The sequence below is a fragment of the Stegostoma tigrinum genome, unplaced genomic scaffold (genome assembly GCF_030684315.1).
Source record: "Stegostoma tigrinum isolate sSteTig4 unplaced genomic scaffold, sSteTig4.hap1 scaffold_341, whole genome shotgun sequence".
Taxonomy (NCBI): Eukaryota; Metazoa; Chordata; class Chondrichthyes; order Orectolobiformes; family Stegostomatidae; genus Stegostoma; species Stegostoma tigrinum.
In genome coordinates, this window is record NW_026728269.1 from 285 (window position 1) to 140,683 (window position 140,399).

At 54.0% G+C, this 140,399-nt stretch overlaps 7 protein-coding genes across 7 annotated transcripts in view; 3 read left to right on the plus strand and 4 right to left on the minus strand.

Moving 5' to 3' along the window:
• Positions 1 to 2,572: 2,572 nt before the first annotated feature.
• On the minus strand, positions 2,573 to 6,187 carry thtpa (thiamine triphosphatase). Its single transcript, XM_059643934.1, has 2 exons — positions 5,623 to 6,187; positions 2,573 to 3,560 (listed from the first exon to the last, which is right to left on the minus strand). Exons 1-2 carry the CDS (start codon positions 6,170 to 6,172, stop codon positions 3,460 to 3,462), a joined length of 651 nt encoding a protein of 216 aa, XP_059499917.1. The 5' UTR covers positions 6,173 to 6,187; the 3' UTR covers positions 2,573 to 3,459.
• A 9,224-nt stretch (positions 6,188 to 15,411) lies between these two features.
• LOC125448970 (zinc finger homeobox protein 3-like) lies at positions 15,412 to 45,481 on the plus strand. Its single transcript, XM_059643936.1, has 8 exons — positions 15,412 to 15,690; positions 29,012 to 29,727; positions 31,367 to 31,848; positions 33,554 to 33,779; positions 35,143 to 35,204; positions 36,400 to 36,528; positions 38,217 to 38,316; positions 44,826 to 45,481. Exons 2-8 carry the CDS (start codon positions 29,070 to 29,072, stop codon positions 45,479 to 45,481), a joined length of 2,313 nt encoding a protein of 770 aa, XP_059499919.1. The 5' UTR covers positions 15,412 to 15,690; positions 29,012 to 29,069.
• Positions 45,482 to 57,103: 11,622 nt separating this feature from the next.
• Positions 57,104 to 114,102, minus strand: ipo4 (importin 4). The gene is made up of 31 exons (XM_059643935.1): positions 113,893 to 114,102; positions 109,108 to 109,194; positions 107,587 to 107,666; positions 106,786 to 106,827; positions 105,691 to 105,820; positions 104,398 to 104,577; positions 103,291 to 103,356; positions 102,128 to 102,229; positions 100,514 to 100,597; positions 99,683 to 99,844; positions 97,113 to 97,166; positions 95,909 to 96,018; positions 94,688 to 94,796; positions 94,140 to 94,269; positions 91,970 to 92,083; positions 90,751 to 90,864; positions 89,397 to 89,520; positions 88,604 to 88,715; positions 87,879 to 87,988; positions 85,968 to 86,045; positions 84,793 to 84,850; positions 83,997 to 84,102; positions 78,801 to 78,994; positions 78,575 to 78,628; positions 67,397 to 67,522; positions 64,604 to 64,812; positions 63,491 to 63,623; positions 62,814 to 62,918; positions 59,248 to 59,317; positions 58,019 to 58,147; positions 57,104 to 57,508 (listed from the first exon to the last, which is right to left on the minus strand). Exons 1-30 carry the CDS (start codon positions 113,956 to 113,958, stop codon positions 58,020 to 58,022), a joined length of 3,237 nt encoding a protein of 1,078 aa, XP_059499918.1. The 5' UTR covers positions 113,959 to 114,102; the 3' UTR covers positions 57,104 to 57,508; position 58,019.
• LOC125449153 (uncharacterized) lies at positions 70,446 to 76,929 on the plus strand. Its single transcript, XM_048524821.2, has 2 exons — positions 70,446 to 70,766; positions 75,405 to 76,929. Exons 1-2 carry the CDS (start codon positions 70,625 to 70,627, stop codon positions 76,274 to 76,276), a joined length of 1,014 nt encoding a protein of 337 aa, XP_048380778.1. The 5' UTR covers positions 70,446 to 70,624; the 3' UTR covers positions 76,277 to 76,929.
• Positions 114,103 to 117,410: 3,308 nt separating the features above from the next.
• On the minus strand, positions 117,411 to 122,503 carry LOC132208268 (uncharacterized). The gene is made up of 4 exons (XM_059643937.1): positions 122,433 to 122,503; positions 118,955 to 119,134; positions 117,904 to 118,253; positions 117,411 to 117,571 (listed from the first exon to the last, which is right to left on the minus strand). Exons 1-4 carry the CDS (start codon positions 122,501 to 122,503, stop codon positions 117,411 to 117,413), a joined length of 762 nt encoding a protein of 253 aa, XP_059499920.1.
• A 6,989-nt stretch (positions 122,504 to 129,492) lies between these two features.
• LOC125448972 (E3 ubiquitin-protein ligase CCNB1IP1) lies at positions 129,493 to 137,322 on the plus strand. The gene is made up of 3 exons (XM_048524498.2): positions 129,493 to 129,796; positions 134,724 to 135,054; positions 137,075 to 137,322. Exons 1-3 carry the CDS (start codon positions 129,500 to 129,502, stop codon positions 137,320 to 137,322), a joined length of 876 nt encoding a protein of 291 aa, XP_048380455.2. The 5' UTR covers positions 129,493 to 129,499.
• A 2,259-nt stretch (positions 137,323 to 139,581) lies between these two features.
• ttc5 (tetratricopeptide repeat domain 5) overlaps positions 139,582 to 140,399 on the minus strand; it is a gene marked incomplete at its 5' end in the record, with an annotated part of 4,762 nt that continues 3,944 nt past the window's right edge. Inside the window, one exon of the mRNA XM_059643938.1 lies at positions 139,582 to 140,399. This exon is cut by the window's right edge and continues 357 nt beyond it.

Here is a 140,399-nt window from a genome sequence, read left to right on the forward strand (position 1 = left end):
GTCGCAGGTAGACAGGGCGGTGAGGGGGGGGCGGTTCGGCTCGCTGGCCTTTATGGGTCAGTGCGTTGAGTACAGGGAGCTGGGAGGGTCATGTTGGGGATGTACAGGGACATTGGTTAGGACGGGTTTGGGAATACTGCGCTCAATCCCGGTCTCCCTGCTACAGGAAGGATGTTGTGAAACTTAAAAGGGGTTCGGAAAAGATTTCCGAAGATGTCAGAGGGTTTGAGCTACAGGGAGAGGCTGGGGGGGTGACCTTACAGAGGTTTATAACATCATGAGGGGCAGGGATAGGGGTGAATGGCCTCCATCCCCAGGGTACGGGGGTCCCAGACTACAGGGGCATAGGTTTAAGGTGAGATGGGGGGGTAACTATCTCACACAGAGGGTGGTGCGTGTGTGGAAGGAGCTGCCGGAGGAAGGGGGTACAGTTACAGCATCGGGATGGGGACAGGGATAGGGAGGGTTCAGAGGGACAGGGGACTCATGCCGGCTACTGGGACTGGATTAATTCTGGGTCTGTGGCCCTGCTGCACAGCTCCGTTGCCCCATCCCCCTCCCAACTCCCTGTCCGTTCTGCCCATCCCTCCCTCACCCTGCGTCGCATTCTACCCTTCGCTCGCCTCACCTCTCTGCGGACACAGCCCTGTCTCTCTCACACCTCCAGAAGCCAGTGCGCACACAGTATGACAGGTTGTGCTACAATAATCGGGAAACCAGGCACACGGCTCAGAGATGGTGAGAGCGGCTGACGCTGCAGTCAGAGAGAACACACCGCGTGGAAGCTGGAGGAACACGGCAGCTCGGGGAGCAGGAGAGCTGATGTTTCGGGTCGGGACGCACTCCAAATGCCCTGTGTCGCTGCCAGGCGCTCGAGAAGGGAGACGGCCATCACTGGAGAAACTCAGCAGGTCTGGCAGCGTTGCTTGGAAGAGAGCAGAGTCAATGTTTCAGGGCCAGAGGCGCTCGTTCGGAACACAGGGTGATAACGCCTCAGTGATACACGGCCCTGGCTTGCACGCTGTCTACTGTGGGGGGGGGGAGTATATACAGAATAACAGATACGCCCCGGGGAGGGAGTTACAGACTGGGATCTGATCGAGGGGGTTCGGGGGGGGGGGTTTATATACAGAATAACAGATACCCCCCGGGGAGGGAGTTACAGACTGGAATCTGTTCGGGGGGGTTTGGGAGGGCTTATATGCAGAATAACAGATACCCCCCGGGGAGGGAGTTACAGACTTGATACAGAATAAAGCAGACCCCCATCCTCTCACTCAATGGGCACCAATCTACAAACATCCCCTCAGCTGTCCCGTCCCCCGCCACCGACGCTCAGGCACAGCCGCAGCAGTGTGTACCATCTACAAGATGCCCTGCAGAGACTCACCGAGGCTCCTCAGGCAGCACCTTCCAAACTCCCCCCACCCACGACCACTTCCATCCGGACGGACAAGGGGCAACAGGTCCAGGGGAACAACAGCCCCCTCCCACCTGAGCCACTCCCCATCCCGACTTGGAAATCTATTGGCCAGTCATTCAGTGTTGCTGGGTCCGACTCCCTGGAATTCCCTCCCTGAGGGACACTGTGGGTCTAACCCTACAGCGTGTGGACTGCAGCAGCTCCAGGAGGCAGCTCACTCCAACCTTCTCAAGGGGAGGGGGCCAACTAGGGACGGGAGAGTAAACGCTGGGCCTGGACAGCAATGCCCACATCCCCTGTGAAGGAGTGTTTGATTCACCTAGCCACAGAACGAGATTACAGAATCCCTACAGTGCGGAAACAGGCCATTCGACCCACCAAAAATCAACCCACCCAGACCTCCCTCCCTCCCTCCGCGTCTGTCTGAGCGCCTGTCTCTCCCCCTCTCCCCGCGTCTGTCTGTGCATGTGTCTCTCTTCCCCTCTCCCTGCGTCTGTCTGTGCGCCTCTCTCTCCCCCTCTCCCCGTGACTGTCTGTGCGCCTCTCTCTCAACCTCTCCCCGCGTCTGTCTGTGCGCCTCTCTCTCAACCTCTCCCCGCGTCTGTCTGTGCGCCTCTCTCTCAACCTCTCCCCGCATCTGTCTGTGCGCCTCTCTCTCTCAACCTCTCCCCGCGTCTGTCTGTGCATGCGTCTCTCTTCCCCCTCTCCCCGCGTCTGTCTGTGCGCCTCTCTCTCCCCCTCTCCCCGCGTCTGTCTGTGCGCCTCTCTCTCAACCTCTCCCCGCGTCTGTCTGTGCATGCGTCTCTCTTCCCCCTCTCCCCGCGTCTGTCTGTGCGCCTCTCTCTCCCCCTCTCCCCGCGTCTGTCTGTGCGTCTCTCTCTCCCCCTCTCCCAGCGTCTGTCTGTGCGCCTCTCTCTCCCCCTCTCCCCGCGTCCGTCTGTGCGTCTCTCTCTCCCCCTCTCCCAGCGTCTGTCTGTGCGCCTCTCTCTACCCCTCTCCCCGCGTCTGTCTGTGCGCCTCTCTCTCCCCCTCTCCCCGGGTCTGTCTGTGCATGCGTCTCTCTCCCCCTCTCCCCGCGTCTGTCTGTGCGCCTCTCTCTCCCCCTCTCCCCGCGTCTGTCTGTGCGCCTCTCTCTCCCCCTCTCCCCGCGTCTGTCTGTGCATGCGTCTCTCTCCCCCTCTCCCTGCGTCTGTCTGTGCATGCGTCTCTCTGCCTGTCTCTCTCTGTCTCTCCACGTTGCTCTCTCTGCTTCCTGGCCAGGCGGATGGACATGGACGTTATGATTCGGAGGGGAAGTGTTCGTGGAGACGGTTCCCACTGATTCTGCAATGTCAATGCCCAGGCTTTTCACTGCTGTGTGCCAGTGCACATGGAGCGTCTCTATCTGAGACGGTGGGGTGGCGGAAAGACAGGCAGGGAGAGAGTGGGGGGACATTCCAGTGCCCAGTATCCCCCAGTGGAGGGTTCTAGTGACAGATTTTTGCCTGCGCTGCACGGCTGGACTACTCCAGTGCCCGCTGCCAGTGATGGGACCCCGTAGCACTTCTGGCTGAAGTGGTTTCAGCGCCATGAGGGGGCTGGGAGGGGCGAGTGGGTAAGCGCACCGGTACAGGGTTTCCTCTGGCAGCTGCACACCAGCGCAGCGGTCAGCCAGGGAAGCCCAGAGGGCGAGACAGCGTGGCTGATCGACCGTGAATGACTGTCACAAACACACCTACACTTTCTCCAAGCATGTTGGCGATTATTACATTCGAACCTTCGACATCAGAAAACTGCCCCAGTCATCACCTTCAGCGACCTCCACACCGCACTCAATGCCGAGGGAACGCCGCACCGTCTGGGGCGGAGGTGGGAGGTTCGGCGCCAAGGGAATGTCGATGTGCAATGGGAGCTTTATGTGCCTGAATTAACCGTTGCATCTCCAGCCTGACATTAAATGCTTGGCCCGCAGCAGGGATACGTTTCAGGCAAGTTTAAGTAACAAAGAGTAATGTCCATTTCCCACTAAAGTCTCCACCTCTCCGCTCGTCCGTCTGTTACAACACGCCCGCTTCGCAAAGCCTCTGGAAGTGCCGAGGGCGGAATTTCTGCAGATAGACGTTTAGTTTTCCTATCTGGCTGTCTGTCTCTTCGATACCTGGGAGACCGAGCGGGGTTGGGCGGGGGGATGCAAAAAAACATCAGATCAGTGAAGGATCCAAACGCAGAATGCTCATTCCGGCGGGGAGGTTCCCTGTACCCGGGGAAGGTCCCGGGTGCACAGCGAGGGACCGGATCGCGTTGGGGTGGTATTCACTGGGAGGTCAGCAGGATTCAGGAGGAGGAGCGAAGGTGGAGGGAACGAGGGATGGTCCCTCAGGCCGTGACGCTGTTGGTACCGAGCCTGGAGGGCTGTAGGGTCCCTGAGCGGGACACGCGGTGTCGTCCCTCCAGCTTGCGTTGGGCTCCGCTGGAACACTGCAGCAAGCCAGGCGCAGAGACGTCGGCCAGGGAGCAGGGTGGCCTGCTGTATGAATGGGTCAGTGCACCGAGTGTAGGAGCTGGGGGAGGGTCATGTTGGGGCTGTATAGGGACATTGGTTAGGGCCGCTTTGGGAAGAACCGCGTTCAATCCCGGTCTCCCTGCTACAGAAAGGATGTTGTGAAACTTGAAAGGGGTTCGGAAAAGGATGTCGGAGAGTTTGAGCTACAGGGAGAGGCTGGGGGCTGTTCTCCCCGGAGCATCGGGGGCTGTTGGGAGGGAACCTTATAGAGGTCTATAACATCATGAGGGGCATGGATAGGCGTGATGGGCCTTCCCCACCCCAGGGTAGGGGAGTCCCTAAACTAGAGGGGGAAAGGGACCTGAGGGGTAACTATCCCACACAGAGGGTGGTGCGTGTGTGGAAGGAGCGGCCAGAGGAAGTGGGTGGGGGCCGGTACAGTGACAGCATCGAGATGGAGACAGGGATAGGGAGGGTTTATGGGCCAAATGCCGGGATTGGATCAGTTTAGGATATCTGGGTCAGCACAGACTGGTGGGGCCGAAGGGCCTGCTTCCATGCTGTACGGCTCTATGACTCTGTTCGAAGGGAGCGTGGGGTCAAATGGAGTTAAGTGGCTGAAGGGATCGGGGGATGATGGGAGGGAGGAAGCAGGGGGCTGAGGTGCAGACCCGAAGATATAGCAACAGAACGAGTCCGCTCGGAGCTGCTCCATCAGGTGATCGCGGTTGGCGCGGTTCGGAATTGCATTGTCCACCCTTCTCCCTGTAACGCTCAATCAGCCCTTTCTCATCATGAAGCTCACTATCTCTGTCTCAGCTCCAGGTGGATACGGGGGGGGGAGGGTGAGGCTTGGAGGGCATGTAGAGGTGGAAGGAGGGAGGGGGGGTGGGCAGTGTCAGAGACTGACAGTGAAGACGGGGGAGGGGGGCGGTGACTGTAGAAACCGAGAGAGAGGGAGACAGAGTGAGACAGAAAGGGTCGGGGGGGGGGGGGGCGGTGGGGGAAGGTGCGGGGGTGGGGAGAGAGAGAGAGATTGAGAGGGTCAGAGACAGAGTTAGGAAGGGTGATGGAGGTAGAAAGAGACACAGAGAGTGCGAAAGAGAGAGAGCGAGACAGAGGAGGAGACAGGCACAGACAGAAGCAGAGACAGAGAGAGGTGGACAGATGCAGAGAGAGTGGGAGAGAAACAGACGCAGAGAAAGACAGACAGAGAGAGAGAGAGTGTGAGACGTACAGACGCAGAGAGGGAGGGAGAGTGGGAGAGAAACAGATACAGAGAAAGACAGACAGAGAAAGAGAGAGAGAGAGAGATGGACAGACGCAGAGAGGGACAGACAGAGAGAGAGAGCGAAAGAGAGAGAGAGACACACACACACACACACACACACACACACACACACACACACACACACACACATATACAGAGAGTGAGAAACAGACACAGGCACAGAGAGAGACAGACACAGAAACAGAGAGAGGGGGAGGGAGAGAGAGAGACAGACAGACAGACACACAGAGAGGGGGAGAGAGACAGACAGAGAGAGAGACACACACAGAGACAACGCCAGGGACAGAGGGAGGGTGATGGAGGTGGAGGGAGGCACACAGAGAGACAGAGACTGAGATAGGGGCTCAGGCTTGTTTAGAGGGACCAAACAGCCTTCCGCTGCCGCACCGGCTGTGCATGCAGACCACCGCCCCCACCGCCCCTCACCGAGCTTGGCGGCGATCTCCTGGATCTGGGCCTGCGCACGGGGTACCTCCGCCTCGGTGCCCACCATCACCTCGATCTCGGCGACGCGGTGCCCGAAGTCGGTGCGGTCGATGGTGACGCGGGCACCCCCCGCCGGCCCGGGGAGGTGGTAGGAGTCACGGTGGGTCATGATGGAAGCGAACGGCGCCAGGCACGGACCGCCCCCCTCGCCCTGCAGCAGATGCTCCAGCTGGGAGGGGCCGGGGTCGGCCGTGGCCCCGCGCCCCAGCGCCTGCAGTATCAGGCTCACGATCTCCGGCTCGGACACGCTCTCCCGGTACTGGGTGGTGGAGGCGCCGGCGCCGTGGGGCGAACCCACCGGGCTCTTCAGCTCCCATGCCCCATCCCGCCTCCGCAGCCACAGATCCGAGGCCGTCAGCCTGGAGTCCTCTGTATCGTAGTACTGGTCCTGCAGCCTGGCGCTGCCCAGGGGGACGGCCCCCAGCTCCGCCAGCTTCCGCTCCGTCTCCCCCTCCCGCGGCACAAACTTCCTCTCCACCTCGATGGGCATCTTCACCAGGGCGCAGCCTGCAAGGGGGGGGGGGGGGGGGGGAGAGGGTGAGGAGGGTGGGTAGAGAAAGGGGGAGTGAGGGGGGGTGTGGGTAGAGAAAGGGGGCGAGGTGGGGGTTGGGGTGAAGGTGAGGGGGGTGTGTGGGTGGGTAGAGAAAGGGGGGGTGTAGGGGGGGAGAGGGTAAGGAGGGTGGGCAGAGAAAGGGGGGGTGAAGGGGGGATGTGGGTAGAGAAAGGGGGCGAGGTGGGGGTTGGAGTGAAGATGAGGGGGGTGTGTGGGTGGGTAGAGAAAGGGGGGGTGAAGGGGGGGAGAGGGTAAGGAGGGTGGGTAGAGAAAGGGGGGGTTGGGGGTGAGGAGGGTGGGTAGAGAAGGGGGGGGTTGGGGGTGAGGAGGGTGGGTAGAGAAGGGGGGGGTTGGGGGTGAGGAGGGTGGGTAGAGAAGGGGGGGGTTGGGGGGATGTGGGTAGAGAAAGGGGGGCGAGGTGGGGGTTGGGGTGAAGGTGAGGGGGGTGTGTGGGTGGGTAGAGAAAGGGGGGGTGAGGGAGGGTGGGGTGGTGAGGGGGTTGGGGGGAGTGGGTGGGGGATGCGGGTGAGGGGGGAGAGAAAGGGGGGGGTGAGGGGTGAAGGAGAGGCGGTAGAGAAAGGGGGGGGCGAGGGAGTGGGGGTGGGTGTGCAGGGGTGAGGGTGAGGGGGGGGATGTGGGGGGGGATGTGGGGGTGATGTGGGGGAGGTTATTGGGGGGGATGTGGGGGAGGTTATTGGAGGGGGATGTGGGGGAGGTTATTGGGGGGGGATGTGGGGGAGGTTATTGGGGGGGATGTGGGGGGGGAATGTGAGGGAGGTTATTGGGGGGGATGTGGGGGAGGATGTGGGGGGAGGTTATTGGGGGGGGATGTGGGGGAGGTTATTGGGGGGGGATGTGGGGGAGGTTATTGGGGGGGGATGTGGGGGAGGATGTGGGGGAGGTTATTGGGGGGGGATGTGGGGGGGGAATGTGAGGGAGGTTATTGGGGGGGATGTGGGGGAGGTTATTGGGGGGGTGTGGGGGGGGTGTGGGGGGGGATGTGGGGGGGGGATGTGGGGGGGGGATGTGGGGGGGATGTGGGGGGATGTGGGGGGGGGATTGGTGGGGGGGATGTGGGGGGATGTGGGGGGGATGTGGGGGGGATGTGGGGGGGGGATGTGGGGGGGATGTGGGGGGGATGTGGGGGGATGTGGGGGGGGGGATGTGGGGGGGATGTGGGGGGGGGGATGTGGGGGGGGGTGTGGGGGGGGGATGTGGGGGGGGGTGTGGGGGATGTGGGGGGGGGATGTGGGGGGGGGTGTGGGGGATGTGGGGGGGGGATGTGGGGGGGATGTGGGGGGGATGTGGGGGGGGGTGTGGGGGATGTGGGGGGGGGATGTGGGGGGATGTGGGGGGATGTGGGGGGCTGGGGGTGGGTGGGGGGGGGGGTTGGTGCTGATTTTGATGAAAATGCTGACGGGGGGGGGGGAGGAGGTGAGGCCTTTCTGACCGTCACTGCCCCCCCCCGCCCGGTGAGAGGAGGCGCTGGGAAGCAGGTGACCAGCCCCGGGGGTTGGGGTGGGCGGGGGGCACCGTGATGACCGACCCTCCGGCGGTAAACGGCGGGGAATATTTACCCGGAAAAGGCTCCTCCGCTGCCGGCTAGGCCCGGGTCACCACTGCGCTTGCGCCGTCGCCGGCCCCGCCCCGCGGCATTCTGGGACCTGTAGTTTCAGCCGCAAGGCGCCGCATGCGCAGTGTTGGTTCACCCATGCCCTGACCATGCCCACCAATCACTGACCTCTTCCTGACCCCTCCATGACCCCATCTCGCCATGAGGACCTGACCACTAACTCAATATTTACACCAACGCACAAAACCCAACACAAAGCCCAAAGCCCAGGGATGTGCGGGTTAGGGTGGGACTGGCCGTGGGAAATTGTCCCGTAGTGCCCAGGGATGTGGGGGTTAGGGTGGGATTGGCCGTGGGAAATTGTCCCGTAGTGTCCAGGGATGTGGGGGTTAGGGTGGGACTGGCCGTGGGAAATTGTCCCGTAGTGTCCAGGGATGTAGGGGTTAGGGTGGGATTGGCCGTGGGAAATTGTCCCGTAGTGCCCAGGGATGTGCAGGTTAGGGTGGGTTGGCCGTGGGAAATTGTCCCGTAGTGCCCAGGGATGTGGGGGTTAGGGTGGGACTGGCCGTGGGAAATTGTCCCGTAGTGCCCAGGGATGTGCAGGTTAGGGTGGGTTGGCAGTGGGAAATTGTCCCGTAGTGTCCAGGGATGTGCGGGTTAGAGTGGGACTGGCCGTGGGAAATTGTCCCGTAGTGCCCAGGGATGTGCGGGTTAGGGTGGGATTGGCCGTGGGAAATTGTCCCGTAGTGTCCAGGGATGTGCGGGTTAGGGTGGGGTTGGCTGTGGGAAATTGTCCTGTAGTGGCCAGGGATGTGCGGGTTAGGGTGGGATTGGCCGTGGGAAATTGTCCTGTAGTGCCCAGGGATGTGCGGGTTAGGGTGGGATTGGCCGTGGGAAATTGTCCTGTAGTGCCCAGGGATGTGCGGGTTAGGGTGGCTTTGGCCGTGGGAAATTGTCCTGTAGTGCCCAGGGATGTGCGGGTTAGGGTGGGTTGGCCAATGGGAAATTGTCCTGTAGTGCCCAGGGATGTGCGGGTTAGGGTGGGATCGGCCAATGGGAAATTGTCGCATAGTGCCCAGGGATGTGTGGGTTAGGGTGGGACTGGCCGTGGGAAATTGTCCCGTAGTGTCCAGGGATGTGCGGGTTAGGGTGGGACTGGCCGTGGGAAATTGTCCCGTAGTGCCCAGGGATGTGCGGGTTAGGGTGGGACTGGCCGTGGGAAATTGTCCTGTAGTGCCCAGGGATGTGCGGGTTAGGGTGGCTTTGGCCATGCTAAATTGTCCCATAGTGCCCAGGGATGTTTGGGTTAGGGTGGGATCGGCCAATGGGAAATTGTCGCATAGTGCCCAGGGATGTGTGGGTTAGGGTGGGATTGGCCAATGGGAAATTGTCCCATAGTGCCCAGGGATGTGTGGGTTAGGGTGGGATCGGCCAATGGGAAATTGTCCCGTAGTGCCCAGGGATGTGTGGGTTAGGGTGGGATTGGCCGTGGGAAATTGTCCTGTAGTGCCCAGGGATGTGCGGGTTAGGGTGGGTTTGGCCAATGGGAAATTGTCGCATAGTGCCCAGGGATGTGTGGGTTAGGGTGGGATCGGCCGTGGGAAATTGTCCCATAGTGCCCAGGGATGTTTGGGTTAGGGTGGGATCGGCCAATGGGAAATTGTCGCATAGTGCCCAGGGATGTGTGGGTTAGGGTGGGATCGGCCAATGGGAAATTGTCCCATAGTGCCCAGGGATGTGTGGGTTAGGGTGGGATCGGCCAATGGGAAATTGTCCCGTAGTGCCCAGGGATGTGCGGATTAGGGTGGGATTGGCCGTGGGAAATTGTCCCGTAGTGCCCAGGGATGTGCGGGTTAGGGTGGGATTGGCCGTGGGAAATTGTCCCGTAGTGCCCAGGGATGTGCGGGTTAGGGTGGGATTGGCCATGGGAAATTGTCCCGTAGTGCCCAGGGATGTGCGGGTTAGGGTGGGATTGGCCGTGGGAAATTGTCCCGTAGTGCCCAGGGATGTGTGGGTTAGGGTGGGATTGGCCAATCGGAAATTGTCCCGTAGTGCCCAGGGATGTGCTGTTTAGAGTGGGTTGGCCAATGGGAAATTGTCCTGTAGTGCCTAGGGATGTGCGGGTTAGAGTGGGATTGGCCAATGGGAAATTGTCCCGTAGTGCCCATTGATGAGCGGGTTAGGGTGGGTTGGCCAATGGGAAATTGTCCCATAGTGCCCAGGGATGTGCGGGTTAGGGTGGGATTGGCCGTGGGAAATTGTCCCGTAGTGCCCAGGGATGTGCGGGTTAGGGTGGGTTTGGCCATGCTAAATTGTCCCATAGTGCCCAGGGATGTGCGGGTTAGGGTGGGATCGGCCGTGGGAAATTGTCCCGTAGTGCCCAGGGATGTGCGGGTTAGGGTGGGGTTGGCTGTGGGAAATTGTCCCATAGTGCCCAGGGATGTGCGGGTTAGGGTGGGATTGGCCGTGGGAAATTGTCCTGTAGTGCCCAGGGATGTGCGGGTTAGGGTGGGTTGGCCGTGGGAAATTGTCCCGTAGTGCCCAGGGATGTGCGGGTTAGAGTGGATTGGCCGTGGGAAATTGTCCCGTAGTGCCCGGGGATGTGCAGGTTAGGGTGGGTTGGCCAATGGGAAATTTTCCCATAGTGCCCAGGGATGTGCGGGTTAGAGTGGGTTGGCCGTGGGAAATTGTCCCGTAGTGCCCAGGGATGTGCGGGTTAGGGTGGGTTTGGCCATGCTAAATTGTCCCATAGTGCCCAGGGATGTGCGGGTTAGGGTGGGATCGGCCAATGGGAAAATGTCGCATAGTGCCCAGGGATGTGTGCGTTAGGGTGGGATTGGCTGTGGGAAATTGTCCCGTAGTGGCCAGAGATGTGCGGGTTAGGGTGGGATCGGCCGTGGGAAATTGTCCTGTAGTGCCCAGGGATGTGCAGGTTAGGGTGGGGTTGGCCATGGGAAATTGTCCTGTAGTGAACAGGGATGTGTGGGTTAGGGTGCGTTGGCCGTGGGAAATTGTCCTGTAGTGCACAGGGATGTGCGGGTTAGGGTGGGATAGGCTGTGGGAAATTGTCCCGTAGTGCCCAGGGATGTGTGGGTTAGGGTGCGTTGGATGTGGGAAATTGTCCTGTAGTGCCCAGGGATGTGCGGGTTAGGGTGGGATTGGCTGTGGGAAATTGTCCCGTAGTGTCCAGGGATGTGCGGGTTAGGGTGCGTTGGCTGTGGGAAATTGTCCTGTAGTGCCCAGGGATGTGCGGGTTAGGGTGCGTTGGCTGTGGGAAATTGTCCTGTAGTGCCCAGGGATGTGCGGGTTAGGGTGCGTTGGCTGTGGGAAATTGTCCCATAGTGCCCAGGGATGTGCGGGTTAGGGTGGGACTGGCCGTGCTAAATTGTCCTGTAGTGCCCAGGGATGTGCGGGTTAGGGTGGGATTGGCCGTGGAAATTTTCCCGTAGTGTCCAGGGATGTGCGGGTTAGGGTGGGACTGGCCGTGGGAAATTGTCCTGTAGTGCCCAGGGATGTGCGGGTTAGGGTGGGTTGGCCAATGGGAAATTGTCCTGTAGTGCCCAGGGATGTGCGGGTTAGGGTGGGTTTGGCCATGCTAAATTGTCGCATAGTGCCCAGGGATGTTTGGGTTAGGGTGGGATCGGCCAATGGGAAATTGTCGCATAGTGCCCAGGGATGTGTGGGTTAGGGTGGGATTGGCCAATGGGAAATTGTCCCATAGTGCCCAGGGATGTGTGGGTTAGGGTGGGATCGGCCAATGGGAAATTGTCCCGTAGTGCCCAGGGATGTGTGGGTTAGGGTGGGATTGGCCGTGGGAAATTGTCCTGTAGTGCCCAGGGATGTGCGGGTTAGGGTGGGTTTGGCCATGCTAAATTGTCCCATAGTGCCCAGGGATGTTTGGGTTAGGGTGGGATCGGCCAATGGGAAATTGTTGCATAGTGCCCAGGGATGTGTGGGTTAGGGTGGGATCGGCCAATGGGAAATTGTCCCATAGTGCCCAGGGATGTGTGGGTTAGGGTGGGATCGGCCAATGGGAAATTGTCCCGTAGTGCCCAGGGATGTGCGGATTAGGGTGGGATTGGCCGTGGGAAATTGTCCCATAGTGCCCAGGGATGTGCGGGTTAGGGTGGGATTGGCCGTGGGAAATTGTCCCGTAGTGCCCAGGGATGTGCGGGTTAGGGTGGGATTGGCCGTGGGAAATTGTCCCGTAGTGCCCAGGGATGTGCGGGTTAGGGTGGGATTGGCCGTGGGAAATTGTCCCGTAGTGCCCAGGGATGTGCGGGTTAGGGTGGGATTGGCCGTGGGAAATTGTCCCGTAGTGCCCAGGGATGTGCGGGTTAGGGTGGATTGGCCATGGGAAATTGTCCCGTAGTGCCCAGGGATGTGCGGGTTAGGGTGGGATTGGCCGTGGGATATTGTCCCGTAGTGCCCAGGGATGTGTGGGTTAGGGTGGGATTGGCCAATCGGAAATTGTCCCGTAGTGCCCAGGGATGTGCTGTTTAGAGTGGGTTGGCCAATGGGAAATTGTCCTGTAGTGCCTAGGGATGTGCGGGTTAGAGTGGGATTGGCCAATGGGAAATTGTCCCGTAGTGCCCATTGATGAGCGGGTTAGGGTGGGTTGGCCAATGGGAAATTGTCCCATAGTGCCCAGGGATGTGCGGGTTAGGGTGGGATTGGCCGTGGGAAATTGTCCCGTAGTGCCCAGGGATGTGCGGGTTAGGGTGGGTTTGGCCATGCTAAATTGTCCCATAGTGCCCAGGGATGTGCGGGTTAGGGTGGGATCGGCCGTGGGAAATTGTTGCATAGTGCCCAGGGATGTGCAGGTTAGGGTGGGGTTGGCTGTGGGAAATTGTCCCATAGTGCCCAGGGATGTGCGGGTTAGGGTGGGATTGGCCGTGGGAAATTGTCCTGTAGTGCCCAGGGATGTGCGGGTTAGGGTGGGTTGGCCGTGGGAAATTGTCCCGTAGTGCCCAGGGATGTGCGGGTTAGAGTGGATTGGCCGTGGGAAATTGTCCCGTAGTGCCCGGGGATGTGCAGGTTAGGGTGGGTTTGGCCATGCTAAATTGTCCCATAGTGCCCAGGGATGTGCGGGTTAGGGTGGGATCGGCCAATGGGGAAATGTCGCATAGTGCCCAGGGATGTGTGCGTTAGGGTGGGATTGGCTGTGGGAAATTGTCCCGTAGTGGCCAGAGATGTGCGGGTTAGGGTGGGATCGGCCGTGGGAAATTGTCCTGTAGTGCCCAGGGATGTGCAGGTTAGGGTGGGGTTGGCCATGGGAAATTGTCCTGTAGTGAACAGGGATGTGTGGGTTAGGGTGCGTTGGCCGTGGGAAATTGTCCTGTAGTGCACAGGGATGTGCGGGTTAGGGTGGGATAGGCTGTGGGAAATTGTCCCGTAGTGCCCAGGGATGTGTGGGTTAGGGTGCGTTGGATGTGGGAAATTGTCCTGTAGTGCCCAGGGATGTGCGGGTTAGGGTGGGATTGGCTGTGGGAAATTGTCCCGTAGTGTCCAGGGATGTGCGGGTTAGGGTGCGATGGCTGTGGGAAATTGTCCTGTAGTGCCCAGGGATGTGCGGGTTAGGGTGCGTTGGCTGTGGGAAATTGTCCTGTAGTGCCCAGGGATGTGCGGGTTAGGGTGCGTTGGCTGTGGGAAATTGTCCCATAGTGCCCAGGGATGTGCGGGTTAGGGTGGGACTGGCCGTGCTAAATTGTCCTGTAGTGCCCAGGGATGTGCGGGTTAGGGTGGGATTGGCCGTGGGAAATTGTCCTGTAGTGCCCAGGGATGTGCGGGTTAGGGTGGGTTGGCCAATGGGAAATTGTCCTGTAGTGCCCAGGGATGTGCGGGTTAGGGTGGGTTTGGCCAATGGGAAATTGTCCTGTAGTGCCCAGGGATGTGCGGGTTAGGGTGGGTTTGGCCATGCTAAATTGTCCCATAGTGCCCAGGGATGTTTGGGTTAGGGTGGGATCGGCCAATGGGAAATTGTCGCATAGTGCCCAGGGATGTGTGGGTTAGGGTGGGTTGGCCAATGGGTAATTGTCCCGTAGTGCCCAGGGATGTTCGGGTTAGGGTGGGTTGGCCAATGGGAAATTGTCCCATAGTGCCCAGGGATGTGCGGGTTAGGGTGGATTGGCCGTGGGAAATTGTCCTGTAGTGCCCAGGGATGTGCGGGTTCGGGTGGGGTTGGCCGTGGAAATTTTCCCGTAGTGCCCAGGGATGTGTGGGTTAGGGTGGGTTGGCCGTGGGAAATTGTCCCGTAGTGCCCAGGGATGTGCAGGTTAGGGTGGATTGGCCGTGGGAAATTGTCCCGTAGTGCCCAGGGATGTGCGGGTTCGGGTGGGGTTGGCCGTGGAAATTTTCCCGTAGTGCCCAGGGATGTGTGGGTTAGGGTGGGTTGGCCGTGGGAAATTGTCCCGTAGTGCCCAGGGATGTGCGGGTTAGGGTGAGTTGGCCAATGGGAAATTGTCCCATAGTGCCTAGGGATGTGCGGTTTCGGGTGGGCTTGGCCGTGGGAAATTGTCCCGTAGTGGCCAGAGATGTGCGGGTTAGGGTGGGATCGGCCGATGGGAAATTGTCCCGTAGTGCCCAGGGATGTGCGGGTTAGGGTGGGACTGGCCGTGGGAAATTGTCCTGTAGTGCCCAGGGATGTGCAGGTTAGGGTGGGATTGGCCAATGGGAAATTGTCCCGTAGTGCCCAGGGATGTGCAGGTTAGGGTGGGTTGGCCGTGGGAAATTGTCCCGTAGTGCCCAGGGATGTGCGGGTTAGGGTGGGATTGGCCGTGGGAAATTGTCCCGTAGTGGCCAGGGATGTGCAGGTTAGGGTGGATTGGCCGTGGGAAATTGTCCCGTAGTGGCCAGAGATGTGTGGGTTAGGGTGGGATTGGCCGTAGGAAATTGTCCCGTAGTGCCCAGGGATGTGGGGGTTAGGGTGGGATTGGCCATGGGAAATTGTCCCGTAGTGTCCAGGGATGTGGGGGTTAGGGTGGGATTGGCCGTGGGAAATTGTCCCGTAGTGTCCAGGGATGTGCGGGTTAGGGTGGAATTGGCCGTGGGAAATTGTCCTGTAGTGCCCAGGGATGTGGGGGTTAGGGTGGGATTGGCCGTGGGAAATGCTGCGTTACCGGGAAGGTGCCGAGAGGGTGGATCTGGGCGCTGGATGCTCTTCAGAGGGGGCGGTGCCCCCCGCTGGGCCTGCATTGCCTGCTCCCTTGGGTGCCCTGTGCTCCTGTGAACTTTTTTTAAACTGTTCTCATGTCACCCTGAAGCTGACTCTATCTCTAACTCAGTTACTAATTACCGAGTTCATTTAACACGTCAACGTTCCCACTTGCACACCTTCCCATTGGCACAAATGGGATTCCGAAATGAATGAAGGACTACAACTCCCGGCGGACTCTGCGGGGGACGCTGCGCCAAGCCGCGGCGGCCGCCGGGATATGTAGTCCGCAACCCGCGCCCACCGCGTTACACCGACGGAGGAGTCTGGAGCAGCGGGACTACAGCTCCCGGCGGGCAGCGCGGCGGGCTCGCCGGCTCCCCCTGGCCGCCAACGCGTGTAGTGCGGCATTTGCCTGGGCTCCCATTGTTAATGAATGAATGAATGAACGAATGGGAGAGTGGGTACAGGTTGAGATAAAATTGGGCAGGCAACAAGAACGAAAAATACAAGAGAAAAACGACACTGAAGGGCTGGGGCGAGGGGGATGGTAGAATAAAATATTAAACCCCCTTTGGAGAGAGAAGAGAGAAATACCCATCAGTGTTGGTGCCATTCCGGGAGCAGAATAGAGACAAGATATCATAAATCTTCAACAGGGACGGTTTAGGGAAGGTGCTGTGCGAGAAAAACACACCTCTCATCGATTTTAAGTTGCTGTGGATTTCAGTAAGTAAGACCATCAGCTGGATTGATTTTCTTGTTTCTTTTTGTTGCTGGGTGGTTTGTTGGTTGGTGCCGGTGAGGGGGAGGGTTGGGTTCGAGGCCAGGAGCTGGGGGAAAATACACCATACAAAAGGGAGGTGGGGGCTGGGGGATGGTTTCAAATTGTCCCCTGCGGAAAGGCATCTCGTTTTGGCTTGTCTGTGTGTGAACGGTTTTCAGAGGCAAGGCTGTGACCGTTTTGTGTGTGTGTGTGTGCACGTGTGGGTGTGTGTGTGGGTGTGTGTGAGAGAGAGTGTGCATGTGTGTGTTGGTGTGTCTGGGTGTGTGTGTCTGTGTGGGTGTGTGTGTCTGTGTGGGTGTGTGTGTCTGTGTATGTGTGTGTGTGAGTGTTGGTGTATGTCTGTGTGTGTGTGTCTGTGTGTGTGTCTAAGTGAGTGTGAGTGTTGGTGTATGTCTGTGTGTGTGTGTCTAAGTGTGTGTGAGTGTTGGTGTATGTCTATGTGTGTGTGTCTGTGGGTGTAAGTGTGTGTCTGTGTGGGTGTGTGTGTGTGTTGGTGTATGTCTGTGTGGGTGTGTGTGTGTGTCTGTGTGTGTGTGTCTGTGTGTGTCTGTGTGTGTGTCTGTGTGTGTGTGTCTAAGTTTGTGTGAGTGTTGGTGTATGTCTTATGTGTGTGTGTCTGTGGGTGTGTGTGTGTGTCTGTGTGTGTCTCTGTGTGTTTGTGTCCCTGTACAACCTCAAGGTGACGTCCCCAGCTCCCACACTCACAGGGTCTGAGCGATGGAGGGAAAGTGTGTTAAACACCTCCTCACCCGCCCTGTCTCCCTGTGACACAGACTTCAAACAGTTACCTATCTGCACCCCCGGGTCCCTCTGTCCCCTACAGCACCGCCCGGGTCCCCCTGTCCCCTAAGGCGCCGCCCGGGTCCCCCCGTCCCCTACAGCATGACCCAGGGCCCTATGAACTGTGTAAGTCCTGCTGCTGTCTGTTTTAACAAAATGCAACGCCTCGCGTTCATCCAAATTAACCCCCGCCCCCTCGATCAAGACGCTGAGCTGCCCTGGAGCTTGGATAGAGTGCGCCATGGGATCGTGCTGTGCGCACCTCCGATCCTCTTTTCTCTCGGGGCTGATGGCTTCGCTGCGGACAGAGAGCCACATGGTTATCTGGAAGCGCTTTCGAAGCCCCCTCCTGTATCTGCCGCCCACCCCCCCACCCCATGCTCACTGTGTCACAAAAAAAAACCCGTCCCTCGTAGCTCTGTTGAGTTTCTCCCGTCACACGTGCCCCTCAGCCTTAGCCGTTCGACTCCGGGTGAAAATGTCTCTGTACGTCAACCCTACCTATGAATCTCCTAATTTTATCGACCTATATCAGCCGCTCCAGAGAAAACAGCCTCTCCTACCGGCTCATGGTAATCCCAAAACCTCTACACCCTTCCCTCTACAAGGCGACCTCAGCTGAGCACAATAACTGCAAAAACGGGGCCTCAGCAATGCCTTAGAAAGGTGCCACCGTGACTCCCGCAGCTCGACTGGGAAAGGCGGACCCCCCCACCCCCGCCCCAGCCCGCTTGCCCGGCAGCGGTGGGCTTGGTCCCCCAGATCCTTCTGCCCGCCGGGGTTGCCCCGCCCGTAACTGGGGCTGCCCCGGAGAAGGCGAGATGGGGGCGGACTGGGCGTAGGACGTCGATGAACCTCATCGGGTCGGTGGGGGGGGGGGGGGGGGGGGGATGGAAACGGACCTCATCTCAAAGCATTTCCAGGTGGAGGGTTCCAAGATAATAAAATGTGAGGCTGGATGAACACAGCAGGCCAAGCAGCATCTCAGGAGCACAAAAGCTGACGTTTCGGGCCTAGACCCTTCATCAGAGAGGGGGATGGGGAGAGGGAACTGGAATAAATAGGGAGAGAGGGGGAGGCGGACCGAAGATGGAGAGTAAAGAAGATAGGTGGAGAGAGTATAGGTGGGGAGGTAGGGAGGGGATAGGTCAGTCCAGGGAAGACGGACAGGTCAAGGAGGTGGGATGAGGTTAGTAGGTAGATGGGGGTGCGGCTTGGGGTGGGAGGAAGGGATGGGTGAGAGGAAGAACCGGTTAGGGAGGCAGAGACAGGTTGGACTGGTTTTGGGATGCAGTGGGTGGGGGGGAAGAGCTGGGCTGGTTGTGTGTTGCAGTGGGGGGAGGGGACGAACTGGGCTGGTTTTGGGATGCGGTGGGGGAAGGGGAGATTTTGAAACTGGTGAAGTCCACATTGATACCATATGGCTGCAGGGTTCCCAGGCGGAATATGAGTTGCTGTTCCTGCAACCTTCGGGTGGCATCATTGTGGCAGTGCAGGAGGCCCATGATGGACATGTCATCTAAAGAATGGGAGGGTGAGTGGAAATGGTTTGCGACTGGGAGGTGCAGTTGTTTGTTGCGAACTGAGCGGAGGTGTTCTGCAAAGCGGTCCCCAAGCCTCCGCTTGGTTTCCCCAATGTAGAGGAAGCCGCACCGGGTACAGTGGATGCAGTATACCACATTGGCAGATGTGCAGGTGAACCTCTGCTTAATGTGGAATGTCATCTTGGGGTCTGCGATAGGGGTGAGGGAGGAGGTGTGGGGGCAAGTGTAGCATTTCCTGCAGTTGTAGGGGAAGGTGCCGGATGTGGTGGGGTTGGAGGGCAGTGTGGAGCGAACAAGGGAGTCATGGAGAGAGTGGTCCCTCCGGAAATACCAGTCACGATTGGACATAGAGCAGTTTTTCCGCCGTCTTCGCCTCCACGCCTACTTCTTCAACCGGGAACCTAACCCTCCTTCCACTGACCCCTTCACCCGCTTCCAACACAAGTCCTCCTCCTGGACACCACCCCCAGGCCTCCTACCCTCCCTCGACCTCTTCATCTCCAACTGCCGTCGAGACATTAAACGCCTCAACCTCTCCACCCCTCTCACCCACTCCAACCTCTCCCCCGCAGAACGGGCAGCCCTCCGCTCCAACCCCAACCTCACCATCAAACCCGCAGACAAGGGTGGCGCAGTGGTAGTATGGTGCACTGACCTCTACATCGCCGAGGCCAGACGCCAACTCTCCGCTACCACCTCCTACCGCCCCCTCAATCATGACCCCACACCCGAGCACCAAACCATCATCTCCAACACCATTCACGACCTCATCACCTCAGGGACTCCCACCCACAGCCTCCAACCTCATTGTTCCCCAACCCCACACGGCCCGTTTCTATCTCCTTCCCAAAATCCACAAACCTGCCTGCCCTGGTCGACCCATCGTCTCAGCCTGCTCCTGCCCCACCGAACTCATCTCCACCTATCTGGACTCCATTTTCTCCCCTTTGGTCCAGGAACGCCCCACCTACGTCCGTGACACCACCCACGCCCTCCACCTCCTCCAGGACTTCCAATTCCCTGGCACCCAACACCTCATATTCACCATGGACGTCCAGTCCCTATACACCTGCATTCCGCATGCAGATGGCCTCAAGGCCCTCCGCTTCTTCCTGGCCCACAGGCCCGACCAGTCCCCCTCCACTGACACACTCATCCGCCTAGCTGAACTCGTCCTCACCCTCAGCAACTTCTCTTTTGACTCCTCCCACTTCCTACAGACTAAGGGGGTGGCCATGGGCACCCGCATGGGCCCCAGCTATGCCTGCCTCTTTGTAGGTTACGTGGAACAGTCCCTCTTCCGCACCTACACAGGCCCCAAACCCCACCTCTTCCTCCGGAACATTGATGACTGTATCGGCGCCGCCTCTTGCTCCCCAGAGGAGCTCGAACAGTTCATCCACTTCACCAACACCTTCCACCCCAACCTTCAGTTCACCTGGTCCATCTCCAGCACATCCCTCACCTTCCTGGACCTCTCAGTCTCCATCTCAGGCAACCAGCTTGTAACTGATGTCCATTTCAAGCCCACCGACTCCCACAGCTACCTGGAATACACCTCCTCCCACCCACCCTCCTGCAAAAATTCCATCCCCTATTCCCAATTCCTCCGCCTCCGCCGCATCTGCTCCCACGATAAGACATTCCACTCCCGCACATCCCAGATGTCCAAGTTCTTTAAGGACCGCAACTTTCCCCCCACAGTGATCGAGAACGCCCTTGACCGCGTCTCCCGTATTTCCCGCAACACATCCCTCACACCCCGCCCCCGCCACAACCGCCCTAAGAGGATCCCCCTCATTCTCACACACCACCCTACCAACCTCCAGATACAACGCATCATCTTCCGACACTTTCGCCATTTACAATCCGACCCCACCACCCAAGTCATTTTTCCATCCCCACCCCTGTCTGCTTTCCGGAGAGACCACTCTCTCCGTGACTCCCTTGTTCGCTCCACACTGCCCTCCAACCCCACCACATCCGGCACCTTCCCCTGCAACCGCAGGAAATGCTACAATTGTCCCCACACCTCCTCCCTCACCCCTATCCCAGGCCCCAAGATGACATTCCACATTAAGCAGAGGTTCACCTGCACATCTGCCAATGTGGTATACTGCATCCACTGTACCCGGTGCGGCTTCCTCTACATTGGGGAAACCAAGCGGAGGCTTGGAGACCGCTTTGCAGAACACCTCCGCTCAGTTCGCAACAAACAACTGCACCTCCCAGTCGCGTACCATTTCCACTCCCCCTCCCATTCTCTAGATGACATGTCCATCATGGGCCTCCTGCACTGCCACAATGATGCCACCCGAAGGTTGCAGGAACAGCAACTCATATTCCGCCTGGGAACCCTGCAGCCCAATGGTATCAATGTGGACTTCACCAGTTTCAAAATCTCCCCTTCCCCCACTGCATCCCTAAACCAGCCCAGTTCGTCCCCTCCCCCCACTGCACCACACAACCAGCCCAGCTCTTCCCCTCCACCCACTGCATCCCAAAACCAGTCCAACCTGTCTCTGCCTCCCTAACCGGTTCTTCCTCTCACCCATCCCTTCCTCCCACCCCAAGCCGCACCCCCAGCTACCTACTAACCTCATCCCGCCTCCTTGACCTGTCCGTCTTCCCTGGACTGACCTATCCCCTCCCTACCCCCCCACCTATACTCTCTCCACCTATCTTCTTTACTCTCCATCTTCGGTCCGCCTCCCCCTCTCTCCCTATTTATTCCAGAACACTCACCCCATTCCCCTCTCTGATGAAGGGTCGAGGCCCGAAACGTCAGCTTTTGTGCTCCTGAGATGCTGCTTGGCCTGCTGTGTTCATCCAGCCTCACATTTTATTATCTGTCTGTGAGGGACCCTGTACGTGTGTAAATAAACGGTGGCCCGGTAACGGCGAACCGATCTCTGTGGAGAGGCTTCACCTTTCAGTGTCAGAGCCTCCCTCTTTCTATCTCGCTGTCTCTGGCATTCACAGCTTCTCCCTCCCTCCCTCTCTGTCTGTTCTGTCCGTCTCTCTGTCTGTCCCTGTCTCCATCTCAGTCTCTCTCTCCCCCCTCTCTCTCACACTCCCTCTCCCCCTTTCTCCCTCCTTCTCTCTCTGCCTCCAACTCTCTGTGACTCTCTCCATCTCTGTGTCTCTCTCCCCCCTCTCTCACTCTCCCTCTCCCCCTTTCTCCCTCCCTCTCTCTCTGTCTGTCTCTGTCCATCACTCTGTCTATCTCAGTCTCTGTCTCTCCCCACTCTCTCTCACTCTCCATCTCCCACTTTCTCCCTCCCTCTCTCTCTGTCTGTCTCTGTCTGTCTGTCACTCTCTCCATCTCGGTCTCTCCGTCTATCCCTCCCTCTCTCTCTGCCTCTGTCACTCTCTCCCTCTCTCTCTGTCTCCGTTTCTCCCTCTTTTTCTGCTCTGAACCCCCCCTCCCCGCGCCCACCCGTTCCCTCTCCACCTCGGCCCCCGACCCGAATCCTCCCTTCCTGCTGCCACACTCCTGTCTGCCTCGTTTGCAACCCTCATCCATCGCCCCACGACCTTCCCACAGTCTTCACTGGGGAGGGGGGGTGGTACCAGGGAAAATGGGTGATTCGGCCCATCCACCCTATCCCTGCCGTTACGGCCAGACGCATACTTCAAGCGGTAGTCTCAATGTCCTACAACCTCAAATAGAGCGAGTTTCCTGAGGCCAGAACTTTCTGAAAACACACCCTCAGGCGATTGAAATAACTCCTCTACGGCTGTCCAACTTCACTGGGCCGAGGAATTCCACGGATTCCCCACGGAATTCCCACGAGGAGTTCCTCCTCAACTCCATCCCAAATCTGCACCCCCATCCCAAGCCCCTAAATCCTTCAGTTTCAGGCCATGCCCGCTGAGTGCAGCTTCACCCGCGAGTACGAACACCCTCCACCCGGAGATAATGGGAACTGCAGATGCTGGAGAATCCAAGATAATAAAATGTGAGGCTGGATGAACACAGCAGGCCAAGCAGCATCCCAGGAGCACAAAAGCTGACGTTTCGGGCCTAGACCCTTCGTCAGAGAGAGGAATGGGGTGAGGGTTCTGGAATAAATAGGGAGAGAGGGGGAGGCGGACCGAAGATGGAGAGTAAAGAAGATAGGTGGAGAGAGTGTAGGTGGGGAGGTAGGGAGGGGATAGGTCAGTCCAGGGAAGACGGACAGGCCAAGGAGGTGGGATGAGGTTAGTAGGTAGCTGGGGGTGCGGCTTGGGGTGGGAGGAAGGGATGGGTGAGAGGAAGAACCGGTTAGGGAGGCAGAGACAGGTTGGACTGGTTTTGGGATGCAGTGGGTGGGGGGGAGAGCTGGGCTGGTTGTGTGGTGCAGTGGGGGGAGGGGATGAACTGGGCTGGTTTAGGGGTGCAGTAGGGGAAGGGGAGATTTTGAAACTGGTGAAGTCCACATTGATACCATGTGGCTGCAGGGTTCCCAAGCGGAATATGAGTTGCTGTTCCTGCAACCTTCGGGTGGCATCATTGTGGCACTGCAGGAGGCCCATGATGGACATATCATCTAGAGAATGGGAGGGGGAGTGGAAATGGCTTGCGACTGGGAGGTGCAGTTGTTTGTTGCGAACTGAGCGGAGGTGTTCTGCAAAGCGGTCTCCAAGCCTCCGCTTGGTTTCCCCAATGTAGAGGAAGCCGCACCGGGTACAGTGGATGCAGTATACCACATTGGCAGATGTGCAGGTGAACCTCTGCTTAATGTGGAATGTCATCTTGGGGCCTGGGATAGGGGTGAGGGAGGAGGTGTGGGGGTAAGTGTAGCATTTCCTGCGGTTGCAGGGGAAGGTGCTGGGTGTGGTGGGGTTGGAGGGCAGTGTGGAGCGAACAAGGGAGTCACGGAGAGAGTGGTCTCTCCGGAAAGCAGACAGGGGTGGGGATGGAAAAATGTCTTGGGTGGTGGGGTCGGATTGTAAATGGCGGAATTGTCGGAGGATGATGCGTTGTATCCGGAGGTTGGTGGGGTGGTGTGTGAGAACGAGGGGGATCCTCTTAGGGCGGTTGTGGCGGGGGCGGGGTGTGAGGGATGTGTTGCGGGAAATACAGGAGACGCGGTCAAGGGCGTTCTCGATCACTGTTGGGGGAAAGTTGCGGTCCTTAAAGAACTTGGACATCTGGGATGTGCGGGAGTAGAATGTCTTATCGTGGGAGCAGATGGGGCGGAGGCGGCGGAATTGGGAATAGGGGATGGAATTTTTGCAGGAGGGTGGGTGGGAGGAGGTGTATTCCAGGTAGCTGTGGGAGTCGGTGTGCTTGAAATGGACATCAGTTACAAGCTGGTTGCCTGAGATGGAGACTGAGAGGTCCAGGAAGGTGAGGGATGTGCTGGAGATGGCCCAGGTGAACTGAAGGTTGGGGTGGAAGGTGTTGGTGAAGTGGATGAACTGTTCGAACTCCTCTGGGGAGCAAGAGGCGGCGCCGATACAGTCATCAATGTAACAGAGGAAGAGGTGGGGTTTGGGGCCTGTGTAGGTGCGGAAGAGGGACTGCTCCACGTAACCTACAAAGAGGCAGGCATAGCTGGGGCCCATGCGGGTGCCCATGGCCACCCCCTTAGTCTGTAGGAAGTGGGAGGAGTCAAAAGAGAAGTTGTTGAGAGTGAGGACGAGTTCGGCTAGGCGGATGAGTGTATTGGTGGAGGGGGACTGGTCGGGCCTGCGTGACAGGGAGAAGCGGAGGGCCTTGAGGCCATCTGCATGCGGAATGCAGGTGTACAGGGACTGGACGTCCATGGTGAATATGAGGTGTTGGGGGCCAGGGAATTGGAAGTCCTGGAGGAGGTGGAGGGCGTGGGTGGTGTCACGGACGTAGGTGGGGAGTTCCTGGACCAAAGGGGAGAAAATGGAGTCCAGATAGGTGGAGATGAGTTCGGTGGGGCAGGAGCAGGCTGAGACGATGGGTCGACCAGGGCAGGCAGGTTTGTGGATTTTGGGAAGGAGATAGAAACGGGCCGTGCGGGGTTGGGGAACAATGAGGTTGGAGGCTGTGGGTGGGAGGTCCCCTGTGGTGATGAGGCCGTGAATGGTGTTGGAGATGATGGTTTGGTTCTCGGGTGTGGGGTCATGATCGAGGGGGCGGTAGGAGGTGGTGTCGGACAGTTGGCGTCTGCCCTCGGCGATGTAGAGGTCAGTGCGCCATACTACCTCTGCGCCACCCTTGTCTGCGGGTTTGATGGTGAGGTTGGGGTTGGAGCGGAGGGAGCGGAGGGCTGCCCGTTCTGCAGGGGAGAGGTTGGAGTGGGTGAGAGGGGTGGAGAGGTTGAGGCGGTTAATGTCTCGACGGCAGTTGGAGATGAAGGCCCGAAACGTCAGCTTTTGTGCTCCTGAGATGCTGCTTGGCCTGCTGTGTTCATCCAGCCTCACATTTTATTATCTTGGAATTGTCCAGCATCTGCAGTTCCCATTATCTCTCACAGACAGAGGCAGGTCTCAAAGTGACCCTCCTGTTTGTATCCATCAGCCAGGGCTCCCTGATTGGACCTGTGTAACTGCACCCCCCCCCCCGCCCCCAGTGAGGGAGCTCAGACTCTGTGGGATACACCCAGCTGCTCTCATTACAATCTCCACAAAGTGGGCGCTGTCAGAGGGTCAGTGCTGAGGGAGCGGGCACTGTCAGGGGGTCAGTGCTGAGGGAGCGAGCGCTGTCGGAGGGTCAGTGCTGAGGGAGCGGGGCACTGTCGGAGGGTCAATGCTGAGGGAGCGGGCGCTGTCGGAGAATCAGTGCTGAGGGAGCGGGCACTGTCGGAGGGTCAGTGCTGAGAGAGCGCGCACTGTCGGAGGGTCAGTGCTGAGGGAGCGGGGCACTGTCGGAGGGTCAATGCTGAGGGAGCGCCACACTGTCGTAGGGTCAGTGCTGAGGCAGCGGGCACTGTCGGAGGGTCAGTGCTGAGGGAGCGAGCGCTGTCGGAGGGTCAGTGCTGAGGGAGCGGGGCACTGTCGGAGGGTCAATGCTGAGGGAGCGGGCGCTGTCGGAGAATCAGTGCTGAGGGAGCGGGCACTGTCGGAGGGTCAGTGCTGAGAGAGCGCGCACTGTCGGAGGGTCAGTGCTGAGGGAGCGGGGCACTGTCGGAGGGTCAATGCTGAGGGAGCGCCACACTGTCGTAGGGTCAGTGCTGAGGCAGCGGGCACTGTCGGAGGGTCAGTGCTGAGGGCGGGGGGCACTGTCGAAGGGTCAGTGCTGAGGGAGGGGGCACTGTCGGAGGGTCAACTCTGAGGGAGTGGGCACTGTCAGGGGGTCAGCGCTGAGGGAACGGGGCACTGTCGGAGGGTCAGTGCTGAGGGAGTGGGCACTGTCGGAGGATCAGCGCTGAGGGAGCGGGCACTGTCGGAGGGTCAGTGCTGAGAGAGCGCGCGCTGTCGGAGGGTCAGCGCTGAGGGGGCGGGCACTGTCGGAGGGTCAGTGCTGAGGGAGCGGGCACTGTCGGAGGGTCAGCGCCGAGGGGGCGGGCGCTGTCGGAGGGTCAGTGCTGAGAGAGCGCACGCTGTCGGAGGGTCAGCGCTGAGGGGGCACTGTCGGAGGGTCAGTGACATAGCTGTATTACTGACCTGTCCTGTGTTGTGCCCAGCCAGCCCAGTTATGGGTGAGAGAGGGCAGCCCATTATGACCCACCTGTGCCAACACACAGCTCAGCGAGGGAGGGCGTCCGTGACACTGAGGCCAGAATCTCTCCAGGAACCGCACATCCATCTTTGTGAACCTCACCGCCTCATTGTGTAAACCCCCGAACCACCATTCACTGCAAAATCTACGCCCCTCCTACCTCTCTCCCTGCCCTTCAGCCCCTGCTCTCCCCATTCCTGGCAGTGTGTGAGGGGGCTTTGCTCTGGATCTCATCCCACGCCGTCACTGTCCCAGGGTGTGCATCTGATGTGGGAGGGGGGACAGAGTAGAGGGAGCTTTACTGTGTATCTTATCGGGAAATGTCAACGGCTTGTTGTAACTGCTGGATGTAAATTAAACTCCATTTATTTGGGCATCAGCTCACTTTTACTGCGGAGAACAGGGAGAGCGCTCCAGAGCTGCTCCCTCCCCTGTTTGTCGCCCCCATGTTTTACACAACCAATCGCCCAGTTGTTAGTCTGTGTCGTCGGGATGGCGTGGACCAATCGAATGCTTTCGCTGCATTTTGTACAAACGCACACACACACACACACACACACACACACACACACACACACACACACACACACACACATATGCACACGTGCACACACACCCTCCTGATGCCAGTTCATCTGCAAACACCAAGTCAGCTGTAAGCTGTGTAAACAGTTGCGGGCCGGGCTTTTGCTTTCGAATTGTGAAGCGCGGCTCGACGTTCGAACCCAGTTGCTCCTCCTCACCATGACCAGGATTAGCCACAGGACGCGGACATCCCGGAGCGACTCCGGTCATGCTGTAGATTCGCTTTCTCGTTGCAGTTTCTCGGGCTCCCCCCCCCCCCCCCCGCCATGGACGGCACAGGATTCCCTCCCTGCTGACCGAGGTAAGGGGCTTACCCTCTCTCACCTCCCCCTCCCCCCCCGCTTCCCGCTAACCTGCCTTCAGGAAGGGTGTGGTGGGCGGTGGGGGGGGGGTGTGGTAGTGCGAGAGGGAGGGCCTCGCGTGACATTAGCTAAAGTTGCTCTGTTTCCCAGCATGCACTCCTCCACCTCTCAGCCGGGTTCCCGTTCGCCCCTCCTCCCCTTGCCAAATCCCTCCTCGTCCACAAATGGCCCAGCTCAGCTCAACGACTGCTGAAGCCCTCGCCCTGTGACCTCTGATAGCCTCTTCCACACCCTATCTCTGTCACACCCTCCAGCCCCCTACACCGCCTCCCTATCTCCGTCATCCCCTACACCCCCTCCCTATCTATGTAACCCCCTCCATCCCCTACACCCCCTCCTTATCTATGTAACCCCCTCCATCCCCTCCCTACCTACATAATCCCCACCAGCCCCCTACGTCCCCTCCCTATCTCTGTCACCCCTTCCCCTATCTCCACTGTGTCTGAGCTCTAGCCACTTCTACACAGCACCTGGGACCATCCTGTTGTGTTTCCAACGGCTGTCAATGCCCCTCCACCCTCCCCGACCTTAAACCACCCAACTACGCGCCCCCCTCCCGAACCTCTCGCCTCCCCTCATTGATAGGGAAAAAAACTCCCCTTCCCCACTATATAAACAACTTACACTGACACTCCGAGAGGCCTCGAGGTAGCAGACCGTACAAAAGCAGGAACCGGAGGAGGGGGAGGTCCGTTCCATCGAGCCTCCTGCCCCATCCGATAGGATCGGGGCTGATCCGACGTTCCCCACTCCCACTCTCCCCGTAACCCCTCGATTCCCTGACTGATCGGGAATCTCTCTGTCTCAGCCTTCAATACCCCTGCCCACCCCACACATAGCTCTCAGAGGCAAGGAGTTTCCAAGACCCCCAGCCCTCCCAGAGAGGAAATTACTCCTCATTTCAGTCTTAAACTGGTGCACCTTCGTTCTCAGGCTGTGCCCCTCTGCCGTAAGACGCCCCCCCCACCACTAACCCTAACCCTCCCAGCGTTGACCCTGGTGGGTTTCTGTATGTTTCGCCTCCTGTTCCTCTAAACCGCAGCGAGGAGGCTCCCAGCCCATCTAACCCCTGCTCGCGGGACTCTCCCTCGGTTCCCGGGGACCGTCCCTGATGGAATGTCATCTCCATTTGACAAACAGTCTGTGATTCCTGGTGACGCGGAAGGCGATATGCAAATGTATCTCTCTTTCTGTCTCTCGGTCTCAATTATTCTCTTCCCTCCTTCCCTTTCTCTCTCTCCCACTGTCCCTCTATCTCTCTCTCCCACCCACTCCCTCTGACCCTCTCTCTCCCAACCCTCCCTCTGACCCTCTCTTTCTCTCCCACCCCCTCCCTCTGACCCCCTCTCTCCCCCAAACCCCTTCTCTGACTCTATCTCTCTCCCACCCCCTCCCTTTATCTCTCTCCCACCCCCTCCCTCTGACCCTCTCTCTCTCTCCCACCCCCTCCCTCTGACCCCCTCTCTCCCCCAAACCCCTTCTCTGACTCTATCTCTCTCCCACCCCCTCCCTCTATCTCTCTCCCACCCCCTCCCTCTGACCCTCTCTCTCTCTCCCACCCCCTCCCTCTGACCCCCTCTCTCCCCCAAACCCCTTCTCTGACTCTATCTCTCTCCCACCCCCTCCCTCTATCTCTCTCCCAACCCTCCCTCTGTCCCTCTATCTCTCTCCCACCCCCTCCCTCTATCTCTCTCCCAACCCTCCCTCTGTCCCTCTATCTCTCTCCCACCCCCTCCCTCTCTCTCTCTCCCACCCCCTCTCTCTGACCCTCTCTATCTCTGCTCCCTATATTTTCTCTGACCCTCACTCTATCTCACCCCCACTTTCTGGCCCTGTCTCTCTATCTTTTCCCACCCTAACCCCATCTCTCTATCTCTCTTCCCCCATGACCCCATCTCTATCTCTCCCCACCCCTGACCTCTCTCTCTCTATCTCTCCCGACCCCTGACCCCTCTCTCTCTCCATGTCTCCCCACTCCTGACCCCTCTCTCTTCTATCTCTTTCCCTCCCCCGGCCCCTTATCTCTTCCCCCCGACCCCCTCTCTCTATATCTCTTCTGCCCGACCCTCTCTCTCTATCTCTCACCTCCTCTTTCTGACCCTTTCTCCCTACCTCTCTTCCACACTCCATCTCTCTAATCCTGTCTCTCTCTCTCTCTCCGACACTCTCTCCCTCATTCTGGCCCCCTCTTGCTCTCTTTCTGTCCCTTTCTCTCTCTCTCTCTCTCTGTCTCTATCTCGATTTCTCTCTTGGTCACTCTCTGTCTCTCTCTCTCTGTGTCACTCTCTCTCTACCTCTGTCACTCTTTCACTCTCTGTCTCTCTCCCTGTCTCCCTCTCTGACCCTGTCTCTATCTCTGTCTCTGTTGCAGGTCCCCTCTCCCCCGGACTCCCTCCCTCCTGCCGCTGAGCGATGCCTCCCCGTGTCGAATGGACAGCCGGAACCCACTTGCTCCCCAGCCCGAGGGGTCGGGGGGGCAGACCTCCCACTGCGAGCCCCCGTTGAGAGACCCTGCGCCTCCGGGGGGAGGGGGTGCCGCCCCCACTGTCGACCAGCTCCTGGGGAACGAGGCCAAAGGGGGGGCAAAGGGAGGGGGCTGCGTGCCTCTGATGCCCTCCCCCTCCCCCAACGGGGGCAAAATCCTCAAGTGCCCACAGTGTAACTGGCATTATAAATACAGCCGCACCCGGGATGCCCACATGCGCCAGAAGCACCCGGGGGTGGGGACCGCGGCCTGCACCCACTGCCAGGAGGGTGGCCCCCACCCCCGCCTGGCCAGGGGCCAGAACTACAGCTGCGGCTACCGGCCCTTCACCTGCCGGGTCTGCGAATATGCCACCATGACGAAGGGGAACCTGGGCATCCACATGCAGTCGGAGAGACACCTGGCGAACGTGCAGGGGCGAGGGGTGGCCGAGGGCCAGGCCCCGGGGATCGCCCTCGGGCTCAGGACTGTCCCCTCAGCTGGCCTGGAGCTCCACCGACAGTGCCGCGATGCACAGGGAGCCGGGCGCCGCGTCGACGCCGGGACCCTCCACGACGGACTTTCGCCCCGCACTGGTACCGGGGGGCATGGAGGGTCAGGAGGTCAGTGCTCGGCCCCCCACCGCCCCCACACACGTTGTCTTCAAGCAACAGTGTTCAGGTGGGAGGGAGTTACATAGAGGAATCTGATCGAGGCGGGTTTTATATACAGAATAACAGATACCCCTGGGGAGGGAGTTACATAGAGGAATCTGATCAAGGGGGTTCGGGGGGGTGGTTTATACACAGAATAACAGATACCCCCCGGGGAGGGAGTTACAGACTGGGATCTGATTGAGGGGGTTCGGGGGGGGGGTTTATATACAGAATAACAGATACCCCCCGGGGAGGGAGTTACAGACTGGAATCTGATCGAGGGGGTTCGGGGGGGGGTTTATATACAGAATAACAGATACCCCCCGGGGAGGGAGTTACAGACTGGAATCTGATCGAGGGGGTTCGGGGGGGTTTATATACAGAATAACAGATACCCCTCGGGAGGGAGTTACAGACTGGAATCTGATCGGGGGGTTCGGGGGGGTTTATATACAGAATAACAGATACCCCCCTGGGGAGGGAGTTACAGACTGGAATCTGATCGAGGGGGTTCGGGGGGGGGTTTATATACAGAATAACAGATACCCCCCGGGGAGGGAGTTACAGACTGGAATCTGATCGGGGGGATTCGGGGGGTTTATATACAGAATAACAGATACCCCCCCGGGGGAGGGAGTTACAGATTGGAATCTGATCGAGGGGGTTCGGGGGGGGTTTATATACAGAATAACAAATACCCCCCGGGGAGGGAGTTACAGACTGGAATCTGATCGAGGGGGTTCGGGGGGGGGGTTTATATACAGAATAACAGAGACCCCCCCCCGGGGGAGGGAGTTACAGATTGGAATCTGATCGAGGGGGTTCGGGGGGGTTTATATACAGAATAACAGATACCCCCCCCGGGGAGGGAGTTACAGACTGGAATCTGATCGAGGGGGTTCGGGGGGGGGTTTATATACAGAATAACAGAGACCCCCCCGGGGAGGGAGTTACAGACTGGAATCTGATCGAGGGGGTTCGGGGGGGTTTATATACAGAATAACAGATACCCCCCCGGGGAGGGAGTTACAGACTGGAATCTGATCGAGGGGGTTCGGGGGGGTTTATATACAGAATAACAGATACCCCCCGGGGAGGGAGTTACAGACTGGAATCTGATCGAGGGGGTTCGGGGGGGTTTATATACAGAATAACAGATACCCCCCGGGGAGGGAGTTACAGACTGGAATCTGATCGAGGGGGTTCGGGGGGGTTTATATACAGAATAACAGATACCCCCCGGGGAGGGAGTTACAGACTGGAATCTGATCGAGGGGGTTCGGGGGGGTTATTTACAGAATAACAGATACCCCCCGGGGAGGGAGTTACAGACTGGAATCTGATCGAGGGGGTTCGGGGGGGTTTATATACAGAATAACAGATACCCCCCGGGGAGGGAGTTACAGACTGGAATCTGATCGAGGGGGTTCGGGGGGGTTATTTACAGAATAACAGATACCCCCCGGGGAGGGAGTTACAGACTGGAATCTGATCGAGGGGGTTCGGGGGGGTTATTTACAGAATAACAGATACCCCCCCCCCCCGGGAGGGAATCTGATCGAGGGACGGGCTTGAAGTGTCCGCTCTGATTGTTTTGTTTGTCCAGGGACCGATAGCTCTGAGGACCTGGTGACGGACGAGAGGTGCCTGGGCAGAGGGACAGAGCTGGACGAGGGCACCGTTGCCTCCCACGAGCCCAGCGCCCAGCTGTTTCAGTGCTTGGCGTGCCAGGCCTTCAGGATGGAGAGCCTGGCGCCACCGCGGAGGCACCTGAGTGCGCAGTGCAGGCCGCCCGAAGAGGAGTGGAAGGGGCTGGACGCGGAGCGACCCCACTGCACACTCTGCCCCTACCGCACCCAGCTCAAGGCCAACTTCCAGCTGCACCTCGGCGCCGAAACGCACAGCCAGGACTGCCAGCCAGACGCCCACCCCGCCAGCACCGGGTACCCGCTGCGGCCGGACTCCCTCAATGCCCTCAACCCTCTGCACGTTCGCTGCAACCTCTGCTGCTTCTCCACCACGTCTCGGGAGCAACTTTACCTCCACATCTCCGGGCCGTCCCACCGGGAGAACCTCCGCCTTTACACAGTACGATCCCACAAAACCTTCCCCAGCCTCCACCGTCACCATCCTTCCCCCATCTATCACCAGGAGATCCTCCGCCTTTACACAGTACAATCCCACGGTCCCCTCCCCAGCCCCCACCGTCACCATCCTCCCCCCGTCTATCACCAGGAGATACTGCGCCTTTACACAGTACGATCCCACAGACCCATCCCCAGCCCCCACTGTCACCACCCTTCCCCACGTGTCCCATCAAGAGAACCTCCGCCTTTACACAGTACGATCCCAGAGGCCTGAGACCAGCTCCATCGCCAGGCACACTCTCTTTCTCGCTGGCCCTCCTCCCTCTCTGATTTATTTTCTCTCTTCAACACTCCTTCTCTCCCTTTGTTCTCTGCATCTCTCTCTCTTTCACCCTCTCTGTCCCTCCCATTCCCTCTCTCTGTCCTCCCTCTGATTTTCCTTCTCTCTCTCTCCCTTCTGTCTTTCCCTCCCTTTCGCTCTCTCTCTGAGTCTCTCTCTGCTACCCTCCCCCTCTATCCCTCGTGTTTTTCTCTGTCTCTCATAGAGTCATAAAGCGCGGAAACAGGCCCTTCGGCCTAACCAGGCCGTGCTGACCCATAATCCCAAAGCAACCTGCCCTCTCCCGGCCCATGTCCCTCCAAACCTTTCCCCATCCATGCACTTCTCCAGATATCTTACACACGTTGTAGCTGTCTACACCACTTCCTCTGGAAGCTCATTCTACAGTCTCTGTGCAAAAAAAAAGTGCCTCATCTTTTTCAAGAATTTCTCCACTCACTATAACATATACCTTGAAATCCCCCGCCCTGGCCAGGGGTGGGGGGGAAGACCTTGGCTATTCACCCTCTCTATCCCCCTCATTATTCTATAAACCTCTATAAAGATCAGCCCCCGACGCTGCGGGGAAAACAGTCCCAGCCTCTCCCTGTAGCTCAAACCCTCCCATTCCCAGCAACGTCCTGGTAAAGCTCTCCCGATCCCTCTCCAGTTTAATCATATCCTTCCTGTAACAGGGGGACGGCCAGAGCTGGACACAGTTCTCCAGGAGAGGCCTCACCAACGTCCCTGTACAACCTCAACGTGACGTCCCCAGCTCCCACACTCACAGGGTCTGAGCGATGGAGGGAAAGTGTGTTAAACACCTCCTCACCCGCCCTGTCTCCCTGTGACACAGACTTCAAACAGTCACCTACATGCACCCCCAGGTCCCTCTGTTCCCTACAGCACCGCCCGGGTCCCTACCATTAACTGTATAAGTCCTGTCCTTGAGAGTATCGTCCCTGGAGCTGGAGGCTGAGGGGGTGACCTTAGAGAGGTTTATAAAATCACACGGGCTACAGATAAAATTAATGGGAGGTGTCATTTCCCTTGGGAGGGGGGTTTCGTGGCTAAGAGGCATGTATTTAAGGTGGGAGGAGAGACACTTAGAAAAGGAGACGAGGGGCAACCTTTTGACGTTCGAGTGTGTGGAAAGAACTTCCTGAGGAAGTGGGACAGCTACAACGTTTAAAAGACATTTGGATAAGTACGTGGGTACGGAAGGATTGGCGGGATCCGGGCTAGGAGCAGGCAGGTGGGGCACTGCTGTAGTTTGGGACGATGGGTCGGCACGGACCGGTCGGGCTGAAGGGCCTGTGTCCGCGCGGCGTGGCTGCATTTTGGAAGGGTTTCAGGATGAAACACGTCTCCTGCTGTGTGTCCCCAGCATTTACAACAGCTGGACCATGACGCTACGACCGAGCGGCCACGATACACGTGCATGCTGTGCGGCTTTGAGACCACAACGAAGCTGTCCCTGATGGATCACGCCCGCACGGAGAGCCACCAGGACACGAGGGCCCAGCTGCAGCTCCGAAACGCACAGCAACAGGACGGCAACTCATTCCTCAGCTTCATCGGCCTGACAGAGGCACCGCAGCGACCCGGCGACGGTCAGTAGCACAGCCTGGGGTGTGGGAGATAGGGAGGGGGTATAAGGGATGGAGGGGGTGACGGAGATAGGGAGGGGGTGGAGGGGGCTGGAGGGGGTAACGGAGATAGGGAGGGGGTGTAGGGGGATGGAGGGGGTAACGGAGATAGGGAGGGGGTGACGGAGATAGGGGGGTTTAAGGGATGGAGGGGTGACAGAGATAGGGAGGGGATGGAGGGGGTGACAGAGATAGGGAGGATGTGTAGGGGTGACAGAGATAGGGAGGGGGTGTAGGGGGTTGATAGAGATAGGGAGTGGGTGTAGGGGGTGACAGAGATAGATGGGGGTGTAGGGGGATGGAGGGGGGTGACAGAGAAAGGGAGGGCATGTAGGGGGCTAGAAGGGGTGTAGGGGGTTGGAGGAAGTTACAGAGATAGGGAGGGTGTGTAGGGGGATGGAGGGGGTGGGGACAGAGATAGGCACAAGTCAATAGGGGCCTGGTCTGAGAGAACGAGGGGCCTGTTGGTTTGCTATACTAACCTGAGTTCAATAGAATTGCAAGATAATGAAATGTGAGGATGGATGAACACAGCAGGCCAAGCAGCATCTCAGGGGCACAAAAGCTGACGTTTCGGGCCTAGACCCTATCACAGCTCCTCTCCACCTATCTTCACCTATCTCTCAATAGAATTGCATAGGGTTTTAGTGAGGCCAAATTAAGCAGACTCCAACTACCGCGACGCACCCACGAATGTTGGGGATGTAAGTCGGGTAACTGAAACTCTGAGCCACTGAGAAACCCACCCCACACCTTCCCCACCTGCAGACCTAACAGTGAAATCTAAATCACACATGCATATCCACCAACAGACCTTTTGCTTTGAAGGAAAAAAAAACATTGGTGTGATGGAAGGAGGGGAAACTGTCTTGCATTTGCCTTTTGGCTTGCCAGGAATTGTCGTCTCCTCAATCTCCTGTCTCCAGGTACCTTCTGGTGGTTCACAGGAGGCACAGAGCAACTGACCCAGAAGTTACAAAGTCTCTGACTTCCTGCTAGGAGCAAGGCCAAGTGTTGAGGGGACAGAATGAATTGACCTTGTGCTTATGACTACCGAGGAACTGACCCAACCACTCATGTCTGTGCCATCCATTACCATCGAACACTTCAATACCTTTCAACTGCTCCACCCCGAAACCCCTTTGTGCAAGAGAGCTCAAAAGAATCCCATCTGCTGTCACCCCGATAGAAGACCCAAAGCATTCACTGTCATCCTCAGCCTGGCTTAAATGTGCCAACGTGGCATTGGAGGGAGCAGTGGTAAGGGGAGTAAGCGGGGCACAAAGTTGTGTGCTAACGCTGTACATTTTCTGCCCCCACCTCGCAGCGAAAGCCGAGGAGAGAGGGAAGGCACCAGACACTGGCACCAACGGCCAGAAACCCGCAGAGGTAAGGCCAGGCCGTTTCCGGGGTGCTCTGAAGGAAACAACTGGGACGGGAGTTACTCGCTGCAGGATTCCCAGCCTCTGATCCGCTCCTGTGTTTATATGGGGCAGGATTGGCTCAGTTTCTGGTCAATGGTGACCCCCCGCCCCAGGACGTTGGCAGCGGGGGGGGGGGGGGGGGGATTCAGGAATGCCAAGGGGACGGTGGTTAGGTTGTCCCTTATCGGTGATGGGCCCAACCTGGCACTTGTGTGGCACGAACATCCCTTGTACCAGTCAGCCCCAAGCCGGGTACTGTCCCGATCTCGCTGCACGTGAACACGGGCTGTTTCAGCCTCTGAGGGGGTCACGAATGGGGCTGTGATAGGGTTAGGCCCCCCCCCGCCCCGAGTCCTGACCTTACGCTGGGGGGGGAAGGTCATCGATGAGTCAGCGGAAGATGGTTTGGGGGCCGAGGACACCACCCTGAGGGACCCCCTCAGAGACAGCCCGGAGCTGGGATGGCTCACTTCCCACGACTACCTTGCTACGAGGCAGGTCTGACCCCAACCACCGGAGCGCGTGCCACCCCGCCCCGGGACACATTGATGCTAGTTTTGCCCGGGCTCCTCGATGCCACACTCGGTCGAACGCAGGCCCAGATGCCAAGGGCTGTGACTCTCACCTCCCCGTGTGGGATACAACTCCTTCCATGTTTGAGCCGAGGCTGTAATGAGGTTGGGAGCTGGGGGGGCCCTGGCCCGAACCCAAACTGGGCGTCACTGAGGGGGTACTAATTGATAACTGTGTTCACGATGCCTTCCATCACTGTCCTGATGGTCGGGGCGGAGACTGATGGGGTGGGAATCGGTGGATTTCTCCTGGTTTTTGTGTACGGTACATACCTCGGCAGTTTCCCACATCGTCGGGTAGATCCCAGTGTTGTAACTGCTCTGGAACAGCTTGGCTAAAAAGGTCTGGGGGCCCAAGTCTCCGGTACCACAGCGCGAATGTCGTCAGGGCCCATAGCCCTTGCAGCATCCAGCCATTCCTCAAAGGGCTAGCACGGGGCCTCTTCAGGGAAGCAGGGCCCCCCACCTCGGCCGGGGAGCTTTTCCAGCGTTTAATCTTGGAACGTGCCGTGCCTGCAGGAATTGTTCTGAAACTCCATTCATTTCTCCCTCTCTCTGTGCGTTTCCCACTTCCGCCACCGGGCGCAGGTTGTGGAGCGAGCCCATCTGCACTGCCCTCTCTGCCAGGAGGTCCTGAGCGGGCACCTGTTGCTGCGCCTGCACCTGATACACACACACAGTGTGGCGTCTGACTGCATGGCACGACTGCTCGCTGTGGTGAGTAAAACCACACCCCTCTCCCCGGGGAGGGGCTCGATCATCCCGTGTTCGGTCGCTGCTGGAGGTGGAGGGAGGGGGTTTCTGGAGAGTAGAGCAGACCCACTTGTTGGTGGGGGGGGCGGGGCATTGTCGGTCACTCTCTCAATGTGCCCTTTCCCCGATGCCCACCAGTGATGCATTGATCAGCCAGTGAGCCTCGGGGCATGATAATTCCTGGGAACTTGTGGTAGCACAGCATGGCCACGAGGAAATGATGTTTCCAGGTTCGGTCCCCCTCGCTGGTGTCCGTTCTCCACCCTGCCCAAGCTGCGCTCCACCAACGCGCGTACGGCCTATCGGAAGGACAGGGCAACGCCGAAGGCAGGGGAGGGGGGATATGCAGAGTAAGATCCCACCGCGAGGTGATGGGGAGAAAGGGGTCCTTTGTTCAGGATGGTGGCCGGTGTCCCGCAGGGATGAGGGTTGGGGAACTGGGATTCCTCTGAAGGTGAGAAACGCGCAGGTTCGGTCGGCCGTGCGAAAGGCAAACACAGCGTTCGCGCTCGATCGGAGAGGGGGCTAGAATACAGGGGCAGGGATGGGCTGCTGGGTCTGTGTAAGGCTCGGGGCAGGGCGCGTTCAGGAAAACTGAGAGCGGTTCCGGGCCCTGTATCTAAGGAAGGATGTGCCGGCCTCGTTGCGGATTGTGGGGGGGAGGGGGGGGGGGGCGGTGCGAGGGGAGGTTTACAGGGAAGGCCCCGGGGACGAATGGCTGGTCGTATGGGGAGGGTGGTTGAGATAAGCCTCTGGGTCTGTACTCCATGGAGTTTAGGACGAAGGGGGGAACCTGATTGAAGTTCACAGGATACCGAGGGAGCTGAGGTAGAGCGGGGTGTGGAGGGTGGGGGGGAGATGTTCCCATGAGGAGGGGAGACCAGGATCCGAGGGCACCGCCTCAGGGTGAAGTGGTGGGGGGAAAACGTTTTGAACTGAGAAGGGGAGGGATTTCTTCAGGCAGAGGGTGGGAGGGGGAATCTGTGGGACCCATTGCTGTGGGTGGGTGGGGGGTGGGTGGAATCTGTGGCACCCATTGCTGTGGGTGGGTGGGGGGGGTGGGAAATCTGTGGGACCCATTGCTGTGGGTAGGTGGGGAATCCGTGGGACCCATTGCTGTGGATGGGTGGGGGGGTGGGGAATCCGTGGGATCCATTGCTGTGGGTGGGTGGGGGGGGGTGGGGAATCCGTGGGATCCATTGCTGTGGGTGGGTGGGGGGGGGGTGGGGAATCCGTGGGATCCATTGTTGTGGGTGGGTGGGGGGGGTGGGGAATCCGTGGGACCCATTGTTGTGGGTGGGTGGGGGGGGGTGGGGAATCTGTGGGACCCATTGCTGGAGGGGGGGTGGGGAACAGGTCACTGAGTGTGTGTGTGAGACACAGATAGAGAGGGTGGAGCTCAGTGAGGGTCACTGTTGAACAGCAGGGCAGACCCTGGATGGGCTGAACAGCCTCACTCTGCTCAAGTTCGTTGGCCATGTTTGGCTGTGTCAGTAGAGACTGAGTTGGGGGACAGGAGGAGGCAGATGGGAGTCACAGGGGAGTGAAATTGTCGGACATTTCCAGGGGGTTTTGAGGGGTCGGGGTGGGGGCGGTGGCGGAAGGTTGGGGTTCGCGTATGTTCTACTGACTCACTCTACTCCCCTTGCCAGGCCCACCCGGAGAACCACAGTCTGGGCGCCTCTCCTCACACATGCGCCGTTTCTGCGGACCCTCCACCGGGCACAGGGAGCGAAAGCAAGGCAGACACAGGTAAAGGAGTGGGCAACAGAGGGGTCATTGCACGAGGGTTCCCAGCACAGGGACAGCACGGGGTTAGATACAGAGGAAAGCTCCCTCTACACTGTCCCCCCATCAACACTCCCAGGGACAGGGACAGCGCGGGGTTAGATACAGGGTAAAGCTCTCTCTACATTATCCCAAGCCCACAACATCAAACATACACAAGGCAACGACAGCATGGGGTTAGATAGAGAGTAAAGCTTTCTCTACGCTGTCCCCTCCCATCAAACTCTCCCAGGGACGGGGTCATCACGGGGTTAGATACAGAGTAAAGCCTCCTCTACATTGTCCCGCTGCCCCCCACCATCAAACACTCCCAGGGACAGCACCGGGTTAGATACAGAGATGTCGGGGGTGAGTGAGTTTTTTCTGAACCGTGTGCGCGTGCGTTTGTCTGTATGTGTGTATGTGCGCGTGCGTGTGTCTGTATGTGTGTATGTGCGCGTGCGTGTGTCTGTATGTGTGTATGTGCGCGTGCGTGTGTCTGTATGTGTGTATGTGCGCGTGCGTGTGTCTGTATGTGTGTATGTGCGCGTGCGTGTGTCTGTATGTGTGTATGTGCGCGTGCGTGTGTCTGTATGTGTGTATGTGCGCGTGCGTGTGTCTGTATGTGTGTATGTGCGCGTGCGTGTGTCTGTATGTGTGTATGTGCGCGTGCGTGTGTCTGTATGTGTGTATGTGCGTGTGTCTGTCTGTGTGTATGTGCGCGTGCGTGTGTCTGTCTGTGTGTCTGTGCGCGTGCGTGTGTCTGTCTGTGTGTCTGTGCGCGTGCGTGTGTCTGTCTGTGTGTCTGTGCGCGTGCGTGTGTCTGTATGTGTGTCTGTGCGCGTGCGTGTGTCTGTATGTGTGTCTGTGCGCGTGCCTGTATGTGTGTCTGTGCGCGTGCCTGTATGTGTGTCTGTGCGCGTGCGTGTGTCTGTGCGCGTGCGTGTGTCTGTGCGCGTGCGTGTGTCTGTGCGCGTGCGTGTGTCTGTGCGCGTGCGTGTGTCTGTGCGCGCGCGTATGTGTGCGTGCGCGTATGTGTGCGTGCGCGTATGTGCGCGCACATGTGTGCGCGCATGTGTCTGTGTGTGTGTATATGCGCGTGTGTCTGTGTGTGTGTATATGCGCGTGTGTCTGTGTGTGTGTATATGCGCGTGTGTCTGTGTGTGTGTATATGCGCGTGTGTCTGTGTGTGTGTATATGCGCGTGTGTCTGTGTGTGTGTATATGCGCGTGTGTCTGTGTGTGTGTATATGCGCGTGTGTCTGTGTGTGTGTATATGCGCGTGTGTCTGTGTGTGTGTATATGCGCGTGTGTCTGTGTGTGTGTATATGCGCGTGTGTCTGTGTGTGTGTATATGCGCGTGTGTCTGTGTGTGTGTATATGCGCGTGTGTCTGTGTGTGTGTATATGCGCGTGTGTCTGTGTGTGTGTATATGCGCGTGTGTCTGTGTGTGTGTATATGCGCGTGTGTCTGTGTGTGTGTATATGCGCGTGTGTCTGTGTGTGTGTATATGCGCGTGTGTCTGTGTGTGTGTATATGCGCGTGTGTCTGTGTGTGTGTATATGCGCGTGTGTCTGTGTGTGTGTATATGCGCGTGTGTCTGTGTGTGTATGTGCGCGTGCATGTGTCTGTGTGTATATGCGCGTGTGTCTGTGTATGTGCGCGTGCATGTGTCTGTGTGTGTGTCTGTGTGCATGTGTCTGTGTGTGTATGTGCACATGCATGTGTCTGTGTGCATGTGTGCGTGCATGTGTCTGTGTGTGTCTGTGCGTGTCTGTGTGCATGTGTCTGTGTGTGTATGTGCACATGCATGTGTCTGTGTGCATGTGTCTGTGTATGTGCGCGTGCATGTGTCTGTGCGTGTGTCTGTGTGTGTATGTGCACATGCATGTGTCTGTGTGTCTGTGTGCATGTGTCTGTGTGTGTATGTGCACATGCATGTGTCTGTCTGTGTGCATGTGTCTGTGTATGTGCGCGTGTGAATGTGTCTGTGTGCATGTGTGCGTGCATGTGTCTGTGTGTGTCTGTGAGTGTCTGTGTGCATGTGTCTGTGTGTGTATGTGCACATGCATGTGTCTGTGTGCATGTGTCTGTGTATGTGCGCGTGCATGTGTCTGTGTGTGTCTGTGCGTGTGTCTGTGTGTGTATGTGCGCGTGTGTCTGTGTGTGTATGTGCGCGTGTGTCTGTGTGTGTATGTGCGCGTGTGTCTGTGTGTGTATGTGCGCGTGTGTCTGTGTGTGTATGTGCGCGTGTGTCTGTGTGTGTGCGCGTGTGTCTGTGTGTGCGCGCGTGTGTCTGTGTGTGTATGTGCGCGTGTGTCTGTGTGTGTATGTGCGCGTGTGTCTGTGTGTGTGTATATGCGCGTGTGTCTGTGTGTATGTGCGCGTGCATGTGTCTGTGTGTGTGTCTGTGTGCATGTGTGTGTGTGTATGTGCACATGCATGTGTCTGTGTGTCTGTGTGCATGTGTGCGTGCATGTGTCTGTGTGTGTCTGTGCGTGTCTGTGTGCATGTGTCTGTGTGCATGTGTCTGTGTGCATGTGTCTGTGTGCATGTGTCTGTGTGCATGTGTCTGTGTGTATGTGCACATGCATGTGTCTGTGTGCATGTGTCTGTGTATGTGCGCGTGCATGTGTCTGTGCGTGTGTCTGTGTGTGTATGTGCACATGCATGTGTCTGTGTGTCTGTGTGCATGTGTCTGTGTGTGTATGTGCACATGCATGTCTGTCTGTGTGCATGTGTCTGTGTATGTGCGCGTGCATGTGTCTGTGTGTCTGTGTGCATGTGTGCGTGCATGTCTGTGTGCATGTGTCTGTGTGTGTATGTGCACATGCATGTGTCTGTGTGTGTATGTGCACATGCATGTGTCTGTGTGTGTGTGCGCATGTGTCTGTGTGTGTGCGCGCGCGTCTGTGTGTGTGTGTATGTGCGCGTGTGTCTGTGCGCGTGTCTGTGTGTGTGTGTGCGCGTGTGTCTGTGTGTGTGCGCGTGTGTCTGTGTGTGTATGTGCGCGTGTCTGTGTGTGTATGTGCGCGTGTGTCTGTGTGTGTGTATATGCGCGTGTGTCTGTGTGTGTGTATATGCGCGTGTGTCTGTGTGTGTGTATATGCGCGTGTGTCTGTGTGTGTATGTGCGCGTGTGTCTGTGTGTGTATGTGCGCGTGCATGTGTCTGTGTGTCTGTGTGCATGTGTGCGTGCATGTGTCTGTGTGTGTCTGTGCGTGTCTGTGTGCATGTGTCTGTGTGCATGTGTCTGTGTGCATGTGTCTGTGTGTATGTGCACATGCATGTGTCTGTGTGCATGTGTCTGTGTATGTGCGCGTGCATGTGTCTGTGTGTCTGTGCGTGTGTCTGTGTGTGTATGTGCACATGCATGTGTCTGTGTGTCTGTGTGCATGTGTCTGTGTGTGTATGTGCACATGCATGTCTGTCTGTGTGCATGTGTCTGTGTATGTGCGCGTGCATGTGTCTGTGTGTCTGTGTGCATGTGTGCGTGCATGTCTGTGTGCATGTGTCTGTGTGTGTATGTGCACATGCATGTGTCTGTGTGCATGTGTCTGTGTATGTGCGCGTGCATGTGTCTGTGTGTGTCTGTGCGTGTGTCTGTGTGCATGTGTCTGTGTGTGTATGTGCACATGCATGTGTCTGTGTGCATGTGTCTGTGTGTATGTGCAGATGCATGTGTCTGTGTGCATGTGTCTGTGTATGTGCGTGCGCATGTGTCTGTGCGCATGTGCGCGTGCATGTGTCTGTGCGCGTGCATGTGTGTGTGTCTGTGCGCATGTGTCTGTGTGTGTGTCTGTGCGCATGTGTCTGTGTGCGTGCATGTGTCTGTGTGTGTCTGTGCGCATGTGTCTGTGTGCGTGCATGTGTCTGTGTGTGTGCGCGTGTGTGTGTATGTGCGCATGTGTCTGTGTGTGTGTGCGCGTGTGTCTGTGTATGTGCGCGTGTGTCTGTGTGTGTGTGTATATGCGCGTGTGTCTGTGTGTGTGTGCGCGTGTCTGTGTGTATGTGCGCGTGTGTCTGTGTGTGTGTATATGCGCGTGTCTGTGTGTGTATGTGCGCGTGCATGTGTCTGTGTGTGTGTGTCTGTGTGTGTGTGCGCGCGCGTGTATGTGTCTGTGTGTCTGTGTGTGTCTTTTTTTGTTTTGACAGGATCAGGGAGCGACACCGCGACCCTCACGCTACCCGACGTAGGGCCGGCCCGTCCCGAATCTGGCTCTCCTGGGCCCTGCCCTCTGTGGCCCCCCAAGCTGACCAACCAGCGTTGCCAGTCTTCCTCTCCCACTGTTGGCCCCGGGAGGCCTGAGGAGGAGGAGGAGGCCCCAGGCCTCTTGGTCTGGACGTCTTGCAGAGGGCCTGACTTTGCCTTGGACAAGTTTTTGGATCCTACTCGGCCCTACAAGTGCTCCATTTGCAAAGAGTCATTTACTCAGAGGAACATTCTGGTGGTTCACCTCAATTCTGTCTTGCACATCCACAAGGCCAGGAAATCCTCCCGGGTTTCGGGCCTGGTGGGCAGCTCCGGGCAGGCTTCGGGCCTACTCACCAGGCCTCCCCAGCCCCCTCCTGACAAACCCTTCAAGTGTGAGGCCTGGAGCGTCTCCTACAACCAGAGCTCCGCCCTGGACATCCACATGCGCTCCGTCCTCCACCAGACCCGGACCAGGGCGGCCGTAGCCGAGGCTGGGCCTGGAACCGGAGAGGAGGGCCCAGCCCTGGATCCCCCCTCCTTGCCACCTCACCCGGCTGCTGCCGCCTTTGGCCTCCGGCTGGCGCCCGCCCCCTTCCCACTCCTCACCTCGGCCCTCCTGCATCCGATGCCGCTGCTTCCCGAACACCTGGCCCGCCTCAGGAGCGGCTTGCTCCACTTCGGCCCGCCCCTCACCACTGCTCCTCCACCCCCTCCCGCCCCCTCGGCTCCAGCAGAGGCCCCCCCGTGCCCTCACCCGCTCCTTTTTGGCCAGCGTTGGCTTGGAGCTGATTGTGTGGTACAACAAGAGCCGACGGCGGGAAGGGGGGGGGCGCGGCGTTTTGGCGGGGACGGGCCTCACTGCCGCATTTGCTCCCAGCCCTTCTCCGACGGCCTGAGCCTCAGGATCCACGAGGAGCAGGCCCACGGGTGCCTCTCCTCCCTGGAGGAAGTGGCCTCCCACAGCGCCCCGCACCTACTGCCACGGGGAATGGGGAAGGAGGAGGGCCCTGCCTCTCCTGATCCTCCTTCCGAGGGGCCTGGGGTCATCAGGGACCGGGAGGCCCGGCTGACAGATCAAACAGCAAGGTTCCTGCAGGCATGGGGCCTAGTGCGGCCTAGCGAGGGACAGTGGCCTCAGGCTTCTGCTCCTCCAGCCGCTGCCATGCCAGAAGGGAGCAGCCTCAAGAGGAGGAGGATGATGATGAGGAGGATATGGTGGGGGGGGGGGCGCGAAGACGCCGACCATGGGGAAGGCAAGCCGGAGGCACGGAGGCCGAGGAGCAGGAGGCTGCAAACCACCGTCGGGCTGTGCCGCCGCTATGCTGGGGAGCCAAGCCCATGGCGTCAGGCCCTCGGCCTCATCTCTCGCCAGATGGGCCTGGCGAGGAGGGCGGTACGGGTCAGGTTCCAGAATGCCAGGGCCCGCAAGCGCCAGGGGAGGCTCGGGCAGCCCGGGGGGCCAGCGGGCACGAGGGGTCTGCCTGACAGGCGGGGACTCCAGTCTGAGGCGTGGAACAGGCCGAAGCAGAGGGGCGGGCCGAGGAGTTGGGGAAGGACGCCCCGACTCTTCTCCCCCTGCCCCGCCACCAAGCCAGGATGTCCGTCCCCCAGCTGTGGGCGCTCAGCGCCCACTACCGCCGCTGCCGGGCCCCGACACGGCCTGAGTACCAGCGCCTGGCCAAGGAGCTGGGCCTGGACGGTAGTGTGGTGAGGGCCTGGTTCCAGAAAGCCCACGAAGACGACCATGGAGCAGCCTGCTGGAGGAGGAGGAGGCGGCCAAGGGCGAGGTGGTGGAGGCTGAGGAAGGCCAACGTGGAGGAAGTAGGCTGGGAGAGCGAGGGAGCCCTCAGTTTGCCATTGGCCACGGGGCCTACGTCCCAGGCTCTGCCTGGTTTCACTCCACTGGCCAAAGGTGAGTGGGAGGGTTTTGTGGATGGGGGGGGGGGGGGAGGGGGGAGGCCTCAGGCCAATTCGGGAGGAGGGCAGATGGCGGAGGGGTTCAGGATCAGGGGTGCCTCACTGCAATTGGACAGGGTGAGGGGTCTCTTCCTGTCTGCACTATTAAAACCCAGAGAGGGACAGATCCCAGGAAAGAGCCCCAAACTTCTCCTACACTGCGGGGCTCCCTCAGCGCTGAGCCCCCGACTGCGCGGGGCTCCCTTGGCGCTGACCCCCCAACAGCGCCTGCTCCCTCGGTGCTGACCCCCCCCCCACCCCCCGAAAGCGCCCGCTCCCTCGGCGCTGACCCTCCGACAGTGCCCACAGCACTGACCCGTCTCCTTCTCTCTGCCTCTCCCCCAGGTTTAACTTCACCGAACATCCTTGGGATCGCTGCGCCTGATGTGCCACCCATGCAGTTGCCCTTGCCAGGAATGATGCCCCCCTGGCAGGATTGCCAGGTGCCCGGGGACACGGAAAACCGCCAATCAGGACCCCTGCGTGATGTCGATTCAGAAACAAGGGCTGAAGCCAAGACTTCAGTCCTCCAGCCACCTTGTGCGCCAGGGACCCAGCTTGTGCCCTGCCTCCTCCCCGGCACCAACCCCCTGCTTGTGCACCCACTCCCGGCTGCCTACCTGCTGCCACTGCGTGGGCAGAAGGCGGCCCTTCTGCCCTTGGGCCCGCTGCTGTCCCCGACCCTCCTCTGCCTGCTGCCCAATGTCATTCTTCAACGCGGCCTGCAGGGGGTGGCACAGCGGCAACCCCGACCCAGGTGCCCGGGCCCCCAGGGGGACCCAGGCCACTCGGGGGAGGGGCCCTCTCCGGTCCTCGCCGCCCCCTGCAGCCCCCTCCGGGCCTGTGGCGCTCCTCTGCCCGGATACCAGGCCCCGGCAGTTCGCATGCTGCCACTGCCTCTGAGCGCCACCAAAGATGTGCCCCATGGCATACCTCAACCGCGGGGGCCCCCCTCCACCCCCACCCCGGATGCGGGCAAACCATGGGGACCAGCTCCATGATGCCCTGAGCGGGGGTCGGTGGGGGGGGGGGGATGTGGCGGTGGAGGGGAGGGCGTATGTGACTCCTGACTCCTCATCCTGCCCACCTCACGCCTCAGAAATGGTAACCAACATGGGCTCTCAGTTCTAACACTGCTCCCTGTCTACAACAATCCCCACCCCAAAACACAACCCTCACCCCCAACAAACTCCCTCCCCGAGCAACTGGCCAACTCCTACCTCACTGCACCACCGCCGCTCCCCGCCATTTTACTCCCATCAACCTATCACCTTTCTCCTTTTGGTTGAAGGGTTGGGGGAGCTGGGTGGTGTCAGAATTCCTCTGGTATACCCCCCCCAACCACTGATCCCCCACCCCACAATAATCCCTATCTTGGGTGGTGGTGGGTGGTGGGTGACCAATGTTGAAGAGGGCAACCCAGATCCAAAGATGGCCACCAATTTGTCCAGTCCTCACTCTGGGTACCTCGTGGTGAAAAACCCCCTCCTTCCCTCCCCTCGGGGCCGCTCTCCGATTTCCCGCCCCCACCCCCTTGCGCAAACCCCTAGGAGAGTGTGGGGGTGGGGGCGGTGCTGGTGGGGAACAGCTCCCTCTCTCCGTCCAGGCAGGGAGAGGAATGTTGCTCGACTGCGCCAGTTGGGTCCTGACGCGGCAAGAAAACCCCCCCCCCCCTCAACGGGCTTGGTTCTATGTAACCCCTGCCCCCACCCTGGCATCTCCCCTCAACTCGACCCCCCGACACACTCACCTCTTTGGAAGTGGGAGCCGTCTCTCTGTTACTGCGCAATCTCTGCTCGAGATGCCCATTTCCTTGGGGGTGGGACGGCCATCTTGGTTGGCATCCCTGACGGTTTCCCACCAAGGGGAAGACTTCTGAGAGGGTGAGCACCCCCCTCACCTTCCACCATTTGGTCTCGGGATTGATGGAACTGACAACCGGGAAGCTCTGGAGCCTAAAAAGTGATAAAATGGGGGTGGGGGGGGGTTGGTGGGGGAGACCCCTTTTCCTTGGGACATTGCCGAGGAGAGACATCAGCAAAGGAAAGCATTGTGGGTGTGGGGAATGCGATTCAGACCTCGAGGAAGGAGAAAGGAAACAAACATAGGGTGGGAGTGGGATTCAGAGACCACCAGCCACCCCCCCCCCACCCCAACTCAAAGCCAAGCCCCATCCAGCCTGGGTCACTGAAGACCTTTCAAGAGATAACTCAAGAGTTGACCCCGGAGAACCACCCTTTGCTCTCCTCCCTTCCCCCAAAAACACATCTCTCCAGGATTACGGTCCTCGAACACCCGCACTCCCACCACCCCCCCCCCTCACCAACACGAGAGACCCCCCTACCCCGACACACATGAACCAAATGTTATTGCTATTCCAAATGATGACCTCCATCCCTCCCTCTGTTTTCTAATGACGGACCGTGCCAAATGAAGCAGAACAGAACGTCTCTTTCTGTTCTCCCCTCACACCCTCCAACACTGCTGTGGAGATGAGGGTGCATTTCTACTTGTGAATGTTGTGCTTGTGGATTTAAGGGTGCGATACAACCCTTTCTCCTCATTGCCTACTTTTGGAAAGAAATCAGTAAACTCAAGTGATTTGAAAAGGCAAAGCAAGTGTAAGGACTCTCTCTCTCTCTCTCTCTCCCTCTCTCCCTCCCCACCTCGGAGTGTGCACTCTACTTTCGTGAGCTCCCCCCCATCTCCTCTGTCATTGGAAAAGATGTTTGGCTCTTGCTGTGTAATCAGCAGGGTACAGCTTTGGGTCAGTACAACTGTGACTATGCATCCAACAGGGTCACTCGCCGTGTAACCGTACAGGGTACGGTGTTTATCCAGCAGGGTAAGGCTCACTCGCTGTGTAACCGTACAGGGTACGGTGTTTATCCAGCAGGGTAAGGCTCACTCGCTGTGTAACCGTACAGGGTACGGTGTTTATCCAGCAGGGTAAGGCTCACTCGCTGTGTAACCGTACAGGGTACGGTGTTTATCCAGCAGGGTAAGGCTCACTCGCTGTGTAACCGTACAGGGTACGGTGTTTATCCAACAGGGCAAGGCTCACTCGCTGTGTAACCGTACAGGGTGCGGTGTTTATCCAACAGGGTAAGGCTCACTCGCTGTGTAACCGTACAGGGTACAGTGTTTATCCAGCAGGGCAAGGCTCACTCGCTGTGTAACCGTACAGGGTACGGTGTTTATCCAACAGGGTCACTCGCTGTGTAACCGTACAGGGTACGGTGTTTATCCAACAGGCTCACTCGCTGTGTAACCGTACAGGGTACGGTGTTTATCCAACAGGCTCACTCGCTGTGTAACCGTACAGGGTACGGTGTTTATCCAACAGGGCAAGGCTCACTCGCTGTGTAACCGTACAGGGTACAGTGTTTATCCAGCAGGGCAAGGCTCACTCGCTGTGTAACCGTACAGGGTACAGTGTTTATCCAGCAGGGCAAGGCTCACTCGCTGTGTAACCGTACAGGGTACAGTGTTTATCCAGCAGGGTAAGGCTCACTCGCTGTGTAACCGTACAGGGTACAGTGTTTATCCAGCAGGGTAAGGGTCACTCGCTGTGTAACCGTACAGGGTACAGTGTTTATCCAGCAGGGTAAGGCTCACTCGCTGTGTAACCGTACAGGGTGCGGTGTTTATCCAACAGGGTAAGGCTCACTCGCTGTGTAACCGTACAGGGTACAGTGTTTATCCAGCAGGGCAAGGCTCACTCGCTGTGTAACCGTACAGGGTACGGTGTTTATCCAGCAGGGCAAGGCTCACTCGCTGTGTAACCGTACAGGGTACGGTGTTTATCCAACAGGGTCACTCGCTGTGTAACCGTACAGGGTACGGTGTTTATCCAACAGGCTCACTCGCTGTGTAACCGTACAGGGTACGGTGTTTATCCAACAGGGCAAGGCTCACTCGCTGTGTAACCGTACAGGGTACGGTGTTTATCCAGCAGGGCAAGGCTCACTCGCTGTGTAACCGTACAGGGTACGGTGTTTATCCAGCAGGGCAAGGCTCACTCGCTGTGTAACCGTACAGGGTACGGTGTTTATCCAACAGGCTCACTCGCTGTGTAACCGTACAGGGTACGGTGTTTATCCAACAGGCTCACTCGCTGTGTAACCGTACAGGGTACAGTGTTTATCCAGCAGGGCAAGGCTCACTCGCCGTGTAACCGTACAGGGTACAGTGTTTATCCAGCAGGGCAAGGCTCACTCGCTGTGTAACCGTACAGGGTACAGTGTTTATCCAGCAGGGTAAGGCTCACTCGCTGTGTAACCGTACAGGGTACAGTGTTTATCCAGCAGGGTAAGGCTCACTCGCTGTGTAACCGTACAGGGTACAGTGTTTATCCAGCAGGGTAAGGCTCACTCGCTGTGTAACCGTACAGGGTACGGTGTTTATCCAGCAGGGCAAGGCTCACTCGCTGTGTAACCGTACAGGGTACAGTGTTTATCCAGCAGGGCAAGGCTCACTCGCTGTGTAACCGTACAGGGTACGGTGTTTATCCAGCAGGGCAAGGCTCACTCGCTGTGTAACCGTACAGGGTACGGTGTTTATCCAGCAGGGTAAGGCTCACTCGCTGTGTAACCGTACAGGGTACAGTGTTTATCCAGCAGGGTAAGGCTCACTCGCTGTGTAACCGTACAGGGTACAGTGTTTATCCAGCAGGGTAAGGCTCACTCGCTGTGTAACCGTACAGGGTACAGTGTTTATCCAGCAGGGCAAGGCTCACTCGCTGTGTAACCGTACAGGGTACGGTGTTTATCCAGCAGGGCAAGGCTCACTCGCTGTGTAACCGTACAGGGTACGGTGTTTATCCAGCAGGGCAAGGCTCACTCGCCGTGTAACCGTACAGGGTACAGTGTTTATCCAGCAGGGTAAGGCTCACTCGCCGTGTAACCGTACAGGGTACAGTGTTTATCCAGCAGGGCAAGGCTCACTCGCCGTGTAACCGTACAGGGTACGGTGTTTATCCAGCAGGGTAAGGCTCACTCGCCGTGTAACCGTACAGGGTACGGTGTTTATCCAGCAGGGTAAGGCTCACTCGCTGTGTAACCGTACAGGGTACAGTGTTTATCCAGCAGGGCAAGGCTCACTCGCTGTGTAACCGTACAGGGTACAGTGTTTATCCAGCAGGGCAAGGCTCACTCGCCGTGTAACCGTACAGGGTACAGTGTTTATCCAGCAGGGCAAGGCTCACTCGCCGTGTAACCGTACAGGGTACGGTGTTTATCCAGCAGGGTAAGGCTCACTCGCTGTGTAACCGTACAGGGTACAGTGTTTATCCAGCAGGGTAAGGCTCACTCGCTGTGTAACCGTACAGGGTACAGTGTTTATCCAGCAGGGCAAGGCTCACTCGCTGTGTAACCGTACAGGGTACAGTGTTTATCCAGCAGGGCAAGGCTCACTCGCTGTGTAACCGTACAGGGTACGGTGTTTATCCAGCAGGGCAAGGCTCACTCGCTGTGTAACCGTACAGGGTACGGTGTTTATCCAGCAGGGTAAGGCTCACTCGCTGTGTAACCGTACAGGGTACAGTGTTTATCCAGCAGGGCAAGGCTCACTCGCTGTGTAACCGTACAGGGTACGGTGTTTATCCAGCAGGGTAAGGCTCACTCGCTGTGTAACCGTACAGGGTACAGTGTTTATCCAGCAGGGCAAGGCTCACTCGCTGTGTAACCGTACAGGGTACAGTGTTTATCCAGCAGGGCAAGGCTCACTCGCTGTGTAACCGTACAGGGTACAGTGTTTATCCAGCAGGGCAAGGCTCACTCGCTGTGTAACCGTACAGGGTACGGTGTTTATCCAGCAGGGCAAGGCTCACTCGCTGTGTAACCGTACAGGGTACGGTGTTTATCCAGCAGGGTAAGGCTCACTCGCTGTGTAACCGTACAGGGTACGGTGTTTATCCAGCAGGGCAAGGCTCACTCGCTGTGTAACCGTACAGGGTACAGTGTTTATCCAGCAGGGCAAGGCTCACTCGCTGTGTAACCGTACAGGGTACAGTGTTTATCCAGCAGGGCAAGGCTCACTCGCTGTGTAACCGTACAGGGTACGGTGTTTATCCAGCAGGGCAAGGCTCACTCGCTGTGTAACCGTACAGGGTACGGTGTTTATCCAGCAGGGCAAGGCTCACTCGCTGTGTAACCGTACAGGGTGCGGTGTTTATCCAGCAGGGTAAGGCTCACTCGCTGTGTAACCGTACAGGGTACAGTGTTTATCCAGCAGGGCAAGGCTCACTCGCTGTGTAACCGTACAGGGTACAGTGTTTATCCAGCAGGGCAAGGCTCACTCGCTGTGTAACCGTACAGGGTGCGGTGTTTATCCAGCAGGGTAAGGCTCACTCGCTGTGTAACCGTACAGGGTACGGTGTTTATCCAGCAGGGTAAGGCTCACTCGCTGTGTAACCGTACAGGGTACGGTGTTTATCCAGCAGGGCAAGGCTCACTCGCTGTGTAACCGTACAGGGTACGGTGTTTATCCAGCAGGGCAAGGCTCACTCGCTGTGTAACCGTACAGGGTACGGTGTTTATCCAGCAGGGTAAGGCTCACTCGCTGTGTAACCGTACAGGGTACGGTGTTTATCCAGCAGGGTAAGGCTCACTCGCCGTGTAACCGTACAGGGTGCGGTGTTTATCCAGCAGGGTAAGTCTCACTCGCCGTGTCATTGTGTGTATGTGTGCTTGTATGGGTACCTGAACATGTATGTCAGTGTGTGTCTTTCTATCTGTGTGTGTATTTGAGACAGTGTCAGAGAGTGCGTGTGAGACAGTATGTCTGTGTGTGTGAGAAAGATGTGTCTGTCTATGATAGTCATAAAGATATACAGCATGGAAGCAGACCCTGCAGTTCATCTGTCTGTGCTGACCAGATATCCTGATTGAATCCGGTTCCCATTTCCCAGCATTTGGCCCCCTGTCCCTCTAAACCCTCCCTATCCATGTCCCCATCCCGGTGCTGTAACTGTACCAGCCCCCACCCACTTCCTCGGGCAGCTCGCTCCTTACACGCACCACCCTCTGCGGGAGAATGTTGTCCCTTTCCCCCTCCCACCTTAAACCTCGGCCCCTCGAGTTTTGGACTTCCCCTACCCTGGGGGGGAAAGGCTACTCACCCTATCCATGCCCCTCCTCACTTTATAAGCCTGTACACTCCAATGCTCCAGGGAGAATAGCCCCAGCCTCTCCCTGTAGCTCAATCCCTCCAACATCCTTGTAAATCTTTTCTGAACCCTTTCAAGTTTCAGATCATCCTTCCAATGGAGTGAGAGAGTGTGTGTGTCTGTGAGAGGGACAGAGACAGCGCGTGCATCTGTGAGAGTGTGTGCTTGTGACTGGGTGTCTGTCTGCGAATGAGTTTGAGAGAGATGTGGAGTTTGTGTGACAGATTGTGTGAGTGAGTGAGTGCAAGTGTGTGTTTGTGACTGAGTGTCTGCGAATGAGTGTGAGAGAGATACGGAGTTTGCGTGTGAGTGTGTGTGTGAGTGAGTGAGTGCAAGTGTGTGTTTGTGACTGAGTGTCTGCGAACGAGTGTGAGAGAGATACGGCGTTTGTGTGTGAGAGTGTGTGTGAGTGAGTGCAAGTGTGTGTTTGTGACTGAGTGAGAAAGACTGGGTGTCTGTCTGCGAATGAGAGAGATACGGAGTTTGTGTGTGAGAGTGTGTGTGAGTGAGTGAGTGCAAACGTGTGTTTGTGACTGAGTGTCTGCGAATGAGTGAGAGAGATACGGAGTTTGTGTGTGAGTGTGTGTGTGAGTGAGTGAGTGCAAGCGTGTGTTTGTGACTGGGTGAGAAAGACTGGGTGTCTGTCTGCGAATGAGAGAGATACGGAGTTTGTGTGTGAGTGTGTGTGTGAGTGAGTGAGTGCAAGCGTGTGTTTGTGACTGGGTGAGAAAGACTGGGTGTCTGTCTGCGAATGAGAGAGATACGGAGTTTGTGTGTGAGAGTGTGTGTGAGTGAGTGAGTGCAAACGTGTGTTTGTGACTGAGTGTCTGCGAATGAGTGAGAGAGATACGGAGTTTGTGTGTGAGTGTGTGTGTGAGTGAGTGAGTGCAAGCGTGTGTTTGTGACTGGGTGAGAAAGACTGGGTGTCTGTCTGCGAATGAGAGAGATACGGAGTTTGTGTGTGAGAGTGTGTGTGAGTGAGTGAGTGCAAACGTGTGTTTGTGACTGAGTGTCTGCGAATGAGTGAGAGAGATACGGAGTTTGTGTGTGAGAGTGTGTGTGAGTGAGTGAGTGCAAACGTGTGTTTGTGACTGAGTGTCTGCGAATGAGTGAGAGAGATACGGAGTTTGTGTGTGAGTGTGTGTGTGAGTGAGTGAGTGCAAGCGTGTGTTTGTGACTGGGTGAGAAAGACTGGGTGTCTGTCTGCGAATGAGTTTGAGAGAGACGTGGAGTTGGTGTGAGAGAGTGTGTGTGTAGGTGTGAGAGAATGACTGTGCCTGGGAGTGTGTGAGAGAGACTGTCACTGTACACGTGTGTATGTGTGTGTGTGAGCGTGAGAGAGTGAGTACCGACAACGCCCACCCGCCGTGAAAAGCTCCCTCCGCACCATCCTGCCCTGCTGGAGCTCAGTGACCGCTCTGTCTGGACCAGTTGCAGACCGGGAGATACGTGACAGCGCGAAGTGCTGGGCTGTCGGATCAAGACCAACAATGCAGCCAGGCTGAGAGAACACAGCCTGATGAGGGGGGCCATGGATTCAGAGTAAGGATTCACAGGCCAGAGTGAATGACCCGAGTGATGTGTGGGGGAGAGAGCCCTCGACACTGCGTGCCACGTGGCTTTGAACGATGCTCTCAGCTGCAATATCGAACAATCCCAGACAGGACTCAAAACCTGTGGACTGTCTCTCAGGATTGGGGCTAGGGACTCAAACAGGACAGGGCCTGAGCTTTGTACAGGTCCCACAAGCCCACTCACACAACTGTCGCTTCCCAAAAAAACGGGGGAACAGGGATAACAGCGTGGAGCTGGATGAATACAGCAGGCCAGGCAGCATGAGAGGAGCAGGAACGCTGATGTTTCAGGTCTGGACCCTTCTTCAGAAAAAAGCAGGGGGAACAGGGATTAGATACAGAGTAGAGTAAAGCTCCCTCTACACTCCCAAGGACAGGGACAGCACAGCATTAGATGCAGTATATCCCCATTAAACACTCCCATGTCCTCCACCACCAACGCTCAGTCGCAGCAGTGTGTACTATCCACAAGATGCCCTGCAGAGACTCACCAAGGCTCCTCAGACAGCAACTTCTAAACCCCACAACCTAAACCACCTTCAAGAGAGGCACACTGAATTTGCAGATGATACCAAAGTTGTCGGTATAGTAGACAGTGAAGACTATGTCGGAGCACAATGGGATGTTGTTAAGGTGTGGCAGAGGGAGTTTAATTCAGAATGTGAGGTGTTGCATTTTGGAAAGGCAGGATTTATACGCTTAACAGTAAGGTCCTGTGGAGTGTCAGTGAACAAACAGACCTTGGAGTGTTCCTTGAAAGTGGAGTTGCAGGTAGACAGGGCGGTGCCGAAGGTGTTTGGTACGCTCGCCTTTATTGGTCAGCACACATCTTGTTGCGGCCGCACAGGACGTTAACTAAGAACAGGTCTAAACAATCTTTCAAAAACTCAGGATGGAATTCGAAGTTTAGTCAGTTTCTATGCAGCAATGAGCTTTTTGCTACAGTACAAAGGTCTCAGACAGGAAGCAAATTTTCTGAATGATTGCCGACAGCTCTGTGTGACTGTCAGATCCCAGCTGCTCTGGGAACTCATTCATAGCATCAAGTGAGAGCTCAGTACAGTGAAGCAATACTGCTCTCTACAGATGCACACGCGTGCGTGCACACACACACAGGCTCACACAGAAACAGATGCACACGCGTGCACTCACACAGAAACAGATGCACACGCGTGCACGCACACAGGCTCACACAGAAACAGATGCACACGCGTGCACACACACACACACAGGCTCACACAGAAACAGATGCACACGCGTGCACACACACACACAGGCTCACACAGAAACAGATGCACACGCGTGCACTCACACAGAAACAGATGCACACGCGTGCACGCACAGAAACAGATGCACACGCATGCACGCACAGAAACAGATGCACACGCATGCACGCACAGAAACAGATGCACACGCATGCACGCACACAGGCTCACACAGAAACAGATGCACACGCGTGCACACAAACAGATGCACACGCGTGCACACACAGAAACAGATGCACACGCGTGCACACACAGAAACAGATGCACACGCGTGCACACACAGAAACAGATGCACATGCGTGCACGCACAGAAACAGATGCACACGCGTGCACGCACAGAAACAGATGCACACGCGTGCACGCACACAGGCTCACAGAAACAGATGCACACACGTGCACTCACACAGAAACAGATGCACACGCGTGCACGCACAGAAACAGATGCACACGCGTGCACGCACACAGGCTCACACAGAAACAGATGCACACGCGTGCACACACACACACAGGCTCACACAGAAACAGATGCACACGCGTGCACTCACACAGAAACAGATGCACACGCGTGCACACACAGAAACAGATGCACACACAGAAACAGATGCACACACAGAAACAGATGCACATGCGTGTGCGCACACAGGCTCACACAGAAACAGATGCACACGCGTGCACACACACACACTCACACAGAAACAGATGCACACGCGTGCACACACACACTCACAGGCTCACACAAACAGATGCACACGCGTGCACACACAGGCTCACACAGAAACAGATGCACACGCGTGTACACACAGAAACAGAGGCACACGTGCACGCACACAGGCTCACACAGAAACAGATGCACACGCATGCACACACACAGGCTCACACAAACAGATGCACACGCGTGCACACACACAGGCTCACACAGAAACAGATGCACACGCGTGTACACACAGAAACAGAGGCACACACGTGCACGCACACAGACTCACACAGAAACAGATGCACACGCATGCACACACAGGCTCACACAAACAGATGCACACGCATGCACACACACACTCACAGGCTCACACAGAAACAGATGCACACGCGTGCGCACACACACGCACACACAGAAACAAACGCTTATGCACGCACACACAGGCTGACACGGAAACAGACGCACACACGTGTGCACACACAGGATTCAGACCCAGCCGCACTGAAAGAATGGCCGATATATTTCCGAGTCGGGATGGTGTGTGGCTCGGGGCGGTGGGGGGGAGGGGTGGGTGGGGGTAGATGAGCTGCTGTTCCCATGTACCTGCTGCCCCTTGTCCTTCTGGATGGAAATGGCTGTGGGCTTTGGGAGATGCTGTCTAAGGACCTTTGGTGCAGCGATCGCAATCTTCCTGAATCCCACATTCTCAATTCCCAATTTACAGCTATTTCTCGGATGCTGCTTCCTCCTCCACACTGGAGGCCAGCGAAAACACCTGTTTGATCCTCATTTTTCACCATCAACTCCTTGGAGTCACACTGTCAAGGACACTCACTTCTCTTCCTCTCTGGTTGTATTTTGAGCTCAGTTTGTATCGTAATTCAACTTTCCCCTTCTCACCATTCTCTGGACAAGCTGAAAGAGTGGACAAACCAATGGCATCCCAAACAACATTTTCCGAGCTATCAGCTGTTCTGAGGATCCAAGACATTAACTCTGATTTCTCTCCACGAACGCTGCCAGACCTGTGCATCTTTTCCAGCAATTTCTGTTTCTGTTTGCACTGTACGTCCAGGCAGCTGCCACTTCAGACTGACATTCACTGTGTTTGTGCCCATAAAGTACTGATCACAAAGCTTTTTCTTTTAAGAAAACTAACCTCAGACAGTGGTTTTTCACTTCACTTTCGGCCCCTCTATTGAGTCTAGGAGCTGAGGGCACAGCCTCAGGCTGAAGCGACAACCCTTCAGAACTGAGAAGAGGATGAACTTCTTCAGTCGGAAGGTGGTGACTGTGGAACTCACTGCTGCACAGGGCTGTGCAAGTTAAGTCACTGAGAGTCTTTAGGGCAGAGAAAGCTAGGTTTGTGATTAGTAATGGGATCGAGGGATGAGTGGAGAAGGCAGGAGAGTGGAGGTTGACAAACACATCAGCAATGACCAAACGGCAGGGCTCAGATTGGTTGATTGGCTTAATTCTGCTCCTACATGGACCAATCTCTCAACATTTTCCACCAGTTTGTTGGAGATGGCTCTGCATTCACACCCTCGTAACTTTCCTTTGTTCAGTTTTAAAAGGCAACTCTTCTCTTCCTCAAACCGCAGGTAAAATGCAATTGTGTTATGATCACTGCTATTTCAAGACCCTTTGCCACAAGGCTATGAATTAGTAATCAGTCCAGTTAGAGGGTGAAAGGCCCAATGATATTACGTTAAGACTCAGGACAGACAGAAACACGCGCACAAGGCTCTGTTAATGCTGTCACTCCCTCTGTACTTCCCTCCTGTTTGTGGATGAACACAGAGAGAGTGTGACACACAGCGAGACAGACAGAAAGACACAGAATAGCAGCCTAAAAGAACAAACACATTAATGTGCCAGAGCCTGAGCGGTCATGGCGACAGAATTTCCCGAAACGCACCTTCTTTTGTGGGCTTTTATTAATTCAACCAAAGAATATTTTCACAACCACAAAAAAAATTCATTCCACAAAATCAGTCTTGAAACACTTCTCCCCCCACTCCCTTCCTTGGCAGGAAAACACAAGAATTTGCCCCTCGTTAGCACCAGGGGTGAAATAAACAATAACCAAGAAACAGTGGAAACATGCTCCTCAGAACTGCCAAACGTCTGTTCAAAAACTCCTCGGAAGGAGCACTAACCATTTTGCGTCATACGTTCCATGTGGAGAGGTGATCAGGGAACTCCAAACTCTCTATCACTGACCAAGACATTGGGGTTTTCTGCTGGCATAGTAATGTGTCTGACTGATTGCAGAGAAATAAAGTGGGCTAGCTCGTTCCTGAAGCCAATCACAACAGAGGGAACTGGTGAGAGACAGAAGGAGAACAAAGAAAATCAGAAGAATCATAAGGCAGAGCAGACAACAGGGCAAAAAAGATTTTCTAACGACGTGATATCAGACTCAGCACCGAGCGAGACCCGCCGTCAGAGGGTCCGCACCGCACTGTCTAGCAGGTATTCCGCTGGATGAGATACTAAATTGAGTTAGAGATGTTACACAGGTACAGTACCAAAAAGGATGTTGGGGTGAGTTCTCTGTTTGGGGGAGGGGGTGTTGCTCAGATTACATACCTGAAGACAAGGTACAGGCGTGAAGTCCTCAGTATTGGCTTTAACTGCAGGTCCCACCCAGTGAAAGGAATTAACTCAGAGGGGCAGGGAGAAGAGATTTACCAACACAATGGACCCACCCATTCCCAAACATTGGAGACCGAAACCTGAATCTGGACATGATTCATTTGAGGTCACCGCTTTCGGTAACCTCTTCACAAGATTGTGAAGCTACGGTTGCAAATATTTGAACAGCCTCTTACCTCAGGAGGACGCGACTGCTGAGATCTTCTTGGCAGCTTCCTGAGGGATGGCCATCAGGGCTGTCTGAAATTCCTGGGGGAATCGCTGTGGGATATCCTTTAATAACATCACCAAGGCATTCTGGCTTTCTGAATCAAACAGAAGGAAACTTGACACAGTTACTTTTCGAAACATATGTTTACACGACAGTGAAAATCTCATTGCTGAGGTATGCAGTGAGTATAAAATAAAGCATTTCATAGCCATTAGGGAGACACAGTCACATGAAGATCAAAGCTGGGAACTAAGCCACGTTCAGTCGGTTGGGGCCTGCACCCACTGGGGTTCAGGAGAATTGAAATGTACAAGATCCTTGTTTGGGGGGGGGGGGGGTGCGCGGAGGTACATGACAGGGGGAGATGTGGAGATGGTATCTCTCCCCTCCTCTCCCTTGTGTGAGAGAGTCAAGGACCCAGAGGGGCATCATCTCAGAATAAGGAGTTGCCCACTGAAGGCAGAGATGGGGAGGCATTCCCTTTCTCTGAGCAGGGAGTGAGTCTGTTGGGTTCTTTACGCGGAGGTGGGGGCTGGGGCATTGAGGATATTCGAGGCTGAGATAGAGAGTGGGCAAGGTTTTAAAATCAGGAAGAGGAAAGGCAGGAAAGTGGAGTTCAACAGGATCAAAGATAATAAAGTGTGAAGCTGGATGAACACAGCAGGCCAAGCAGCATCTCAGGAGCACAAAAGCTGACGTTTCTGGCCTAGACCCTTCATCAGAGAGGGGGATGGGGGTGAGGGTTCTGGAATAAATAGGGAGAGGGGGGAGGCAGACGGAAGATGGAGAGAAAAGAAGATAGGTGGAGAGGAGAGTATAGGTGGGGAGGTAGGGAGGGTATAGGTCAGTCCAGGGAAGACGGACAGGTCAAGGAGGTGGGAGGAGGTTAGTAGGTAGGAAATGGAGGTGTGGCTTGGGGTGGGAGGAAGGGATGGGAGAGAGGAAGAACAGGTTAGGGAGGCAGAGACAGGCTGGGCTGGTTTTGGGATGCAGTGGGGGGAGGGGATCAAACAGGATCAAATCAGCTTTGATCTCACTGAGATATGTGATAGATACGAGAGCATTCCTGAGGTAGATGGCAGACACATAATTTGACACGGAAGTGTTAATGAGCATGGCAGCCCTTCACACGTGCCAAACATGAGTGAAACATTACTAGCCTTCGAACAGTATTTGGGAAGGAAATCACCGTACCTTCTTTAAGCTGATCTGTTCCAATCACTTCACCAAAAACAGCCAACAAGTGTTGCAAATGTTGAATGACCTGTGTTCAAAAAGATTAATGATGAATGGGATAGATAAATGTTGGATTGGCTAAAAGACATTTTCTGCTTCAGAGTGTTACCCCTTCATTGGGGTAGCGTGCTGGCAAGCAAACCTCGCTATTCCCGGAAAGTGAAAACATTCTTAAAAATACAAGGGATTCCCAAAGTGATCTGTCATTTACACTCAGGTTGACAGAAAGCACAGTCCTGGATAATGAAATGTGAGGCTGGATGAACACAGCAGGCCCAGCAGCATCTCAGGAGCACAAAAGCTGACGTTTCGGGCCTAGACCCTTCATGGGGTCTAGGCCCGAAACGTCAGCTTTTGTGCTCCTGAGATGCTGCTGGGCCTGCTGTGTTCATCCAGCCTCACATTTCATTATCTTGGATTCTCCAGCATCTGCAGTTCCCATTATCACCAGCACAGTCCTGGACTGTGTTTAACAAGCATGACTAGTTGCTACAAATAAACAGACTCTGCCTGCAGATAGGAAAGGAAGGCAGACAATGCTGCAGAGCCCATGGTCTATATACAGGGGTGTTAAAGGTCCCAGCAGCAACAGCAGAGATAGTGGATCTATTGGTTCTAACATTCCAATGGCCTGGAATATATGCTAATAGCTCTACTCTAAGGAAGAAAGGCAGGTACACAGCAGGATACTACAGACCAGTCGGTTTAGTGTCTGGTGTTGGGGAAATTGTTAAGAGTCCATTATTAAAGGCAGTGATAACAGGATGTTTGGAAATTCAAAATGCAATCCATCAGTCAGCACAGTTTAACAAAGGATACATTGCGTTTGGCTGATGATTTGGTAGAGTTTGTTGAAGATGTCACAAACAAGAATGGACATGGGGATTCTGTAGATCTGGTACATCTGGACTTCCAGAAGGCATTTGACAAGGTGCCACATAGAAGTCTAATACACAACAGAGGATCACACAGGGTTAGGGGTAATTGATTAGCTTGCATAGAGGATTTTCTGACCAACAGAAAGCAGAGAGTCGGGATAATTGGAATTGTTTCTGATTGGCAGGATATAACAAATGGAGTGCCACAGTGTTCAGTCCTTGGGCCCTAACAATTTACACCCTTTATTATTAATGACTTGAATGCAGGGTAGAAAGTACCATAGGCATAGGGGGAACGGAACCTGACATGGGGGAGATGTGAAGAGGGTGTATGGGAGAGTCTAGGACCCAAAGGGGCACCATCTCTTAATAAGGGGGTCACCTATTGAAGACAGAGATGGGGAGGAATTCCTTCTCTCTGAGGCAGTGGGGGGGTCAGTTTGTGGGATTTTTTACCGCAGTGGGGAGCTGTCGGGGCTGGGGCATTGAGGATATTCATGGCCGAGACAGATTTTTAATCAGACAGAGAATCAACGGTTATGGGGAGAAGGCAGGAAAACAGAGTGGAGGATTATTCGATCAAACACAATCCCATTGAACGGCAACGCACAGGCATGAGCAGAATGGTCTACTACTGCTTTGAAGTTTTCTCACAAACATTTAAGAGCTCATAACACAGAAGTCTACAAGTTAAAGCCCCTTATAAACACCCCCTTACACAGGCATACAGATAGCCACAGACAGAAACAAAAAAAAGTGTGATGAGCAGAGGGAAAGACTGACAGAACAGTCCTGCGGTCACTGCTCACAGATTTGCTGCAATTATACTTGTGATCTGAATGCTGCTTTGCAATCTTCATTGTCTGATGCTTCCACTGGTTAATAAGATTGCAAACCATTCACAACTGCTCAAACCAACACCTGTCTACACAATGCGAACAATAGGGGTCTGCTTACTTCCTTTGAAGGAATGGAGCAATCCCTCAATAAAACTTCACTTTTAAAACTGACTTTCTCCCATTTCAGACCATGATTTAAAAAAATACACAAAGAAAGAAAGATGTGGTCTCCACTTGAGGCCATCATACTATTGCAAAATCCGATGTGAGCATCTTACAGGGTGTATTGCAGTCACCCTCCATTACAGAGCATACTGATGGGCGTCCCTCTCCCTCCATTACAGAGCGTACTGATGGGCGTCCCTCTCCCTCCATTACAGAGCGTACTGATGGGCGTCCCTCTCCCTCCATTACAGAGCGTACTGATGGGCGTCCCTCTCCCTCCATTACAGAGCGTACTGATGGGCGTCCCTCTCCCTCCGTTACAGAGCGTACTGATGGGCGTCCCTCTCCCTCCGTTACAGAGCATACTGATGGGCGTCCCTCTCCCTCCATTACAGAGCGTACTGATGGGTGTCCCTCTCCCTCCGTTACAGAGCATACTGATGGGCGTCCCTCTCCCTCCGTTACAGAGCATACTGATGGGCGTCCCTCTCCCTCCATTACAGAGCGTACTGATGGGCGTCCCTCTCCCTCCGTTACAGAACGTACTGATGGGCGTCCCTCTCCCTATTACAGAGTGTACTGATGGGCGTCCCTCTCCCCGTTACAGAGCGTACTGATGGGTGTCCCTCTCCCTATTACAGAGCATACTGATGGGTATCCCTCTCCCTCCGTTGCAGAGCGTACTGATGGGCGTCCCTCTCCCTCCGTTACAGAGCGTACTGATGGGCGTCCCTCTCCCTCCGTTACAGAGCGTACTGATGGGCGTCCCTCTCCCTCCGTTACAGAGCGTACTGATGGGCGTCCCTCTCCCTCCGTTACAGAGCGTACTGATGGGCGTCCCTCTCCCTCCATTACAGAGCGCACTGACGGGCGTCCCTCTCCCTGTTACAGAGTGCACTGACGGGCATCCCTCTCCCCGTTACAGAGCGTACTGATGGGCGACCCTCTCCCCGTTATGGAGTGTACTGATGGGTGTCCTTCTCCCTGTTATAGAGCATACTGATGGGCGTCCCTCTCCCCGTTATGGAGTGTACTGATGGGTGTCCTTCTCCCTGTTATAGAGCGTACTGATGGGCGTCCCTCTCCCTCCGTTACAGAGCGTACTGATGGGCGTCCCTCTCACTCCGTTACAGAGCGCACGGACGGGCGTCCCTCTCCCTGTTAAAGAGCGTACTGATGGGTATCCCTCTCCCTGTTACAGAGCGTACTGATGGGCGACCCTCTCCCCATTACAGAGCGTACTGACGGGCGTCCCTCTCCCCGTTACAGATCCTACTGATGGGCGTCCCTCTCCCTCCGTTACAGAGCGCACTGATGGGTGTCCCTCTCCCCGTTACAGAGTGTACTGATGAGTGTCCCTCTCCCCGTTACAGAGCGTACTGATGGGTGACCCTCTCCCCGTTACAGAGCGTACTGATGGGCGTCCCTCTCCCCGTTACAGAGCGTACTGATGGGCGTCCCTCTCCCTGTTACAGAGCGTACCGATGGGTGTCCCTCTCCCTGTTACAGAGCGCACTGATGGGTGTCCTTCTCCCTGTCATGGAGCGTACGAATGGGTGTACCTCTCCGTCTGTTACAGAGCGTTCTGCTGTGTATATATACCATGATGGGCTGCAAGGATGCCAGTAACTGGTTGCCTTACCTGATTGGGATTGTTCTTGTACAAGAAAGTGATGCAGTTCATCACTGTTACATTTTCTTCTAGATCCTCTTTCAAAGGGAGTGACCGCACGAGGACAGGAAATACCTTTTGGGGAAGGGCACAAATAAGTTGCATTAATCCTTCCAGCCTCTCGAGCCGTGGAGCAGTTCTCCTGAGAGGTTTTCCAAGGGTCAGATCACTGTGATCCCAGCCCAAGCCTGGCCCCTGAACCACGAGCCCCATCAAGATAATTCAGTGTCAAAACCTGACATCTTTCCCCCTGTAAGAAAGGGAGAGGGGGAAAGAAGGATACAGCAGCTGCTGATGTGTTGGGAGATTTTCACAGCACAGTTTTCACAAGTGCCAAAGGGAGATAACGTTGCTCAGCTCAGTCTCTCCCGAAGGCACTGCTTTGTGTCAGCAGGCATTGACTCCAGCTCCTCACCTGCAGTCTCACCCACCGTCTGTCAGGTAAGACAGTCAACGTTCCACAGGCAAAGGACAGTACCTCGCCATCCCCCGGACTCCACTGAGTGGGTTGCCTGTCCAATTCAGGAAGTAAAGCTCACGTACGTCAAACAGAAACTTCCCCAGAAGGGACTGAGCAACTTGAGTCAGGTCACAGACCCCACCCGTGCCCACACTGCGACTGAGTGTACAAAGGAAATGCGCAATACCTGTTCCACGGGGACTCCAGCGAGATTTGTCATCATCATCCGGGAAACAGCCCCACACACATTGTCCACCACACGCCGATTTTGCTCTCGGGCTATGATAGATGACAGAATGTTCAGAAGGGATGGGTACTGGCTGGAGACAATGTTAAGGACGGATTGGAGATTGTTTCTCAAACTGCAAGCGTGTTTCCTTCACCTATCAGCACAGCCTTTCAGAGGGAATGCCAGGAGACTGGAACACAGTTAACAAATAGCAGCTAGCACTAACATTACTGCAGATCAGAGGGACCTCGGTACACATAGCCAGAGATCCACAAAGGTAGCAGAAGGTGGTGAAGAAGTCATGTTGGGCTGTCTGCTTTTATGAGACAAGGCACTGTATATAACAGCAAGGAAATTACACTGTTTAAAACATTGGTCAGGCCACAGCTCGAGCAGTGTGCAGGTCTGCTTAGCACATTACAGGAAGGACATGATTACATTTCAGAGGATGGTGCCTGGGCTGCAGAGTCTGGACTGATAGAAGATCAGATGGGCTGGGATCGTTTCTGCTTGGAGCAGGGAAAGTTTGAGAAGGGATGCAATAGGAGTGTGGGAAGATTGTGCGGGCCATGCATTGGTTAGGTAGGAAGGAGGAGCCAATAACCAGGAGGCATAGATTGAAGGGGAGAGGTAAAAGGCTAGGGGAAGAGTTAAGGAGAGATTTTCTCTTCCATTCAGAGGATGGTTGGAGTCTGGAACCCACGCCTGAAAGGGCAGCTGACTCAAACATTTGGAATGTCTAAGCAGTTAACATTTAGATATTCACTTGCATTTCCGCAGGCTACAGGGTGCTGGAGCAACAGCTGGCATTAGCGGTCAGGTCCTTGTTGACCAGAGCAGGGACAATGTTGTGTGCTGTCCATGAGTCTATAGTCTACAGCTCCTGCAACCAATCTGCTGACCTCTCTCTCTCACACACACACAGACACACACACACAGACACACACACACACAGACACACACACACACAGACACACACACACACAGACACACACACACACAGACACACACACACACAGACACACACACACAGACACACACATTTCCATTCAGCAGCAGAATCCAGGATACTCGAAGATGGCTTCTTTCCCTTGCTCGGCGAGAACGCCAATGCCAAAGACTGAATTGCTGCGCACCTCATCATCTGTGTCCCGTGCACCAGCCTGCAACATTGGCAGCAGCCGGGGTACAAACTGTACTGTCGCTGGCCCCATCGCCTGTACCGTTTCAGCAATCGACCCGATGGCAAACGATTTCTCAGCCACTGTGCAGCTAGGTTTCTGCAACACACATACGACAGATCAAAACCATTCCCGTACAGCCCAAAGGACAGAGGGCAGACATCTCAGAGGAATGCACATCTACCAGAGATTACAGAACCAGGGAGGGCAAAGGTCATGGAAGGAATCTCGGAAACAAAAAAAGGAAGATTTCAGAACATTGAAGCCACTGAATTCTCCCAATTCCTGCCTTCACTGTGCCACCTTGGTCTGCCAGTATCTCTCTCTTCGCCCAGACTGTACTTCTCAGCATGACCCAAGTTTGCCTGTGTCTGTCCCTTCAGCACTCTCTTCAATTCTTCCCCCTGTTTAAAAACAAACCAGCCTGCTCTGTTCCTCCTAACCCTTCTTCTCCTGCTTCTTGCATGCTGGTTACTTCAAATACAAGCCATTCAGCCCCTCTAAGCCTGCCTTACCCATTTATGACTGTTGGCTGTGGGGTATTTTGTGACATTTCAACAAGTTACTGACACTGGCCATGGGTTTTCTTGGATAGCAGGAACTGCAGATGCTGGAGAATCTGAGATAACAAGGTTTGGAGCTGGATGAACTCTGCAGGCCAAGCAGCATCAGAGGAGCAGGAAGGCGGACATTTCAGGCCTAGGCCCTTCTTCAGGTTTTCTTTAGCCTTTCTGAGCAGCTACCAGCACTAATGTTTGGGGAAGTAGCAGAAACCAGTGCCCTGGTCTGATGTTCATTCCATTGCGTTGTCACTGCAAACATTGTGAAATTTAATTACCACACCCAAATATTTCACAGCAGAGTACTTGTTTTCAATGTTGGCTTTGAACTGGGTATATGCTGGAGGGATTGGGGTGGGGAAGTGGGTGAGATAGTAGGGTTTGTTAGTGATGAGCGTGTAGCTGCCTCATTTGTGAATGAACTGTATTGTCAGCAAATAACCACTGCCAAATACTAACTCTCGGCCAAGAAGGGAAAAGTGTGGGGAAAGAGAAGAGCAAAAAAAGAGAAAGTGAAAAAGTGCGACTCAAGAAAGATCAGTCAAGTGAGCGAAGAAGAGTGTGAAAGATCGAGAGCGGGGCAGAGAGCGGGGCAGAGAGCGGGGCAGAGAGCGGGGCAGAGAGCGGGGCAGAGAGCGGGGCAGAGAGCGGGGCAGAGAGCGGGGCAGAGAGCGGGGCAGAGAGCGGGGCAGAGAGCGGGGCAGAGAGCGGGGCAGACAGCGGGGCAGACAGCGGGGCAGACAGCGGGGCAGACAGCGGGGCAGACAGCGGGGCAGACAGCGGGGCAGAGAGCGGGGCAGACAGCGGGGCAGACAGCGGGGCAGACAGCGGGGCAGAGAGCGGGGCAGACAGCGGGGCAGACAGCGGGGCAGACAGCGGGGCAGACAGCGGGGCAGACAGCGGGGCAGAGAGCGGGGCAGACAGCGGGGCAGAGAGCGGGGCAGACAGCGGGGCAGACAGCGGGGCAGACAGCGGGGCAGACAGCGGGGCAGACAGCGGGGCAGACAGCGGGGCAGACAGCGGGGCAGACAGCGGGGCAGACAGCGGGGCAGACAGCGGGGCAGACAGACATGGAAGCATGAAGACTAGCACAGGGCATTGAAAGGATTGCCTGTTACTGCATGGTAAGCCCATTGTAAATGTATGCTATCACCTCGTGTTTGGAGCTAGGGCCATTCACGTTCATGATGATCAGGAGACGAAAACTCTGTGCAACTCACAACTGATGGGCCAGAGTAGTCAGCAACAGAGAGTTTAGTGGTGAACAGGGATGATCAGGTACTGAAATTAATGCTGTCCTTGTACTGTACATGCTAACATCACACCTGGGAGCTCACGAAAAGGAAACCTCTCTGAGCAATTGGCCAGCTGCCAGAGCCGGACTCTGGGCTTTACTCTTTATGGAACTTCCAAGGTTGTGTCAGGGCGGGCAAGCAGATTGCCCCAGGGCTCTTTGTGCCACTAAAAGGCGTAACTCGGACACTTTCAGTGCCAATTGGAGAAGCTGGGGAGCGATTAGGATCACTGAGAGTGTCTCATGATGAGAACCGACTCTGATCAAGCCTTAGCAATGCTAATCATGGAGTGGTCTTCAGCAACAAACAAGTGGTAGGACTCAACACCATCCTCCAAACAGACACTGTACCATCCACAGAAATTCACTGAGGCTTCTTAGACAGCAGCTTCCAAACCCACAACAACCATCGCCCAGTAGGAGACAGCCACATTGGAACACCGCCCCTTGGCACAGTCTCCTCTGATCCAATCACTATCCTGACTTGGAAATATATCGCCATTCCTTCAGGGTCAGAATCATGGAATTCCCTCTACAAGGGACATTGTGACTCGAGCTACAGCACATGGACTGCAGCGCTTCAAGAAGGCAGCTCAGTACCCCCACCTTCTCATGGGGCAACTAAGGACGGGGTGATAAATGCAGGGCCCAGTCCGCAATGCCAATGTTCTGGAACACCTGGAAAAAAGGTAACTAGGGGTTTTACCCCTGCTATTCTGCTCCATGTGTCACTGTCAGCAGTGAGGAGTACATTTCGCATTGTCCCTCGGTTTCAAGGCAGGAGACAACCAAATTGACTATAAGTTTCAAACCACGCAGCTGTACATACCGTTTTGCACAGCAACAGGGGGAGGAAGCCGGCAAAGTACGGGGCAAAGATCTGTCCTCCCACAGCGGCAGCGAGAAGGGGAATGCCCTCCCCTGCATACTCCAGGAGCATGGAGTCGTACTCGGCCTGCAAGTGAAGAAAAGACAGGTCAGCCACATGCCTACCAACAGTCAGGAGTCAAGTTATGGGCATTCACACTTCAACTGTGCTCAGGGAAGGCAATTAACAGTTATAACGGCTGTTGCTTGTGGTGATGGTTAAATAGGTGTTAAAGTGCTAACAAGAGTTAGATTGTTATAAAATACACAAGCCCCAATACCAACATCGAGGCTGACGATGTTGTCAAGAGACCCTTTTATACAGGGCCTGAGTGGAGAATTTTAAATCCACACCTCCTTATCGAACAGCACAACTGAAGACACATCATCTTGGCAATACCCACAGCAACATCCAAGGAATTCACTTGATTTTGCATCAGTGCCCAAGGGATGCTGATCTGAGCCGCACTTCACAGAAGGGGTATCAATGAGGGTTTGTAATCAGTGGATGACTGGACAATGATACTGTGGTGGAAGCTGGCAGTATCGGGGGTCAGGGCACCGAGGTTGTGAGCAGTCTCTGGTTGTAGCCAAGGCCTGGGGTGGAGTCAACGGTGAGAAAACCAGGTCTGTAACTCTGCTCGGAGCCAATGGCGTTGGGTTTGCTGAACGTTCAAGCAGAGGAATTCCAGTCGTGAAGGTCTGGGAAACGTGGTGACAATTCCATAGCCATGGAAAGGGCAGGGTAGATTTAAGCAGATTGTAGTTGGGGGCAGCAGAGAGTGTCACGAACGATCATGTGAAAGCTGGTGAGCTCAAACTGTGGGGAGGGTACAGCAGATGGGGGGGGAGGTGGTGGTGGAGGGTGGTGTGCGTAATAGTTTACAAAGGCAAGCAGAGAAGTCAATATCAGACTTCACTGAGGAAAAGAAACAATGCTGGCAGAAGTGGGTAGGGTGGTGAGTGGTGTCAGAGAACCATCTTTTTTTCTTTATTCATTGTCGGGATGAGGGTGTCGCTGGCCAGGCAGCATTTATTGCCCAGACGACAGTTCAGAGACAACCACATTGCTGTGGATCTGGAGTCACGTGTAGGCCAGACCGGGTAAGGATTGCAGTTTTCTTCCTCAAAAGGACATTAGTGAACCAGATGGGTTTCTCCCCCCTCCCCGACAATCGACAATGGATTCAAAGTCATCATTCGATTCTTAATTCCAGATATTTTATTGAATTCAAATTCCAACATTTGCCGTGGTGGGATTTGAACCCGGGTCCCCAGGATGTTACCTGGGTCTCACGATTAACAGTCTAGCAATAATACCACTTGGCTATCGCCTTCCCTTCCAATCTCAGGTATCCTGGGGTTAGGAATGTTCATTAGGTGGCAAGCAGCAGTTTTGTGGGATCAGAGGGGAGCGTGCAAGAAATGGCAATGTGGACAGGGATGACTAAAAAGAGGGAACACAGCTCTGAATGTAAGCAGGCAGAAATAGATGGCACGCAAGGATGAGGAAGGGGTAGGCCAGAGATAGGTGGGCAGATTAAAGCATGACTCTGACCCACAAAAGGAGTGACTGGGACAAGTGACCAAAGGCATAGGTAATAACAAGGAGACACAGACACAACGAGATAGAGGAGAGAAATTCCAGAACTTGGGAGCTACAGAGGATTCAGAAGGAGATTAACCAGGATGTTGCTGGGTATGGAAGGCTTAAGTCATCAAGCCCTTCCTTACAGGCTAGGACTTTTCTCACTGGAGAGTGACACGATAGAAGTTTATAAAGTAATGAAAGGTGCGGATAGAGTTGATATGAATTGTCTTTTCCCTGAGATGGGGGTTTCAAGACTAGGGGACATATTTTTAAGGTGAGAGAAGAGAGATTTTAAGAAAGACATAACAGGCAAATGTTTCACGCAGAGGGTGATTTGTGTGTGGAATGAACTTCCTGAGGAAGCCGTGGTAGAATTACAATGGTTAAAAACCATTTGGATGGCCATATGAACAGGAAAGGTTTGGAGGGATATGAGCCACGAGCAGGCAGGTGGGACTAGTTTACTTTGGGATTATGCTTCGCATGCACTGGTTGGACCAAAGGGTCTGTTTCCATGCTGTATGACTCTGTGACTCTAGGCTGCAACATGGCAAAGCCCTGTGATGGAACAGTCAGGCAGAGGTCATGAAGATGCGAACAAGGGTTTTTGCTCCATCTCAGCTTACATGCAGCTACGTTCAGTGATGTTAAGGAGGAGGAAATGGGTGGCTTGACTGCATGGTCAGAATATGACACGACACCAAGTTAACAAACAAACTGGCTTATTCTCCATCTGTCTCCATGCAGAGGAGTGAAATGGATGGTTAGGGGCAGACTTCTGAGCATGGCCCGAAAGCAATGGCTACAGTCTTCCCATTTTTAACTGGAAGCAATTTCTGTCTCCCCAGTATTGGATGCAGATAGGCAGGACAATAACTTCGAGATTATGGAAGAGTCGAGGGAGGTGGTGGGCAAGGTAGAGCCGGCCACCGTCAGCGTAGATATGAAAATTAAGGGGGGGCTTTCAGGTATTGCAATGAGAAATGCGAATGGGTTAGATCCTTGGGGACATCAGTGGTAACAGTACGACCGCAGGAAAGGATGGCTCATCGCAAGTGACAGAGTTACACAAAAATCTCGCACTGCTCATGGTGAGGGTGCAAGGAAATGTTTAGAAGGATCTAAAGAAACACCCGGGAGGGGAGAAAACGTCACATTAACAGGTCAGAGCTGAAGTGCCACCACCACTGGCATCTTAATCATCCTTTCAGTTCCAAAAGCGCATTGTTTGGACTGGGATTTGCAATTCCCTGGCCTCCCTTTCCCCGAACCCCAACCCCCTTAAAGGCAGATCCTTTTGTGTTGGTGCTAGACTCGTGTTGTAACAGGTTAAACCTGCTCTTAGGCAAATACCAAGATCTTGCCTGCCTGTTGAAACACAACAGTAGCTATGTAAAACATCCAAGAGCCCTCTGCCGTTCCAATTCACTGCAAACAAACAGTCAGGTGTGGGGAAAATACAACGCTCCAGGCTGGATCGACAGCAGCCTGCCCTTTAATCCTGCGTCTAGCTGCATTTTTACATGGAGCCGCACTTGGTTCCTGCTTCAGACAAGTGAAGTAGCGCTGCTTTGTGTAAAAGTTATTTGCTTGGGGAACATGGGCCTGACAGAGAGGACACTGTGCCTCGGAGCACTAAGGATCGCCAGCAATCTTGCCTGCTCAACAGGATCTGTGCTCCTACAGTCGGTTAGTGGACAGACCATTCTACTACTCCTGTTCACCGACATCTGTATCACAGGTATAGCATCAAAACGAACCACGTTCCCTCATCCTTGTGGTGGCTTTTGTGCATCAGGCAAATCCACTGCACTGCTGTTATATGGAGAACTTTGAGAACCATTGAAGATCGAGGGCAGATTCAAAAAGAGGGGCTCAAAATCATGAAGAGCTTTGATAAGAGTAAAGTAACGAGAATCTGCTTCCATTACACGTAAGCAGAGAATACAATTTTAAAAGAACCAGCTGAAAGATGAGAACGATTTTTGCTTGTGCAGAGTTTTGATCTGGAATACATTGTTCAAGGGAGTGGTAGAAGTAAACTTAAAGCCGAATTTCAGAAGAAAACTGGATAAATACAAAAGGGAAATATGTAAGTCAGGGAAGGAGAAAGAACAGTGATGGTGGGGGCAGAAACTAGTGATTGGGATCCTCTATCAAAGGCACAGGCAATTGTTTCTGTATCTCACCTCTTCAGGATCTCCCACAGCAAGCTACTGCCAATGAGAGATTTTCTGAAGTTATGTTTCTAGAGTAGTGCAAGAAATGCAGCCCACAGACGGCAGAGTAAGATCGTGAAAATGCAATCAGACAGAGACCACATCATTTGCTTTAGTCATGGTAACTGAGCAGAAAATCTTTTCCGGGTCATTGGGTCAAAGTCCCTTTATTTGGACACAGGATTATTTACATCCCACCGAGAAACCGACAGTGCATCTGGATGTGAGTTTGCTCGCTGATCTGGAAGGTTAGTTTTCAGACGTTTCGTCACCATTCTAGGTAACATCATTAGTGAGCCTCCGGTGAAGCACTGGTGTTATGTCCCGCTTTCTATTTATCTGGTTAGGTTTCCTTGGGTTGGTGATGTCATTTCCTGTTCTCTTCTTTTTCTCAGAGGATGGTAGATTGGCTCCAAATCAATGTGTTTGTTGATGGAATTCCAGTTGGAAGCCATTCTTCTAGGAATTCTCGTGCGTGTCTCTGTTTGGCTTGTCCTAGGATGGATGTGTTGTCCCAATCAAAGTGGTGTCCTTCCTCATCTGTATGGAAGGATATGAGTGATAGTGGGTCATGTTGTTTTGTGGCTAGTTGATGTTCATGTATCCTGGTGACTAGCTTTCTGCTTGTTTTGGTAGGGGGGAGGGTAGGGGGGAGGGTAGGGGGGAGTTGGGGGTTTGCGGGTTATGGGGGGAGGGGGGAGGGGGGAGGGGGGGGAGTGGGGGGTGGGGGTTGTGGGTGGACGGGGGAGTGGGGGGGGTGGGGGGGTGGGGGGGAGGAGTGGGGGTGTGGGGGGAGGAGGGGGAAGGGGGGGGTGGAGTGGGTGGCAGAGGGGGGAGTGAGGGGAGGGAGTGGGCAGGAGTTGGGGTGTTGAGGGTGGAGGTGGGTAACGGAGGAGGGGGTTAGGAGGGGTGTAGGAGGGGAAGAAGTGGTAGGAGAGGGGTAGGGAGTAGAAGGGGGGTAGGGGTTAGAAGGGGGGTAGGCGGTGGGGTTAGAAGGGGGTAGGTGGGTAGGATGGTAGGATGGGGGTAGGGGGTAGGATGGGGGTAGCGGGGGCGTAGGATGGGGGTAGCGGGGGCATAGCGGGTAGGAAGGGGGGGTGGGGGTAGGAGGGGGGAGTGGGGGGAGTAGGGGGGAGTAGGGGGGAGTAGGGGGGAGTAGGGGGGAGTAGGGGGGAGTAGGGGGGTAGGGTGGGAGGAGGGGGAGGAGGGGGAGGAGGGGGAGGAGGGGGAGGAGGGGGAGGAGGGGGAGGAGGGGGAGGAGGGGGGGTGGGGGGGGAGGAGGGGGATGGGGGAGAAGGGGGGTAGGGGGTAGGAGGGGGGGTACGGGGTGGAGGAGGGGTACGGGGTGGATGAGGGTGGGTTTAGGGGGTTGGGGAGATTGGTGGGTCGGGGTGGTAGACGGGGTGGAGGGGAGGTTAGGGGTTGGAGGGGGTGGAGGGTGAGGGGGGTGGGGGTGTTGAGGGGGTTCGGGGGAGGGAGGCAGGGGGAGAGAGAGAGAGAAGGAGAAAGGGAGAGGGGATGAGTGGAAAGGAGGGGAGAGAGAGTGAGAGTGAGTGAGGAGTTGGGAGGAGGGAGAGGGGTGGGGTCTGGGGGGGAAGGTGAGTGGGGGGTGGAGTGGAGGGAGGAGGAGGGTTGAGGGGGAGGGGGAGGGTTGAGGGTTTCTGCTTGTTTGTCTAGAAAGCTTGCCACCAGGATACATGAACATCAACTAGCCACAAAACGACATGACCCACTATCACTCGTATCCTTACATACAGATGAGGAAGGACACCACTTTGATTGGGACAACACATCCATCCTAGGACAAGCCAAACAGAGACACGCACGAGAATTCCTAGAAGCATGGCATTCCAACCGGAACTCCATCAACAAACACATTGATTTGGAGCCAATCTACCATCCCCTGGGAAAAAGAACAGGAAATGACATCACCCACCCAAGGAAACCTAAACAGATAAATAGAAAGCGGGACATAACACCAGTGCTTCGTCGGAGGCTCACTGACGATGTTACCTAGAATGGTGACGAAACATCTGAAAACTAACCTTCCAGATCAGCGAGCAAACTCACATCCAGAACCTCAACCTGAACTACAAATCTTCTCAAAACTCGCTACCGACAGAGCATGTTTATGCTCTCGGCTGAGAGCACAGCAATGCTTTGGGATTGTTCTGGAATAGATTCTGCGGGTAGTCTGTGCCCAGATCCCTGGATTGGGATTGTCTGAGGCGCGCACATGCCTGTTTTAGATTGATGTGAAAGACAGTACAGTTGCAGCGATCACTGATACACGGCGGTGAATGGAAGAGCCTGGCACCGAGCCAGGAAGCCTGGGCTAGCTCCGAATCCAGAGTAATCCATGGCAGGCACCTGCCTAGCAGTATTATCACCAGATTATTAACCCAGAGACTCGGGTAACATTCCGGGAATCTGGGTTCAAATCCACCACGCCAGATTCAATAACGAAACAAAACAATTTTGAAATTAAACATCTTGCCGATTGTTGGGGGAGAAAGCCACGTGGTTCACCTCCATCCTTACCTGGTCTGGCCTACACGTGACTCCTATCGACCACAATGTGGCTGGCTCCTCTCCCAACCCCAGGACAAAAATTAAAAACAATTTGAAAATCCTCTCAGGTCCAGCGGCCAGGCAGGCGTCCAGGTTCCTTCACAGCAGTAAAGTATCAGGATGGCAATTCACAGAAGCCATTTTCATTCTGTTGTGTTGTAACAGAGCTGAACAGTTGCTCCTTTCAGTCTAGCTGTATCCATAAAAGTATGTCTGTACTGTCAGGTAAGTTTATGATGTATTATTTACTGGAACTTGGGTTCAAAATGATAGACCAATGAGATTTTGGTTTTCAGTGCCTCTTTAAGAAGGGTCAGAAGGTTATTTGGAAGGGCGAGTTAAAGACAGCCTTTCCAAGAAATAATGTGACCAAAGCAAAATCAGTCAACAAGCCACTCAGTGAGATGAGTGCTGTTTATCGTTGACAAGAAAAGGGGAGGCCAGGCACACAAGCAGGTCAGAATCAGGAAAGATCAACTGCAGCAAAGGGCAGTTTTAACGCTTGTGGAAATCTTTAGAACTGGGAAGAGATCCTAATGTGCTTTTAGCAGTGTCAAGGTAGTCAGCCGGAGAAAAGTAAGTGGTTTACCCTGCGGGTCTTGGGAAAAGAGAGTACCAGTGACAGTCACAGCAGCTGAAAGTGCAGGAAATCTCTGAAAGAAAATACTGAGTTCGAAATACACAATGAAAAGATCTTAAAGTGAATAGCAGAGGGATATTTCACTGGGATAGAATGTCTGCAAAAGGACATTACTTTTTTCTATACCAAGGAAAGATCTTACCAAACTGTCTAGATTTATAATTTTTCCCCCTTTTCCTTTCAGATAATAAATATTTGTTCTTCTAAGAAAAGAACACTGACAACCTCATTTGAATATAGTCAGTCAAGCAACTGCCACAGTAACCAGATTTCAAAAATAAAACCTGTGGTATCAAGCGAGAATATTTAACACCACACAGTTGATGCAAGGGAATGAGAAATGCTAATAGTATCCAGGGTTATGAGAGAGTTCAAAGTGTGTGAAATTCAGAGCCGTAAGGTAAGCAACTATAACTCTATAGCAGCACTAAAAAGAGAGGTAGACAGTGTACGGTGAGCAAGAGAAAAATATCACAAGAGTGACAGTAACACAAAAATGCAGGAGAAGGAGGGGAGAAAAGCAAAAAGAATTAGAGAAAGACAGGGATCATATGCAAGGAATAAAGCAAAGCTGTAATTCCAGTGGATGTCAAATTGTATCACTACATTTATAACCTGAAAACTTCTGACTGCCTTATCTGGATGTGTTTAACTTTCAGTACTGGAAAGGTTGAATATTAACGATTGAATATCAATCTCTGAAACCCCATCCATCTTATTGTGTAAGCTTTGATGTGCTAGGTGAGGGGGTTATGGAACCGAAATGTGGAGACAGAATTAACATACAAATGGTCTCACTGGAAAAGTGGGACAAGCTCAAGGAGCCAAATTGAACAGGGAGCACAGTCTTTAATGTTTAAGTGGCAGTTGACTGCAAGAGGTGAATTTGCACATAAAGGCCTACAGTTACCAAACACCTAAAAGACCATGTTTTCTGTGTCCTCTTTAGGATACCTCTTCTTCTGCTGGTTCACAGAGCTGCAACTGGCAAACAGCCAGGAGGTGATTTCACTCCGATTTACTGCTTTTCTCAATGAGACATACAACGCTGTCACTTTCCTGATCCTGGCTCTGATTGTTGCAGAGACTCACTTCACCACCAGATTCCAGCGGACGGTGCCCCTGGGAAAGCACCAGGTCTCTGCCCAGCCATCTCCTGCCAGCCACCAGCTAGCCTTGATGAATGGTGTCTACACACTGCTCTGCTGGATCATTGCTGCTTCTTATGGGGCTCGCCATTACCCGGATGCCGCCCGCTCTGCCCGTCGGTGCCCTGGGGAACACTCCTTCGGCTACCTCCGCTGTCTGCAGGGCTTCTACCTGCCAGATCCTTTCCTCGTGCTTGTTGGGTTAATGGTCACGACCAGCTACATCCTGTGTCGGGGGACGTACACAGACAGCTTGGAGGTGCAGCACCAGGTTCCCACATCAGCTCCACCTTCAGGACCTCAAATCTCAGCAGAGTCATCATGTCCTTATCTAAAGGTTGGCCAAACACAGACAGCATGCCACCCTCAGAGCCCAGCGGCTCAGCCTGGCTACCTTCTTCCTGGGCTGGTTGCTGCACTAATGCTATTCCCGGATCTCCCGTACTTGGGACTGACGTCGTCCTTCATCAGCTGCTTTGAACACCTTAGCCTGTGCTTCTTTGCACACATTTTGAAACACTCCCAACATGGTGCAGAAACGGTGCAGCAGCAGTCTGGTCTGTACAGATTGATCCACACGCTCCTGTGCCACTGGAGAGCACGGACAGACACAGCAAGGAGCTCTCCTTCCCCAGAAGGAATTTCAGAATTTACTGGAGAGATCAAACACTGACTGAGGGGAGCCACTTTGCAGAACACATCTGTTCTGTCTGTAGGAACCTTCCAGCTGCTCACCATTTTAATCGACCATCTTGCCCCCATGCTAACAGTTGCATCCCGGGTCTGCTACAGTTTTCTAATGACGCTCATTGTGAGCTGAAGGAACAGCCCCTCAATTTCCTCAGAGACACGATACAGCCTCCTGGACTTGATATTCAGAGCTTTCCACCTTCTCAGCATGACCTACGTTCTCCCCATCACCACCCACCTCGGCCGTGTCTTGCTCTTTTTCACTCCTCCATTTACACCTATGTGGTATCTCGATCTCTCGTCTACCACCACAGGCACTCCCTTTTGTCTTTTGCTGTGGGCGCCCTCACAATCTGTCCCCCTCGGTCTGCCTCCCGAACGCTGTCAACAACATTAAAAACTACCACTCTCTGGCCTCCTTTTAGGTTCTGGCAAAGTCACTGGACTCAACATATTAACTCAGTTTCTCTCTCCACAGAAATGCTAAGTTTTTCCAGCAGTTTAAGACTTTATTTCCAAATTCCAACATCCGCAGTATTTTGCTTTTCGTTCACAGTTTAGCACCCTGTCTCATGGGATCACGCCTACTAATTTACTAGCCCATCAACGTGTGCGCTTGTATGCGTTTAAACTGTAATAAACCTGACAGCACTTACTGGCTTAAAGCCTGCTCCTTTTTTATGTCTGATGCTTGAGTTTAAGTTACAGCATGAACCTGACAGCAAGCTTTGTCAAAATGGGATAGGACGAATTACTAATCTCATAGTGATAGTGTTCCTGGGAAGCAGCAACCAATAACGAGATTGGATTTTACAATTATGATTATGAAAGTGAACTGGCCATTCTGGTGAAGAGATCATGGCTATAGAGTAGCAAACACTTAATGGAGTATTTGAGGATGTGCAGAATCGATACATCCCAACAAATAAGAGAAATTGTAAGGGATAGGTCGGTTCACTCATAGTTAACTAAAAAAGCTAAAGATAGTATTAAGCTCAAAGAAAAAGAAAAGACATCATTCTGCACAGATAGACAGCAGGTCAGAGACTGACAGAACATAAAAATAGCAACAAATCACGTATCATAGAAAAGGGCCTTTGGCCCATCGAGTCTGCACCCAAAATCAATTCTAAATCTACTTTAATCCTGCTTGGTCCTTAACCTTGAATGTTCCCAAAAATTACTAAAAGATTAATAATGGTAGGAAAAAAATTAGATTAAGGCCAAAAATATTAAAAACAGGGTATATTTTAAAAACAAAGAGAACACAGTAAGTGGTGGTCACGTAGAAAAGGAGTCAGGGAAACTAGTAATGGAAGATAAAGAGATGACAGATATTTTGCACCGGTCTTCATGAGAGACAAGTAGCATTCTGGAACTAGCTGTAATTCAGAGTTGAAAAGGAAGGAACTTCAGAACATTACAGTTACCTGGGAAGCAGGAGGGTCGGGGCGAGGGTACAGAGGTTCCTTTACATTGGAGAATAACTAATATAATTCTGTTATTGAAAAAGGGACGGAGAAAGAAAGCAAGAAAGTACAGGCCAGTTCACTTAACATCCAGCATAGGGAAAATGTTAGAGCCTATCTTAAAAATGTTATAACTGGGCTTTCGGATAAATTCAAGCCAACATAGGGAGATCATGGAGCCCAGTGAAGAAGTATCTTGTGCTGTAGATAATCTGGTGAACGTATTGTTCTTAGGATTTCCAGCAGGTATTTGATAAGGCTATCACATTAAAGTTTACTGAGGAAAATAAAAGCTTATAGTGTAGGCACGGCTAGAAGATTGGTCGTCTTATGGGAAGCAGAGAGTGGGAATAAGTGTTTGAGAGAGAGATAACAAGGTGTGGAGCGGGATGAACGCAGCAGGCCAAGCAGCATCAGAGGCACTGGAAAGCTGACGTTTCGGGTCAAGACCCTTCTTCAAAAATGTTTGAGTGTCTTAGTATGTGAATCGCAGAAGGTTAATAAGCAGTTCTAACAATTAACCAGGAGAGCTAATATATTGGCAAAGCTTCCACCAGCCACAGTCTGAGAGGTAAGTACATTTTCAACAATCCAAAACAAAGAAAAAGCATAGCAAGCATATCACATTGGAGTAGTGCAGGCAAAGCAGATAAATCAACAGCAAGTCATAACATTAAGCGTCAACGAGAGATCGACTGGAATCAGTGGAATTTAAAACTGGAAGCAGTTGACATTTGTTCTGGGAGTTTGTTCAGTATTTGCAAAATCCAACCGTTCCAAACTCTCTCAGCACACATTCGCTTTCCTCTTACCTCTTGTTCTTCGTCCGATTCGGTTTCCTCGTTTTCTGGATCTTGGCAAGCTGTCTGCAAGACACAAGGTGCACAGTCAGCCCCAAGCAAAAGCAGTAACGTATAATGACACGGCATCGCAGAGGGGCACTGGGACAAAACGTGGACTCTGGGCTGTTTAAGGAGATGTGACTAGAAATGCCTGGTCAAACAGATATGTTTCTCAGTCACAGCATTTGTCCGTCACCTTTTTCTGCAGCACGTTCCGAATGGCTTTGCAGATCTCATCCAGACGCCCTGGCTCCTTCAGTGTGTCCCCTTTGCAGTGTTTCAGCACATTGTTCATGGACTCCAGGATCGTCATGACCACAAGGCGATCCTTCTCCTCGTGAATGGTTTTCAAATAGTTTGGAAACACCATGGCTAGCAACTTCTGGAAACCTGGAGGGAACAGAGACACAAGATGCATGGACTGGAACAGGGCTGGGCACGGGGATGCAGGGAGGAGGTAAGCATTTCAAAAGGACAACTATTCTCCACTGACTTCTTCATATCTCCCAGTCATACACTGCACCAGAACCATACCAGCGAGCAATCAGGTAATCTCTTCCCAACAAAACCAGAAAGCAAAGCAAACTAAACAAAGTAAACCAAGCAACAAAAATCTCTGCTGATTCTAACTAATGACCACAGGATGAAAAAGTTAGAATAGACGAATATGGAACTGCTCATAACTAAAGCAGCAGAGACCACTAGTTAGAACCGCAGAATCTGGCGCACTGCTAAACTGTCACAGCTAACTGGCCACAATGTCTCAACTTCCAGTCGCTTGTGATAATGTGGTATACCTGCGCACAATGAAGGAGCTGAAATCTGCCACACAGCCAATCTTCTATGCATGCTAGTACCTTGCTTCTAACATCACGGGCCCTTATCTTACTCAGCAGCCTCCTGTGTAGCACCTTCTTGAAGCCCAGGTAGATAACATCCATTGGCTCTCCTTGGTCTACCCTGCTCATTACTTCCTCAAAGATTTCCAGCAGATGTATCAGGCATGGCCTCCGCTTGATGAAACCATGCTGACTTTGCCCTATTTTACCATACACTACCAAATATTCAGCAATGTCATCCTTTACAATGGAGTCCAAAATCTTACCCATGACCCAGGTTAGGCTAATCGGCCTGTAATTTTACATCTTTTGCCTTCTTCCCTTTTTAAAACAGGGCTGTCATGTTAACTATTTTCCAGTCCTCTGGGACCCTCCCTGGCTAGCAATTCCTGAAAGATCACCACAAACGCTTCCACTATCTCTTCAGCTATCTCCTTTAGAACTCTGGGGTGTAGTCCATCTGGTCCTGGTGATTTATCCACCTTCAGGCCATTCAGTTTTACTGGCACCATTTCCTTGGTGATGGCCACCGTACTCAGCTCTGGTCCCTGGCTCTCTTGAATTTTTGGGATATTGCTCATGTCTTCCATTGTGAACACTGATGCGAAGGAATTATTCAGTTGCTCAGCCATTTCCTTATTCCTACTATCTCTCCGGCTTCATTTTCCAGGGTCCGATGTCTACTTCTGCCTCTCTTTGCCCTTTATATATCTAAAGAAACTCTTACAGTCTTCATTCATATTATTGGCTAGCTTACCCTCATATTTAATCTTCTCCCTCCTTGGTCTTTGTAAGCTTCCCAGTCCTCTGGTTTCCCACAGCCCTTCGCCACATTATATGCTTTCTCTTTTGCTTTTATGCTCTCCCTGACTTCCCGAGTCAGCCATGGCTGCCTCATTCTCCCTGTACCATGCTACTTTTGCCTAGGGATGAATTGTCGCTGCATCTCCTGAATTACTCCCAGAAACACCTGCCATTGCTGTTCCACTGTCTTTCCTGCTAGGCTCCGCTCCCAGTCAATTCTTCCCAGCTCCTCCCCCATATCTCGCCTTTATTCATCTGTAATACCATTAGCTCTGAGTCTATCTTCTCCCTCTCAATTTGCAGAGTAAATTCTATCATATTACGGTCACTGCCTCTTAAGTGTTCTTTTACCTTAAACTCCATTATCAAGTCTGCCTCATTGCACAACACTAAATCCAGTATTGCCTTTCTCTCGTGAGCTCTACTGCAAGCTGCTCCAAAAAGTCATCTCGTAGACATTCCACAAACTCCTTTTCTTGCAAAGCACTGCCAGCATGATTTTCTCAGTCCACCTGCACATTGAAATCCCCCATGATCACTGTGATTTTGCCTTTCTTACACACCTTTTCTATCTCCTGGTGTACCTTGCACCCTAGCTTCTGACTACTGTTTGGAAGCCTGTACACAACTCCAATTTATGATTTTTTTTTACTCTTGTGGTTCCTCAATTCTACCCACACAGATTCTACACCATCTGACCCTACTTCATTTCTTCTTATTGATTTAATTTCATTTCTTACTAATACAGCAACTGCACATCCTCACCTCACCTGCCTACCTTTTCGATAGGATGTACATCCTTGGATATTCAGTTCCCAATCCTGTTCCCCTTGCAACCACGTTTCTGAAAAGCCCATCACGTCGTACCTGCCAGTTTCAATCTGTGCCACAAGCTCATTTACCTTATTCCTTATACTGTGTGCATTCAGATATAACACCTTCAGTCCTGTATTAACCGTCCCTCTTCTTATTGTCGTTCGTTTATCCAGTGTGCTTGAAGTTGGACTGCTAACCCTTTCCAAACACTCTCTGCTATGCGGCCACATGTATACACAGCATGAATGGTGGAGCCAAAATGCCATTTGGGCCCTCTAACATTCGATGAGATCACGGCTGATCTGATTGCTATCTTAAGCTCGTTTTGATCACCTTGAGAAGAAATTTTGTTGTTTTTAAACATGAACAACTCCAGGTTTTATTTGCCTCTGAGAGCACCGTAACAATTTTATGATGCCAAGAGATATGGGCAAGGGAGGGTCACTAGTGTTTAAGACACGAGCCACCCATGGCCAGAGGGAACACTTTTGAGGAAGTGAAAGCCTTAGTGCCCCTGATGTCTCTTGCCCACCAGTTTCCTTCCTTTACTGCACACTGGATTTTGCCAAGTGATTTGAACAATGCTTCTCCTGGGGGATGAGGGCATGCCAGGCAGTGAAGTGGATGGGTGAATACATCCCAGTTGTTCTACAAGCATGAGCACTTTTGAACAAATCTCGTCCCTTAACTCACGGGACAAGCAGTGACTGAAACAAAAAAGTTGGCCCCTTCCCTTGTGCTGTAACAGGTCTCCTCAGGACTGAGGGGACTTACAGGCTGCCTGGCAGTGAACATCCCTGCATGCTCGTAGGGAGACAAGGAGGGAAGGAAAGTAGCCTCTGCCAAAAGGTGACAGATTGTTACTCTGACGATCACCCACAGATGGCAGGGTGTGACACATCCTAAAGTGCTTCACAGCTCCAAACAGCAGGCCTGGGCACATTGTGGAGGCAGCAGGGCAATACACCAGAGGCTGATGAGCTGTAACACACACAAGTGTGAACTCATACATTTTAGAAGGCAGAATGTTAGGAGGGGATATAAATTTTAGAGTTAGAGTTAGTGGGGTAGGGGGCAGCAGTTGGTGGAAAAACAGTGACAGCTGCAAGCATAGGTACACGAGTCTTTGAAAAACAGCAGGGCAAGTTGAGGAAGCTCTTTAGAAGTCACAAGACAGGGTCCTCAGATTACTGTGTCCAGATGGATGGCATTCCTAAAGTGCAGAGCCAGATGCCTCAGAACCCTGCTAGAGAAGGGACTTCAGTTATTGTGAAGACTGTTGGGAAGCTGGGAATCTCTCCTCAGAGCTGAGCAACAAGAGGTTCAGTTGGGGTGTTAAAAGTCATGAGGAATTTTGACAAATTAGGGAGGGGGAAAGGCTTTTCTCCTGCAATCGGATGACACACAGATTTAAGGATTAAAAAAGGTAAAGCAGCATGAGATGTAACAGGGAAAATTTGCTTTTTAGGCACCGAGGTGTCTGGAATACACTGCCTGAAAAGGATAGCGAAGTAGACTCAGTGGAGATTACCAAAAGAAATTGGGTAAATGTTACCTTTGTGGTTCACACCAAGTGGGTGGCTCCAGCTAGGCCAGCAGTTATTGCCCATCCCTAATTACCCAGAGGGTATTTAAGAGGCAATCACACTGGTGTGGGTCTGGAGTCCAGAGCCATTTAGGGTGGCAGATTTCTTTGCCTATGGATATTAGCAACTCATTTTTTTTAAAAATAACAAGTGACAGTCTTTTATAAGTTGATTTTTATCAGATTGAAATGCCAGCATTGGCCTTGGGAGAATTCAAACCCACGTGCCCATGTGGGGTTTTGGATAGTTGGCCTAGTGACATTAACGGTACAAGTGAATCTTGCTGTTTCGGACTTGGATTGAAGGCAAAATGATTGGCCTCAACTTCCCTGCTTTTCTCCTGGCACAGCCGCTGTAAACTGTTGAACTTCATATGCTGGAAGTTGACACAACAGACAGTGTGGCACTCCTTCAGTTATGAGCACCAGGGCTGTTGATTTCATCGATGGAGCTCGGGATCTGTGCTCATGGGAATATGAGCCAAGGAAGTCAGAGAGTCCTCCCATTGGCCACGGCAGACACCACTGGAGCAGCAACATCCTGGGAAGCCTGGGGCTCCTGCTACATTTTATTGGACATTGGATACGCTCTGTATCATAAATATCTGCATGGCTTGTTTCTGAGAACAAGCGATGATGTGGAATTTAAGGAAACATGTTAAAAAGAAATGCAACACAGAGACTAATATGCTTCATTGTGGTAAACATGGAAGTCTCCTGATACTCTGGTTATGTACAGTCTGTAGAACAGAAACAGGCCACTCTGCCCCTTGTCTCCTGCTTCACACAAATCTCCTTTCATTCCAACTTTATCTCAATCCAACATATCCTTCTATACGTTTCTCCATCAGCGTCCTGAAAACACACAGAACCCCCACAGTGTGGAGGCAGCCCATTCGAACCATCAAGTCCACAGCGACCTTCTGAAGAACATCCCACCCAGACTCGTCCCTGCATTTCCCACCCTAACACGATGGGCAATTTAGCATGGGCAATCCACCTAACATGTACATCTTGGGACTGTGGGAGGAAACTGGAGCATTCAGAGGAAACCCATGTAAACACAGGGAGAATACGCAAACTGCACACGGACAGTCGCCTGAGGAATCGAATCTGGGTCCTTGGTGCTGTGAAGCAGCACTTCTAGCCACTGAGCTGCCCTATACATCCACACTACTCTCAGCCACTCCCGGTAATAGCAAGTTCCACAGCATGGGGGAAAGAACCTCCCATGAATCCCATGTTATAGAATTGGAGAATGAAACACAGCAGAAAAGCATTTGGCTCCAGCAATAATGCCAGCTCTTAGAAAGAGGTTCAGTGGGAAGCCCCGAGGTGAAAGTGTTACCTTCCAAGTTTTGGTCTGTTGGGTTTTCCTGAGCAACTTTGTAAAGGGCACAGCAGAACTGGCCAACTGCTTCATAGGCAGACTTCCTGACATTGACGTGAGGATACTGCAAAAGATATTAATACATTGAGATTGATCAAAATGAGGAATAAAATCTGCACACGGGGTAGATATAAGGACAGCTTGCATTTCTACAGTGCCTCCCAATACTTCAGCACATCCCAAAGCCCTTTAAAGCTAACAGATATCTTTTGTAATGTGATGACGGTCGGCAGTGCTGTTAGAATACAACAGGATGCTGCCTCCTGGGGAATTCTTCAGCCAGGGACACAGCTTCAAAAATGAGGAGGCTCCCAAATTCAAATGGAGACCAGAAGGGTTCGTGTTAGAGCAGCGCTCCCTCAGCGCTGGCCCGCCGACAGCGCGGCGCTCCCTCAGCGCTGGCCCGCCGACAGCGCGGCGCTCCCTCAGCGCTGGCCCATTTGGTTGAGAGGGAGATGGCAGGTGGCAGGCATTTCTAGAGCGCTTTTGGAAAAAGTTTGTCAGCCTTTGCAAGGTCCTGAATTTGGGCTCGCAAGTGAAGGGTTGGGCTGTGGACTGGGGTTCTTCGTTTTGTCCAAGCTTTCCACTGAAGTTCCAATCGATCACATAATCAAAACGATTGGTGCCCAATAGCAGCAAAACGAAGCTGCTGTTCTGACGGGCCTTTGTCAGAATTTAGTGAGGGCACGGGGCAAAAGCTGAAGAACTGCAGTGGCTGTTAGTTACGCGATGCATTCGGAAATCAGATACTCACATCATTAATGCGGAAGATTTCTTGAAAACACGTTTCCATAAATGGCATGAAGGCAGCCCTAAGATAAACAGAACAAGCATAACACAAAAATATTTTTATGCTAAACTAAGTCTAAACTAGTGTGATCAGATCGCCGGCTGGGTCAGCATTTGTTACCTGTCCCTAATTGCCCTTGACAAAGGCAGCGGTGTGCTACCCTCTTCTGCCACTGTAGCCCACGTCATGAGGGAGCTGTGCATCCTGTAGATGGTACACACTGCTGCTCCTGAGCGTTGGTGGCGGGGGGAGCGGATGTTTGTGGATGTGGTGCTAATCGAGCAGGAGGGGGCTGCTTTATCCTTGGATGGTATTGAGCTCCGAGTGTTGTTGGAGATGCCCCCATCCAGGGGCACGTGGGCAGCCACTTAAAACACACCTTTGGAAGGATTTTTTGGCCTTGGAGAGTATTCATGTCATTTTACAAGAATGACGCCTAGTCTTCAGGGATTACATTATGGGGACAGAGTGTACAAATTGGAAACCAACACAGAAATGACTGGAAGCAAAAAACTTGGCAGGTCTGACAGCATCTGTGGAGAGAAAGCAGAGTTCGAAGAAACGAGAATTCTGCTTTCTCTGCACGGATTTGCTGAGTTTCCCATCAATTTCTGCTTTTGTTTCTGCTTTCCAGCCATCCGTAGATCTTTGTTTTTTCATAGAAACAGGGCCTCGCTTTCTCTAAAATTCAGAAGGTTAAGACTGAAGTTTTCGAAGGTATTAACACGACAAGACAGGGTAAATAAAGATAAACTATTTCCATTGGCTGGAGATTCTAGAAATAGTGTGTACAGTCTGAGAATTAGAGCCAGACCATTCAGGAGAGATGTTAGGATGCATTTCTACACACAAAGGGTGGTAGAGATACGCAGTTCTTCAAAACACAGTGGATGCTGGATCAGTTATGTTTAAACCTAAAATAGATAAACTTTTGTTAAGTGAACGTATTAAGGGATACTTGGCCACAGCTAAGCTCTGAAGTCACAAAGTGGTGGATCAGGCTCAAAGGTTTGAACAGCCCACTCCTGTTGCTTTGCTCACTCTCCTGGCCTGTAGGAGGCGAGTTACTTGCGGCAGGATACCCAGTTCTGCGACAAGGAAGATGATATCAGAGAACAGACAGGAGCTGATGGCCTTACCCGGTATTGACAGCAATCTCTCCCAAAGCGTCACAGGCATCCTCCTTCTCATCGAGATAAGCATTCTCCACACTGAAACTGCCCAGAACACAGAGGACAGCAGCAGAGAATTATACTGAAGTTACGGCAAAGAAACGGGCCACACAGCCCAACCAGTCTATGCTGCATTTCACACTTCACACAGACCTGCTCCCATTCTATTGTCATAAACGTTTTGTCCTTTCTACTTCATACGGTGACCCAGAATGATACTGCATTCAACTTTCTAACCAGTCCCTGGGTTTAAAAACAAATCTTCACTTGAATTGAACACACAGAGATATCGGCTTGAATGCAGCACGTTATATGATCTTGAGATGACCCAGAGTGCTTGCCAGCCAATTTTCTGATATGTAGTCACAGACACCACAAAGAAAAGGTGCAGCCAATTTGCATAACGTAAGTTCACAGAGTCAGTACCTGTCTCAATGATAACCAGATAAACTTTTCCCTCATGTCAAAGGTGAGGGATAGAGTGTGGCCAGGACATGGGGAATAACAGAGGGTGCAAGATGAGGTTTACCAGGATGTGGCCTGGAGTGAATTAGCTATAAGGAGAGTTGGACAAACTTGGATTGTTTTCACTAGAGCGTCAGAGGCTGAGGGGCAACCTGATGTACATAACTAAAACCATGAGAGGCGTGGATAGGGTGGGTAATGGGAGCGTTCCTCACAGGGCGGAAATGTCAAATACTTAGGTGTATAGGTTTAAAAGGGATGGTGGGGAGAAAGTTTAAAGGAGATGCACGAGGAAAGCTTTTTTTATTTTTACACAGAGGGTGGTAGGTGCCTGGAAATCGATGCAAGGGGGAGGTGATATGATAGCAACATTTAAGAGGCATTTAGACAGAGACATGAACAGGACAAATGGGTTCCATGCTTCATTTGAAAGACTGTGCACCACACACCTAACACTGCATTGTAATTTATTAGTAGCTATCTCACAGTCATGGGCCAATGCCAGGTTTTGGTGAATCGGTTCAATTTCTTCTAAATGTGCAATAAATATTAACACAGATACTGTTCATTTGCCCAACCCCTCAACAGCATATAACAGGTGGGTAATGCCACACTCTCTATTTTACTCAACAGGCAAATTAATGCTTCAATCTGGCTATGGACAGTACCTTTTTGTTCTCCCCCACAAAAAGCAGACAACATGTCAAATCTGAGGGACATACTTAGAGAACAAAGTCACATGACTCCACGGTTCTGAACAAATAAAATTTGGTACACAACGTTAAAACAGTAACACAACCTACAACACATTTACTCCTTATATTCTAACACCCAGAATTAACTGGAGTTAAATACTGATTAACAGATGAACTGTAATTGAACACCACACAGAATGGGGTTCAAAAACAGATCTCATGGATTTCTCAGTTAAACCCTCCAATCGTTACTGAGGCTGGGGGGCATGAAATCATATTAAAACCTTACAAGGGATTCCAATTCGGCTCTTTCAAAGACCTATCTTCAGAACTCACTCAAAAACCATGCCAACTGAATGTCTGAAGCCTGCGATGATAGGAATGTTTTTGTTAAGCCTCATCTCCCTGCTCCCAAGCACCCAAGTGAGAAAAGGCAACAACCTTCCCAACTCACTGTAAACCGTACGGAGTGACCTCTTGAAAACCTTCACTCAGTCTCACCCACCTAAACATTTTCATACTGTCAAATGTGGAGTACGGTCTTACCCAGTACCAATGGATTGAAAGGTAATGAATTCCATCTCTCTGTAAGACGTAAATCAAATCAGAGCCCCACTGAAAGTGGAAGCAAGCGATAAACCACGCAGAACTGCACCCATCACGAGCTGTCTGCAAGCTGAGCCAGGGCTAAAGGACAAGATCCAGCAGTGACACATACCCTGTGATGTCGGCATCATCGTCATCCTCCTCCTCTTCTGTAATCGTCTCTTCTTCGTCCAGGTCGTCATCCAGAAGCAGGAAGGTTTTGCTGTCATTGTCATAGTGTGCCTGCGGGAAACCAACAGCAGGGTAGCGTCTAGTGTGGGCACAACTGGCCTGCTTAACATCATGTCCATGGCAGAGAAATCGTGGAGCTGCTGCACTGAGGGCCAAAGGGTTCAGGCCTTTCGGGATTGGAAAATGAACGCACACTGATTCTCAATCCAGGACAAGTGCGACTCCTTGGGGATGAGCAGCATCAGCAATTCAAATCATGTTGCTTCGACAAAGCGTTGAGTGGACAACCACTCCTCTCTGGAAATGTCATCACAGAGATGAATCTGTGTTTTACTCGAGGGGTATTAGCAGGCAGGGCAAATTGACACATAAAATGTTAGGTCAGGCAACCAAATGTTCAGTCATTGGTTGAGGGAGCAAATTCCAGTGCTCAGCAGTGAAGGCAGCTGGAGAGCAACCACCAGTAGCAGAACAACTCAATGCAGGGATGCTGACGGAAAAATTTCTGAAATGCAGGCACATGTGGGCAGCAGCTTAACAGGATAGTGTTCATTTCAATACGTGGTGGAGTTTTCGATAAGCTCAAGCTCACTGGCACAGGGAGGACACAAATCAACGAGTCCCAAGGGAACACAGGGTGAAACGCCAGATTTGGTTATCTCTTACCGTAACCCCTTCTGTCGATTTGATGGACAGTAGCATCACGGTGGTCATCTTCTCAAGGTGAGGTGCCATGCTTGGACCCATCACCACTGACAGGGCAGCAAAGAGACTGTAGCTGCAATCAGAAACAAGATGTCGGTCAAGGCCTTGGAGACGGTGCGGGGCAAACTGACGAGAAATGGTGCCAGGGTCAAAGAATCCGGTGACATTGGGAAACCGAAGAAACAGCCATCCTCCTTCTACCAAAGGAGATGAAGGAAGAGATTTAGCAGAGGGGGTGCCACTGCGAACAGTGAATATATGAATTGCTGGCAGATTGGGAGCCAATACAGGTCAGAAAGCAGAGGGACAATGGACGATAGGGTGCAAGTTAAAATACTGGGCAGCAGAATTTCAGGATGTGCTGACGTTTCCAGTCAGGAGCGCATTGATTGAAGATAAGGGAAAGACAGGCAAGAGATTCAGCAGATGGTTTGAGTCCAGAACAAAGCTGGGTCCCAGTAAGAGAGTGAGAGGAGCAGGGAAAACTTAGATCTCAGCATTTGAAAAACGAGGTGGAGGAGTCCAGGAGGAAGTGCACTCTTACAGAATGCAAGAAGGGGAACACAAAACGCTGTAGTGACAGGATATGCTGTATCGCGGGCTTTGACTGAAGAATGTATGTTACACTGCATGGGAAACAATCGGACATGGACCACTTGGCTACCCAGAGCTCACTTCTCTGAACACACAAAGAAGTGAGGCTACTATCCAGAACTTTGCAGCTATGTCCTTCACCACTGCAGAGAAAACTTACGTGCACCTCCGCAAATCAGGATCATCTACATGGTCAATAAGGTTCAGACCAAGCTGGCAGCATTCCTCACAAAGCGGGAGAAAGACTTCTTTCCCAATTGTCCGAGCAAGCACGCCTAATGTTTCTGTAATTGGCAAAAATGAGCAGCTTGGTCAAACTGGTCTCTCACTTCTACAGCCTTGCTTTCTAAAGTAATTTTAAAAACAAAAATATACAGGCAATTATGTAGTCCAATCAGCCGCTGATCTTCACATCGTCAACGTTCGCAGGGCTGCTAGTGCAAATGTCTCTTTACAATGTTTCCCCAACAAACACACCCAGGAACAGGGACAGCACAGGGGCTGGACACAGAGTAAAGCTCTGTCTACACTGTGCCCCATCAGTCTTTCCCAGGGACAGGGTCAGCATGGAGTAACCCTCTCTACACACTGTTCCCAAACATTCCCGTGATAGATGAAAAACTCTGTAACGATGAGCATTCCACGCCACCATTAATTCCGAGCAGTTAGATGCCTCATAAAAGCACACAGAGAGAGCCCCACCTAGAGTTCATCAGATACTGACAGCGGCATGGATTCATGGCACCTTTCACATACTCCCAACTGCACGGCTAATGCAGTTTATTCAAAATGCGGTTACTTCGAGATGACCAGAAACGACAAGCACCAGATTATTTCATTTATAAAATGGTTGGGGGACACATTTAAATCCCAGGATACTGGGAAGGTCTCAACCTTCTGTCTTCAAGATAACACTAGGGATTTTTCTTCCTCCAGCTCAGACCAATCAGACAATCTGAACTCAGGTTAAATGACTAATCACAAAAGCTGACATTGTCAACACAATTCTGAGGCAGGGTCACTGGACCTGAAACATTAACTCAGTTTTCTCCTCCACAGATGCTGCCAGGCCTGCTGAACTTTTCCAGCAACTTTGTCTTTGTTCCTCAGTTACACCATCCACAGTTCTTTTGGTTTTTATTTTGTCAACATGGCGCTCCCACAGCACTGGCTCTCCAACAGTGCCCGCTCCCCCAGCACTGACCCTCTTGATCCACAGCATTTCAACCAACTGTACTCCTTTGGCGCACTTCCTGAAACAGCGTACTGCTCCTTCAGCAGTGGCAGAGAGCACTGGGGAAGTGGGGCCTGAAATGACGGGTTCTGTTCCCCCAGACTGAGAATGCCCGCCCACGTTAAGAAGGCTTAAATCCATCCTTACTGTCGAAGATCTGCACCAACGTTATAAAGAATATGGGGAGGTTCCCACTTTGATGAGCTTTACGTACTGTCCGTCTTCACCCTCCTTTCCTCCACATCCACGCCGCGCCAAGAGGGAGGAAAGGCAGACTCACCCAGTGACTGGATCTGAACCTGTCGTAACTCCTCACTCGTATTCACCAAGTATCCCTTTAGTTGAACGATCACTGCCTGGAAATACGGCAGCAGTCCCTCCTTGGCAGCACTGGCTGAGGCATTTCAAGGGCAGAGAAGGGGAAGGGAAGAGAGAAAATGGATGGGTGTTACCTGCCTTGCGGAAAATCTGACAAAACAGCTTTCAAAAATCAGGAAAGGCTTCCAGAGGTGAAACAACTTTTACGTGCTGGGGGATGCTAATCAGAGGATACAGCTTTAAGCTGCTTGGTTCAAGTCCGGCGGTGATTTTCTTTTGAGGCAGCGAAGGTCTGCGATCTCAAAGAGGGATCGAGTTCCGGAACCAAGAGGTTATGGTGAAACTGTACAAAACTCTGGTGCGGCCGCACTTGGAGTATTGCGTACAGTTCTGGTCACCGCATTATCAGATGCATGTGGAAGCTTTGGAAAGGGTGCAGAGGAGATAAGATTTGGATAAGCATATGGACATACATGGAATAGTATAGGTTAGATGGGCTTCAGATCGGTATGACAGGTCGGCACAACATTGAGGGCTGAGGGGCCTGTACTGTGCTGTAATGTTCTATGTTCTATGAGGTTTACTAGAATGTTGCCTGGTATGGAGGGAACGTCTTACGAGGAAAGGCCGAGGGACTTGAGGCTGTTTTCATTAGAGAGAACAAGGTCGACAGGTGACTTAATTGAAACATATAAAATAATCAGAGGGTTAGATAGGGTGGATAGGGAGAGCCTTTTTCCTAGGATGGTGACGGCGAGCACGACGGGGCATAGCTTTAAATTGAGGGGTGAAAGATATAGGACAGATGTCAGAGGTAGTTTCTTTACTCAGAGAGTAGTAAGGGAATGGAACGCTTTGCCTGCAACGGTCGTAGATTCGCCAACTTTAGGTACATTTAAGTCGTCATTGGATAAGCATATGGATGTACATGGAATAGTGTAGGTTAGATGGGCTTCAGATCGGTATGACAGGTCGGCACAACATCGAGGGGCGAAGGGCCTGTACTGTGCTGTAATGTTCTATGTTCTATACTGCCTGAATGGGAAATGGAGGCAAAACGCGAAACAGATTTAAAAGGGAAGTCAACGCATGGTTTCAGAAAATACTTGCCGGCTCTCTCACAAAGCAAAATCTGATGGCAGGTGTGTTTGAACATAGTGGCACGCACAAAACCGACTCACCGATAGCGCCGATAGCACTGACGGCCAATTCCTTCTCGCGGTTGCTGTTGGATGAGCACAGAGCGGTCAACATCCTGTCCATCAGTGTGGGTAAGTACGGTTCAATCTTCTTCCCTGTAAAATATCACCACAGCAAAACACCATCATTAAGCGTGCTACACAAATCTCTAGTTAGATCCCACCCACAGCACTGACCGTCCATTACACCCCTGCTCAAACCCCACCCACAGCACTGACCGTCCATTGCGCCCCTGCTCAGACCCCACCCACAGCACTGACCGTCCATTGCGCCCCTGCTCAGACCCCACCCACAGCACTGACCGTCCATTACGCCCCTGCTCAGACCCCACCCACAGCACTGACCGTCCATTACGCCCCTGCTCAGACCCCACCCACAGCACTGTCCGTCCATTACGCCCCTGCTCAGACCCCACCCACAGCACTGACCGTCCATTACGCCCCTGCTCAGACCCCACCCACAGCACTGACCGTCCATTACGCCCCTGCTCAGACCCCACCCACAGCACTGTCCGTCCATTACGCCCCTGCTCAGACCCCACCCACAGCACTGACCGTCCATTACGCCCCTGCTCAGACCCCACCCACAGCACTGTCCGTCCATTACGCCCCTGCTCAGACCCCACCCACAGCACTGACCGTCCATTACGCCCCTGCTCAGACCACACCCACAGCACTGACCGTCCATTACGCCCCTGCTCAGACCCCACCCACAGCACTGACCGTCCATTACGCCCCTGCTCAGACCCCACCCACAGCACTGACCGTCCATTACGCCCCTGCTCAGACCCCACCCACAGCACTGACCGTCCATTACGCCCCTGCTCAGACCCCACCCACAGCACTGACCGTCCATTACGCCCCTGCTCAGACCCCACCCACAGCACTGACCGTCCATTACGCCCCTGCTCAGACCCCACCCACAGCACTGACCGTCCATTACGCCCCTGCTCAGACCCCACCCACAGCACTGACCGTCCATTACGCCCCTGCTCAGACCCCACCCACAGCACTGTCCGTCCATTACGCCCCTGCTCAGACCCCACCCACAGCACTGACCGTCCATTACGCCCCTGCTCAGACCCCACCCACAGCACTGACAGTCCATTACGCCCCTGCTCAGACCCCACCCACAGCAGTGACCGTCCATTACGCCCCTGCTCAGACCCCACCCACAGCACTGTCCGTCCATTACGCCCCTGCTCAGACCCCACCCACAGCACTGACCGTCCATTACGCCCCTGCTCAGACCCGACCCACAGCACTGACCGTCCATTACGCCCCTGCTCAGACCACACCCACAGCACTGACCATCCATTCCACCCCTGCTCAGAACCCAGCCAGAGCACTGTCTGGCCATAACACCCTTGCTCAGACTCCACCTGAACTGGGCTCAGAACCTCAAGCAGGATCTATACACCTTGGAGAGAATGCATTGCAAATTCATTGGCGTGATGCTCAGGTTAAGAAAGTGTAGAACTGTAAGAAAAGTTTACACAAGAAACAGTAGGAACAGGGAACAGGCCATTCAATTCAATCCCAGCTGATCAAACACTTCACTGCCTTCAGAAATCTGCCTGAACCCTCAGAGTAAAATCACTTCTCCTCATCTTCGATCTATGCAGCATCTCTCTGACTTTTAAATTGTGTCCCATGATTCTAGGCTCTCCCAATCGGAGGAAATATCTTACCTACACCTGTACCTTCTCAGTTTCAGTGAAATCATGTCTCATTTTTCTCCAAGAGAATACAGGTGCTGTTTGTCCCATCTCTTCACAGCTCATCCCACCATCCGGGGGACGATTCTGGTGAACTGTCGGTGCCACTCCCTCTACAGTAATATCCTGACTGTAAACTTTAGACTGAGCTACGTGGGGTATTGGTTGGCACTTAACCAACATTGTGCAAATTTGGAATTGTCAGAGCATTCTTCACTGTCTCCAGTGTGCACATGAAGCTTAACCAATCGTTCACCATATATTCAAGATACAAGTTTAAAGAGTCAGTTCACAGGGGGTAAGGGTTCGAGGTAAGAACCTGAAGCCAACAACAGGGAAAACAGAACAACCATCTTGCAGATAAAAAACAACAAAAGGGACCAGAACACAACAGAGTCTCAAACAGGAGCTATTCATATCAAGCGGTACCTTACCCAGGTTCTCAACAAAATTCTCCAGGGCATAATAAGCCTTTGTGAGATGGCCACCCTTTGAATTGTCGATAGTGCCCAGGTAGTTCAGGAGAAGTGGCATGATCTCGTCGGAATATTTACTTATATCAGGCTGTGGGGTGGAAGGGAAACAGATGACATGAAGTATTGAATCACGCTAAGGAAGGCATTACAGCGCGAACGGTAATGGCGCGGCAGGGTGGTAGAAAACATGCCGGGTTGCGCCGTCACAAACAAAGATGATTTCACCAAGTTGCAAAAGCTGACGGGCAAGCGACAAAGTAACACACAAGGGCTCACATGCACAACGCAACACAATGCAGCAGGGAGGGAGAGTGAGACACCTCGAGCCCCAAAGAGAACCAATGGAGACACAAAGACAAAAGTTACAGAAGTATAAAACTCTCACTCACCCTCCCTCCCAACTAAAGCAGCTAGTGAGAGAAAAACAGTAAAAGCAAAATAAAAGTGTAAGAATCATTCTGCAAAGGACTGAGATTCAGCAGAAACTTGTGACAGCTTCGCCTTACCTGCAGAAACTCGGAGAACTGACCAAGGGCAAACAGGGCTGCATTGCGGACCACCTGGCTCTGGTCGGTCAGGGCCTGACACATGCAGTGCAGCATGGGATGCAGATGTCTGAGAAACAAACGGGTGAGAACGTCACATTCACATAACAGCTCAGGTGGTCAACAATCGTCATTCAAATCTCTCAACTCTCACGGGTGTTCACGCTGCAGCTTCCCTCCCTGTTACAGCGCGTACTGATGGGTGTTCACACCACAGTCTCCCTCCCTGTTACAGAACGTACTGATGGGCGTTCACACCGCAGTCTCTCTCTCTCCCTGTTACAGAGCGTACTGATGGGTGTTCATACCACAGTCTCTCTCCCTCCCTGTTACAGAGCGTACTGATGGGTGTTCACACCGCAGTCTCTCTCCCTCCCTGTTACAGAGCGTACTGATGGGTGTTCATACCACAGTCTCTCTCTCTCTCTCTCCCTGTTACAGAGCGTACTGATGGGTGTTCTCACCGCAGTCTCTCTCCCTCCCTGTTACAGAGCGTACTGATGGGTGTTCACACCGCAGTCTCTCTCTCTCCCTGTTACAGAGCGTACTGATGGGTGTTCACACCGCAGTCTCTCTCTCTCCCTGTTACAGAGCGTACTGATGGGTGTTCACACCGCAGTCTCTCTCCCTCCCTGTTACAGAGCGTACTGATGGGTGTTCACACCGCAGTCTCTCTCCCTCCCTGTTACAGAGCGTACTGATGGGTGTTCACACCGCAGTCTCTCTCTCTCCCTGTTACAGAGCGTACTGATGGGTGTTCTCACCGCAGTCTCTCTCCCTCCCTGTTACAGAGCGTACTGATGGGTGTTCTCACCGCAGTCTCTCTCCCTGTTACAGAGCGTACTGATGGGTGTTCATACCACAGTCTCTCTCTCTCCCTCCCTGTTACAGAGCGTACTGATGGGTGTTCACACCGCAGTCTCTCTCCCTGTTACAGAGCGTACTGATGGGTGTTCTCACCGCAGTCTCTCTCTCTCCCTCCCTGTTACAGAGTGTACTGATGGGTGTTCACACCGCAGTCTCTCTCCCTGTTACAGAGCGTACTGATGGGTGTTCTCACCGCAGTCTCTCTCCCTCCCTGTTACAGAGCGTACTGATGGGTGTTCACACCACAGTGTGCAGACACATATTTTGGGTTCAGTAACAGTATCAATTTGACAATATTCCTGTTGATCAACTCACTTTTGGCGAATATGGTCTGCACAACCCTCTGCCAACACCGCCATGCTCATCAGGCCTGCCTTTCGCTCATACGGATTCTCACTCCTCAGTGCTGGCTCCATCAGTGGTGTCTACAGCACATACACACACACACACACACACGCAGGAGACACACAGATCAGATGACGGTGACTAGCATTGGGCACACACCCTATTTACAGCAAAGCCCCATTTGTTTGATGACTGCAGCAACGGCAGAGAGGTGTATGCTCATCACAAATTCCTGCTTCCTTCCGTTATTAAACTTTACCACTACCCTCATCCAATGCCACCCCCGGGCAAGGATTCGGTGGTATGTGACCCAGGGATTGGCAGAATGAGGAGTTTCTTCCTCTCTCTCACTCCCTCATCCATTGCTGAAAAATCCCTGCAGCCAATAGTGTTTAGCCTTTGTCAAACACAAAGATAAAGCCATTCCCAAAGTCCTATTTAACGACCTCCCTTTTTAGTATCTTTGAGCATTAAACAGGAGGTTGCAGAACCAACTTCCACTGCCCAGCCCTGCAGCCTTACTATCGGCTTCCCTTCCAACAGCCACAGTGTTAACTTGGTACTTTTTTTCCAAAGTCTCTTCCTCAAACAACATTTTTCTTCCATTGAACCTCATTCCACTTGCACATGACACCCAGGTTTCCTGCTCTGCACACTCACAGGGCATCTTTCTATCTGCCAGCAGACTGCTGCCAAATCTTTGTTACTTCTTACTTTGAAAATGGAAGTCAGTCAGGATAGACACCCTTCCCAGCCCCGCCACCTGACCCAGGAACTCTCTCCTATGTCACTTGGGATACTGTCAGACTCAGGCATGAGCTTCAAATCCTATATCCTGTGCAGCATTTGGACTGCAATACTGCCCACCTCCTCTCCTCTGCCTTGCTTACTGACCTTGGTTTCCACCCAGCCTATTTTCTTTACATCCTTCAATCTACTGCGTGTGGGCAATCTCTCTCTGGTTTCATGTTCCCTCCCCCTTACTCTCGTAGGCAGGTCAGCCATTTGGCCGTCTGGTCTGTGTTCTCTATGCTCAACCAGAACCCTCGGGTAAACACTGCAAACCTTAAATCTCTGAGCTTTTCTGCACTGTTGCCTACTCTACCAGGAAGTTTGAAGCAAGCAGCCTTCTCTTATCCCTGACCCACTGATCCAGTTTCAGGTTTCAACTCACCAGCTGGGAAAAAAGTTTCTCTGGAGGCAGGTGGAGAGCCAACATGTCGATCACCTAAGAGAGAGGAGACAGAAGTTTCATGCTGTTAACAACCATTCTAGGCCACACAGTGACAACGCTTCATTTTCTCAGAAGCTTGGAGTTGGGATGTTTTGCTTAATACGGGTTGTGGTTTAAAGCAGATACATGACAGATATCAGAGATAATGGGAACTGCAGATGCTGGAGAATTCCAAGATAATAAAATGTGAGGCTGGATGAACACAGCAGGCCAAGCAGCATCTCAGGAGCACAAAAGCTGACGTTTCGGGCCTAGACCCTTCATCAGAGAGGGGGATGGGGAGAGGGGACTGGAATAAATAGGGAGAAAGGGGGAGGCGGACCGAAGACTACATACAGACTAAGGGGGTGGCCATGGGCACCCGCATGGGCCCCAGCTATGCCTGCCTCTTTGTAGGTTATGTGGAACAGTCCCTCTTCCGCACCTACACAGGCCCCAAACCCCACCTCTTCCTCCGTTACATTGATGACTGTATCGACGCCGCCTCTTGCTCCCCAGAGGAGCTCAAACAGTTCATCCACTTCACCAACACCTTCCACCCCAACCTTCAGTTCACCTGGGCCATCTCCAGCACATCCCTCTCCTTCCTGGACCCCTCAGTCTCCATCTCAGGCAACCAGCTTGTAACTGATGTCCATTTCAAGCCCACCGACTCCCACAGCTACCTGGAATACACCTCCTCCCACCCACCCTCCTGCAAAAATTCCATCCCCTATTCCCAATTCCTCCACTTCCGCCGCATCTGCTCCCACGATAAGACATTCCACTCCCGCACATCCCAGATGTCCAAGTTCTTCAAGGACCGCAACTTTCCCCCCACAGTGATCGAGAACGCCCTTGACCGCCTCTCCTGTATTTCCCGCAACACATCCCTCACACCCCGCCCCCGCCACAACCGCCCAAAGAGGATCCCCCTCGTTCTCACACACCACCCTACCAACCTCCGGAAACAACGCATCATCCTCCGACACTTCCGCCATCTACAATCCGACCCCACCACCCAAGACATTTTTCCATCCCCACCCCTGTCTGCTTTCCGGAGAGACCACTCTCTCCGTGACTCCCTCGTTCGCTCCACACTGCCCTCCAACCCCACCACATCCGGCACCTTCCCCTGCAACCGCAGGAAATGCTACACTTGCCCCCACACCTCCTCCCTCACCCCTATCCCAGGCCCCAAGATGACATTCCACATTAAGCAGAGGTTCACCTGCACATCTGCCAATGTGGTATACTGCATCCACTGTACCCGGTGTGGCTTCCTCTACATTGGGGAAACCAAGCGGAGGCTTGGAGACCGCTTTGCAGAACACCTCCGCTCAGTTAACAACAAACAACTGCACCTCCCAGTCGCAAACCATTTCCACTCCTCCTCCCATTCTCTAGATGACATGTCCATCATGGGCCTCCTGCACTGCCACAATGATGCCACCCGAAGGTTGCAGGAACAGCAACTCATATTCCGCCTGGGAACCCTGCAGCCTAATGGTATCAATGTGGAATTCACCAGTTTCAAAATCTCCCCTTCCCCTACTGCATCCCTAAACCAGCCTAGTTCGTCCCCTCCCCCCACTGCACCACACAACCAGCCCAACTCTTCCCCCGCACCCACTGCATCCCAAAACCAGTCCGACCTGTCTCTGCCTCCCTAACCGGTTCTTCCTCTCACCCATCCCTTCCTCCCACCCCAAGCCGCACCCCAAGCTACCTACTAACCTCATCCCACCTCCTTGGCCTGTCCGTCTTCCCTGGACTGACCTATCCCCTCCCTACCTCCCCACCTATCTTCTTTACTCTCCATCTTCGGTCCGCCTCCCCCTCTCTCCCTATTTATTCCAGTTCCCTCTCCCCATCCCCCTCTCTGATGAAGGGTCTAGGCCCGAAACGTCAGCTTTTGTGCTCCTGAGATGCTGCTTGGCCTGCTGTGTTCATCCAGCCTCACATTTTATTATCTTACATGACAGATATAGCTGTTTGTATAAACATTAGCTATCGACGCACTTCAAAGTTTGTTTCTTAAAAATACATCTCAGATCAAAAAGATTATACGGGTGAGATCATTCACCTCACATTCCACAGGATTTGTCTTAAATATGTTCTAGGGATACTGATCAATGAATACAATATATTCAAACAGCTTCAACCAAGCATTGTCCCCCAACAGCGCCCACCCGCCGACAGCGCGGCGCTCCCTCGGCACTGACCCTCCCCCCGCGCGGCGCTCCCTCGGCGCTGACCCTCCCTCCGCGCTGACCCTCCCCCCGCGCGGCGCTCCCACAGCTAGGCGCTCCCTCAATCCTGTCATTCAGCAATGGTCCTGAACTTTGAATCCGGATGCGTGGAGTGAGACTCGGACACAAAGGGGAAATTGCGACTGACAGAACAAAGTTAAGCTGAAGGCTGGATTTTTAAATGTTTGGTTGGGCTGCGCTTTGATCAAAGCAGTCTCACCACCGGATCTATTCAGGCACTTGTGGCTATCACTGAGGACACTCTCTCCTCCCCGGTACCTGTGCTGAGAAGTGCTTTGGAGTCTGAGCCTCCACCTCATCCTCAATGTCATCTTCCAGATCCAGATCTTCAGGGTCCATTTCTCCCTCGGGTGGTGGAGCACACATTATGGGGTACAGAACATTCAGGATACTAGGGAGCAGCTTCTGTTTCATGATGGCCTGTTGGGGCAAGAGAAAGCAATTACGTGGCCGCAGCTCTCACAAGCACACACTGGGAAGTTGCTGGGAACGACCCACAATGGAGTAGTATTTATAACACTGCAAAAGATCCCCAAGGCACTTGTCAACAGTGTTAGCACAAACCGAAAGCCTAAGTGAAAACGGCTAGGATCCAAGTGCTAATACAGTGGAGGGAAGTGAGGGCCAGGTGATCGCAACATTCGGACAGCAGGATCATTTTTGCAAAACACTGTGTAAGCATGTCCTGCTGCACTGCTCAGGTTAATGTACTTGCATGGCAGGTGAGAAGTCTGACGAGTGCTTCAGAAGTACAGCCTTGATAAACCAGCCCTTTTAAAGAGGCTTGAATACAGCTCTAACTAACCTCTACACGCAAGGCTTTAGCCAGTGCTACCACAGCTTTCCAGTGTAATACTTACCTATTTTCTTGCCTGATGGCAACCCAACAAAAGCAGGCTTGTGAGATGCAGAGACCTGGCAGCACTGCTCTGCGTGGAACCCTCCAAGTGCTTGAGCTTTTTCAGGGTAAACACCTCAACTTTAAGCCAATTCCAAACATTTTCTCACTGTCCGACACCCCTCACCCAGTCTGGATTTATTGTAGGCTAATTCCCAGTGTAAATTTTAAACAATTCAAATCCCTCTCACCTTTCCTTTCAGTTTGATTAGAAAGCTGACACACGACAAAGCCTTGACCCTGATGTTGTCTCCCAGGATGGCATTGGCTGCAATCTAAAACAGGGCAAAACAGGAAAAGCATCTTCAGGATCTCCCATCAGCTCAGCAAAGACAAGTAGTAATACAGCACCTTAAAACATCCCAAGGTACTGCGTGAACCAGCAAAGCATTGATACCTAGCCATGCAATAAGAATAGAAGCATTGACAGGCAGAGGGGGAAATCCAGGCCTTATGGCCTAGAAAGCAGTGGGGTATACTTCTGCAGGAGGTTAGAGAGGAACCTTGGCAGCTTTAACTGGAACCTTTTTTCATTTCTTAAGCTTCTTCAGCGTTGTCATCCCATATTGTTTTTACTTTAGGCGTTAAGACATCACGAGCTGAAAAGCTTCTTCAAAGGCAAAAAGCACATTGCTGTTATATGCAAATTAGTCTGTTTCATTACTCCTTCACTTGAAGCCAAAATGAACTGCTTCTTTTAGAGTGGTTGCCTGGAGGATTTTTGAGGAGATTGTGCTGGATAGCATATATGTGGCAAGCACATAGCTGAATGCTATAAGATCTGGCTTGTACAAAATTCACATCCACCTACAGATGGGTGAACAAACGTAACTTTAGTTTCTTTATATATAGCCTTGTGAGAGTTACGTTTCTGCAGGCACTCAGGATATTTCATCGTTTCACTAGCAGCTTTGATCTGCCGGCACACGCTTTTCATTCCACCATTAACCATAGCTCCAAATGTTGGTCAATTAGCATCTGCATTCTTTACCATAAGGATGGAACAATCTGAGCTTCCTCATCACAGTGTTCAGGGCTTGGAAGGTGCTGTTACCGGAATTTAAACTGTTTCTTATTTTGATGGGCAAACAGACAGAAGATGGAGCTACAGTACTCTGGCCTCTGAATCAGGTTCAAACTACACTCCATCGACAGTCCTTTTAAAGTTTGGATCAGGCACTGCCTGACTTTTCAGCTGGACATAAAAGACACTATTTCAAGAAGAACAGATGGACTCTCCCCAGGGCTAATATTTATCTCTTAAATCGACATTATTGATATCTGGTGAGCCACTGCTGCTTTTCAGACCGTGTTGTGTGTGATTTAGTTAATGCATTTACTACATTACAGCAGTGAGAACACCATAAAATGCAAAATTTCTCAAAGTAAAGCATTTTGTGTAATCCTGAGATGCTATATAAATCTTTAGAAGCCAGTACATTGGGGTCTTTCTGGGTGCAGATTTCAAAGACCTTCATGCTGTTGCCTCTAATAACATTCCATCAAACCCTCCCAGGACAGGGACAGCACGGGGTTAGATATAGGGTAAAGCTCCTTCGACACAGTCTGAGGAAGGGTACAGCACGGGTTTAGATTCCAACTAAGGCATTTATCACACCGTACCTCAGCCTGAGAACAGTTTTGGCTCAATATTCAAGCCATTCTCAACTGGAAGGGTCACATTTGAAAAAGAACAACCAAATGGAGGCTACTGGCATCATCTCACTATAACACGAGGTGAAAGGAGAAGAATTGGGAAAGTGTAGAACGAATAAAGAGAAATTCACAGCTTGTGCTGGACTGACCTCCAGGCAGAAATGCACAATCTGCGACAGGTATGGCACAATAATAGATACTTCGCTCTCCATCAGCTCATCGAAAACTTCCATCGCCTCACTGGCTTGATCCTGACAGGAGAATGGGGGAAGCAAAAGGAACAGGAGTCAGATTTCTCAACACAGTGCAACAGTGATGGTCAAACTCCATGAGCATGGTCTATAATCACTGGCCGGAAAATTACTTGCTGAACCGTTCAAGTCATCATCTGCAACCACCAAATACAAGGGAATACACCAGATATACAGGAAACAAATACCTGCTTTGCTAAAACCTTATTACGGATTTTAAAAAGTAACCGACTTTCCTTCAAAGGCACAATCCCCCCAGTCGATAATGAAAAGCAGCTCACCAAATGGCGCTGGAGGTAGCGATCCAGCTCTAACTGATGCCACCTCATCCCTTCTATCTCTCCATAACCCCATGCATGTTCTTCCTTTTCAAAAACTGATCCAATTTCCTCTTGACAGCCTCGACGGAGCCTGCCTCGACCACACTCTTGGGCAGTGTACTCCAGGCCCTGACTGCTTGCGTGAAAACATTTCTTCTCCTGTCACCGCTACTGCTTTTGCCGATCACCTCCGGTCCGTGCCCCTTCAATTCCTGATCCTCCTGCCGACGGGAAGTTTATCCCTCACTCCTCTGTCTAGACCCCTCCCACATACTCCAATCCAAGCCACTGAACACCCTCATCCTAGAGTCGTTCTCAGTCATCTTTTCCACACTCTCTCGAAATGTTTTCGTCTCTTTCTGAATGTGCCGGGAGCAGGACTGGACACAATCCTCCAGCTGAGGATGAACCAGTGTTTGATACAATTTCAGGGATACCTCCTTGCTCTTGCACTCTTTGCCCCATTAATAAAACAGAGGCGTCTGCACACTTTAATAACTGCTTTCTCGTCCTGCCTTGCCACCGTTGATGATTTAAGCACACATATACCCAGTTCCCTCAGTTCACACAGCCTTTTTTGAGTCGCACACGCAGAGTTACACAGTCTCAATGCTCCTCTTCGCAAAATAAATCACTTCACACTCTCCCGTTGAATCTCACCTGACACCGTCTCTCCACCCCACCGACCCGTCAATGTCGCAGGGAACAATTTGCAGCTTCCTGTGCTGCCGGGCTGCTTACCTGATTGTGCTGAATGAGGGTCTGGATTGCAATCAACAGCTTTGGGATCATAGGGCGCATCAAATTCTGCATTGGGAACAGAAAAGGGCATCATAGCTCATTGTTAGGGCTAGAAAGGCAAATCACCCCACAGCTACAGAGGAACAAGGCCCCTCCCCACCACATCCTATACATTTGGCAAATAAGCAAGAGTCTGCGGGAACAATGATTTCAGATGAAGTGTGTGTCATTAATGACTAAAGGACAATCTGTGTGGGGATAATGACCGTAAAGAGCATGGGGAGTCAACAGGTTACAAATGGATTAGCCCGACCACCTCTAAATGTTCCAGATTAAAATTTACCACAACCCTGAATGTCCTCTGAAGCCCTGTTAATTCTCCCTAACAGGCTTCCTTGGATTCAGTGGGAACAGATCTACTCAAACACACGTTGAGAATTTATTTTGGAAGATTATGCTTTGTGGAGACGGTGTAGGAAGAGCCACCCTGCTTTTACGCTCAGTTCCCTTTGAAATAAAAGCTGAAGCTCCTTTTGCCTTCTTTATGATCCACTGAACTTGGACACCAGCTTTTCGGGATTTAATCGGTAAGGACTCCCCTGATCCCTCTGTGCTGCAGCTTCCCCCAAGCCACAAGAATTACAGACATCATTTTCAAGCCAGTTACAGATGCACCTTAAAAAGGAAGTGACTGCCACTCCTTAAAGCAAGGAGTTAAAAAGCTTAAGCCAATTTAAAGCACAGAACTGTTGCTTGACCCATAAAGCCCAAGAGCCAGTTTATTTTCACAGCACTGACCTTGGGCAATTAAGCTACAAACTGGTCTTATCTGTCCCGCAACTCGAATCATAAAATCTAACAGCAGATCGCCCCGACTGCTTGTTTGTCTGTAAACTGCTGACCTTGTTTCGACAGGAGGCCGGAGGACAAATCGTACTTCACAGCAGAGATTCGGGGGGGTGAGATTAGTCACGTGCAACGATCAGAATTAAAAATCAGAATAGGTGGATACCTTGCTTGCGTGATCGACACATGTACCTTCACTGAAACTAATGACATAATGTTTGACAAAGGTCACACACTTTGTCTCAGCCACACTAGACTTACCACTTCATCTGTTCCCATGTAGGACACCACGGCAGTCAGCGTCTGAATGGTGTAGAAGATCACCAGTGGGTTGTCGTGGTCCTCTAGAGTCTGATGGAAGAGACGCATCAATTCGCGAAAATGTCGCTTGAAAGACTCAGTGCTGATGTCCACAACAGTGCTCAGCAGCAGCATCCCGACCTGATGCCCCGAAGCAAAAGATAAAACGGACCAGTTACTACTGCCTGAGGGCTTGCGACCTGACGCCGACCCTTAACCGACGGCATCCGGCTACAACCATTCTCGTGAGAACAAACGCAAGGACATGTCAGGTTAGGACCAGATCAGACTGCAAGATGGAGAGGTCGAAGGTCATTAGGTCTATCAAACCTGCTCTGCCATTCAATGGTTGTCCTCGACTCCCACTTCCCTGCCATCTTCCCCTCGATTTCCCTTCCCGTTAAAAATCTGTCTCAATGACCCAACCTTGACAGCAATCCCCTCCACTACCATGCTCCCGCCGCCCCCTCCAACACAGTAAAGACTCATTCCCCCTCAGAAATTCCTTCACATCTGTGTGCAGTGGGCGACCCTGTTATTCTGAGATAATGTCCTTCTGGGTCAGACTCTCCCATACAAGGGAGAGATAACCTCTCCACACATTCTTCTAACCCCACCCCCTATACCCCCAAGGATCTTGTACATTTCAACTGGGTCCCCTCTCATTCTCCTAAACCTCAACAGGTACAGGCCCCAACCCACTCAACCATGCTTCCTCATCAGACAGTCCCTCTGTCCCTGGGATCTCTTCTCTAGACTGCCTCCCCTTAGGTAAGGGGCCTCAAAACCCTTTGCAGTACTCCAGCTGTGGCGTGACTAGTCCCTTGTACAATTTTAGCAAAAACCTCCTGATAATTTATACTCCATTCCCTTTGCCTTCCCCACAATGGGCTAGCTTTCTGTAATCCATGCACAAGAACTCCCAAGTCCCCCTGTTCTGCAGTCTTTCCCCATTTAACTAATCTTCAGCTCCTCTATTCTTCCTGCCAAAGTGCAGAACCTCACATTTCTCCACGTTACATCAGCCAAGTTTCGCCTGTCTCTATCTATCCGAATGCTCGTGTGTCATCCTCACTACCTGCCTTCACAGACTCCACACCTAAGTTGGAAAAGCACAACTTCTTTCTGGGGTCACTTCTCTTTCGGACATTTGCAAATTAAATCTCGTCGTGGCCGGAATGAAAAGGGCAGCGCGTTGCTGGCTAGGCAATCAGATTGATTGATCAGTCTCTGCCTACAGCAGCCTTTACCCACCTGTCTCTCCTCTGGAACACTGCTTTTCGTCCATTGAGTTATAAACTGAAGCAGTTGCGGCCACTTTTCAGGCGTTTCATGCTTGACGATGATAGCTGCCAGCTGGGCTACAGAGTGCCGTACCTTGTGTCTGCGAGAGGGGATGACAGGGACATGAAGGCCAGTCAGTTTCGGGTGAAAGTATAAAACATCAAAAGCCACAGCCAGTCAGTTTCCGAGGGTGCATGACGGCACGGTCAATGAAAATGGTTCCAGTAGCAGAGACCACCGTGTAGTGAGAAGTCAGCAGCAGCAGCATGGTTACAGAAAGATAGCATTTAAAAGAGGCCGTTTAGCCTTTCTAACCTGTGCCACCACATCAAATCAAATTTAGTGGTCAGATTAACTCCTGAAAACTAATTGACTTGGTTGCTTAACATCTAATACCCTCAACATCTAACAAATCAGAAAAACAGAAATATAGAAACAGTTAACACACCAGCTTAATGATGTCTCTATCAGGGACAGTGAGCAGAGAGGGAAGGGACACAGAGACAGAAAGAAGCGCGCGAGAGAGCGCGCGAGAGAGAGCGCGAGAGAGAGCGCGAGAGAGCGCGCGAGAGAGAGCGCGAGAGAGAGCGCGAGAGAGAGCGCGAGAGAGAGCGCGAGCGAGAGAGCACATTGGAAGGATGGCAGTAAGGTGGCTCAGTGGTTAGCACTGCTGCCTCACAGCTCCAGGGACCTGGGTTCAATTCCACCCTCGGGTGACCATCTGTGAGGAGTTTACACATTCGCCCCATGTCTGTGTGGGTTTCCTCCGGGTGCTCCAGTTTCCTCCTACAGTCCAAGAGATATGCAGGCTAGTCAGGACCAGCCATGCTAAATTAGTTCACATGAATGCATGGGTGGAATTCAAAGGTTTGAAACAGCCAGTCTCACTAACAATGCCAGAAAACTACTATCAGCAATCATTATGCCGTGCACAGGATAACCATTTGTGACATGATGACCGTCATATTCTCAACAGCCATCCAGCATTCCTGCACTAGCCTTGGTTAATAGATCTCACAGCAATCTGCATTCTTACCACACACATTTCACAGCCCGCATACTTACTCATGTTCCTGCTGCAGAGACTGCAGAACCACCGGCTTCAAACTGAACGTACAAGGAGTAGGGAGAGAGAGAGAGAGAGAGAGAGAGAGAGAGAAAAAAACCCTCTTAGTACAACATAAAAACCTCTTAAACATACGCACAACATGCACGAACAGAACACAGATAAATGCTGTCTCAAACGCTCCCAAAACACGGACAGCATTGGGTTAGAAACAGAGTAAAGCTCCCTCTAGGCTGTGCCGCGGCTCCCGCTCTCCCACCAAACACTCCCAAAACACGGGCAGCAGAGTAAAACTCCCTCTACGCTGTGCCGCAACTCCCGCTCCCCCATCAAACACTCCCAAAACAGGGACAGCACGGGGTTAGATACACTGTAAAACTCCCTCTACACTGCGCCAACCCCCCCCCCCCCCGCCATCAAACACTCCCAAAACACGGACAGCATGGGGTTAGATACAGAGTAAAACTCCCTCTACACTGTGCTGCACACCCTACCCACCAAACAGTCTCAAGACAGGGACGGCACAGGATCGGAAACAGAGTAAAAGCTCCCTCAACACTGTTCCCATCAAACACTCTCAGGATATAGACAGCACAAGGTTAGTTCAATCCACAGTTGAACCACTTTAAAGCTGCCTATACAGTGTCCCCACCACACAAGCTCGCTCTGCACTGATCTTTCAAACGTTCACTGTCAAATCCCCAGGTTGCAGACAGAAAGAAAGCACTGCATAAAAGCTTAAAGCTAATCTCACGCCAGGTCTTTATTCTGTGGATACATTTCAAAGGTTCATCGCGTACTTCTCTTTAAGATCCACGGACAGTTTCTTCCAGTGTTTGGCCACTCGTCTCCTCACGAGCACTGCTGCAAACTGTCGGATCTAAAGGGGATGAGGAAGAAAGAAACAGGAGCATGAATATGTTTTGAGGAAGAAAGAAATAGGAGCATGAATATGTTTTCACTCAGAGAGACAACATGAAATGAAATGCACCTAGAAACAAGAAGGGCTGAAAGGAACTGAAGTATCTTCGATGAGAGAGCAAATTGCTGCTGACTGTGGTCTACAGAAGTTAAATGTTCTAGCGCTGTCAGCAAATTCAGAAGCACTTTTACAGTGTAAGAAACACGGCAGCCAATTCACACACAGCAAGCTGAGCAGTCTTATTGCTAGAGCTCAAACCATCAGGGTCATTTACTAAGACATAGAACCGAAGACACCAGAAACTGGAAACAAAAACAAAAGTTGCTGGAGAACCTCGGGAGGTCTGGCAGCACCTGCAGCAAGAAAGCAGAGTTAATGCTTCTGGTCAAGGGGCCCTTTCTCAGTTCTGTAGAAGGGTCAATAGATTTGAAGTGTTAACTCCAATTTGAATCCCACTCCAACAGACCGGAGTGGAATGTGAACAGAAATTGAATGTTTTAACATCTAACCACGCCCCCAAAACCATTGTTGACTGTTGTTAAAATTTCTCCACAGGACCGACGGCCATACTGGGCACAGATGGCCATGTTTGTGGCTGTTGGAGGTTGACATCTCAACTTCAACAAATTGTGCCTTTTTTCCAGCAATATTCAAATTCAGTGTAACCAAACAACTTCCTCAGGAGTATATCATGCATTGTCACAAGTACTAACAGCCACAGGGTCATGCAGTACCGAAGCAGACCCTTCTGTTCAACCAGGTTTCCCAACTGAACTAGTCCCACCTGCCTATGCTTGGCCCACATCCCTCCAAACCTTCCCTACTCATGTACCTGTCCAACACCAACTGTACCTACGTCTACCATTCCTCTAGAAGTTTATTCCACAGTCAAACCACTCTCCTTTTTAAAATCCTTCTCCTTTCACCTTAAAAATATGCCCCTTAGTTTTGAAATTGCCCACTCAAGGGAAAAGACTCTTGTCATGGACCTTATTTGTGCCCCTCAAGAGTTTGTAAACCTCAATCTACTTCCAGTCTCAGCCTATTCTTATATCTCAAACCCTCCATTCCTGCCAACGTCCTGGTAAATCTTTTCTGAACCCTCCATATGGAACTTTTAACCTTGTCACTTTAACATTTCACCTCTTACTTTATAGCATGTATTGCCCACTACACATTACTAGTTGAAAATAATCACTTTATTCTCCCTGTTATCAACTGTGTGTATTTTTTTAAACCCCATTCTCCTCCCTTTCCACTTCCTGACAAATAGAGATACACTTCGTTTCCTCTCACTTTCTTTCTCTGCTGTTGTTATTTTAGAGTCTCTTTGATTACCGAAACCGTTTTTTCCTTATCTATTCTCCCGAACCCGGTCTACACAAGACAAGAAGTTTACCTGAGGGTTTGGTGAATTTGCGAGGATGTTGCAGAGTGCAGGGACCACTGATGGATCCTTAAAAGCTTCCTTCAACTGAGCTGTGGCCTGTGGGTGGTATAAGAGGTACATAAAGCACAGACATAGCCCAGAGAACCTCCACAAATAATTATCGTTCCATTGACATGCTCCTAAGGCAGGGTGCACCGTGCTTCAAAACAGAATCATTCAGATAGTAACACAGCAGGAAGATACTTCCGACTTCTACTTCTCAAGTTGCTTCGCCAATTTTTAAATGGCATTTCTCTCCCTGTTTCAGAGTAAGATCTACAAATCTCTGTCATGAAATACGTGGCCTTTTTCTAAATCTAGCCCAGTACAATCAGTCACTCTTCAAGTCAGCCCACCTCCCCGAAGGGACAGTCCTCAACCCCTTCCCCAGCACTCAGGGACTGCTTCAAACGCACTCTCCCACTCAAGGAGAGTCACCATCTGCCCCTGTTGTAACACCTTCTTTAATGATTGTTAAGAGATGCCATAGAAACTGAGTTCCCTCATTGGGGCTGTTACACAGGTTCCATCAGGGAGCCCTGGCTGATGGATATAAGCAGGAGGGTCAGAGGTCCTGGTCACTCTAACAACTGGCTCAGGGGAGGTTGCATCAGTGTCAAGGACTCTCCACATGTAAATGAAGGGTAATTTGGTACTGAGATACTGGTCTCTGTGGAGTTACTTCCCACTCTGTGAGTACCACCCCCCAACCTTGCTATTCACCAGGGATTGCCATCAACACCCCAGCCCATCCCCCTTTCCCCGAGGGACTGCCCCCCCTACACCACCCCTCCCTTCCCCCAAGGACTACCCCCAGCATCACATCCCCCTTTCCCACAGGGACTGCAGCCCTACAAACCCGGCATCCCCAACCCCTTTCCCCCAGGGACTGCACACACCCCTCAACATCCCCATCCCCATCCCCACACCCTACCCCCACCCCGAGACTGCGCACACCCCTCAACATCCCCACAACCTTCCCCCCACCGAGACTGCGCCCCCTCAACATCCCCAACCCCTTCCCCCCCCACCGAGACCGCGCACCCCCCCCAACATCCCCACCCCCCCCCCACCGAGATCGCGCACACCCCAACATCCCCCCCGAGACTGCGTCCCCCGCAACAGCCCCCCCCGACATCCCCTCTCAACATCCACCCCCCAAGACTACGTACCCCCCCCAACATTCCCCCCCGGAGACTGCGTCCCAAACATCCCCCCCCCCCCCCCGAGACTACGTCCCCCCCAACATTCCCCACCGAGACTACGTCTCCCGACAACATCCCACCCCCCCGAGACTACGTCCCCCCCACAACACCCCCCCCGAGACTACGTCCCCCCAACAACATCCCCCCCCGAGACTACGTCCCCCCCACAACATCCCCCACCCCCCGAGACTACGTCCCCCCCACAACATCCCCCACCCCCCGAGACTACGTCCCCCCCACAACATCCCCCACCCCCCGAGACTACTTCCCCCCCACAACATCCCCCCCCCGAGACTACGTTCCCCCCCCCCAACATCCCCCCCCCCGAGACTACGTTCCCCCCCCCCAACATCCCCCTTCCGAGACTACGTTCCCCCCCAACATCCCCCCCCGAGACTACGTTCCCCCCCAACATCCCCCCCCCGAGACTACGTTCCCCCCCAAAATCCCCCCCCCCCGAGACTACGTTCCCCCCCAACATCCCTCCCGAGACTACGTTTCCCCCCCAACATTCCCCCCCGGAGACTACGTCCCGAACATCTCCCCCGAGACTACTTCCCCACCAACATCCCCCCTCGAGACTACTTCCCCACCAACATCCCCCCACACATTACCCCCCAACATCCCCCAAGACTACGTCCCCCCCAAAATTCCCCCGCCGAGACCGCATCCCGAACATCCCCCCCGCCGAGACTACATCCCCACCAACATCCCCCCACCCCGAGACTACGTCTCCCCGCAACATCCCCCTCCCGAGGCTACGTTCCCCCGCAACATCCCCCCTCCGAGACCACGTCCCCCCCATACGTCCCCCCACACATTACCCCCCAACATCCCCCGAGACTGCGTGCCCCCCAAATCCCCTGCCGAGACTACGTACCCCCCCCAAATCCCCTGCCGAGACTATGTACCCCCCCCAACACTGCGTCCCCCCCAACATCCCCCCGCCGAGACTGCGTCCGATCCCCCAAATATCTCCCCACCGAGGCCGCGTCCCCCCCCACATTTCCCGCCGAGACTACGTACCCCCACAACATCCCCCCCGAGACTACGTACCCCCCCCCAGCATCCACCCCGAGACTACGTACCCCCCCAACATCCCCCCCCCCGAGACTACGTACCCCCCCCAACATCCCCCCCCGAGACTACGTACCCCCCCAACATCCCCCCACCGAGACTACGTACCCCCCCAACATCCCCCCCCCGAGACTACGTCCACCCCAACATCCCCTGCCGAGACTGCGTCTCCCCCAACATCCCCGCCGAGACTGCGTCTCCCCCAACATCCCCCCCGAGACTGCGTCCGCCCCTTAACATACACCCCCCGAGACTGCGTCCGCCCCCCGGAGACTGCGTCCCCCCCCAAACATCCCCCGCCGAGACTACGTCTCCCCCCAACATCCCCCCCGAGACTGCGTCCCCCCCAACATCCCCCCCGAGACTGCGTCCCCCCCAACACCCCCCGCCGAGACTACGTACCCCCCCAACATCCCCTGCCGAGACTATGTACCCCCCCAACATCCCCCCCGAGACGGCACCCACCCAACATCCCCCGCCGAGACTACGTACCCCCCCAACATCCCCCGCCGAGACTACGTACCCCACCAACATCCCCCCGCGAGACTACGTACCCCCCCGAGACTACGTCCCCCCGCAACATCTCCCCCCCCCGAGACTACGGCCCCCCGCAACATACCCCTCCGAGACTACGTCTCCCCCCCGACATCTCCCCCCGAGACTACGTCCGCCAATCAACATACACCCCCCGAGACTGCGTCCCCCCCGAACATCCCCCCCGAGACTAGGTCGCCCCGAACATCCCCGCCGAGACTACGTCCCCCCCCGAACATCCCCCCCCCGAGACTGCGTCCACACCAACATCCCCCGCCGAGACTACGTCCCCCCCCGAACATCCCCCCCCCGAGACTGCGTCCACACCAACATCCCCCGCCGAGACTATGTACCCCCCCAACATCCCCCCCACATTACCCCCCCCGACTACGTCCCCACCCAACATCCCCCCCACATTACCCCCCCCGACTACGTCCCCACCCAACATCCCCCCCACATTACCCCCCCCGACTACGTCCCCACCCAACATCCCCCCCACATTACCCCCCCCGACTACGTCCCCACCCAACATCCCCCCCACATTACCCCCCCCGACTACGTCCCCACCCAACATCCCCCCCACATTACCCCCCCGACTACGTCCCCACCCAACATCCCCCCCACATTACCCCCCCGACTACGTCCCCACCCAACATCCCCCCCACATTACCCCCCCCCGACTACGTCCCCACCCAACATCCCCCCCACATTACCCCCCCCCGACTACGTCCCCACCCAACATCCCCCCCACATTACCCCCCCCGACTGCATCCCCACCAAAATCCACCCCCCGAGACCGCGTCCGAACCCCCCAAACATCTTCCCCCCGACCCGAGACCGCGTCCGACCCCCCAACATCTTCCCCCCGACCCGAGACCGCGTCCGACCCCCCAAACATCTTCCCCCCGACCCGAGACCGCGTCCGACCCCCCAAACATCTTCCCCCCGACCCGAGACCGCGTCCGACCCCCCAAACATCTTCCCCCCGACCCGAGACCGCGTCCGACCCCCCCCAACATCTTCCCCCCGACCCGAGACCGCGTCCGACCCCCCCCAACATCTTCCCCCCGACCCGAGACCGCGTCCGACCCCCCAACATCACCATCACCACCCCCCCAAACCGGGAAACTGCCTCCCCTCCAACCCCCCACCCCCACCCCCACCATTCTCCCGGGCCCCGGAACCGCCCGTACCCGAAGGCCACGCCCGTCCCCCGCCCGTACCCGAAGGCCACGCCCGCCCCCCGCCCGTACCCGAAGGCCACGCCCGCCCCCCGCCCGTACCCGAAGGCCACGCCCGCCCCCCGCCCGTACCCGAAGGCCACGCCCGCCCCCCGCCCGTACCCGAAGGCCACGCCCGCCCCCCGCCCGTACCCGAAGGCCACGCCCGCCCCCCGCCCGTACCCGAAGGCCACGCCCGCCCCCCGCCCGTACCCGAAGGCCACGCCCGCCCCCCGCCCGTACCCGAAGGCCACCCCCGCCCGTACCCGAAGGCCACGCCCGCCCCCCGCCCGTACCCGAAGGCCACGCCCTCAAGCCTCGCCCCTCTGTCATGTTATGAATGATTCTGGAATGACCCAAGGAGACCACATGGGACAGGCGCTGTGCCAGCTACGGCCCCGCCCCCTCCTGTGATTGGCGAGCACCCAGCCCCGCCCTCTCGCCGCGGCGATTGGCGGCTGACTCGCGGGGTGGCTGCCCCCGCCTGTGATTGGCGGGCACCGAGGCGCGGCCCCACCCCTCGCCGCGACGATTGGCGCCCGACACGGGAGAGCCCCGCCCGCGATTGGCGGGCCACGAGGCACGGCACCGCCCCTGTGCCGGTGATTGGCGGTTGCCCCGGGAGGCCACGCGCCGCCGTTTTGAAAGGCGCTCGCGCTGCCGCCGGCAGTTGGCGGAGTGAGGCCTAGTCTGGGGCGAGCCTCACACGCTTCCCTTACCTGCTGGATCAGCGCCGTGTCCGGCTCCAGCAAGTTGTTCAGGATCTTCTCCAGGACCTCGGCCATCCTCCGCGCTGTCACTTCCCCGCTTCCTTCAGAACACTTTTAATTTCCCCCTCACCTCCCACACGCCGGCAACGTTGCGCTGCTGTGCGGCTGGGGCGGGTGGGGAAAGAAAGGCTTCTCCCACGCGAGCAAGAGGCGCCGCCGCCGTGGGCCGGACCTCCGCGGCACGGAGCGCCGCCTAGCGACTGGGAGGACCAGGTCAACGCGGGGCCCGTGTTATCGGCGGCTCCGGCCCCGCCCCCCACAATTGTCGGGCGTGCAACGTTGGCACCGCCCACGGCAACGTGACCACGCCCTCAATTGTTGCAGCCCGTCACACCAGCCACGGCGAGTTAGCACGTGCCCCATGGGGGCGTGGTCAAGGGATTAGCACCGCCCCTTTACCGTGGGGTGGGATAGGGCTGGAACTGCGCCCAAAGGTTTCGCATTTTAGCCCCGCCCCCTCAGCCGGTGTTCGTGCCTCCCCCTGCTGGGGTTTGCATTGGAACGGCACGCTGGTGCCGGGAGGAATGCATTAGCACCGCCCCCTGGTGTCGGGAGGACTGCTTTAGCACCTCCCCCTCCCCGAAAATAGCCCGCCACCCAATGTCAGCGCCCTCTGGAGGCGACAAGGGCGAATCAGCCCTTTGTCAGCGCCCTCTGGTGATGGGAGGACCGTGTCAGCGTCTACTGGAGTGTGGTGGTCTGCGTCCGCGCCCCCTCTCGGCAGGAGGACCAAGGCGGCAGCCCACCGGTGCCTCTTTGGAAATCTATGAGAGAGACCAACCCCCTGTGCTCTCAGAGATAATGGGAACTGCAGATGCTGGAGATTCCAAGATAATAAAATGTGAGGCTGGATGAACACAGCAGGCCAAGCAGCATCTCAGGAGCACAAAAGCTGACGTTTCGGGCCTAGACCCTTCATCAGAGAGGGGGATGGGGAGAGGGAACTGGAATAAATAGGGAGAGAGGGGGAGGCGGACCGAAGATGGAGAGCAAAGAAGATAGGTGGAGAGAGTGTAGGTGGGGAGGTAGGGAGGGGATAGGTCAGTCCAGGGAAGACGGACAGGTCAAGGAGGTGGGATGAGGTTAGTAGGTAGCTGGGGGTGCGGCTGGGGGTGGGAGGAAGGGATGGGTGAGAGGAAGAACCGGTTAGGGAGGCAGAGACAGGTTGGACTGGTTTTGGGATGCAGTGGGTGGGGGGGAAGAGCTGGGCTGGTTGTGTGGTGCAGTGGGGGGAGGGGATGAACTGGGCTGGTTTAGGGATGCAGTGGGGGAAGGGGAGATTTTGAAACTGGTGAAGTCCACATTGATACCATATGGCTGCAGGGTTCCCAGGCGGAATATGAGTTGCTGTTCCTGCAACCTTCGGGTGGCATCATTGTGGCAGTGCAGGAGGCCCATGATGGACATGTCATGCTCCACACTGCCCTCCAACCCCACCACACCCGGCACCTTCCCCTGCAACCGCAGGAAATGCTACACTTGTCCCCACACCTCCTCCCTCACCCCCATCCCAGGCCCCAAGATGACATTCCACATTAAGCAGAGGTTCACCTGCACATCTGCCAATGTGGTATACTGCATCCACTGTACCCGGTGCGGCTTTCTCTACATTGGGGAAACCAAGCGGAGGCTTGGGGACCGCTTTGCAGAACACCTCCGCTCAGTTCGCAACAAACAACTGCACCTCCCAGTCGCAAACCATTTCCACTCCCCCTCCCATTCTCTTGATGACATGTCCATCATGGGCCTCCTGCACTGCCACAATGATGCCACCCGAAGGTTGCAGGAACAGCAACTCATATTCCGCCTGGGAACCCTGCAGCCATATGGTATCAATGTGGACTTCACCAGTTTCAAAATCTCCCCTTCCCCTACTGCATCCCTAAACCAGCCCAGTTCATCCCCTCCCCCCACTGCACCACACAACCAGCCCAGCTCTTCCCCCCCACCCACTGCATCCCAAAACCAGTCCAACCTGTCTCTGCCTCCCTAACCGGTTCTTCCTCTCACCCATCCCTTCCTCCCACCCCCAGCCGCACCCCCAGCTACCTACTAACCTCATCCCACCTCCTTGACCTGTCCGTCTTCCCTGGACTGACCTATCCCCTCCCTACCTCCCCACCTACACCCTCTCCACCTATCTTCTTTGCTCTCCATCTTCGGTCCGCCTCCCCCTCTCTCCCTATTTATTCCAGTTCCCTCCCCCCATCCCCCTCTCTGATGAAGGGTCTAGGCCCGAAACGTCAGCTTTTGTGCTCCTGAGATGCTGCTTGGCCTGCTGTGTTCATCCAGCCTCACATTTTATTCCCCTGTGCTCTCATTTGGCTCTTGTGGACGTTCACGGACCCTGGGCTGTGCCGTCTGAGCTATGTCTTTGCAGGTGCATAGCTCTGCAGCACTGCTATTTATTATTATTTCTGTGTTGCTTTTTGAACCCTTGTTTTTCCATTCGTGAATTTGAAGTGTGTAGTACCGGAGCTGAGTTTCCTTGCAAAGATGCCATCTCCAGTACTCCCTATTATAAGAGGAGAAGGAGGGGCAGAAACTATAAAGATATGTGAACAGGAGGAGCCTGCTCTCTCATTCAGTGAGATTGTGGCTGACCTGGTCATGTTTGGCCCCCAGTGTGGCAATGTGAGTGGATCAGAATTAATTCCTCTATCCTGCAGCTTTCCACAGTCTTTCCCCATTTATATAATCTCCAGCCCCTCTGTCCTTCCTGCCAAAGTGCGGAATCCACCCCCTACGTTATATTCCATCTGCTTAGTTTTGGCGCAATCCTTTCCCCATCGGAGTTGCTGACTGATATTGTCAGTAAATGCGGGTCGAGCACCGATCCCCGCGGTTGTGACCCCTTGTTACAGGAAACCATCCTGAAAAATGACCCCCATACAGCTCTCTGTATGCGACGGGTTAGCCAATGCTCCCTGCACGGTAATATATGGCCCCCCCCACCAATGCTATGGGCTCCTGTCCATTCAATCAGACTAATGTGTGAGCACCTTAGCAGACCAATTCTGAAAATCTAAATACATTACATCGACACTTCTTCCTCCCCCCCCCCTTTTATCTAACCTCCTGGTTGCCTTTTCTAGGATTGGGCAGGCAGGTGTGTGCCTTGTTGTTGTGCTTGACTGTGTTAGGCCTTTCTAAATGCATTAGCAACGCATAAGAGGCCAGAAATGTACTGGGGTAGGCTCAAAACTTTGTATCCAGGCCCCTTCTCCTTCTGCTATGCATCCTCCCAACACCCCCCCCCCCCCAAAAAAAACCCACCAACACTGCCATCGCAGCTGAGCCCTGTTGTCAGAGATCCCTATGGACCAAAGAACGAAAGACTCATTAGGATGGGGGGGGGGGGGGGTGCTGGTTCGTGTTCTATTTTATTGGATGCACGATGGAAACCGGAACTGTATGTGGCGCTCCCGGCGGGATACGGAGAGACCGGGAACCGTACGCAACTGCGGCTACGAGAGGGGGCAGGACTCCCTGTCGACCACGGCCACCAGAGGCTCCTCGCTGGATTCGTGCTCGAGCTGGCAGGAGAAGCGAGAGTGGGCTTGCCAATCTTTGGTGGGAATTGTCAGGTAACTGCTCCAGCTGTAGCTGCCTCTGGTGCCCTGTGGCGCTTGTGGAAGGACAGGGAGAGACCGGGAATGGTGCGCGGCGCTTGTGGCAGGACAGGGAGAGACCGGGAACTGTATGTGGTGCTCGCGGTGGGATAGGGGGAGACTGGGAACGGTACGCGGTGCTTGTGGTAGGACAGGGGGAGACCGGGAACTGTACGCGACGCTCGGGGTAGGATAGGGAGAGACCGGGAATGGTAGGCAGCGCTCGTGGTGGGATAGGGAGAGACCGGGAACTGTATGTGGTGCTCGCGGTAGGACCGGGAGAGACCGGGAATGGTGTGCCTCTGGTTGACCAGGAGCTGAACACAGTGCTGGCAGAGTGACTACTCACCGGGTATAAGCAGATGGATGCCGTTACCAAGGAAGACCATGTTGTCTTTGACAGTGGCACAGTAGTAGGTGCCAGTGTCTGCCTCAGAGATGCTGCTGATGGTCAGCATGTAGCTGCTGGTCGCCGAATCCCTGGACGGTAGGTAACGGTCCGTGTAGCCTGTGCCCCGGTTGCCCTGTCCGCTGGTCCAGTGCACCAGTACCCATCGTGGCTTCTGCCCGGGCCTCAGCTGGTACCAGAACCCGCCATCGTCCGCGATATTCACGTTCGTCACCCAGCAGGTCGAGGTGGCGGTGCCTCCTGCTGGCACCGAGGCGGACAGGGGCTGACGCAGGACTGGGTTTGAGGTGCTGCCTGGAAGAGAGGAACGTGTCAATGGAGGACGGAGTGGGAAAGAAAGGAGTGTCAGTGGGGAGGGGTGGTGGTCAGGGATGTGGGGTGGGGGGAGAGATCGCACTGACAGGAGGTTGCAACGGGAAATGGGGGGGGGGGTGCATTTGTATAGCCTCCCGCAAGCGGCTTGGCAGTGCGCCATCCAGCGTTTCAGTTTAAGGAGACTCAGCTCCCACTCCCTCATCTCCGTGTCCCTCCATTTCCTCATGGCCAGCCCACCCAAACCCACACATCGCTGGGCACTACAGGACGAGACTGAAGTGCCCGCAGGAAAGCCAGGCAGACACTGGGTAGAACAAAAAAAAATCCAAGCAGACAGTTGCCCAAGGTTACAGTCAAACCTGGGAGATTGAGCCCTTTCAAGTTTCACAACATCCTTCCTGTAGCAGGGAGACCGGGATTGAGCGCAGTATTCCGGGTGGCCCGAACCAACGTCCCTGTACAGCCCCAACATGACCCTCCCAGCTCCCTGTACTCAACGCACTGACCCATAAAAGCCAGCGAACCGAACCCCTCCCTCACTGCCCTGTCTCCCTGCAACTCCACTTTCAGGGAACTATGTACCCGCTTCCCCCGGGTCTCTGTGTTCAGCAACACCCGCAGGGCCCTCCCATGAAATCCTGCCCTGATGGACCTTCCCCAAAATCCAGCGTCTCACGTTGGATCTAAATCCATCTGCCCCTCCTTGGCCCCGTCCGATCGAGGCCGTGTTGTGCTCCTAGGGTAGCCGCCCTCGCTGCCCGCTACGCCCTCCAGTTTCGGTGCCACCCTGGGTTGGAATCCTTTGAAGGCCAGGCTGTGAGCCTTGAGGGGAAGGAGCCCGCAAACGCCAACTAACCTGCGAGGAAGCAGAGGAAGACAGCCAATGGGTGGACGAGTGTATCTAGCGTCTATCCTCCTGGGCCCTCCCTTGCTCTGTGCTTATATTGGGCCTGGCAGGGCGGTGGCCTTGGTAATGATTCAATGCCTGTTTTGCATAATATTCAAACCCATCCACTCGGGTGGTGCCGAGAATGTAAATGGTAAATGATTGGTCCAGCGGTTCCCTATGGTGGTATCGTCTTCGGTGGAGGAAGTCTGGGCTGAGAAATGTAGGGGCAATGGGAGACTGCTTGGTCATCATAGTCTGGGCCCAGCGTTCATCATGGCCCCCTCTCCCCTTGAGAACGTGGCGGTGAGCTGCCTCCTTGAGCCGTTGCAGCCCATGTGCTGTAGGGTGGGCCCACAACGTCCCTTAGGGAGGGAATTCCAGAGATTCGGACCCGGCTGCACCGAAGGAATGGTGATATGTTCAACATTTCAGTCCCCAACCGGAGGCAATCTGACCATCGCCCCCTTGCCGTTCAGTGGTGTTACCATTGCCGAATCCCCCTCCCTTCCCACCCCGAGGGGTCCCCATTGACCAGAAACTGAGCCGGACCCAGTCCCACGTAAACACAGGGGGGCTACAGGAGCAGGTCAGAGGCTGGGAATCCTGCAGCGAGTAACTCCCGTCCTGACTAAACCCCCCCGCCCCCCGCCAATGCCTATCCCACCAAGGGCAGGAGTCTGATGGGGGCAGTTCCAACAACACTCGAGAAACTGGACCCCATTGGTTTTGTTTGTTATTTATCTCAAAGATTTGGATGAGAATAGAGGAGGGGACAGTTGTAAGTTTGCGGATGGTGGTAGAATGAAGAAGGCTATCTAAGATTACAAAGAGATCTTGATCCATTGGATCAATGGGCTGAAGATTGCCAGATGGAGTTCAATCTGGCTAACCACGAGGTGGTGCATTTTGGTAAATTAATAGTAGGGCCCTGGGCGGCGCCGTAGGGGACGGGGGGCACCAGGCGGCGCCGCAGAGGATGGGAGGGGGGGGTGGCCGGGGCAGCACCGCAGGGGACGGGGTGGGGGCGCTGGGCGGCACTGTAGGGGACGGGGGTGACCTGGGGGTGCAGGTAGGTGACTGTTTGAAGTCTGTGTCACAGGGAGACGGGGGGGGGGGTGTGGGGGTAAGGAGGTGTTTAACACACTTTCCCTCCATCGCTCAGACCCTGTGAGTGTGGGAGCTGGGGACGTCACCTTGAGGTTGTACAGGGAAGTTGGTGAGGCCTCTCCTGGAGAACTGTGTCCCGTTCTGGTCGTTCCCCCCACCCCCCCCCCCCCCCCGTTACAGGAAGGATATGATTAAACTGGAGAGGGATCGGGAGAGATTTACCAGGATGTTGCCGGGAATGGGAGGGTTTGAGCTACAGGGAGAGGCTGGGACTGTTTTCCCCGGAGCATCAGTGGCCGAGGGGGGGACCTTATAGAGGTTTATAGAATAATGGCTAGGGCAAATAGACAAGGTCCTTTCCCCAGGGTAGGGGGACCCAAACGAAGAGGGGCATGGAGAAGGGAAAAGGTCTAAAGTGGACATGAGGGATAACTTTTATGGACAGGGGGTGGTCCGTGCGTGAAATCAGGCTGGTACACTTGCGATTTTGAAAAGGCATCCCAGTGGGGATGTGAATAGGAAGGGTTTCGAGTGATTGGTGCCTAATGCTGGCAGATGAGACAGGGTGAGTTTGGGGATGGCATGCACAAGTTGGGCCGAAGGGTTTGCTTCTGTGCTGTGCAGAGAGATGCCAAATTCCCACCTGCTTTCCCCAAAGCGTCGGGGGTGACCTTATAGAGGTTTATAAAATAATGCAGGGGATGGACAGGGTGAACGGCAGGTGTATTTTCCCCAGGGGCACACATTTAAGGTGAGAGGAGAGAGATTTAAGGACATAAGAGGTGAGTTTTTTTTTACACAGAGTACGGTCCGCGTGTGGAATGAGCTTCCAGAGGAAGTGGTGGGTGTGGGCACAGTTACAATGTGTAAAAGACATTTGGATAAGTACATGGATAGGGAAAGGTTTGGAGGGACATGGGTCAGCAGCAGGCAGGTGGGGGCTAGGTTAGTTTGGGATTGTGGGTCAGCACGGACTGGTTGGGCCGAAGGGTCTGTTTCCGCGCTGCATGACCATCCAGGACACAGCAACCCCACTTCTCTGTGTGAAATCTGAATTGTTTGGATTTCCTTGTGCACTTAGTTCTGCGTACCACTCCTCAGGGAAATAATCCTGGGAGAGGTGAGAGGCAGGGGCACGAGACTAGATTCCAATCAACAGAAACAATCTCCAAGGACGCATCTTGCAGAGGAAGCTGTTGTTCTGTTGAGAATTTGGGAGAAATGCTGTGTTCCCCACCCCCTGGCCCAGAGGGAGTTGAGAACAGCGACCTGTCTGGGTATTGGTGGGTTCAAGTGATGGGGGCAGATTGACGTGGAGCAAGAGGGGAGCAAACTGAAGTGGAGCAGGAACTGATTAGTTGGGCAGAATGGCCTCTTTCTGTGCTGTGTGAAAGGTGATTACACAACTTGGTAATAGTGGATCCCCTCTCTCTCCTACTGCTGACTGTCTTTGTCTGTCCTCTCTCATTCCCTTTGTCTCTTCTCTATCTTGTTCCCCATTCTCTCTCTCTCTCTCTACCCATTCATTCTCCAATCTCTCTCTCTCTGTTTTGTTGCTGTCTCTCTCCCCCATCTTATTCTCTCTGGTCTCGCCATCTCTTTCTCCGCCACTTGTTTATCTGTTTCTTTGCTGTCTCTCTCTCTTCTGTTGCTAAATCACCCTCTCGTCCCTTCATCTCCCTTTCCTCTTTCCCTCCAACTCCTTGATCTCCCTCTCTCCTTCTCACTCCCATCTCCCCGTCCTCTCCATCTCCTCTGTGGCCAAAAATCTGTCCTTGGTCTCTCTCTCTCTCTCTCTTTCGACCTCCTCTCTCCCATTTCTACCTGTCTCGTTCTCTCCCAACTCTCTCTCCCCACTCTGTTTCTAAATCACTCTCCCTCTCTGTATCTTTCCCCTCTCTCTCTCCCTTGCTCTCTCAGTGCCTCATTCCATTTTGTCAGGCCTATGGATCTGATCGCTGGGAAATCTGTGTGGAAGTGTTGGGGGCGGTGACTGAAATTGAGAATATTGCAAGCACATTTTGAGGTGCATTGGAGCCTGGAATGGCGCACCACTGGGGAAGGAAGTGGGATCTTGCTGTACCAAACAAATTGGGGACAGACATTCAACAGCTGCGATCATTTTATTAATGTCATATGTTTCTAAGCTTAATCATACGATTGCAGGCCAATGATGCGAGGCTCCTGGGTGAACCCCCAGTCCTTTTCATATTTCCCAGATGCTCTCATCTTCCTTCTTGGGACTTCCCCACTCAAGTCCATTCCTTTCCCGACATTAACTAATTGGATGCTTGCAGTCACATGGAAACAGACCCTTCGCTCTGAGCCTTCCCTGTCCACGTACGTTTCCAAATGTCTTTTAAACGTTCCTAGCCGTGCCCTTCGGCCCAACCCGTCCATTTTCCCAAACTAAACCGGTGCCCACCAGCCTGCCTGCTCCCGGCCCATATCGCTGCAAACCTTTCCCATCCCTCTTTTTCTGATGAAGGGTCTCAGCTTTTGTGCTCCTGAGATGCTGCTCGGCCTGCTGTGTTCATCCAGCCCCACACTTTGCTGGCCTGTACCTATCCTGGTGTCGTTTGAATGTCGTGCCAGCCTCAGCGCTCCCTCTGGCAGCTCACTCCACACACACATGCACCGCCTCCTGTGTGAAAATACTTTGCCCCCCCCGTGTCCTTTTCAAACCCTTCTCTCATCTTAAAGGTATGCCCCCTCGCCTTGAAAATCCCCCACCCTAGGGTAAAGACCATTCATCTTCATGATTTTACAAACCAAGATCTATGATTATTGGAAAGATTAAAGATTGATGGAATAATTAAAGGGAGATTCACAAATTAAGTGTGGCGTGAAATCTTTGGCGTAGAGGCCCTTGAATGTACAGATTCGGTTTTGTCCAATTTGTCAAGGGCACTTTCACGAAATCTTTCCCCAGGCTCTCGAACTACTGTCGGCCATGTTCTGCTACTGATGCTATGTGTAGCTGGAAGCAATTTTGCCCTGCTCCATCATGGGCGTCCCATACAGCAGCGAGGGCGCAGCGGGGATTAACCAGGACGTTGCCTTGGGCTGGAGAAATTTACCGGGATGTTGCCCAGTGGGGCTGGCGAGAGGAGACATGGTTGAGGATGTACCAAAAAAAAGATGAGGGACAGAAATCCGGTAGGCAGGAGGGGTCAGTGACAGGTCTGAAGGTAAAGGGGGCAGGAGGTTGACGGGGCTGTGCATCCTCGACGAGCGACACCGTCTCTTAGCGTGTCACAGACCGGCAGTGTGAAAGGGCAGACTGGGTGGGAGTGTGTGTGTATGGATAGGACGAAGTGATGACAGAAAGGTGGCAGGCTGAGGAGAACAGCGAGGCCAGCTATTTACAATGTGACCACCAGTAGGTGGGCAGTTACTGTCAGATCCGCCTTTGTGGGTAGCAGGAAACACCTTTGTGCTGGCTTGCAAACAGAGAGCTTGCAGCTGGTCCTCACCCTCAATGTTACACTAGGTTCACCAACCCGGGGGGCAAACTGTGGGTGACGGATTACGTGTCAGATGCTGAAGGGGGCTGTGACCCCTCCTCGGAGAGCGGAACGTCGTTCCCAACGTTGAACAGTCTGCCGCACAGCGGGGAAACAGTCCGTGCCAACCCGCTTTTCCCAAACTAAACCAGTCCCACACCTGCCTGCTCCACATCCTCCTGCACACCTTTCCCATTCACGTACCGACCCGAATGTCTTTTAAATGTTGTACCAGCCCCCACCACTTCCTCCGGCAGCTCGCTCCACTCTCTGTGTGAACACGTTGCCCCTAAGGTCCCTCTTAAATCTTTCCCCTCTCAGCTTAAACCTGTGTCCCTCTAGATTGGGACTCCTAATGCCCCTCATTATTTTATAAACCTGTATAAGGTCACCCATCGCCCCCCCCCCCCACCAACGCTCCGGGGAAAACAGTCCCAACCTCTCCCTAAATCTCAAACCCTCCGTTCCCAGCAACGTCCTGGTAAATCTCTCCCGATCCTTCTCCAGTTTAATCATATCCTTCCTGTAACGGGGGTGGGGGGGGGAGGACCAGAACGGGACACAGTTCTCCAGGAAAGGCCTCTCCAACGTCCCTGTACAACCTCAACATGACGTCCCCAGCTCCCACACTCACAGGGTCTGAGTGATGGAGGGAAAGTGTGTTAAACACCTCCCTACCCGCCCTGTCTCCCTGTGACACAGACTTCAAACAGTTACCTATCTGCACCCCCGGGTCCCTCTGTCCCCTACAGCACCGCCCGGGTCCCCCTGTCCCCTACAAGACCTGGTGCCCTGCCATTAACTGTATTAGTCTCGTCTTTGTTTGTTTTAACAAACTGTAACGCCTCGTATTTATTGAAATTAAACTCCATCTGCCCCCCCTCAGCCCCTTGACCCAGTCGATCCAGATCTCTCTGTAATCCTGGACATTCTTCGCTGTCCACAACGCCACTGATCCTGGCTCCAGCCGCAAACCTCCTGACCGTGCCTCCTCTATTCTCACCCAGATCGTTTGTATCAATGAGAAACAACCCAGCCCCGACCCCTGAGGCACACAGGCTGGTCACAGGTGCCACTCCGCCCCCCACCCCCCACCCCCGTCTGTCTCCTACCGTCTGGGGCAATTTCTTTATCCCCTGGGCAAAAGCTTTCCCCAAATCCCACGGGATCTCACTTTACTCACGATTTACCGACTGTCCTTAGAGATGGAAGCGGTTGTCGATGTTGACAACGCTACCTGAGGAACTTGATGCAATATCTACTGAAATCTGAAAGGTTACTCGATGTTGATAGTGGGGTGGGGTGCGGCGGGGGGTTCAGTGATGGTAACACCATTGAATGTCAAGATAGTTAGAGTCTCTCTTATTGGCGATGAGCACAGCCTGACATTTGTCAGAACCGAGCCTGGATATTTCCCTCAGTACACGAGGAGTCGCGAATGTTAGCAGAACATTGTGTAACTATCTGCGAACATCCCCAGTTCTGACCTTACGCTGGAGGGAAGGTCATTGATAAAGCAGCTGAAGATGGTTGGGGGCTGAGGACACCAGCCTGAGGGATTCCTGCAGAGATGTCCTGGGGCTGAAACGGTAGAAACGTCCCCAAGGCCAAGAAAAAGTAAAACAGCCATCACCTACGTCCGTGACACCACCCACGCCCTCCACCTCCTCCAGGACTTCTAATTCCCTGGCCCCCAACACCTCATCTTCACCATGGACGTCCAGTCCCTATACACCTGCATTCCACATGCAGATGGCCTCAAGGCCCTCCGCTTCTTCCTGTCCTGCAGGCCCGACCAGTCCCCCTCCACCGACATCCTCATCCGCCTAGCTGAACTCGTCCTCACCCTCAACAACTCTTTTGACTCCTCCCACTTCCTACAGACTAAGGGGGTGGCCATGGGCACCCGCATGGGCCCCAGCTATGCCTACCTCTTTGTAGGTTACGTGGAACAGTCCCTCTTCCGCACTTACACAGGCCCCAAACCCCACCTCTTCCTCCGTTACATTGATGACTGTATTGGCGCCGCCTCTTGCTCCCCAGAGGAGCTTGAACAGTTCATCCACTTCACCAACACCTTCCACCCCAACCTTCAGTTCACCTGGGCCATCTCCAGCACATCCCTCACCTTCCTGGACCTCTCAGTCTCCATCTGAGGCAACCAGCTTGTAACTGATGTCCATTTCAAGCCCACCGACTCCCACAGGTACCTAGAATACACCTCCTCCCACCCACCCTCCTGCAAAAATTCCATCCCCTATTCCCAATTCCTCCGCCTCTGCCGCATCTGCTCCCACGATAAGACATTCCACTCCCGCACATCCCAGATGTCCAAGTTCTTCAAGGACCGCAACTTTCCCCACAGTGATCGAGAACGCCCTTGACCGCGTCTCCCGTATTTCCCGCAACACATCCCTCACACCCCGCCACAACCGCCCTAAGAGGATCCCCCTCGTTCTCACACACCACCCCACCAACCTCCAGATACAACGCATCATCCTCCGACACTTCCGCCATCTACAATCCGACCCCACCACCCAAGACATTTTTTCATCCCCACCCCTGTCTGCTTTTCAGAGAGACCACTCTCTCCGTGACTCCCTTGTTCGCTCCACACTGCCCTCCAACCCCACCACATCCGGCACCTTCCCCTGCAACCGCAGGAAATGCTACACTTGCCCCCACACCTCCTCCCTCACCCCTATCACAGGCCCCAAGATGACATTCCACATTAAGCAGAGGTTCACCTGCACATCTGCCAATGTGGTATACTGCATCCACTGTACCCGGTGTGGCTTCCTCTACATTGGGGAAACCAAGCGGAGGCTTGGGGACCGCTTTGCAGAACACCTCCGCTCAGTTCGCAACAAACAACTGCACCTCCCAGTCGCAAACCATTTCCACTCCCCCTCCCATTCTCTAGATGACATGTCCATCATGGGCCTCCTGCAGTGCCACAATGATGCCACCCGAAGGTTGCAGGAACAGCAACTCATATTCTGCCTGGGAACCCTGCAGCCTAATGGTATCAATGTGGACTTCACCAGTTTCAAAATCTCCCCTTCCCCCACCGCATCCCTAAACCAGCCCAGTTCGTCCCCTCCCCCCACTGCACCACACAACCAGCCCAGCTCTTCCCCTCCACCCACTGCATCCCAAAACCAGTCCAACCTGTCTCTGCCTCCCTAACCGGTTCTTCCTCTCACCCATCCCTTCCTCCCACCCCAAGCCACACCCCCAGCTACCTACTAACCTCATCCCACCTCCTTGACCTGTCTGTCTTCCCTGGACTGACTTATCCCCTCCCTACCTCCCCACCTATACTCTCCTCTCCACCTATCTTCTTTTCTCTCCATCTTCGGTCCGCCTCCCCGTCTCTCCCTATTTATTCCAGAACCCTCACCCCCATCCCCCTCTCTGATGAAGGGTCTAGGCCCGAAACGTCAGCTTTTGGGCTCCTGAGATGCTGCTTGGCCTGCTGTGTTCATCCAGCTTCACATTTTATTATCTTTGCTTCTCTCATTCAGGCAAAGTATTGCACCTCCCGGACAGCTGAGATGATGGCTCCAAAAGACAGTCACATCCGACCTGAAATAGTGGCTCATGGGGTGGGATGGTTAAGGAGGGAGAAGTGGGGAAGGGGGGTAGAGCAAGTTGGGGCTGGTGGGAATGGGGGGGGGGGGGGGCGCAGAAAGGGAAACGGGTGTTGATCTTGGGTGAATGGGAGGGGCTCAGTGTGGAATAGATGGGGACTTAGTTTGGGCAGGGGTTTGTCTCAGTGGGGGTCTGAGGGGCCTTGGAGGGGGAGTGTCTCAGTGGGGGGAGTGTGTCGGGGGTGTCTCGGTTTGGGGAGGGGGTGTGTGTCAGGGGGTGTATGTCAGTGAGGGCTGTGTCTCAGTGGGGGGAATGTGTCGGGGGGTGTCTCGGTGGGGGGGGAGAGGGTGTGTGTCTGGGGGGGAGGGGTGTGTGTCAGTGGGAGGCTGGGAGTCGTGTCACAGTGGGGGGAGTGTCAGTGGGAGGCTGGGAGTCGTGTCACAGTGGGGGGTGTGTCAGTGGGGGAGGGGGGTGTGTCGGGGGTAGTTGGTTTGTCAGTGGGGGAGGGGGGTGTGTCGGGGGTAGGGGGTGTGTCAGTGGGGGGGGGCTGGGAGTCGTGTCACTGGGGGGTGTGTCTGAGGGGAGGGGGCTGTGTCAGTGGGGGGGCTGGGAGTCGTGTCACAGTGGGGGGGTGTGTCAGTGGGGGGGGGCTGGGAGTCGTGTCACAGTGGGGGGTGTGTCTGAGGGGAGGGGGCTGTGTCAGTGGGGGGGGCTGGGAGTCGTGTCACAGTGGGGGGTGTGTCTGGGGGAGGGGGAATGGGAGTCGTGTCACAGTGGGGGGTGTGTCAGTGGGGGAGGGGGAATGGGAGTCGTGTCACAGTGGGGGGTGTGTCAGTGGGGGAGGGGGAATGGGAGTCGTGTCACAGTGGGGGGTGTGTCTGGGGGAGGGGGAATGGGAGTCGTGTCACAGTGGGGGGTGTGTCAGTGGGGGAGGGGGGTGTGTCGGGGGTAGTTGGTTTGTCAGTGGGGGAGGGGGGTGTGTCGGGGGTAGGGGGTGTGTCAGTGGGGGGGGCTGGGAGTCGTGTCACTGGGGGGTGTGTCTGAGGGGAGGGGGCTGTGTCAGTGGGGGGGCTGGGAGTCGTGTCACAGTGGGGGGTGTGTCTGAGGGGAGGGGGCTGTGTCAGTGGGGGGGGCTGGGAGTCGTGTCACAGTGGGGGGTGTGTCTGGGGGAGGGGGAATGGGAGTCGTGTCACAGTGGGGGGGGGGTGTGTCTGGGGGAGGGGGAATGGGAGTCGTGTCACAGTGGGGGGGGGTGTGTCTGGGGGAGGGGGAATGGGAGTCGTGTCACAGTGGGGGGGGTGTGTCTGGGGGAGGGGGAATGGGAGTCGTGTCACAGTGGGGGTGTGTGTCTGGGGGAGGGGGAATGGGAGTCGTGTCACAGTGGGGGGGGTGTGTCTGGGGGAGGGGGAATGGGAGTCGTGTCACAGTGGGGGGGGTGTGTCTGGGGGAGGGGGAATGGGAGTCGTGTCACAGTGGGGGGGGTGTGTCTGGGGGAGGGGGAATGGGAGTCGTGTCACAGTGGGGGGGGTGTGTCTGGGGGAGGGGGAATGGGAGTCGTGTCACAGTGGGGGGGGTGTGTCTGGGGGAGGGGGAATGGGAGTCGTGTCACAGTGGGGGGGGTGTGTCTGGGGGAGGGGGAATGGGAGTCGTGTCACAGTGGGGGGGGTGTGTCTGGGGGAGGGGGAATGGGAGTCGTGTCACAGTGGGGGGGGTGTGTCTGGGGGAGGGGGAATGGGAGTCGTGTCACAGTGGGGGGGGTGTGTCTGGGGGAGGGGGAATGGGAGTCGTGTCACAGTGGGGGGGGTGTGTCGGGGGAAGCGGCAGGTGTCACAGGGGTAGGACATGTAAAGCCAAGTGTATCAGAGCATGCGCTACGACACAGCAGCGACGCGCCGTCACACGTGTACGCATGCGCATTTCTGGACCGTTGTCCCACGTGCTCCCTCATCCGCCCGTCGCAAACAGCATGCGCCTGCGCGTTGCACGCCCGCCGGTAGCACGCATGCTGTTCTCGTCCAACGGTCGCCCGCCATCGGCATATGCGCCTGCGCGTTGACGGCCGTCCCGCCGGGCGCCTGCGCATTGGCATTCCCGCCTTGCCAGTTGGCGGCGGCGGCGGTCTCCAATGGCGATGTGCGAGGATGTGCTGCTCTGCAACTTCACCAAGTGCCGCGCCAAGCTGTCGGGCTTCGCCTGGGTGACCGCCTGCTCCCACGTGTTTTGCGACCAGCACGGCAGCGGCGAGTTCAGCCGCTCCCCCGCCCTGTGCCCGGCCTGCAAGAGCGCGCTGGCCGGCAAGCTGGACATCGTCCGCACCGAGCTCAGCCCTTCCGAGGAGTATAAGGCCATGGTGCTGTCCGGCCTGCGCCCCGAACTCATCCTGGACATCGCGTCGAGAGCGCTGGCTTTCTGGACTTACCAGGTCAGCTTTGACCTCCTGCAATACCTCCCCCTAGCGGCCGGGAGGGCCCGTAACCTTTCGAACACTGCCCCTTCTACACGGGAGGGTGACTAACATCCACACACACCGCCCCCTCTGCCCGGGAGTCTGAATACATCCACACACACCGCCCCCCTCTGCCCGGGAGTCTGAATACATCCACACACACCGCCCCCTCTGCCCGGGAGTCTGAATACATCCACACACACAGCCCCCTCTGCCCGGGAGTCTGAATACATCCACGCACACCGCCCCCTCTGCCCGGGAGTCTGAATACATCCACACACACCGCCCCCTCTGCCCGGGAGTCTGAATACATCCACGCACACCGCCCCCTCTGCCCGGGAGTCTGAATACATCCACACACACCGCCCCCTCTGCCCGGGAGTCTGAATACATCCACACACACCGCCCCCTCTGCCCGGGAGTCTGAATACATCCACACACACAGCCCCCTCTGCCCGGGAGTCTGAATACATCCACACACACCGCCCCCTCTGCCCGGGAGTCTGAATACATCCACACACACCGCCCCCTCTGTCTGTGAGGGCCAATATTATCCACACACACCGCCCCCTCTGTTTGGGAGGGCCAATATTACCCACATATACCGCCCCCTGTGGCTAGGAGGGTCTGTAACACCCAAGTACACCGCCCTCTCTGCCCTGGAGTCTGAATACATCCACACACACCGCCCCCTCTGTCTGGGAGGGCCAATATTACCCACATATACCGCCCCCTGTGGCTAGGAGGGTCTGTAACACCCACATTCACCGCCCTCTCTTCCCGCGAGTGTCAATAACATCCACACACACCGCCCCCTCTGTCTTGGAGGGTCAATATTATCCACATATACCGCCCCCTGTGGCTAGGAGGGTCTGTAACACCCACGTACACCGCCCCCTCTGCCCTGGAGTCTGAATACATCCACACACACCGCCCCCTCTGCCCTGGAGTCTGAATACATCCACACACACCGCCGCCTCTGTCTGGGAGGGCCAATATTATCCACACACACATACCGCCCTCTGTGGCTAGGAGTGTGTATAGCACCTACGTACAGCGCCCACTCGGCCCTGGAGTCTGAATACATCCACACACACCGCCCCCTCTGCCCGGGAGGGCCAATATTATCCACATATACCGCCCCCTGTGGCTAGGAGGGTCTGTAACACCCACATACACCTCCCCCTCTGTCTGGGAGGGCCAATATTATCCACATACCGCCCCCTGTGGCTAGGAGGGTCTGTAACAACCACATACACTGCCCTCTCTTCCCAGGAGTATCAATAACATCCACACACACCGCCCCCTCTCTCTGGGAGGGCCAATATTATCCACACATACCGCCCCCTCTGTCTGGGAGGGTCAATATTATCCACACATACCGCCCCCTGTGGCTAGGAGGGTCTGTAACACCCACATACACCGCCCCCTCTGTCTGGGAGGGTCAGTAACCTCTTCACACATTTACAGCCGGGGCCGCTCATCCCACGATGTTGTGCTGAACTTCTACTCTAAACCTAAGGTCTATCTAACCTCCACCCCTACCTTATACGATCATCCATATGCCTATCTAATAGCCGCTTAAATGCCCCTAATGAGGCCATTCCACGGCCCCTACCACTCTCTGTGTAAAGTCCCTACCTCTGACGTCTCCCCTATATCTACCTCCACTCACTTCAAAACTATGCCCCCTTGTAATAGCTACCTCCACCCTATCCACTTTATCTATACCTCTGATCATTTTGTATACCTCTATCACGTCACTTCTCATCCTTCGTCGTTCTAAGGAGAAAAGCCCGAGCTCTCTCAACTTTTCCTCGTAAGACCTTCCCTCCATTCCGGGCAACGTCCTGGTAAATCCCCTCTGCACCTTTAGGGAGAGTCAATGACTCCTCACACACTGCCCTGACAGGCAAAGAGAGTCAATAACCTCCCCAAACACCATCCCTCAAGGCAGGGAGAGTCAATAACCTCACTACACACCTCCCCTAGAGGATGGGAGGGTCTTTAACTTTGTATTGATTGGGTTAATCAAATTGGAAATGGTCACTACGACAAGGAATTCCGAGAGTCCACAGGGAATAGTTTCCTAGAGTGATATGTCACAGACCCAAACAGGTATCTTGGATCAATGAAGCAGGTTTGATGAAGCATCGCATCCCCACAGTATGGAAACAAGCTATTCAGCCCAACAAGTCCACACCAACCCTCCGAACAGCATCCCACCCAGACCCATTCCCCACGTCAAATGTACCTAATGTAAACATCCCTGGACACTAAGACCAACTTAGCATGGCCAGTCCACCTAACCTGAGATAACAAGGTGTAGACCTGGATGAACACAGCAGGCCAAGCAGCATCAGAGGAGCAGGAAAGCTGACGTTTCGGGCCTAGACCCTAACCTGCACATCTTTGGACAGTGGGATGAAACTTGAGCACCCGGAGGAACCCCATGCAGTCACAGGGAGAATGTGTAAATTCCACACAGTTGGCCGAGGATGGAACTGAACCCAGGTCCCTGGGGCCGTGAGGCAGCAATACCACGATCTGAAAGCAAAAGATCCCCTAGGGAATAGTGATCATAATGTGCTAGAATTTAGTATTCAGTTCGAGGGTGAGAAACTCAGGTGTGATTCAACTCTGTTCAACTTAAATTCAAGGAATTGCAATGAAATGAGGATAGAATTTTCTAAACTGGTCCAGGTGGATAGATTAATAGGAAGGACATTAAGCAAGGAGTTGTAGGCAATTAAGGAAGTGACTCTTGACTCTCAGCAAAAGTACATCGTGGAAAAGAGGAAAGAGAGGGATAACCAAGGAAGGAGATTATTACATTGAAAGAAAAAGTATATGAGGCAAGAGTCTGTGATAGCTACAAAGATTGGATGAAATTCAGTTTCCAGCAAAGGAAGGCTAAAAAGGGAGAAAATAAACAATGAGGGAACATAAAAACTGACTGTAAGAGCTTCTTCAAATGCTTGAATAGGAAGAGAGAGGTCAAAGTTAATATTAGAAAAGGAATCTGGGGAACAAGGAAATGGCGGAGGAGTTAACCGGATATTTTGTATCAGTCTTGACAGTAGAAGATACTTGGAACATCCCGTCAATACTAAAGAATACAGGGGGAGGAATTAAGTTCCATCACCATCTCTAGAGAATTGGTATTAGATCAATTAATGAGGCAAAGCCCCCTGGCCCTGTGGTTTGTATCCCTGGATCCAAAAAGAGTTAGCTATAGAGATTGCGGGTGCATGGGCTGTAAATTTCCAAAAATCCTTGGATTCTGGAAAAGTAGCAGAGGATTGGAGAACTGTGAACGTGACACCCGCTATTCAAAAAGAATCGTCTGTTGTTGGAAAAGTGTTGGAATCAATTATTAAGGAAGTAATAGCAGAACGTTTGTAAAATCATAATCGAATGAAGCAGGGTCAGCCTACCTTCATGAAAATTGACGAATTAGAGTCTTTCGACCAAGTCTCAGCCAGAGTGGAACCAGCAGATGTGTTATATTTGGACTTCCAGAAGGCATTCAATGAAGGGCCTTGCGAAAGGCTCAGTTATAAGACAGCATGGTGTTGGAGGTAGGGTATTGGAACGGATAGGTAATTGTCTAAAGGGCAGGAAACAGTAGGGAGAAGAAGTTCTGTTTGGGTTGGTGACACGTGGTCATCGGGGTACACCTGGGATCAGCGGTGGGACCGTGACCATTCACAGAACATATTAATGACTGGCAGGAAGGAAGTGAAGGTACTGTAGCCAAAGGCAACTTGCGAGAGGGATACAAACAAATGACAGAGAGTTACTAATAGTTTAAAAAGTTGGCAAATGGAGTATAATGTGGGCAGGTGTGAAATTGTTCATTTTGGGAGGGAGAAAAAAACAACAGGACATTATTTAAATGGAGAGAAAAAGCGACATATTTGGGTGCAAAACACAGAAAGCTAGCACATGGGGGGCAGCAGGGAATCACGAAGGGTAATGAACTGTTGGCCCTTATTTCAAGGGGCTTGGAGTATAAGATTGGGAAGTCTCAGTGTATCAGGTGATGGTGAGACCACTTCTAGAGTACTGTGAGCAGTTTTGGTCCCCTGATTTAAGGAAAGATATCATTTCATCAGAGACAATTCAGAGAAGGTTCACGAGGATAATCCCACTCCCCCTCTCCCTGCAGGTCCGAACCCACTGCCCCCTCTCTCTGCCAGTCCGATCCCACTCCCCCCCTCCCTGCCAGTCCAAACCCACTCCCCCCTCTCCCTGCCAGTCCGAACCCACTCCCTCCTCTCCCTGCCAGTCCGATCCCACTCCCCACTCTCCCTGCCAGTCCGATCCCAATCCCCCCTCTCCCTGCCAGTCTAATCCCAGTCCCCCCCTCTCCCTGCCAGTCTAATCCCAGCACCCCTCTCCCTGCCAGTCTAATCCCAGTCCCCCCCTCTCCGTCCAGTCTAATCCCAGTGCCCCCCTCTCCGTCCAGTCTAATCCAGTCCCCCCCTCTTCCTGCCAGTCTAATCCCAGTGCCCCCCCTCTCCCTGCCAGTCTAATCCAGTCCCCCCCTCTCCGTCCAGTCTAATCCCAGTCCCCCCCTCTCCGTCCAGTCTAATCCCAGTCCCCCCCTCTTCCTGCCAGTCTAATCCCAGTGCCCCCCCTCTCCCTGCCAGTCTAATCCCAGTGCCCCCCCTCTCCCTGCCAGTCTAATCCCAGTGCCCCCCCTCTCCCTGCCAGTCTAATCCCAGTCATCCCCCCCTGCACATTACAGGTGACGACATAAAGAGATGTGTGACAATGTGAAGAGTGGTCCTTTGGTATGCCCATTCCTATGAATCTGTTGACTGGCGGACTGTGGGGCTCCTCCCTGTCCTAGTGCCCATTGGCCTGAAGTGGGCTTTAACCCCTGTCTGCCTCTCAGATTCACCAGGAACGGCTGTACCAGGAGTACGCCTACAGCAAGGCTGAGGGCCGACTGAGACAGATGGAGAAGCTCTACACCCAGCAGATCCAGGGGAAGGACATGGAAGTGAGCAACACCCGCGGCGAGGTCGCTTCCCTCAAGAAGCTGCTGGAGGAGTACAAGAAGAAGTACAGCGAGATCTCGGAAAAGCTGATGGAGAGGAACAGACAGTACCAGAAACTGCAGGGTCTGTACGATAGCCTGAGGCTCCGCACGCTGGCCATGACAGGGAAGGGAGACTCAGCCGCGCCTGCTGCATCTTCAGGAGCTCTCTATGGCTTGCCCACGGGTAAGAGGCTGGCCACTGCCTTAGAACAATTCGTGTCTCCAACCCTCCCTGCTTGCTGTTCACTACCCCCCCACCAAAACATCTCGCTTTCTCTCTCTCGGTCTCTCCCTCTCTCTGTTCTTCTCTCTCTCTCTCTGTCTCTTCCTCCCTCTCACTGTGTCTCTTCCTCCCTCTCTCTTACACTGTCTCTCTCTTTCTCTCTCTTGGTCTCACCCTCTCTCTGTCTCTTTCTCCCTCCCTGTCTCTGTCTCTCCCTCTCTCTCACTGTGTCTCTTCCTCCCTCTCTCTTACACTGTCTCTCTCCCTCCCGCTCACTGTTTTCCTATTTCTCTCCTCTTTCTCCCTCTCTCCTTCTCTCTCTGTCTCACTGTGTCTTTCTCCATGTGTCCCCCCCATCTCTGTTTTTGGCTCTCTGTCTCTTTCTCACTATCTCTTCGCCCCCACCTCTCTCACTCTCTTTCCCTCTCTCTCTAACTCAGTCTCTACACCAACCTCCCCCCCGTTTTTTCTTTCTGTCTCTTTCTCCCTCTCTCTCTCTTTCTTCATCTCTCTCCCCCCTTTTTTTTCTCTTTGTGTCACTTTCTCTCTCTCCCTCACTGTCTTTTTCCACGTGTCCTTCCGTCTGTGTTTCTTTTTCCTGTTTCACCCTCTCTCTCTGTCCCTCTTCCTGACTATCTCTGTGTCAACTTTTTCTTTTCGTTCTCATGGTCCATTGCCTCAAATCCCACTCTCCATATTCTCGCATATTTCTTCATGTTGTTATCTTTAATGTGGAGACGGGGAGTGGGATCGGACTGGCAGGGAGAGGGGAGTGGGATTAGACTGGCAGGGAGAGAGGAGTGGGATCGGACTGGCAGGGAGAGGGGAGTGGGATTAGACTGGCAGGGAGAGGGGGGAGTGGGATCGGACTGGCAGGGAGGGGGGGGGTGGGATCGGACTGGCAGGGAGAGGGGGGGGTGGGATCGGACTGGCAGGGAGAGGGGGGAGTGGGATTAGACTGTCAGGGAGGGGGGAGTGGGATCGGACTGGCAGGGAGAGGGGAGTGGGATTAGACTGGCAGGGAGAGGGGAGTGGGATCGGACTGGCAGGGAGAGGGGAGTGGGATCAGACTGGCAGGGAGAGGGGGGAGTGGGATTAGACTGGCAGGGAGAGGGGAGTGGGATCGGACTGGCAGGGAGAGGGGAGTGGGATCAGACTGGCAGGGAGAGGGGGGAATGGGATTAGACTGTCAGGGAGGGGGGAGTGGGATTAGACTGGGAAGTGTGTGAATTGGGAGCCCATACAGAGGGTATGGGGACATCAGACTGTCTGTGTGTGGAGACAGAGACGGAGATGGGGATTAGGTCTGTCTGTGGGTGGAGAGAAGGGGGAAGAGGGTGATTAGGCCTGTGTGTGGGTGGAGGGGGAGGTGTGGGGTGTATTAGGCCTGTGTGTGGGTGGAGGGGGGGTGACATGGGGTTAGGCCTGTGATTGGGCAGAGAGAAGGGTGGGTGAGAAGGGTATTCGGCCTGTGGGTGAGCAGAGAGAGGAGTGGTTGACAGGGGTATTTGGCCTGTGTGTGTGTGTGTGGGCAGAGAGAGGTGTGAGTGAGAGGGGTATTCAGCTTGTGTGTGGGTGGGGTGGGTGAGAGGGGTATTCGGCCTGTGTGTGTGTGGGGGGGTGAGAGGAGTATTTGGCCTCTGTGTGTGTGGAGGGGGGTAGGCCTGTGGGTGGGCTGTAAGAGGGGTGGGTGAGAGGGGTATTCGGTCTGTGTGTGTGGGCAGTGAGGGGGTATTTGGCCTGTGTGTGGGTGTGGGGGGTGTGAGAGGGGTATTCAGCCTGTGTATGCGTGGAGCGGGGGGTGAGAGGCGTTTCGACCTGTGGGTGGGCAGTAAGTGGGCTGGGTGAGAGGGGTATTCGGCCTGTGTGGGGGTGGGCAGTGAGAGGGGTATTTGGCCTGTGTGTGTGTATGTGTGCGAAGGAGAACGGGACGTTGGAGGGGGGCTGGGCTCTGACCACCTTCCTGTTTCTCTCCCTCCAGGGGGCCTGGTGAAGTACGTCCCAGCTGAGTCCCCCCACGGCAGGCCGGGGGAGACGGTGGCGATTTCCGTCTGCACCCATCCTTTTTTGGCTCTCCCGCCCCGGAGAGGGCTGGCGGTTTTTTTTGCCTTCTCCCCCGGCGAGGAGGGGGTTCATGATCACCAGCCCCCCCAACCCCACCCCCCACAGCATCAGCCGCTGTCCCTTAGCCTGGGGGCTAACAGCTTGTACAAGATGAAGAAGATGTGAACACGACGTGGCGGCTGGGAGGGGTGTCGGGGGTGAACTGAAGGGGCCGCACAGCGACGCGCCGACCCACGCTCGATTCCTGTTTCTTCCATCGGCAATCGCCAGGCCTCCCCTTCGCTGCTGCACACCACCCCACCCCACAACTCCCTCCGTCCCCCTCTCTGCCAGCAGCGAGAGCCCCTGTCTGGGTTTGATTGGCGGAGGGGGGTGCTGGGTGGCAATTCTCTGCTTAATACGCCTCACATTCTCCACTCGAGTCCCTTCCCTGTTCCTCAGGGCTTCACTCTTTTGACGTGTTTGTTTGAGAGTTCTGTCAATTAAACTTCTTTTGCCTTTGAGTGGACCCCAGACATCTGGTCTCTTGTCTTTCGTCCGACCCTTTTCTCTTTCACAATATCTGGGGATTCTGTATCGTTTTAGCAGCATGTCCTCCAAAAACCCTGTCTCTGTGCCAGGGCGAGCAAAAGAATGACTCCCCCTCCCCATCCCCACACAGGCCTAATTCCCTCTCTCCCGACCCACAGAGAGATGTAACCTCTCTCCCTCCCCAAACACAGACGGACCTAATGCCCCCTCCCTCCCCACCCACACACAGACGGACGGACGAATCCCCCTCTCTCCCCCAACACACAGACGGACCTAATCCTGCTCTTCCTCCCCACCCACACTGACCTAATCCCGCTCTTCCTCCCCACCCACACTGACCTAATCCCCCTCTCTGTCCGCCCCCCCCACCCACACACAGACGGACCTAATCCCCCACTCCATCCACACCCACAGATGGACCTTTGCTGCTAAAAAAAATGGAAAGGTTGCATTTGGTCAGAATGGTGATCCACGCCTGGGGAGTGTCGCTGTATGCAGAGACCCAGGGGGAGCAGATACATAGTTCCCTGAAAGTGGAGTCACAGGTAGACAGGGCGGTGAGGGAGGGGTTCGATTCGCTGGCCTTTATGGGTCAGTGCATTGAGTACAGGGAGCTGGGAGGGTCATGTTGGGGATGTACAGGGACATTGGTTAAGGCCACTTTGGGAATACGGTCTTCAATTCCGGTCTCCCTGCTACAGGAAGGATGTTGTGCAGCTTGAAAGGGGTTTGGAAAAGATTTACAAGGATCTCGGAGGCTAAGCGGTAGGGAGAAGCCGGAGCTATTTTTCCTGGAGTGTCAGAGGCTGAGGGAGTGACCTTGTAGAGATTTATAAAATCATGAGGGGTATGCAGGGGGTAAATACACTAGGTCTTTTCTCACAGGGTAGGGAAGCATAGGTTTAAGGTGGGAGGGGGAAGATTTAAAAGGGACCTGAAGGGTAACTATTTCACACAGAGGATGGTGTGAGTACGGAACAAGCTGCTGGAGGAAGTGGGTGGGGGCTGTTACAGTTACAGCATTTCAAAGGCGTCTAGGTGGGGACATGGATAGGAAGGGTTTAGAGGGATAGGGGACTAAAGCTGGCAAATGGGACTGGATTAATTTAGGATATCTGGGTCAGCAGGATTGGGTTGGGCTGACCATGGGCAGCGAGCTGAGGGAATCCGCTCTGCCTTTCTACACCAGTCAGCGGTAGGAGACGGGCAGGTTCTGCAAGAAACAAGGAGACAGGCAAATGGCGTGTTGGTCTTTGCTGGAAGAGGGCTGCAGTTCAGAAGTAGGGACATCTGACTGCCCTGTGCCAGGTTGTTACCGGGACCAACCCGCAGAATAAGCACCAAGAGACAAAGCAGGCTGAATGCTACAACTTTGGAGGGGAGTTCAAGAGGAAAGGGAACTCAGGGGTCACTGAGGCTAGCCAGGCACACTGAAACATAGTCACTTAACAGGATCCTCGGGTTTATAACCAGAAACACAAGAGTGTGAAAGCAAGGCAGTATGCATGTCCACCCTCTGCGATGTTTAATTTCAGTGACTGGTGTTTTACACTTTCTCGCCATTCAATCCAGGTGTTGTGTTCAGCTCCGCATGCCCCCCGGAAGGTCACTTCTATCCTTCCAGGCTCCTTTACTCACAGGCACAGGTGTGACCTAGCCAGGGCTCCGTATAAGGTGAAGCATGACCTGTCGCCAGGGGGGGTGGGGGGGGGGAACGACTGTTACCCTAATTCTAACAGACCGCGGGCTGGCTGAGAACTTTCTTCTCGTGTTTGGGAGTCGGGGCGGGGGGGCACCGGATTTGTTCCTGTCACGAGGCACAACAGTCAGGAGTGGAGGACACGGATGGCTGGTTCTCACACACACACACGCACACCTGAACACAGCAATGTTTCCAATTCACCACTTTTAATCACTCACTTTACAATCACAGCTCACTTTAGGACAACAAACTGCACAATCAAGAACAACACACACGCAAAAACAAAAATGTACTGTTCTGGAAGTACACCAAGAAATATATATAAATATATACACTTTTGTTTTAGAAAAACATGGAAAATATATACACTTTGCAAACTGTATCAAAGGCATCGTGGGACACTGTATCAAAGCAAGTGATGGGACACCTTTTGTGCGCCCCCCCTCCCCACCTCCCTGGGGAATTTAATCATCAGGGGCGGCCGGGGTGCTGAGTGGGACAGAGGATCCCATGTCGAATGCCTGGCCTGTGCTGAGGTGGCCCTGGAGCTCGGCGCAAATTCACAGGCCAGACAGAGCAGGGACTGCTGCATGGAGCTTCGGTAAAGGGCTGGGAGCATATCGTGTGTATGTGTGTGTGTGAAAGTGCGTGTGAGATGTGAATGCGCGCGAAATGTGAATGCGCGCGAAATGTGAATGCACGCGAAATGTGAATGCACGCGAAATGTGAATGCGGGCGAAACGTGCGTGAGAGATGTGAATGCGCGTGAAATGTGTGTGAAAATGTGAATGCGTGCAAGATGTGAATGTGCATGAAATGTACGTGAGATGCGAATGCGCGCGAGATGTGCGTGAAAATGTGAATGCGCGCAAGATGTGAATGTGCATGAAATGTACGTGAGATGCGAATGCGCGCGAGATGTGCGTGAAAATGTGAATGCGTGAGTGAAAATGTGTGTGTGAAATGTGAATGCGTGAGAAAATGTGTGTGTGTCAAAATAGGAGTGTGC

Excerpts from the sequence above, each read along its gene's own strand:
- ipo4 (XM_059643935.1), bottom strand. The coding sequence starts at position 113,958 with ATGGCCGAGGTCCTGGAGAAGATCCTGAACAACTTGCTGGAGCCGGAC. Across the intron at positions 89,521-90,750 it reads GGTTCAGATCCAGTCACTGG|AAACATTAGGCGTGCTTGCT; the intron begins GTGAGTCTGCCT and ends TGCCAATTACAG. Across the intron at positions 58,148-59,247 it reads AACAGATCAGCTTAAAGAAG|AAAGCCAGAATGCCTTGGTG; the intron begins GTACGGTGATTT and ends TGTTTGATTCAG.
- LOC132208268 (XM_059643937.1), bottom strand. The coding sequence starts at position 122,503 with ATGAGAGCATCTGGGAAATATGAAAAGGACTGGGGGTTCACCCAGGAG. Across the intron at positions 118,254-118,954 it reads CAGATGGATTTAGATCCAAC|CACCTCAAACCCAGTCCTGC; the intron begins GTGAGACGCTGG and ends TCTTCCAGGCAG. Across the intron at positions 117,572-117,903 it reads CATCCATCTGCTTATACCCG|CGCCACAGGGCACCAGAGGC; the intron begins GTGAGTAGTCAC and ends TCCTTCCACAAG.
- LOC125448972 (XM_048524498.2), top strand. The coding sequence starts at position 129,500 with ATGGCGATGTGCGAGGATGTGCTGCTCTGCAACTTCACCAAGTGCCGC. Across the intron at positions 129,797-134,723 it reads TGGCTTTCTGGACTTACCAG|ATTCACCAGGAACGGCTGTA; the intron begins GTCAGCTTTGAC and ends TCTGCCTCTCAG. Across the intron at positions 135,055-137,074 it reads TCTCTATGGCTTGCCCACGG|GGGGCCTGGTGAAGTACGTC; the intron begins GTAAGAGGCTGG and ends CTCTCCCTCCAG.
- LOC125449153 (XM_048524821.2), top strand. The coding sequence starts at position 70,625 with ATGGGCCTGACAGAGAGGACACTGTGCCTCGGAGCACTAAGGATCGCC. Across the intron at positions 70,767-75,404 it reads CACCGACATCTGTATCACAG|GATACCTCTTCTTCTGCTGG; the intron begins GTATAGCATCAA and ends TGTCCTCTTTAG.
- thtpa (XM_059643934.1), bottom strand. The coding sequence starts at position 6,172 with ATGCCCATCGAGGTGGAGAGGAAGTTTGTGCCGCGGGAGGGGGAGACG. Across the intron at positions 3,561-5,622 it reads GGAGATCGCCGCCAAGCTCG|GTATCGAAGAGACAGACAGC; the intron begins GTGAGGGGCGGT and ends TCGGTCTCCCAG.
- LOC125448970 (XM_059643936.1), top strand. The coding sequence starts at position 29,070 with ATGGACAGCCGGAACCCACTTGCTCCCCAGCCCGAGGGGTCGGGGGGG. Across the intron at positions 31,849-33,553 it reads AGAACCTCCGCCTTTACACA|CATTTACAACAGCTGGACCA; the intron begins GTACGATCCCAC and ends GTGTGTCCCCAG. Across the intron at positions 38,317-44,825 it reads CGAAAGCAAGGCAGACACAG|GTTTAACTTCACCGAACATC; the intron begins GTAAAGGAGTGG and ends CCTCTCCCCCAG.